General features: G+C 47.2%; 1 protein-coding gene and 1 non-coding gene across 2 annotated transcripts; both read right to left on the bottom strand.

Annotated features, from left to right (window-relative positions):
* Positions 1-2,045: 2,045 nt before the first annotated feature.
* LOC144147451 (U5 spliceosomal RNA) lies at positions 2,046-2,170 on the bottom strand. Its single transcript, XR_013317940.1, has one exon. It is a non-coding gene; the product is annotated as a U5 spliceosomal RNA (small nuclear RNA).
* Positions 2,171-16,810: 14,640 nt separating this feature from the next.
* Hk (potassium voltage-gated channel subfamily A regulatory beta subunit hyperkinetic) lies at positions 16,811-88,761 on the bottom strand. Its single transcript, XM_077677875.1, has 16 exons — positions 88,347-88,761; positions 52,621-52,759; positions 51,266-51,394; positions 49,376-49,419; positions 47,299-47,336; positions 45,909-45,988; positions 44,828-44,872; positions 41,762-41,806; positions 40,985-41,028; positions 37,322-37,408; positions 36,789-36,874; positions 35,846-35,966; positions 34,581-34,675; positions 33,770-33,923; positions 29,803-29,891; positions 16,811-29,080 (listed from the first exon to the last, which is right to left on the bottom strand). Exons 2-16 carry the CDS (start codon positions 52,668-52,670, stop codon positions 28,994-28,996), a joined length of 1,194 nt encoding a protein of 397 aa, XP_077534001.1. The 5' UTR covers positions 52,671-52,759; positions 88,347-88,761; the 3' UTR covers positions 16,811-28,993.
* Between the last annotated feature and the right edge of the window lie 29,235 nt (positions 88,762-117,996).

Below are 117,996 nucleotides of genomic sequence, written 5' to 3'. Positions count from 1 at the left end.
TTGACTGTGCCGTCGTAGCCCAGGTTACAAGAAGTGCTTCTCGCACTGCTCTGGGGAAAGGGAATTTGGAAGGGGTGGTAGGTCGGGGTTCCCTCGCAGTCCACAATGATATGGCCAAGCGCACTTAATTGATTACGGAATTTGCATTCGGTTGTGTACAGTGTCAGGAGCAATAACTGAATCTTTATCGGGTGAACGAAGGGGCGTGTTTGAATTCGTCACAGCGTAGTTTCTTCACTTTTGCCGAGTGATCTGTGAAGGAGGTGTGTGTGTGTGTCTTGTAGCCCTGTAATACTGGGTAATTGACAGGTTAGGAGAGGTATGGGGGCTGCTGGAAACTCAGTAGCTCGGTGGGCCAGATCTCGAGCCTGTTGATGGTCCACACGATGTCGGCGTCGTGTCTATAGAGATTGAAGTTCCGGACGAATACAAACAATTTCTTTTAATATTGAAGTAAATCGTATAAACCTTGCCAATCATGCTGCTTTTCCCCCGCTGATTTCAAATATGCCATTATTTCTTGGGTTAGTCAATTAGTGGCCAAGATACCGAGAGATAACTTGCCGTTTTAAGGGCGAGACACTTTAGAGCCTCGGGCTGTCGGCGTCTCGTGTAGTCACGGTACTAAAACACCGGGACACTCATTTTCGAACGTCTTGCGCTAGAACACTTCGTATTTCAAAGCCACGAGACTTTTACACCAAAGCTATATACCTCTGCCTGAACTCTGCACGATGTATGACTTTGAAGCGCAGTAGCCTCATCAACCCCTGGAGCATTAGGACGAGGGAGAGGAATCCAAGAAGTACATTATGCGTATTGACTGGGATATGCTACGCAATGGCTGATTGGATACAATAAATGTACGTGTATAGTTGAAACAAAATCGTCCTCTTGTCTCTCATTGCACATTAGCAGCGATTTTGCTGTGGGAAACACCGGCGCACACTGCATACTTCTCCCCTCCCCAGGTTTCACGTTAGTGGAGATGACCCGAGGTATTATTATTATCATTATTATTATTATTAGTAGTAGTAGTATTATTTTGAGGAACAACACTGGCAACGCATTGTACATACTTCAATGACCGAGTGTTAATCGCTCCTTTGGGTGCTAAAGGCGACACCACGCTGAAAATTTCGCCGAACGAAAAAAAATCACGCCATATCCACGGAATGAATGATGATAAGTGGGGCGAAGCTCGAGAGGGGGAGATCATCGGTAACCGTAACTCTCCCGTGAAAGTTCGCCCATTACATCATTAAGAAAGACGTAGGACTGTGTGCGTACATTGTACAAATCAACTTTTATTTTGTTCTTGTTCGTTTGTTGTTTCGTTTCTTCGTTTGTTCTTTTCATTTCGTCGTTGTCATGACTGGATCGCGAGGTCCCTTCGTTACGACGGCTTTATGATCTGTGAAATGAAGCGAGAGAGGTTCTTGTACTGGCTGCAATGGGAAGTTTGCAAACACTAAGTCTATACACGTTCCTCGGATCGTGGTAGGGTTCATATGGATACATCTGAGTGCGTATTTGAAGAACTTTTATTTAGGGCGAACTTGGGCCCGAGCAAGACGAGAGGAAACGAGCAAAGGTCCTTGCGTCTCGTTCGATCTCCGAGAACGACTGCCTGCGTTCGTGGCGTGATCTCTTGCGTGATCTCCCCCTCGCAGTGCACGTGCGCTCGCGCCTCCGTCGGCGAACACAGACAAGCTCGCGCTCCCGGTGCCGAGTTTGCACTGCCGGTTGCAGCCGGTTCTTGCGCGTGCAACGCGGCCCACTTTGCGACATCTACGAAAGCATGCGACGGTCACGTACCACGAGACATAAGGGATGGACAGACCCATGGCTTTAGGAGTTTCGCCCCTAAAAGTCGCCAGCCCTCGCGCCACTAGTGTGAAGCTGCGCCAATTTCCAGTAGCACAGCACATCTATGGCACACCATACTGGTCTGCACGGCACTGCACCCGCCAGAGCAAGACCCAATGCAGGCGAAGTGCGTTAGGGGTTATAATAGGTCTGATTTTGGCTTCGAAAGGAGGCCCCAGCCAAACGACCAGGGCCATTCAAAAATTGCTGTGTAAGCTCATTAGCGGCCCCTCCCAACGGTGATCTTTAGTAAAAGGCGAAAGATCAAATCGCAATGGGTAATTGAGGAGAGGCCTGAGCGCTCAACCCTACAGGATCCCGTCAAAGGACGGGATGCGCAGAAATCTCCCAGCTATTGCCGGTGACCTCACACGTTTGTGACAGATTAACTAAGCATTGACCGAGCCAGATATGCAATTGTTTCATTATTTTCATTGCCCAATGTAATTTACATACTTCTGTAATAGGAATAACATAAATTTAGTTCTGGTAAGCCATGTAAGGATGTAAAGGATGCTAGATAGCTGCAGCCCCGCTTGAACGCCCCGAGCCAAAGTGGCGTCGTTGCAGTCGGTGTAGCGGGTGTAGTTTACCCAACGTTAATCTAAAAACGTTGAGTTTACCTGACGTTCAGGAACGGTGGACGAGCACTACTGCGCACGCGCCAACTAAACATCAAAAAACAAAGAAAGCGACTTTTTTTTTTTTTTTTGCCGGATGTGACGTCAAGGTTTAAGAAAAATGGTAGCTGTTGCGCGGTCCATGGAGGCGCGGTCCAACGTTTATAGATATAAACGTTGGCGCGGTCATCTCGCTGCGCTCTTCTCGTCGTGATTTTTGCCTGCCCTTGCAGCGGTGAATAGGTCTTTGGCTTACGATTGTGATGAAGGCGCTCTGGAAGAACTTCTGGAGAGCACTTACGGTGGTGTGCAGCGTGTGATCGGGACACTGAGTGTGTGCGACTGCCTAATTTTCGCGTAGTACGTTGCGACGGTGACCACGGGCGCTCTGCATCAGTTCTGCCGCCTCGATTTACGACAGTCGAACTTCTGCACTGTGTTTTATTAGAGCGCCGTGTTGAGGCCGCTAGGCGTTTCGCCGCCTACGTGCCGTGGCGAAAGGCAGCAACGCCGGTCAGACGAGGGCACTGGGATGGCGCATGACCACTCCCATCGTAACCAAGCTAGCCACTGCAAACGTAGACCACTTCTACGTTGACCACAGGGCTGTGTTTTTGTCCCAGTACAACGGAGTTAACCTGTGCGAAGGTATAATTGTGTGTTCGGAGTCGTGAGGCAGGCAGGTAATGTTCACCACTGCGAAAATGTAGTAACTACCATAATCTGTCTGCTAATCACTTTGTTGGTCTGAAACCTTAAGCCAGCTGATAATAGGACATGCAGCCCGGTGGGAGGTGGGGCTGCGCACAGGACAAAGTTTTTTTTTTTTGTTGTTGTTGTTACCAGCTGTAGGAACCAAGCCTTAATAATACACATCCAGGCCTGAAGTAGTGAATGAGAAAATATTATCTAGTTGCACTTAGCCCTGGTGCCAAGCATTTTTTTTTTCGTGGGCCCTCTCAAGTTACCGTTTTTAAAATTACCCCTTCTAAGGCACGTTCAAGCTGGTATAATGCCATGCATTCAACAGATGCTGGACAGTTCACCCAATATGTCCTTGATGTGTGCTGCCACATGCCGAAGAACAATATTGTACTTTAGTTGGCACTTTTAGGAACAGATCTTATGATGTGCAATCCTTTCAAGTTCATTTCTTCTGTGTTTAGCGTGACTGAGGACTTGTCTGCAGCAAGCTTACCGCAAATAAGTGATTGCTTGTCGAACAGCACAAAAGTACCACTACAACTTAAAACTGAAATTAGTCAGGGATGAGGTTTTGCTTGTCAGTTTTCTCTCTCCAGCAGTGATGGCAATGGCAGCTGAGCAGTGGCGTTGCTGGGTAAACTTGCACCCGGGGGCCAGAAAATTTGTCTCCCCCTCACATATACAAAACAGTTATTAATAATAAGACTAGTGTTCTTGTTATTATTGATATTATTAATGTCTTCTATTGTTAGCATATGACGGCTGGTTCACACTTGCGACTGGAGCTACCTAAAGCGATTTCTGTCACTTGTCACTCGGCATTGCTCTCATCGCGTGACAAGAGCGATTGGTCTCGACAACTTTTGTGTCTTTCATTTGGATACCAATGTAAAAATCTTTTTACAGCTACTGAATGCATGGGCTTCGAAACGTCAATGCAAGCATGCATAATATGCGACATGCGATGCGAAATCAAGCCACAGAATACTTGATGTGTAGTTATTTATAAAGAACTGGTAATATATTAGAAAAGTAAGCAGCAAAATAAGAAGCCGTGTGTTATTTAGGCAATAATAAATACACGAGCTTGGTTTAGAGAACCCCAGACGACGACTCTGGTGCAGATCTTGATACACAACACCGACCTTTTCAGTGAATTAGGCATCGATAAAAATCCTGACAGTAAGGAGCATCATGGTGTGTCACTCGTGAGCATGAAAACACCATTAGCAGCCGAGAAAGGAGTGGCCGAGAGCTACTTGCGGCAGCACAGGGTGTAATGCGCCAAACCAAAGTAGGGTAGGGGAAAAGTGAAGGCTGATATGCGGCAGTGTAAGAGTACCACATCTTACAATCGATACCAAGCGAATGGATGCCTGCAAGAGCAATGGAGGTGTGAGAGAGTCTCGGGCCTCGTCAGAAAAGGACACTATAAGGTGGTCGCCAGAGACATTCGGAAAGCTTTGCAGCCCAGTGTGCCGACTAAATCATGCAGACGTCCCGCGGGCCTGGAGGAGGGTGGCCAGCAATGATAGGGCTGCTTAAAGGCAGCACATGCAAGACAAATAGTCGCTTCATTCGCATCAATTTTCCTGTCTAGGAACACACCTTGACCAAATTATGCTTGAAGGACCACAGGCAGAGCCTGGTGATAGAAGGCTGGGGGAGAAATAGGAGTTGTCCCAGCAAATAAACAACAGCCGGACTTAAAAAAAAAGCTATTTCCTAGTATTGTGCAGGAAAAGTGGTATAAAATGTGAAAGAAACGGCTACCCCATAAATTTGGGAAAACCGTCTGCGCCTGCCCGTTTGTCACTAAAGGCAGTCTCTGTGGCAGCATGCAACTGCTGGAAATTTCTCTAAGTGAGAATTTCAGTACGTTTGAAATAGATACATTGTCGGGTCTCTTTATTTCTATGGTTATGTGATTACTAAGAATGGAAGCAGATAGAAAGGGAACATTTAGTGGGGAAAGAGACGACTGGCCGCACATGAGTCGTCTAAGCGGTCAGTGCACGGCTAGTCGTGTGGATGTTTGTCTGCGACAATGTTGTCGTTTCCTTTCGTACGTTGTAAAAAGATTCCACCACACATTTGCAAATAAGTTAATTGACATTGTCGTCTTGGGAAAACGAACACAGTATAAAGTATAAAATGTGAGGTTCGGGCTTACCAGGGAAGCAGCCACCAGCCAATGGAGGAAATTTGAATCGAAGGAGGTTACAAAGCGATAAAGAAAGAACTCTTGGGTAAAATATCAGATTCGTACGGGCCCGGCGCCACACGCTGGCTCACAACCGTTCGGTCGCACCCATCCCGATGTGTTGGTGACAACGATTTCATTGACGTCGTACAGTCGACTAGCTCAAGACAGATCCTAGATGAAACAACCTCTTCCCAGTAGGTGAGGAAATAATATCGCCCTCTCCAACCAAAAGTAACAACCAAGAACAAGACGTTTGGGACCCATCTCAATTCCCTCTTCCTTCAGGGGTGACTGGGGTCGCGTTGTAGCGCCGGTCACTCACAAAGCGCCACGCTGTGGAGCGCGGTGCCCGCATGTACACAAGTGGGAGGGTTCGGAGGGAAGGACTTATGTTCTTTGCATCTTTTCCTCCAGTTGGTCACGCTTCTGCAGCGTTTCACCGAAGTCTCTTTTGCGGTCTGATGTTTTGCAGTACTGGGCGACGGTTTTGCAGCCGGACGTCGTCGTTGTGCTGCCTGAGTCGTTCCAGTAGATTTGTCCTCCCCAATGCATGAGGAGGGGCACTCAGCTCAAAAATCTTGTATACGACACCGGGCGTCCTGTCCTTTGTCGCACAGTCTTCAACATTTTTTTTCTAGTAAAGTTCACAAAGCACTCAGCAGAACGCTTTCACTAACACAGAAACTGCCCCTCACTCCCACCTCAATTATCGTGGGGTCTCCCGACCATATTCCGGGATGGGAGCACTCAGCGGATCGAATGCCTAATGATCGAAAGTGGGTGACGTACCTGATGTTTATCTTTTTGTTATGCACTTAATTTCGTTGTCCTGTCCTTTTTTTTCTCACCCTCCACCTTGAAAGATGAACCTACCAGAGCAAAATATTTAGGTCATCAGCTTCAAATATTTTTTCACTTAGAGCTCCTTGGGACGGCCACACAAAAACCATGAGAAAAAGGAAAGAAGATGAACACATGGCTATCCGCTTTATTTATGTGCGCAACGCAGATACTCATTTATATTGCTCTTAACTTACAGGGGAATGAAATAAAAAAACGTAGATTTACCGGATTAAAAGTTAGGTAAATAAAATAAATGCCTACACAACTGTTGTATTTCTTGCATAATTTGTTCGACAAGCTACTCGTCCATTGTTCTTTTAGTTTAATTACACGGGGCCGCATGGGATACACCCCTTCCATATAATGCCATCTTCGTACAATTGCCATGTGCTGGCTGCGTCGCTGGGCACGATGAAGGAAAGTCAACGACATAAAAAATATGAGCTATTAACACCAGATATCAGATCCTTCGCGATTGCTTAAATCGCGAATTGGTTGGTTAGTGCAAGCACTGAAGGAATCTGGTGCAACCAAGGGGAAATCGCGACAACCCATTTGTCGCGCCTAATGTTGGACACCTGAGCTCCCACCCCTCCTCTTCCACTTGCGCCCCTCCTCCCAACACAGGCTTAATTTGTACAGTTAACTCCCCCGCACCAACCTTCATTGCATGTTTCACACTTACTTTCATTTCGTTTTAAATATCAGTCCCCGCTTCCTCAAGATTCAATTTTCCCCATATTTTTTTTTTTTCAGGTCATTTTCACCTTGGTTTTCTTCTGAAAATATGACAACCGGACCGGGGTACACGGTCTCCGACGCGTCACTGCGAAGACTCCAGAAAATGCTAAACATTCACCATGACCCGTAGACATCTCATGTGCGTAAAAAAAGCCACATAAATAACCGCCGAGGACACATGACCAAAGTCTCGTAGGCTCCGGAAGCGCTGCTTCAGAAGTCCAAATGCAACCTCAATGGCAACTATTTTCTGGGAGTGGCACTTGTTGTACTTCTTCTTCCAGGTGGGGAAGCTTTGTGCAGTGTCTTTATAGGGGGTCATGAGCCACGGAAGCAGCGGATAGGCATAGTCCCCTAGTATGTAGCCGTTTCTGCACTTCTGTGTTGCTTCCTCGAAAAAGGGTCCCTCACGGAGTACCCTAGCATCATGGGCCGAACCCGGGAATCCGATAAGCACGTCCGTGAATCTGTTTGCGTTGTCGCAAATCCCCTGCAGAATCAGTGATGGAAACTTCTTCCGGTTGAAGTACGACTGCGGAGATTCCTTTGGGGTGTTGATCTCCACATGGCTTCCGTCCACGCAGCCAATGGTGTTGCGTGGCCCCTTTCCAGCACTCTTTAGCAAGAAGCCAGCCTTGATGCGTTCTTGTTCTCGCTCGTCCGGCCAAGAGATCACTTCAGCACTGAGACTGTGCAAGAGGTTGAGCACCCTCTCAATACACGCGTGCACAGATGATTCTGATATGTCAAACCTGTCGGCGATCGAGTACATGTTGCACTGGTTCCCTAGGTAGGTCAGGACGACAAGACACGTTTTCTGAGCACTGATTCGTGGGCGCCCTCCATGGAACTCCGGGAAAAAAGGAGACGCTTGGTAGCGGTCTGCAAGATCGTTGAAGGTCTCGCGTGACAGTCGGAACATCCGCTTGAATTCGAACTCAAAATATCTGCCAACGATCTTTTCACAGTAGAGTGGGATACGATTCCTGTCCTTTCTCACCAGCTTTACAGCCAGCGCTGCGACCAAGTCGTCGAACTCCTCGTCTTCACTGTCGCAGTCCACGAGCTCCATTGCTACTTGAACGACAGTTGCTAATGTGGCACAGTCCATCGTCGTCCTTCGGTGCAGCAGCGATGTACACACACGCAAAAATATCCTTCGCACGTGCCGCAAAGTGCGCTTAACAAGTTCTCTGGCGCGCAAACCACGTGCACAGCAAAACAAAATGCGGCGCGCACACCAACACGAAGCAGACGGCCTGCACAACACCCGCGCTGCAGCTGCACCCCTTGAACTGGCGCTGCAAAAAAACGGAACCCGTCCATGCGCCATTGTGAACTGGTGCAAGCGGTGCAGCCGAAACGAATAGACCCTTTGTTTTTTTATCTCTAGTTGGCGCACGCTCAGTAGTGCTCGTCCACCGTTCCTGAACGTCAGGTGGTGTAGCCGACGAGGTTGCGTACAGCAGCAACCCTGTCCTAGTGTTCTTGGTGCGCCCTTACCAGGGGCTTCTCGGTTATTTCGATGGCGAAACCTATACTGGCGAGCGTCGTTGCCAGTATAGGTTTGCCAGTTGCCAGTATGCCAGTATAGGCCTTTCCGCGGGGGGCAGCTTTTCGGGTGGTCAAAATTAATCCGGGGCCGTACACTGCGGCGGGCCCATGCCCTTAATTTTGAACGCCATCGGGTTTAATTGCTAGCGTTTCGTTAATCTTGGCGTCGTTTTTTTTTCCTGACAGATATAGTTTTGCTTTTCTTGAAATGGCTAGCTGGGGGACAAATGTACAAACTACCAGGCGATTTATGTGAATCTGTTCCCAGTTGCTTTTAACTGGGACCGGATATTTATGGGGACATCTCAACTGCCTGCAGGAATAGCCATCCTTAAACCAATTAGATATCGAAGTGACTACGGAACGACGTATAAATATCCGCACAAAAGAAAAGAAAAAATGAACGCCTTAGGCGTAATTCGCACTGGCCATTGCGAGTCCTTTTTTTTTAATTTTTATCTTGGTGTGCGCTGCCATGTTGTTTCTTCGACGTTTGCACGTATACGACTTCAGTACGCACACATACAGATTCAAGTTGCACAGATCAAAACCGCAAGGGCTCATTTTGTGTTATTTCGTGGCTTTTGGTGTGAGATGACGAACTTCGCGAGGTTAAAGGGACTCTGCAACACTCCCGATACACGCCCTTACTCTCTCATTATCGCCAGGCACGGGGTGGTTTTCTCGTTGCAGGACACCTGCCTTCCGTTTCTCCTTTGCTTCTGTAACTCTCTTTAAAACGGCTATATGAAATGTTTATTGCTGTTACTGAAAGATGCCGACCAATAGCTCATGCATTGCTGTACGTAATTTGAGTGCTTGAAGAACGCCAGTATCGGGAAAGACAGAACTTTTTTTAGCACGTTTCTAAGTTACCTGATGGGCATACAACAAACAGTAAGTTTTGGCTGTGTTAGTTTGTGGCACCCTATTTGAACTACTGGATGTGTTTATCGACCACGTTTTGAGAGAATTTAGGATGTAGAAAAAAAATTAAGAAAAGTGTTGCAGGGCCCCCCCCTCCAAGCCTTTATCGAAGCTAGCTCGATCTGCCGCTCGGGATTTCCTGTAAGCGCGGTGGCAGTTTATTCTAGTAACGTTGGTGGCGTCTGTGTAGTGGTAAAAGTTCGGCTGCTTTCCGTGAGAAACGAGTGGAGGATGACGGGCACGTGCGGGCCGGGCCAGCCAGGTATCACGAACAAAGAAAGGTAATCCTCGCACACAAGTTCAAAAATTTACGGGAACAGCTTGGATACTCAAGTATGCATTTTTCGTCTCAATACCGGAAACACAAACAAAAAAAGGTCCGAATTATTACAAGGACCACAATCTGCCGTCTGCGGAAAGAAATTGGTTACGCGGATCCCTCAGCGATTGTCACTGAGACGCATCTGAACTACCTGCATGTGCACTCCGAGGACCGCGGAGCAGCCTCAGCCGCCGCCCTGAATGTTCTATACCAGCGGTTCTCAACCATGAGTGTGTCGGGTACCCCTTCCGGGCTTGTAAAAGTGATTGGGAACCCCACGATGGACTATGTTGATCCTTGTCATAATTTCCGAAAATTTTCACGTGCAGCTAAAGTCTCCAACATACTTATCAATGGCCGCCTTTTGTGTCTGACTTTTAAGCTGATGCGTGTTCTTTTGTCTAGCAATTTGCTCTTGCAGCTAATAGTCACCCAAACGCATACAAGCTGCCTCTTGTGTGTTTTGCTTTTCCGCAGAGGTGGTGTGTCGTGCAAAAAGCCAACATTAAACCATGGGCTACGCTACACTATAGCTACGCCAAAAATTAAACGTCATGTAGCGAAGACACCGTTTTGCGTTTCCAGCAAGGTTTAGCAAAAAAATAAAAATGAATGGGGAGAGGGGGGGTTGAAAAGTTTAGGGAGGGTTTGGTGGACCATACAAACGCCCTCGCGGACCCCTTGGGGTCCACGAACCCCCTTTTGGGAACCACTGTTCTATAAATTGACGATCCTGCCAGACTAGAGACAGCTCGCGCTGGATCGACCTCATGGAAAACGTCCCCTGCGTAATTCGGCTGTGTGGCTGTGTGGCGCAGGAAATATGTGGCACAAACGCGAAGACGCATTGACGAGCTGCTTCGCTATGACATTTTTGCAGTGTGCAGAATTGCGTGCTGGGATTTTTAACACGGTGTTCTTTGGCTACTACAGCTGAGAATTTCGCGGTGGTGACATGGGGGCAAGGAGGTCGAGGTCAACTGAAGAGTGAGACGGCGTGGAGAGGGTGGAAATCACGTTCGAGAACTTAGTGGAACATTTTGACAGTCTGGCGAAATTTTCGATTCTGGTTGGTCCCGAGGCCATGGAGAGGGTTGCAGGTGAGTGGAGAGGAGGTTATTCACCATTGGCTCTATGTAAAGCCAGCGCTTGGCGTCGTGAGTAATATCACCCAGGGAAGTCATATCTAGTCTCTTCATATATAGGTAGTGGTGGTGAGTGATTTGTTAGACTGGAAATAGAAAGTGGAAATAGAAAGTGAAAGAAGTGGACTGGGGATATTTTGAACTCATTTGGGAGTTCACCAGCAAACAACCCAGTCCGGGGGAAGGAGAGAGGGTGAATGAAAGGGGGATGGGTGAGAACGAATGGGCGCAGAGGAAGAGGGAGAGAAAGAAAGTGATAAGGTAAAGCGCATGAAGACACAGGTTCGCCATGGTAAATAAAGGCGGGTGAATCTGCAGCCAAGCAAACCGCCAAGTGCAAGGATCATTATGCTAGGGGGAAGTCTAAGTGCGATCAATGCCTCCGCGACATTTGGCAGTTTATGGGGTTGGATATATGTTTAACTGGTCATTCCAACAACTATGAGCTTGAGAACGCTTTACGCCGCCGCCACAATCGCTTATCAGTTTGCGCAATGAAATTTGTGGACGCAGTTCAATTAGGGCGGATGCTCTCAGGTATTCTAAGAATGAGGCTCGAGGCTAGAGGGGTTTCGCATACAACGTAAAAAAAAGCCGTTCTGGTTGTTTTGTCTCGAATCTCTGCCGATACTAGAACTGTTAGTACATTTTGGCTAATCCAGCTAGAGTGTAGTTGAAGTCTGCGCTCTGTCTATTCATTCATTCCTGTAGAACTAGAACTAGTAGATTACCAACCCGGCCAAACTAGCAAATTATTAACATAACTTTGCAGAAGTCCTGAATACTTGCGTGCAACAAGCTTACATCTCTTGTAAACTTGCCTTCAACGCGCGAAAAAAAAAAATGTGCAGAATATAAACTTTTGAGCAGTGTTGTACACGTTCCTCCAAAATAGGAACGAAAGCTCGTTCCTCGTTCCTTGCCAATTTAGAAACGAGTTCCCGTTACAAGTTCCTTTATTGCGAAAGGAACGCGTTCCAGTTCCACTTAGAAAATTGGAACGTGTCGTTACATTAACGTTACAATTAGGTTTTTCAATTAAAATATAGTGTCGGATAATCCTGGGTCGAAATTAAGTGAGACATTTAAAACTCACATCGAACTACGTATATTACACGAATATTAACACCACCGGCAGCAGATTATCTGGAGATACAGATAATCGAAAGAAACGCTCCTAGGCGAATTTTTTCAGGGAGCACCGGACAAACTCCAGACGGCTCGAGGACATTTCGGTGCAGGATATTTCGGTGCGGAAATTTCGGTGTACGGACATTTCGGTGTACGGACATCTTGGCGACCAAATTATCCGGTGCTTGCCTGTTTGCGACAGCGGTTATATTTTTATTTCCGCTTAACGTGGGTTATGGACAACCATCTGGAGCAGTGAATTTATTTTTTGATTAATGCCATGTTCGATCTTTACCAGGTATTTTTAGAAATTCTACATTTATATATTTTTGTTTAATACCTGTTCTTGGGGACACCTGTTATGCAGCCGATTGAATTCTTAAGCATATACGTTTTTTTTTTCATTTATTACAAGTTGTTAATTTATATTCGCTTTTTTTGAGCTAAGACAATTACCCGTGTTTACGATGATCTACCGCCTCTTTGGTATTTTTTTTTAAATTACACACCCTCAAAAACATAAATTACATGCACACTCTCAATATCCAAAATCCAAAAAGTAACAAACATTAGCTAGCCCCCAGAATGAAGAAAATATCATGAAGAGTATTACGTAGGCTGGGCTGCCTTTCTAAAAGGCGCCCCCCCCCCCCTCCCACCTCCCGCCTGTACGCTCGAATCTCGACCAGATTTCTTTTTCAGCCATAATATTTTTGGTTTCCCCTGAAAATCTTACTGGCCTGGTGGAGTTCACCGTCTCCGAAGCGTAACCGCAGTGATTTTTTATTTTTTATTTAGACCATACTGCTAGCCTCTTAGTGGAGGCGTTTTGCAGGAATTGGGTGATACATTTAGAACAATGAAATAGCACACTTCGCGTTTAAAACAGAGAAAAATCTTTACATTCACCATGGGTGCACGAAACCTCTATAATGTGACACAAAAAGCCACCCAAAAAGCCGCTGAGAACACAATGGCCACTATCGTTTGCTGGCTACGCCCTTCCGCGCGTCGCGGTCATATCGACGGCGCCCCCACTCCAGCAATCGCTCTTTCTGCGCCCTTGGGAATTAACTGATCAAGTCGCGCATATCATGGACACCCGAGGTATACATCGCTTCCTCCCATTATAAGGAGCAAAAAAAAAAAAAAAATGAATAGGCTAGTGTGACGAGAGCGGCAACAGTCGCCTTTCGAAGTCCAGTTTTCGAAGTCCAGTCGACGAAGTTTTCGAAGTCCAGTCGACACAATGGTGAAGCACAAGTGACACCTCTCTCTCTCTACTTAGGGGGATGATTGCCGGCGGGGCTCAGTTTTCCCCTTCCCTAAGTAACGCCACTGTAAGTGCGATCGTTTGTTTGTTAGTTTTAAGTAGAACTGACACCGAATGCAACGAAGGCGAGATTGATTGAGAGAATAATTAAAACGAAATGCACCCGCAGCTAATCGACCTCGTTTTTTGTTGGTTTTTCGCGGAAGTTTTGCTGGGGTGGGGGGGGGGAGGAATAGACTAAAACCAGCAACGTCTTGCACCGTTGGGTGAAGTGAAAGGAAAGCGCTTTGGTAACACTTAAAGTATTACGGTTGTTCACATGAATGTTAAAATTACAAAAAATGGTTGAACGGATCCAAACTAACAACGTTCATTTTTACCATCTGCTGCAGAAATTGGCTTTCACGTGCCAATGCTCCGCCAGGGTTTAGCGTTCGTTTCCACGAACGGCGGTGCAAGCACAAGTCTCGAACGTAAAATTATATCAAGTCACGAAATTACAATATTAAAGCTAAAATGTTCAAAGAATGCCTGGGACATCCCCTTACTCAAAATGTCTGGGCCAAGACGTCGTGCACCAAATTGTCCTTGCACAGCAATGTGCACACCCAAACGTCCTCGACCGAAATGTCCGACACCGAAATGTCCGGATCCCGTTTAGCAGTCCGTCCGTTTCGTTGGCTACGTTGTTACCGGGTTGTCCGGGACCGGTCTGCTCCTGAGCGCGCGTAAGGGCGAGTAGGAAGGGTGCGGAGGCACGGACATTGCGAAGGCAGGCCAGCGGAACTAATCCCCCTACCGCGACGAATACCCAAGTGCCCGGCGGGATCCCGGTCAAACCAGTAACGGATGGACTGCTAAAACTCTCTATTCTTTCCCCGCCAGGGAACAATTCTATCGGCCAGACGCGCATTTTGGCCTCCCCAGACAAACGATGAAGGGTGAAAAGCATTCTCGCGGCTACGCTATTCACCCATCGAACGCCGGGTAAGCAACCAGCATGAAAGCAAGCACAAGCTGCGGCCTGCTGCATGGTTATTCTTCTGCCTTTGACCTTCGAGGAAGCACGTACGGCTGAAGGGCGGGCAAACTGACCGTCTTATAGGAAGAGAAACGCAGTAGCGCTTTGTGGATTTTTGTACTCGAGCCTTGGCATCAAAAACAGCCAAATCCTAGCGATGTAACGGCAGGAACGCCGTTCCTGCCGTTCCTTCAAAAACGTAACGAGTTACCGTTACAGTTCCACCGACCCTTAATGGAACAGTGGCGTTCCTCCGTTCCTCCAAAAAGGAACTAGTTCCAGGAACGCCGTTCCTTGTAACGCCGTTCCGTACAACACTGCTTTTGAGCAAGTATATATAGTCCTGAAAGTACTATTGTGATGTTCGGAAATGCTGAAATTGTGAGGACACCTCAAACGTACAAGCCTTTCCGTGGTACCATACCCGAGCGGATGCACCCAAGACTCTAGCTTGGCAATTCAATGTGGGCCCCAATTGATTTTAAGTGCAGAACACTTCAGGGTCTCGCCTTGTCGTCGTAGCTAGCTGTAACGCTCGATGTCAAGCGACTGCTGGAATCAGGTGGCGCAGCGAGATAACGGACCCAAGTAGAGCCCGACGTTCCGTCGTAGGGCGTCCCGCAGAGGCTTCGAAAACCAAGTGGTTTAAATATTCATAAGCGTTCGAAACTCGTCAAAAGCGTTTGTTATACATCTCCCCGTTGTTTAACGCAAAGAAAACTAGGTACATTTGAGGCAAAATATACGTGATTAACCGGCAGCCCCCGCATTCATTTAGTTTGGAGCGCTGGTTTGGTTGGTTTTTGCGATAGTAAGCGAAAAAAAAGTGGCAGTGCAACGCCTGCACGTGCGGGAGGAAAAGCAAGCACAAAAAGAACAGAACTCCCGCTCCAAGCAGAGGGCGCACGAGCACTGCGGAGGCGGGAAATTTGAATCGCATTGGGTGGTAGCAGTGAGCGGATAACGGCGCCACAGCTCATTATAGTGAATCACTGCTCTGCACTTCGGTCAGCTTTCACGTTGAGTGGAACGGCTCTAATTTTTGACTGCGGGCTTCAACGCACCGAAGCATCACCTGGGCTGCAAAGAGCACCGTAGTGAAGGGCTCCCCCGGATTAATTTCGACCACCTGTGATCTCTAACGTGCGCCTATATACACGCGGGCGTTTTCGCTTTTTGCCTCCATCTAGAAAGCAGCCACCGCGCGGTCGAGAATTGAACCTGGAATCGAATCTTACAGCACTACCTGGTCGGCTTTCCGAAAAGTTCTTAAAAGAGGGAGGGCAAATATTTTGCTGCGCTGCGGACGAAAACAGCCCTTCACACCGCAGTAAAGCCCACAATCTTTTTACATGGCCGCGGGATACTGCGGCGTCAAGTGCCACGTCTCCCTTTTGCATAGTAACAGCGCTAACAACACGAGACAAAGAGAAGAGGGCACAAACACAGCGCTGTCTCGTGTTGTTAGCGCTGTTACTATGAATATGTACCAACTCGCCCAATCTTCCGTTTTAGCTCCCTTTTCGTCTTTTTTTTACCCCTTGAACTCGAGGGCGTTCGAGAAAGGGATGCACTTGCCATAAGCAAAGGTGCCACTCGGGATGGGCAGATTGCTGATATCATTCTGCAAGATCGTAGTCCTGCCCGGTGCACCAAAATTGTTTTTATTTCACATCCTTTCATTCGGACCCGAAAGAAGTATCACGCAAAGCCTATCGTGCCCGAACCACTTGAACATGCATGCTTCTCTCAAGCCGCCACTTCACACCGAAATGTTGCATTTTAGGTTAATTAACAAGTTAGCGAATTAGCCTACACAACTACTTCTCAAGGCGTCAGTAAAACTTCTGGCGCCTTTGGCTGCTCCGTGAGTTACTCGCCCTGTTTGCGAGTGAGAGCGAGATAGGAGTTCATAGGAAATGTTAGCCCACCACAGGGGAAGATACAGTTGTAGTGGTTTGTAGGATACTAAAGAAATACAGTACATAAAAAGAACCAACGAAAAAGGACGCAAAACACAAAAAGGAGGAACACAAACACGCCTCTGGCGTGTTTGTGCTCCTTTGTTTTTCGTCGTGTCCTGCGTCCTTTCTCGCTGGTTCTTTTTGTGCACTGTATAATCCAAAGTTCCCAGCATGTCGCTCTCTTGAACTAAATAAATACCTCAACAAAGGCAATATAAAATTTATTCCAGGTGTTCAAAGGGGAGAAGCCAATGCGTAAGCATTCACAGTAGTGTGAAAATAACTTAACCGCTGGAGACGATCACTGTGCGTAGCTCAAAATCGAAACGCGTGAGCATAACTGTAAACAGGTAGCCAGTCATATGCTGCGTCGTGGTGCACTTAAGCGTCACATAACGCGGTTGCACCTTGGGGCTTCGGGTGCCATGGTTTAGGCACTCGCATTATAAACAAATAACGGGTGAATCAGCAGGTAACATGATATGTCAAAAGTTTATTTATCGCTTTGAGGCGCCACTGACAGCAGTATTGTGATGGGCTGCAGCACTCGGAATTCCGTGTTTTGCCGTACATACAAGATGAAGGCAGATGGCAGCTGACTTCGAAAGCATGCGACAAAGTGAATAGAAAATATCCAGTTTGGCTAAGCGGCAAGCATTTAGAGAAGCTGTTACATACGCATGTCGACAAGTTGTGCTACTTGAATTAAAAAGCCCAGGCTTCAACTTTTCATGCGACGCTGGGTCCGCGAGATATGTGTGGGACACCATGCTGTATCATTACCATCACGTCACCACCGTAACGACTTGAACTACAACTGGGGAAAAAAGGCTCTCAGAAAACAGGACACAACAGCTCAAGCAGTCGTTGTGAACTGAAAACAATATACCAGTTCATTTTTTCCCCTCAGAGCTTATCTGACATGCACAACAGGCGAATCTGAAACTGAAAAATCGTGTCTCCAAAAAGTTTATTTGTTTTATTGCAGGAAAGGACACGTCCAGCCAGCAACAAATGAGCCGCGAAGTGACAGCTATCAACCAGAATTCGCTCTGGCGTACCACGCTAAAATCTGTATCACTTGGTAAATGGTACGACTGCAAGGCATTCTCACCCATTCAAATGTTCGCGGCCTTTTAAATAATCTATGATAAATTCGTAATCCAGAAGACATACAGAGACAATAATGACGATTTTAGTCAATGGGAGGGGACTTGCGGGCTTCACAATGGTCCGAAAATTGCTTTGTTTAATAAGTACATATGTACTCACTTAAGCAAAGCAGAAACATGATGTGCAAACATGATGTGGAGCACAAATAACTTATCAATATTGATGAGGTATTTGTGTTCCACATCATGTTTCTGTGTTCGCGTCAAATTTGTTGCTGGCTAATTCGCTCTTGTTGTTTACGTGAACAGTGAAAGCGTAAAGCTTACTTTTCTACCTTCGTCCATGCATTCGGTTTTTGCAATAAGCAGATATATATTTATGTGCACCTTTAACCTTGTAGTACCATGTTTTAAACAAGCGCAGTACAAATAAATAACTATCGGATGGTAGGTGCAGCGCCTCCATAACAAGTTGGCATACTTACACACCCTCTCCGCTCATGGCCATGAAATTCAATAGCATATCACAAAATATTCTTGCACGATGAAGCTGCACAGCATTTGTGTGATACACGAGTGACGCATGGAGGTAATTTGACAAAAACACAGGCACATAAGATACCGGAGAGACATGAAAAAGCCAAGTTTTACAGTTTCTTGCACTCTCATAACTGTACAATATGTATACATGTTTCATGCACTATACCCTACGGAAGCTCTTCATAGCAATAACAAGAAATATATAAGATCTATAATGCTGGAGCGATAGCAGTAACAGTTCAGCTCCCGCACAACAGCGCGTATCATATACAATTATGTATACACAGTTGCATAGGGACGCGCATGCATCTAAGGAAAATTTCACAATGCTGTGGAGACAAAAAGCTGTTATTTTGATCAATTCCAAAGATATAGAAAACCACCTTTTTTCATTTCTTACGCTGCTATTTTTTTTCTTTGTGAGAGAGATTTACTTGATTGTATTTGTAACTGTAAACAATAAGTATATTACTTATCTTTAAACCAAATACAGCATTTCATATACTTTTCAGGTTGCCAGGTATTTTTGCAGAAAGAAACATGTTACTAGATTCTCTGTATGATATCATTAATCATCAAAGGTTCCCTAAGTCCAGCAGACTTTTCGCCCGGTCCAGTACGTTTGGACACTCTGTAATTAGACATTTGATAAGAATAACTCAACGAATGATGTAACCGAAGCCGGAAAACAATTGAATCCGTGTTTGTTGATATAAGAAAGTTCGGAGGTAACGAATGGACGCGGGCAGCGCGGGACAGAAGCGGGTGGAGGTCAATGGGGGAGGCCTTCGTCCTGCAGTGTACCTAATAGGCTGTTGATGATCATGATCATAATTCCCCTACAATGTGGAATTCTCCTACCGTATTTACTCGAGCCTAAGAATTACTTTTTTCCGACCCCGCGATGCCTATTTGATATAAGGGACGATGCTCGCATTCGCAGTACATCTATCTTAAATTTGAATTCATTGAACACCTATTTTGTGATTATAAGTTTTGTGATTATGATTGTGATTGTGGTTATGATTTGTGTGATTAAGACGGCATATAATTGCTGAGAGGGGAGTACTGGAACAGAGAAAATGCGGTACCTTCAAGACAGTGTTAACTTGGACAACTAACAGAAGTGTACTTGTTCCGATCGATACAGGAAATCTCCAAATAAAACTGATTTGGATGCAGCGAAGTAGTTCACCCTGTAGCTTTGCACAGCAGCGTTATGGTTACAGGTTAGTTGCCAATTTCTTGCAGAACTTTACACGCGCGATTCCACCTCACCGACAGCGACGTATATATCCTGTTGCCATACACGTTTCTGCCTGCGATCGGGCACAGAAGAAGGTACCCAGCCACATTATATATAAAAAAAACGTCTCAGTCTGTGACGAAAGAGAAATGACATGCCACGCTTGATTACAGAAATATACGAATGCCCTCATTTGCGCTGGAAACTTTCACCAGATTCATCCCCTTCACGTGCATGCGGAAGTGTCAACAGCGCATTCACGACTCTTCAGACATCGTCCACATCTCCAAAAAAGATTGAGAACGGTTTTGATGTGTCCGTGTATATATTTTCAAGATGAGCAACAGGAAGTCTTACGGATGTGGGGTTGCCAGAAAGGAAATCAAAACTTTCACCAGATTCATCCCCTTCACATGCATGCGGAAGTGTCAACACGCGTTCACGACTCTTCAGACATCGTCCACATCTCCAAAAAAGATTGAGAACGGTTTTGGTGTGTCCGTGTATATATTTTCAAGATGAGCAACAGGAAGTCTTACGGATGTGGGGTTGCCAGAAAGGAAATCGCAGGAGCGATTTTCTGGGTGCTACGCCTAATATCAAATCTGTAACCATTACGTCGTTATAAAACGTTTCGTTACAGAATGATGCGTGCACGGTGCGCTGAGGGACAAAGCCGAGAGGCATAAAATACGGTCTTACCGCTCTGGCGTACCATGTTAACATGTGTATCACTTGGTAGATGGTACAACTGCAACACGTTTAGCAATTCAAATTTTCACGACCTTTTAAATAATTGTGATACATTCGTAATCCTGCAAGCAGAATACTCTGAGCGTTGCTCATTTTATTGAAATCTACGGTAAAATACCACGATGAATGAACATTTACTGCAGTCGTACACCAGACTGCAGCACTTCGTTTAACGTATACAGTAATGTGGCGCATGGGGCCATCAGAGAGACTAGACATGCGCATTCGCATACTTGGTAGTGAACTCGAGTTTACGAACTTTCTTACTGTGCGAACAAATCTTGATTTCCCTGTAGAGTAACCCAATTGTATGTTTATGCATGTTGGTGTAGCGAAGTTCTTAACTTAGCAAAGTTATTACATCAGATTTTCTTAGATGGGGTTCAAACACTGGTCTTAAGTAAAACTATGGGTACTAAATGAATGCAAAGGACATATTTGGGTTTCGCACGCCGGTGCTACACTTGGGCTATTTCGCACGCCGGTGCTACACTTGGGCTATGTGGCGCGCCGTAGTGGAGGGCTTAAGATAATTTGAGATCGCCCGGGGTGTTTGATGGGCATCGAAAGCTCGACACAAGGACGGTTTGTGCCCCTTTTTCAGAAACTCGGTTCATTCGCAGCTGGAACAGAGTGCGCGACCTCTTAAAAGAGCAACGCCTACAGTCACTGAGTCTGCGCGCCGGATTCCGTCAACACCCTAGCAAAAATTTAATCGTTGAAAAGAAAACAGAGTTCGTCATTCATCAAAGCAGGGAAATTTGTTTTTGTGGAGTTAGTGAGAGGAAGCCGGCAAGTCCTACGGGGTAAACTTTTCATTGCTGATACGTTTTGGTTCGAAGAAAAAAGCTGCGTGAGTCCGACGAAAAAGGAATATACAGAGATAACGACTTATAGGGCAGAACCGAGTGGCAAAAAAGGATTGTATACAAAACGTCATTCCCAACACCAAGTCCGGTCCTCAGATATTTGCAGTGACAGCGAAACCATGTATCGTAGCTTTTTTTTTTCTATTTCATCGATACACTAAACCCCTTCTCATAGTTGCGCTTCCAAGCCTACTTGAACTATATGTCTATATTTGTATACTAGACTGTTTTCTAGTGTAAAAAGTCACTTCATCAGGATCCGCCCTTCTACTTTACTTTTTGCTAAGCAAACGTTTCGGCTAACACTACCGCCGTGCCTATCAACGAAGAAAAAATAATAGGATCAAAGCACCGGACACATGCCTAAGTTGCGCATGTTCTGCATTGGTCTTGGTTAGCGCGTGAGTTAAAAAAAAAAGCAGCGGCTGCCCAGCCGGCGCTGAAGCTGCTGCAGCTGTTCAGAAGGCACTTGGAAAAAGCGGTCACTTGTTCAGTGTTATCAAGCGCGTGCCCGAAGTAAGTGTGAAGGATAACTAGATATCGAGTTTTAGGCTGGCAGGTCCCAGCTTAAAACTCGCAGTGAGGACTGTCATTTAAGGGTGCGCACAGCAGGTTCGGGTTATGAGGTTGGCGAAAACTGTACTACGGCTAACGCAGGGTTCGATATCGCGACGAAAATTTCGCCGCCACCGATGAAACGCACAACGCATCTTGTTATAGCATAAAGCGCAGGGAAGACAATCGAGTCCTTGAAGTAGACGCAAAAGTGAGCAGCTTTTGTCGTCGTCGCATACCCATCTTTAACTGTGCTTCGTGCGACATTTTTTCTTGAACTTGAAGACAAGATGATTCTCCTACGTTTGCACTCTATCGACGAAGTGCAATGCTATATTACCAGCGTGCAAAGAAAAATTTTGTGCATTTGCATACACACAACAGCGTTAGCAAGGGAGAATCTGCAAGGAGAGCGCGTTCTGCTATAAAACGACAATTTCCAGGCCACACGCAATATCACCGTTGCACACCGAATGTGCACGCTTATGGCTGGAGACGGGGCTAGGTGAGGGAAAAGCTATTTTGCTAGTCACAACCTATAGGTAATACAAGTATTCACTTCGGCAGGAATAATTTTTGGTTATAGGGTGTTGAAATCTCCCATCTTCACCGAACGATGGCTAAACAACTAACTTTTTGATAAGATTAGGATGCAAGGAATATGTACATAAAAAGGTGAACGATTTCTTTGTAGCTTGTACAAGGCTGTAGCAATGTTGTAAATTTGTTATGTGCAAGCAGTACTATTGTTTTTGTTCTTAATTAAGTTTTCGTTCATCCTATTTGTCAACAGCGCCCAACTAGTTTGAACCAGGCTACACCACATCTGTTCACATGAAGACACGGAAGAAGGAAAGCTTAGGAGAGGCTCCGGTGGCCACCGGCGCATTGGGAGAAGTGTGCAGGAAGTCACGTCGTTTTTTCATCCTCTCCTGGAGGCCACTGGCGACCGCATCATAGCAACGGTGGCGAAGGCCGGCCCACCGAGGCGCTACGCACAGCCAATACGCAATGGTCGTCAGGCGTTGACAGTGCATACGATAGTGGCACGAGCGAAGGCGGAGGAGGTGGCGAGTGTGCGTGCAAAATACCGGCAAAAAAGGAGACTACCTAAAATCATGTTTCCAGCTCCAGTAAAGCTGACGTTAGGGCCTCTGCTAAGCTTTTGTTTCTTCCATGCATCAAGGCATACGACCATTTTTTTAAGAAGTCCTCAGATTACAGTATGTGTCTTTCGAGTTAAGACAACACAAAGCACGCCCAAACTGTTAGAGATATTAGACTAGCTTAGTGTAAAAATTTTCGAGTAACTTGTGCTTATTAGATTTGATAACAGACTTGAGCATCCCAGAAGGTTTTTAAAGGTTGGTTTTTTGCTCTTCAATGACGGACTTGTCATTGAATCCGACGAATTTTTTTTGTGCTTGCAAATTTTTCGCAAATCCTCACTGCATACTTTCCAGCTGGAAAATTATAAAACCATACGCTCAATGTGAATAGTACACAGTCAACTAATGACAGCAATGTTTCCATGCAAAAACACAACATCGGCAAAGATACAATGATGGTTCCACAGCACCTGCTCTTGTGCCATGACGCAACAGTGCCGCAGCGGTACTCAACATTTTTTCTGGAAAACTTACACGCGCACATTTGAGACTCGCACAATCAATCTCGCACTTGGGGAACAACGGCAGCGTATGGGCACTGGGCACTGGATATATGCATACAACCCAACAAATCGGCAAGCCAACAGAGGACGGCAAACACTAGACATACGTAAACACTCGTACGGCCACATTCGTATGGAAGCGCAGTTCACCGCTGGTGCACAAACTGTTCCAGCCACTCATGCGATGTTAAAGTTAGTTGGACCCTTCGCAAATGTGCAGTTTTGCTACAGTGTGCGGTTGTTCAATGTGTATGTTCTATTTCTCAGAGCGAGAAGTACTTCTTAAAAAACAGAACACGACAGTCGGTGCACGACAACTTGTGCCTCACATTTCAATAGGAAGATATAACAAGACGGTCGCTGCGTGACTGGCCTTTTGCAAGCTTGTCGGGTCGATTGAATTGATTGCGACCATTGAACATTTTAGTGCGATGGCTTCGCTAGTATGTGATGCCATTTTTGCTATACGTCGTCTCGTACAGTTTAGTCAATACCACTAGTGACGACCTTCTCTAAAGGACGGTCCAGTTCGAAGATTCGGTTCAATATTTTGACTAAAAAATTGCTCTAAGTTTGTTGGGGCAGCCCATAGAGAAATCTAATAAGTGATAAATAATTCAGTCGCATTTAAATACCTAAACAAGCACACGTTCTCAGTCTATACAGAGAAGGTGTTTTACACAGAATTCTACGATGCTTAAATTATTTCAGTGCACATCTGAATCTGCCAAGATCAAATTTTTGTGTTAAACATGGCTGCCTGCGCTGCCCTTAAGGCGCCCATTAATATTAAAACAGGGTCGCTGTAATCTTCTCATACCTAAAGATTTATTCTGGCGTATCGATGTACAGCGGCGTTACTTCAACTTGCGTGGAATCGCACGGGTGAAGACTTCGCGCATTGAATGAGAGCGCCAAATAAAGAGACGCGCCAACATCGGGCGTCGACATCTAGCATCATTAGTTATTTACAGGCATGGCTCCTGTAGTCATCAATATTTTTAATATATACAAGGTTTCTCCCACTGCAGGTTGCACGGTGCATTCCGAACAGCCCTTCAATTACATCTCGAAATCATTGCCACCTTCGATCTCGCACGTTTAGCATAGACCCCCAACAGCAAGTTAACCGTGATGGGTGTCTAACGGAATATATGGTCGGCCAGAAGGTTGCAGTAGGGACAACTTCCATATGTGTCTCCCACCGTCTACCCTGGTCGATCCAAAGCAGCCTCTGTACAGAACGCACGGAAAGTTGTGACACCTTTCCGCTTAGGCAGTAGCTGGAGCGCACACATGCAGAAACACAAATCTGGACATGGTCCAGGTATTTGCGCTTTCACCCTGAGTGGAACACAGCGGCTTTGAACAAAAAAGGAAAGAGCAAATTTGTCAACAATACAAATGAGATGTTTCTCTTTGGCCCTGGCAGGCCGGGCCACCCCGTGCATAACAATTGCGACATCACGACTTTAACCCAGTAGCACTTCTCTTGTTCTCCAAGGCGGGAAAGGGGCATGGCAGGCAAAACAAATAACGATTTTTTGGTTTTGTGTCTGATAATTTCATAATCTAAAATTTTACTCTCCCGGTGGATAGCAGCATAACTGTAAAGCATACCGTGTGATTCCCCTGTGCTTGTGTACCAAAAGTGGCTGATCCTCCGACTATATGTATGGGTTCGTTCTGAATAAATTATTCCACGTACGTGTTTATATACTGCGAAAGTTTCACGTATTGTACGCTGCATACTTATTATACACTACGAAAGCGAAAAAGTGGTTGAACAGGACGCAAAAAATAGGCATTGTAAACATCGTGGAGACTACAGCCGCAACGACAGCCTTGAGCACTAGATGAGTTCACCCCCCCCCACCACCAGGAACCGAAAAGTGAGGAGAAAAGCTGTGAAATCTTAGCAGGATCACCGTATGAGTAAAGTCTGTACAGGTGCAGTAACAGTGAAAGTAAATTCTTCCCCATGAAGACTTTATTAGGTTCCCCTAAGTATATTTTTCCTTCGAAAGGTGGGTGTGGGGTTCATAAATTTTCTGATACGGGTGCGGCCAAACGTCCTGCTGGTCACTGCAGTGCTTCTGATACTTGCTGCAAGGCATTCTTCAAAGGCAAAACCCAGTTTTTTTTTTGGCAGGAGTACGGTTCTGTTACCGCTCATCTTTTCGTCGGAAACGGGCTATCAGATGCACGAGAGCTGGACAAATTGTATGCGCTATAAACCTTATGTTGGCATGTCTGCGGCTTACGATATCACTCTGCCCCTTTCCGTGGATATTATTTCGGCATTAAAACGAGGATTCAATGTCTAGTTCCCGCTGCTTACTCTTACAGCGAGTGTTGATCAACAATTACGTGCTTATTCTAGATGTTGCGCACACGCTTGGAAGGAAAAGCAGTAGTTATAAATTATTGTATGTATAACTAAACAACGTTAAAATAATGTGAAAAGCTTTTCGCAAGGATTAACCAGTGGGTTTGGGGAACAGCGCACATAGAAGCAGAGGAATTGCTTTCCTAATGTATCGGACTGTTTGTCCACAACATTTGAAAAAAGTTGGTTGAATGAAATCTTGAGTACATCATGTATGCTGCAACTCAGTTTTTTTATAAAACCGGGCGACGGCATATTCTAGTGCCTACTGGCCAATTACAGCATATTTTGTCAGGTGTCGATCTAAACCAACCTAGTCTCGACTACGTAACCAGTACCAGGCCAGTCTTCGGACCGTAGAACAAGAAGGCTAAAGCAGACGAGTTCTGTCATCTGTAGCAACCGTCTCTCGACATCAGACCTTTGTGTTTTTTCTCCGCACCAGAGTTACTAAATCACTCCGCGCGGCGTCAGCCATGTGCACTTCGGAAGAACTGAAGCACAGGGATTGCTGTCATTTTTCGGTCTTTTCTTGAGCCGGTACTTGACAAACTATCCGAGTAATAGCGCTTGGTGGCCCGGGCAGCTAATCGACATATGCCAGAAAGAGTTTTCCTTTCCGCTTCACGATGCGACAACGTGGTATCACCGGCTCTATCGATCGTGTGCAAATGATGCGCGTTCCATCATCTAGCAACTCCGACAATCTACTAGCGGCATCTGAGGGCGGTCGATAGGCAAGGCAATTACAGATTCTGTTCCGCTGTACTGCACGCGTCGTATCCTATGGTAGCTTTAGCTACTCTTTCAGGCCACTCATTTTGCTTTTGGGCAGAGTTCTCGGCGACGGCTTTGCAGTTAATTGTACGCCCAACCCTGGTTTGGCGACACCAGGAATATTGCTGTCTCTCTGCCGTCGCACCACGACAAGCGTTCTGGGTTTCATCGATTGACTTGATGACGGATGTTTCTAATCTCCAGCCGTTGGCGCGGTGTCGTTGTTACGTCATCGTCTGCTCTCGATGCTGAAAGAGATGAAATCGGTGAGAGACACGAGTGTTTTCCCTCGCAACATCTGTTCAGTACACGCAGAGGCGTTCCCGGGTTTCACGTTTTTGAAGCGAAGCTTTAGTGTTTTTACTGGTGGCGTCTATAAGGCGAAAACGGGTAAGGTGAAAGAAAGAAACGCTTCCAGTGGCGGGAATCGAACCTGGGTCCCTCGCTTTACGAGGCCAGCGCCTATCCGATTGCTCCATTTCAACATGGTCGGAGTGGCTTGGATTTCGAGAGGGGTGCGAGGACGTGCAAAATTAGGCAGAAAAATCCTGCAACCCACCGTGTAAAGACGACAATGATCCGTCACGGGAAAGCTTCGCGTTCAACCATCGTCGTCGTCAAACGGAGGGGTGCCTGATTTTGAAAGCTAAAACGGCTAATTTCCCCGAAATAGTGGCGGACCTCGCGCGAACATTCATACAGCGAGCGAAACTGGGAGCGTAATTGCATAATGCATCGTGACTGATACTTCTTTTTATTCGTCGAGATTTGATGGTGCATGGATACGGCTCTTCTTGCCTGGAATCGAAAACAAGCCCCCTCTATGTGGCCCAACTCCACAGCCTTGTATATTCATATCTATTGGATAGGAGCTATATGACGAATTCTCCTATTTGGAGTAGTGCCCAATATATTGGTCACTACTCCAGATAGGGTCTTTGTCAAGCACTTTTTCTGTCAAGATGCAGTTGTCCCTCAAGTCGGTGTAGGCGAAGTTTCACATGCACTGAGTAGATCTCGGAACCATTTTGCAATGGTCTCTACGTGCTGAAGCCCACGTACGCTGCAGTGTCTGCTGAAGAATCATCAATCCCGGAGTTTTCACCTACAACACAACAGTGCGCGTGTCATTTCAGGGGTAAGATTGTGTGCGGAATTGTAGTGGCGCGGTAAAATCATAATAGCTAAGCCTGGCCAGTATGGGCCAACATGGTGGACGCTGCTGTGCGGCAGGAAAGAGGAATGTGGGCCGATCCACTTCATGCTTCAAATGACTTCCTCAATACGGAAGTGTTGTTTCAAAGCCGTGCCTGCTACAGTTTCATCGCACTACGTTAGACATCAGGCGCTCTAGAAAATGCCTGCGTTTCAACGGAAGACCAGAGTCCAACCTTTAGTTGCCCATAAAAAAATTGACAGCACCATGAAACAAAAATTACAGGGCACTGCGTGACATGTTTCCTCATTTTGTTACATACGCATAGCTGGAGAGTACTCTCTAATTTTACACGTCTCTGGTTCTGGGCAAAGCTAGTTCTGACAAATTCTGTGACTAAAACTAGTTATTGTTTTACTTCAGTCACCGTTGGAACATTTTATTTGTGTTTTGCAGTGTTCGCTAACTTGTACCGACGTCGTAAGGTGATGTTGAGGGTACAGAAGTAAAAGGTGTGCGCCGCAAGCCGTCGCCAGCCCTGAGAGGGACGCGATCCCGCTTGTGCATTCAGTATACGCATGTGACCCTCGAACAAAGGACGAAACGCATTAGTGGAAAAAGATGCGTCTGCGTAGGCGTCTCACGCTCTCAAAACCGGTTTGTCTGCCGGAAGCACCCCGGATCGGCCACTCCCGCGCACTGACATTTTGCCGCGCCGCGTCGAAAACCGAATCGCCCAGAGGCACATGTGTCTGCCGCTTAAAGGGACTCTGTAACATTTCCAATAAACCTTTCCACTTCTTTTCTTCGCGTCTGGAAGCACAGCGAAAGCTGTAGGTATCGCCAGCACGGAGCGGAACTGCGTGAATCGCTCGTCGCTGCAGAACTATCCGCCTTCGGCCGTTCCTGCTTTGTTTTTGTGGTTTTCCCCTTAAAGAATCTGTCGAATACGTTCACTGCTGCAACTGAAGGAAAGCCGGCAAACGGTTGCTACACCGCTGCAATGGCGGAATTCCAGCGGTCAAAGAACGCCAAGACTGGGAAAGAGAGAAAAATCTTTTGAGTAAGTTTCTAATTTATCTGTTGCGCATAGAAGTATTTTTGGCTGAGGCACTTTGGGACCATCTAATCTAAGTACTGTATGTGTTGGTTGACTGCGTTCTGCAAGCATTTTAAATATCGAAAAAGTTGGAAAAAGTGGTACAGGGCCCCTTTAAGCGTCCCGGAACCGATACTTTAGCTAGCGATTGCGGGCAATGTCAAGGGGTATGGCCTGCAAAATCGACCGCTGCTATCTCGTTCTTGTGCCCACACAGCCGGCCTGCATTGCTACCTGGTCCCATCAAATGAGCTAGTCGCCGCGTAGAGGAGAACAAGAGAAGTGCTGCGCTGGCTGGCCCAGAGGGGGAAAAGAGCATCACTGGATGACGCAGGCGTGTGCGACGCTGGCGAAAAAGCGCTGCACGCGCCCCCCGCCGGCCTCTTCCGAGGCCGGCAGCGGGTCGTCCAGGTCGAGCGCCACGTGGTGGTGGTGGTGCGGCAGCTGCGGTCCAGGGCTGTCGGGGATCGGAGGTCGCGGGCCCAGCCAGGGCTCCTGCAATTGTCACCTGGGCGGGGGCACGAGCCGCGGACGGTTGTCCAGAACCTTCTCGATCTCGGCCATCACGAGCGAAGTCAACTTGGGGAGCACCTGCATGCGGCACGGTGACGAGGTTGCCGCGACGAGTTTCATGTCGGAGAATCAAACGAGCTCACGATGTGTTCCCCGGTAAATACCCGAGGAATTAAATTGAACTTGGCGTTTACCACAGCTAATGCGATTAACCAAAACAAAAAAGAACTTTGAGGGCATTTGGGCACTGGGCATTTGGGCACTTCTTGTGAGTTGTGAACTAGAAAGCATGAATGTCGAATGGAACTCCTGAGACGCCTTGCTCCCGCCTCGGGCTGTCGAGGGACTTTATAATGTTTCCGCTTGAGACTGTTTGCTTTGCGGTCTGCCTTAACTCTTTACAATGGCATCCATCTTTCCCCCGCGTGCTGCGCCGCTTCTCGTTCGTTGCTGGAAAGTTAACGACGGTGGTGAATTTAGCTGCTCGGGTATTCGCTCGTTTGGCTGTCCTTTTCCCCTCTTTTCATCAGTGGTGCGCTGGCGTGGACGACCACCCCTTGCTGCTACAGAGTTTAAGTTCGCGCGATAGAACACCTCGGAACGCCTCATAGGGAGCCGTTCCACTGTTACAAACGCCGTCGATGACTTTTCCACTTAATGGGACATTTACTGCTTTTGCATTAAAAATATGCGTGCACCAATCGCTGCTGAACAACGCAAGCTGTAGGTTCAAGCATAAGACATCCTGCTGAATAAGGAGCGCTTGCGCAGAGTGTGGTGCAGGTCCTACGTGCGCATACCTGGACGGCGCCCAGGTGGTCGTAGAGTTGGTCCACCGAAGAAGCTCCCACGAGGACCGTGTGCACATGCTCGCTTTTCATGCACCACGCTGTGGGCAACAGAGAAAACACAGGGGCAAAAATAGGCGGGCAAATTTTGGAGCCCCGCAGAGACCTGAGAAAGTATACATCGCAACTATATAGCTGTTTCTAAATAACTTCATTTGATCTATCGAAATGCCGAGCTAGTATTTCTGTAGGTTACTGCAGTTTAAATTTACACAATCTTGACTGAAACTCAGAGCTACGACGCATCTTCGCAGTCGTGCTGCACTAGGGACGCTCGCTTTACGTTACTCTCGAATGTAAGGAGTGATATCACTACTAACCTCATGTCCCCATTTTTGCTTTGTTTTAATTTATCGTCTTCTCGGGAGATTCTAATTGCTTTTGCTTAACACCCAATCCTGATTATGGTGCTCTTGAAGATTGTATTCACGACGTACGTTGCATATTTGACGAAAATAAAGCATCAGATGCAGGTGCGCCAGTGAAATCAATGAGAATTCAACATAAACGTATTGATAAACGTGCATTTTTACTGCTCTTACATTGAGATAATTAATTAAACGTTCAATCGTCTGGAAACAATACTCATCCACCATGCGCTAAGCTGCAACATGAATAGGTTGTCGTTGCGTAGATCCTGCGCATACCTGTTTACAAGCTCAGAGAAAAGGAGCAAAGGAGCTGCTGGGAATGCACTCAGAACAAAACTGAGAAACCATACTTTCTGAAACGCCCTCAGAAATGGCCTCTGCGGTCTTCTTGAGTTTAGGGCGCGTTCTTCGACGCGACGATCTAGGGCAATAATGCAGCTCGACAAGTTACACGAACAGACAGAAAGCCTAACCCAGGTCACGTACGTGACTCGAAGATTCACTTAAAAACCAGTAAGGACGAACCCTGCCAGTTCTAATCACGGCAAGTGTCCGTGACTTTACCGTTGTGGCGTTCTAGTTTCTCACGTTGAGAACCGAATTTTCTGTCGATTCGGCAATTTCGAAAAGAGCTCTGCGACGCTTACGGTTAACGCTTTCACTCTTTCCTTCGTGTCTGGAAGCACTGCGAAAGCTACAGTTATCGCCAGCGCGGAGCGACACAGGGTGATTTGCTCGTCGCAGCTGATACGCCTTCCGTTTCTGTTTTGCTTTTGAAGCGATTTTGTTCATGTGGCTACCGAATGCGCTTATTGCTGCAACTTAATTGCTGCAACGCTCTAATGACGTCATTCGAGCGCTCGAAGAACGCTGCCAAGACCGGGAAAGAGAGAAAACATTCCGGTTGATTCCTCTGTCATATGAATCGGTAAAACACGAAAGTGAAATGTGCAGCGAAATCTGCAGGTGAGCGTCATTTGCGGGCGGGCCGGCGGCTGTCTTGTGGGTGTGCTTGGCGAGCGACGTCCTGCTGGGGGGTCGCTTCGGCAAAGCTGTACTGGCGTCATTTCCGTGACGGATATGACTTCAGTGAAATGTTGATGTACCCCGCCAGAAAACACTTTCGTGTTAAAATATAAAACCCGAAAACGAACAACCCTAATTATAACGTACTCTTTTGTTCTAAAGGTTGCTTCCCCGCAAGAAGACCCTATGTGCAGGGGTGCACCCTTTACAGGCCGCTTGCTTCGTTGTACTGACGTCACTTCCGTGACGGATATGACGTCACACGAATGTTTGTGTACACCGGAATAAAACATTTTCGTGTTAAAATCTTTCAAGCAGATCCCCTACTCTAAGTAGTGGATGTGTTGGTTGACTACGTTCTGCAAGCATTTAAGATTTCGAAAAAAGTTTAAAAATGTGTTGCAGGGACTCTTGAAGGCTCGACCGTATGCCCGACTGGTCTAGTTTGACCAACTACGCTCCTTGCACTAATTATGCGGATATTTTTATTATTACTTTTAGCAAATCCTGATAACATACGTGCAAAATTTACGGACGCTCGTTTCGACATCAGGAAAACGTGGTTTTTAATTAACATTCTTAGAGGCGCGGAGGTAAACGCTAATCGCCATGTCGAACTGATGTCTCGTTTTTCTTCAAACGGATTTTAACTCATTTTTTTTCGAAAGTATCTGGTGTAGGGAGACCTCATCCAGATATTTGCACCTTGCAAAGAAGTATTTCAGAATACGCCTTTCTTCCCATGCTTTCGGAACGTGACTTAAAATCGCTCCTTTTCAGTCTGAAACCAAATAAGTCTCCAGAAATTGACGGTATTTTAATATCAGAGTTGCGCGGAACTTTCGAAGCGGTAAAGGATGTGCTGCTTTTCATTTTAGACAATATTATTATCACTGGTATCATACCGGATGATCTGAAAAATGCGCTGGTCATACCTCTTTTTAAAAGTGGCGCACGCAACAAAATAGAAAACTATCGGCCTATTTCAATCCTCTCATGTATTGGGAAGATACTGGAAAAAAAAATATGCACCAAACAATCAGCAGCTTTTTCAACAAGCATAGCGTTTCATCTCCTAGCCAGTATGGCTTTGTGCCGAATCGGGGCACGCAGCTGCTGCTTGAAAATTTTTCAGACACACTGAACTTTGCGTTTGAGTACAATCAGATTGCTTGTGCAGTGTTCCTCGACGTTCGCAACCCATTTGACAGCGTCTGTCATTATATATTACTCACTAAACTTTCTCTGCTAAGCTTTCGGGGTGCGTTTTTTGCGGCTGCTGAAAAATTTCTTATCACGCAGCACCAACTTGTGTCTATTGGGAAATTTCGTAGTAACTTGACGGAAAATAATGCTGGCGTCCCTCAAGGTTCAATTTTAAGTCCGCTACTATTTAACTTATATTTAAGCGATTTATCTGATGTTGTGAACGTCAAATTATATCAGTATGCTGATGACACTGTCCTTGTTTCCTACGCTCGAAATTATACTGACGCCATCATCTCTTCTTTACAAAGGGCAACAAAAAAAAAGTGATGGACTGGTTTCAGAATAATGCGGTCGGTATCAATGTGCCCAAAACTCAACTAATCGGTTTCCACAACCCTGTGAAGCAAATTACCCTATCATCCCCATTATATTTGCGCACATCATGTTGCAATCCCTGTTCGTGTAGCCATGTGCAATTCAGTTAAATAACTTAGTGTTTTCTTCGACAGTGATTTATCCTGGAATTCTCATTTCGCGCAAGTTTGTCAAAAACTTCACACCGTGCCTTGTGTTTTGTACAATAATAAATTCTACATGCCATTGCCTGTCCGAAAGCTCACAGTTCATGCCCTACGCTACAGTGTAGTCCGGTATTGGATATGGTCATGACGCTCAATATTAGGTAAACCGGGTCAATTCCATCCTTCGTGGTATTCCGAAGAGTGTTACTTATGATATCTCCCCAAAATCCAATGTGTTGAAAATCTTGTCATTACCAGATTTCGATTCTCTGCTGTTCGAAACAATGTTTTGGTTAAGCCACCACAAAATTTCCTATGTGCCTGCTCGCTGCGTGAGACCGAAGAACACTTACGTTACACCCCGCTGTAATACAAGATATGGCAGAAGAATACGTAACTACTATGTCCCTGCAATGTTTAATTCACTCCCGTCCTACATGCAAGAAGTTAAAACGAAACGTAGTCTCAGAAAGGCTCTTAGACACATTAATGCGTGATCGGAATCCTGTAATATTTCGGAACTTTTATTTCACTGTTGTTTTCAAGCTAATTACTTGCTACTGATGGTTCTGTCGCTGCCTGCTAGGCACTGCCATTCAAGCCCAGTGCGACTTTGGCAGGCCCATCTCTTGTATTGTATTGCACTCATGCCATCAATAAAGTATTATTATTATTTATTTCTGTATTTAGCCTGCATGAAACGTGTACTCCGGAAAACGTCAGCTAGGCCCCTTAAGCTACCAGGGCTGGTATACGCTTGATGTCCATGCAGTGCTGCTGCCATGCACGTACCGGTGGTGAGCTGGTTGCAAGTACAGCCGAGCCTGTCGGCGATGTAGGAGAGCTCCTGAAGCTTGGACTGGTGCCGGGGGATGCGGCCACCGTACTCCTCGCACATGGCCTTCTCGGGACGGTCCACCTTATCCGTCACGGCAGAGATGTATTGCTGCGCCACGCAAACACGAAAACAGATATACCGGGTCACTTGCTACCACTTCAAGCTTGGTTCCCGCTATAGCAGATGGAGCGGTCGTGCCTGTTTCGGCAGCACTGCGGACGTTTTAATACGCGAGGAATTTCGCAAGGAGCCTTAGGTAAGGCCTACTAGGTTAATACAGAGCCCAATGCTGTGTTGATAACGTACATTCAAAAGCCCTCTGTCTGCACCATTATGTTGCGGACGACACACGTGGCTGCTCGAGAACGATTTGTTTTCATCGTAACAGTTGCACAGCAAACGTCAGGAACTCAACAAACGCGGCTGTCAGATGCGAGTTTGCTGAGACGACCAACGTCCGAATTTTAAGCGTGCGTAGATGAACAGAAATATAGCGTTGACAAAAAGGAGGTTCCGCGTGTAAACTACGGAATGTAAATGGAATTACTAGCCATACCAAGATGACAAAAAGAATGTTATAGCATACCTAAAGCCTATCACGGACATGGTAGGCGCACGTGCGCACGGTATGTTAAAATGTGGTTTCAGTGCACTAACCCGCACGCAAATGGTCGTTAACTCGACCGTACATGGGCGCTAGGCCCGCACCGGTGCTCTAGTGTCCCGAAGTAAGGGCAGTGTGAGGGGCAAGGAAGGTCGACTTACCCTGAAGGAGCCCCTTGACAGCAGGTTAACACCCTCGTCAAACTTTCCCGTCAGAACGCCAAAGGCCTGCGGCGACCACGACATTGTGCCGATCCCTGCGCGTACCGTGCGTGCGCTCAGAACTGCTGCTTGGACCTCTAGGTTTGGAGGTCGCGTACCAAAGCATATTGAAGTATGAACGCCTAACTGAATATACTCGCCGCACTAGCTCTTTCTTCAGGCCCCTGTGAGAGAGAAATTTTAATGACAGGAAAGAAAACACAGAGACGTTGGTCTGGTGATAAAAGCTCTGACCAACTTCACTCCTCGAGGGAGAAGGAAAAGGGGAAAGGAGCGGGGGGAGGGAGAGGGTGACAGCTGTGATGGTGAGAAAGAGATGTGGGTACGACTACATACAAGCCAGTTCACGCTCCGTATGCACTGTTTACCTTGATGGTGCCTCAGCTACGATCTAGCTGTCAAGCCCACAGCGGACAACAGGCGGAAAAAAATTTGAGCACCAAGAGCTAGCTTTTGCCTAACGCAGGATCGGCTTCGGTCGTGTTTTTTTGCGAGATTAAGTCGAAGTCGTCACAGCTGAGCATCTCATCTTTCGCCTCAGTTCGAATAAACCGGAAGTTTGAACTAAGCAATTTCGAATTAATCATATTCAATTGTAGTATGTAATGAGCAACTTAAAGACGACACTAAGTATACCTTATGTTGTTCTGCAGGGATGTTTGACCTCTTCGTCATGATGGATTCAATGGACAAGATGGCACCAACAGACTATAAAAAAGCTTAACTCTACCTGGCATGCTTGTACACTTGAGAAGAAAATAAAGGGGCAAGCATGTTGCTTTTCTCGATGGCATAAAAGCGCTCTCCTGCTAGTGTTCTGCCTCTAAACATGAGCACATTAATCAGATTGCTGTCAGCTAAGTGACTAATGGAAGCCGAGCAAAAACTGTCCACCTGTTGATGAGACTGCTCATTAACGGGTCTTTAACGGGCCAGTCATACAGGTTCAGCTCAAATGGGTCTGGCTGAAACTGGGTCTTGTCTGTACAGGTATCCGTCCGAATGGGCCCGCGTCTGAACGGGATCCTGTTCCGTAATCCTATATAATAGGACCCATTAACCAAAGTTTTTCAATAGGGTTGCTCCTTCGGGAGGCGCCAAACCCGTGCAACCAAAGCGGCAGCAAACGAACGCTGATTTGGAGTCGCCGTACAACAGTCTGCAAGACTCGCGAAAGAGAGGTGCGGGGGTGATGTCATACTGACCAATCTTCTGGCACAGCTCTGGTAGCTGCAGTTCCACCTTGTCTCTGTGAAACATGTGGTACTCGGTCTGTTCCGCAACGGGGGGCACCAGCTGGCATTGCCTGGCCACCGTGTACGCTTCCTGGCAGAAACAGGGCAAGGGAAAAAAGCAGGCAGGAATTGGGTTCGATTAAAATGTTGTAGAACTATTAAGCTGTTCTAGGCATCAGGGTAAGGCTGAACGTTTCAAGCAGACTCACTTAAAGACGTTATGATAAGGCGCGTTATCGCCAGTTCAGCAATGTGACAGCGAAAATGGCATTACGTCACGAAGACCATTGCTATAGCGTACTGGAATGTTATCAAGTACACCGTACCTTCGCTCTCTAATGCTTCTGTTATCCCGTGGTAGTGCGCTGTTGGCGTATGCGACAGACGAGCGTCAGATCCTGGTATCGACTGCGCATGCGCAGAACTGTGCGCGTCATGCCCGGTGATACGCGTGTACGCACTGTACAAGCCGCCCCATTTGGAGACGTTGAGAAATGCGTGTGTATGCAACCCGCTCTCTTGCGAGATCTCGTCGTAGCGAGATGGCAGTTTCTAAAATGGCGGCTGCTTCGGTGAAACGAGAGAGGATATGAAACGCGTTCTGTAGCGTGCATTTTTAAATAAGCGACGCTGTGTTTGCTCTACAGTGGTGAAATTCGGCGTTGGATTTCTGCGTGAAAACCCTGCTCTCCGAGTCTCCGTGAATCCCTGTGACAGGCTAGCTATCTTCTATTTATTGATGCGCGTATAAGCCTACCGCCTTAACGTTAGGTAACCTTCGAGTTCGGCCTTCCACACGCCAAGCAATGTACATCGCGCTGCGTGTAGCGTATGATATGTACATAGCAGGAAATTAGGCCTAACGTGCTTTTTGTTCATGTCAAATAGCGCGACAAGAAGCAGGGATGCTTACCATGATCTCTATGGCGCTCCAACGCGACGTTCCCCAGTACATGGCCATCCCTTGGTTGATGCAATAAGTACACGCCCGGACGACCTCTGCGTAGACAACGAACCTCGGTACGAGCAATAAAACGACATTGAGCGGGATTTTTTTCTTCTAAAATTTAACCGTAGCTCAGCTGAGCCATGAAATTTAGAACCTCGACTTCTGAACGTTTGATTTTTAAGAAATCGAAGTCCTACTAAGCCACATTTACGAAAGCAGTTACTGGCAGCATAAAAATTAATTTTCGGCAGCAGCACTAGCTTTTTTGGATTTCTACCAAGTAAAACCAATGCTAGCCTTTATGGCAGAATGAAGACTCGCCTACGCGAAGGAACGACAATATCATAGCCTTTAGGTCTTCCACGTTAACACAACGTCTTAGCCTTCCTGTACGTGGGGTTTGATCGCTGTTTCGCACTACTATACACTTTTCTGTTATTGTTTTATTCAGCTATTTGCATGTTTTGAAAGGTAAGGGACCGGTCCGACGCACTTGCCTTCCATAGGACACATGGAATCAGATTTGTTGATGAACACTATGTCCACGTAGCTGAGCTGTAGACGCTCTAGTGACGCCTGGAGGCCTGCGTGCGTTGAAAACCCAAAAAACGAAAAGTCAAATTCAATTTGTGGGATTACGTGCCAAAACAGCACCTGGGACACAAAGCACGGTGTAGGGAAGGGTTGGGGACCAATTGTGACCGCGTGAGTTCCTCCTCGAACGTACGCCGGAATTCCGCAGACTGATGCATTTTTGCCTTTTCCATAATATATATATATATATATATATATATATATATATATATATTGTTACGTAGAGGAATACGTAAAAATGAAGGTGTATTCCACACACACAAAGAAGCGAGCACCGCGTTGGACCTAGCCCGAACCTCTTCTTCCTCACAGCTGAGCCCTAGCACATGTCCGCAATGCTTGGGGCTATGTACTAACATTTCCTTCTTTAACTACTGACACACTGTAACATAACCCCCGCGGCAAAAAGCGCCGTCTCGGTGCTTCCTAGGGCGATGTTGTGGGAGGGCGATGGTACGGCTTGAGGCGGGAAACGTGGACAATGTCTATTTTGCCGCTTCCAAGGTGGTAAGTTGGCGAAGAGGCGGCTTGGGAGATTTCATAGGTGACTGGGGTCACTTGACGGACCACATGGTAGGGTCCCGTGTAAGGGAACAGCAGTTTTTCAGAGAGCCCCACGCGGCGGGACGGCGACCACAGAAGAACAAGAGACCCAGGTGAGAACTGCAGGTCTCGGTGGCGGGAATCGTAAAGCGCCTTTTGGGAAAACTGCGATGAGCAGAGGTGAGAGCGGGCAACTTGTCGGGCATGGTCGGCACGGTCAACTGCGGCTCGAGCATATTCCGAAGTTGGAACTGAAGGCGGCAAGAGAGTGTCCAGTGGCAAAACAGGCTCGCGACCGTAGAGCAGGTAAAAGGGAGAATATCCAGCATTTGGTGGAGCGGCTGGGTCTCGATCCCCATCGCGGTCTCAGTCTCGCCCGGTCTCGTCTCCCGAAGGTATTGCTACAAACCTCTTGGATACCGTCGGCCCGCCCCAGCCCCGGTGAGACATGAACATGACCATCCCCAGCCCCGTTTCCCCAGCCAATGACCCGCCGTTACCTTCCGACGTGACCAGCCGCGGCCCTACGATATGACGACGCCGATCCCCTGCCCAGTTCTCCGGCGGAGCTCCAAGGGCTTTGGCCGCTGCTTCGCTCCATCGGCGGGAAACGCTGTTCAGGGGCCGCAGCTCATCGAACCATCGTAATCCGTGGCGGTCAGATCATTTCCCCTCTCTTCTCTCATTCGCAACCTCATCGCATCAGAACATTTCTTGTGATCTCGACCGGGACGGTCGCCTTCGACGCGGGGGCTATGTCACGAGGAGACGAAGAATGGCGCAGTAGGGTATGCGCCGCTGTGGGCCCGATGAAGAACGACGAAGAAGAGCTGTGTGTGGGGCGTGCAGCCTGGGCGAACGCTCTGCAGCAGCTTCCTTGTAAATAATGTACATAGGTCACCTCGTACTGTAAATAGATCACGTCGTCATCCCCCATGGTTCGCCTCATTCCTTCTGCCGCCACGTAGCAATATATATATATATATATATATATATATATATATATATATATATATATATATATATATATATATATATATATATATTTTACTTATATTTACGCTTATTTATCAATGTATCAAAGAAACGTGACAAACACACGTCATTCGGCCCTATTAAATATTTCGGAAAAAAGCCGAATAGCACTGGCAATGACGACTGCAACCTTGATATGTATACTTACCGAGTCCCTCGTCCCGTATCTTTCTGTTCTGCTACACGCATTACGAGGCACTGGCTCCAGCAGTTCGGATATGCCAATTGCTAACCCCGACCTCCGACCACGTTCTACGTGGCGGCCGCTGGGAAAGAAGACGTTCTACGTCTCCCGCGGTAGTCGAGGGGCGGCGCTAGTTCACCGGCCTCAGAGCACTTGTAAAATACAAACCCCCGCGGTAAAGTCGAGAGAGAAGCCGCTACGGGATAGCGTAATGTTGAACGCACTGCACCGGTTATGCGGAGATGTGGGTTCGAGTCCCGCTCTCGGAAAAAACGGCGGATTTTTTCTCGACTTATAATTTCGCCTCTTTATCAATGTATCAAAGAAACGTGACAAACACACGTCATTCGGCGCTATTAAATATTTCGGAAAAAAGCCGAATAGCACTGGCAATGACGACTGCAACCTTGATATGTATCCTTACCGAGTCCGTCCCGTATCTTTCTGTTCTGCTATATATATATATATATATATATATATATATATATATATATATAAACTTTACCGTCCCTTCCTAAAAAGAGTTGAGAGAAGCACAAAAGCTTTCTCACATCAAAACTGTGTCAAAACTTCCACTAAAAGAGCGTCCAACCTTCGCTCAAAGTGATTCCAATAGATCGTCAAACATTCAAAGACCCGAATCCAAAAACAAGAACGAACTCGTGCGACGAATTCTTGCTCACTAAGTATACGCGTCTACGAGCGATACAAATGTATAGCGATGCGTGTTTTATGAGATAAAGGTATTGTACTCTTTCTTCTCGATCGATGCGTGTATTGTCTTATCTAGAACCGTTCCTTATCGCGATTGCTTTTCAAGTCAGCGTTTTGACACAATGGAAGCCCAGTCTCGCGCATGCACCGTGTGTCCAGACATCACATCAGATGTTTTCGGTCGACCCGTCGGTCTATGAAGAAATGCATTACTGTTCTGGCAGGACGCCATTGGTCCCACTAAGAAAGCTTCCGCTTTAAAACAATCTAAGGTGGAAGAAATCACACCTGTGGCCTCGTCTTCAATTGTCGCGAGGCCCCGAAGACGAAAGTTACCTTTTAATGCGCCCCCTGACCTCCGCGGTCTGAAGGGAACCCCTGTGCTGTCTTCATGGACGCATCATCTTTTTATCTGGGCTACTCCTCCCTTCCCCTCCTTCCTCTACCCCTATTTTGGTCGCATGGCCTTCCTTCGCTTGATAAAGGACTACAACAACAACAATAATGCGCCCCAGGTTTGGGGCTGTTTGATGCCTGTAAGAACGCCTGCTAGAGATCGTCGAGGGCATTAGTGTCTTGTTCAACGCCGCGGACGCATCCGGGACAGTGTCAGAGCAGCGACGGCAATCTAAGGCAAGCTACATGCTTTAATTGGTGAATGATTTGTACTCCTTACACGCACAAACGCGTCTAAATGTACAGTCAAAATTTTGTACTGTAGCTGGATCCAAACTCTTTTGAGCGACAAACCACTTCGCGACTTGTTCTGGCACCTGGCTCCGGCTCCTTTTTATGGTGTTGCGCATTGCGAACTTGAGCATTGCTTATCGAAGCGGTAAGCGTCGAAACACTGTGCACAGAAGGAAATAGACACGCATTTACACAACTTGGCTTCAAGGAGTGGTGACGTGTCCAAAATTTGTCAACGGGAAAAGTAAAGGTGGGATTCGTTTAATTTCGGCGGTTAAATGATGAAAAATCTTTAATGTGGCCCACAAAAGTGCTCTGTGAATTCGGCCCAGGCTTATCACACAGTGTTATTTTTGCGTGCTAACTTCGAACTTCGAAGTGTTAATGGATGGGGTCTCACCTTCAATAATTGATTTCCTAGAAAGCCCTCGTTCGGAGTCACCCCTTAGGAAGGAGAGGGAGGAAACAAAAAAAAATATTGTCACCCACAAAAACATTGTAAAAAATAAGAATGGCTATTTTTGTCTAGCACCGGGCATAAAAAACTATAAATTCACTGAATAGCAGTAACTTTACGCGGCATGCAACACTCTAAGGCAGTTCCATGGTTCAGCTTCCCTCCAATGCACTCGAGTTAACAATCCAAATAGCTAAATAAGCGAATTAGACGAATGACAGCAACATGCGTATCATTTGATTGTAAAATGCGATTTGCGCTGCGGCACGTATTTTCGCTGTCAGCTATGCAATTGGCACTTGGCCTTGGCACTTCGCTGTTCCAAAGTTTCTGCTGTCGTTGGACACTGGCACTTTCACCACCGTGGATCTGAGTGCAATTGGAACTTTCGCCATTAATACTTTAGCCTTGGCACTTTCGCTACCGGGAAACTTTGCGCAAGAATGATAAGCTTGCAATGTGTGATTTCCATGCAGCGCAATCCTAACATTTGAGCCCTGGAGTATTCTCGACATCGCCATTCGCTGAAATTTCATCGTTGGCTGCATACATTGGTCGATTCAGTGCATCGTGTTGAAGCTGAACCATGTGATTATTTTAGTGTTAGAAAAAGAGGTGTAACTACATTTTTGCTAAGCGTATACGGGTGCAGAAAACACAGTGTGCCGCACCACACCGAGATCTTTAAGGAGTGTATATGAATGGTTCGCCAACACTTACTTTGTGGCCCAGAAAAGCTTGGTTGTAACCACATACGAAGTTCGCCTGAAGGATAAAGAACAGCAAGAAAGGCTTAGTGACGAACGGTGAGGGAAATAGAATCAAACTTATTAAGCAGAAAGTGGTCTCGAATACGTAGCAAAGAATAAAGCGCGTGCGAATTCCTCCTACCCGCACGAGGGTGGAGGCAACTGCGAAACATGGGGCCCATTAACGAACTCCTATTCCCTGGCATAAACGACTTTTAGTCTGGTCGACACCTTCACTCGTACGCACAAGCCCGTATCTTCTGACCCGAGTGGCTCTCACTCTTAGTCGAGCAGGGCCCAAAAAAACTTGTACACAAGGTCCACGGCTCATAAGGCTTTCTAAGCGTTCCCAATAACCTCATTCCAGGCGGCCGTTGACCCCGCACGTACACAAGCCGCTTGACTGTCTTGACACTACGCTCCGCGAGTTTGTTTTCGGCTACAGAATTCCCCGCCAGGTATGCAGCCCACCCCGCCCCACTCCAGTCTTGTGTGAGCGCTGCGTATACCTTATTCCTGCACCGCTATTACGGCTCAGCCTATCGCGTGACGCTATTCTTACGCGCACTATTCTTACGGTCCCGACAACTGCGGCCCCTATCCGTCTTACTTGGTCACCCCTCGCCCTCAGGCAGGAACGCCTGTCACGCCGTCGACGCCGCACTCATTAAATACACGGGCGCGGAGCAATGCCACAGAGGCGGCTGTTTCAAATAGCAACACCGCTGATTTCCAGACCTCCCGTTTCTCTCTCTCCATCTCTGTCTCTGTGAAGTGAAGGGCAAGTCGAAGATAATCGGCTAAGACCCAAGGACAGTCCGGAATTGGCGGAGACAAAGCCCAGGCCTGCCTGGAAGTGAGGAGCGGGACGCGAACAGAGCTGCTGGATCTTCTTACGCCACGCGTCCCGAATTCATGGGCTCCTGTCTGGGCGGAAACTCTCACTTTGTATTGTCTTTTGTTGTTCTCTCTTATTCCATGGAAAAAAATTGATAGGCTCGTTGCCGTCATCTCCTGATAGCAAGAGTTTCGTCTTCTTGAAGGCCAACCAACGACGACAAGAAGAAGGTGACGACAGGATGAAATTGGGCAGGTCGTCGCCTTCTTGCACTCGGTTATTAACTGCTTTCTTTTCCCTTCAAGAAGAACCAAATAGCCTGAATAGCGGTGTTTCTGCACGTTCTAGCCACCCTAATCCGTGAACACGATTGGGATCCCGACATGTCACAATTACGCCGCACCCAGAACGTAACCTGTACGCATGCAGTCTGCGGCCACTTATCTGAGAGGTTGTATTTGTCGCTCACCAAGACAACTGTCCACCTTGTGCTTACAGTTAAGGGGTCGCGACAGCAGTTTGCACGCCATCACAGCGTGTCCCTTGCGACCAAAGCTTTACAGGTGGGTCCGATCACTGGTGAGCTCGAGCGTTCAACTCTGATGCCATTCTTGACGTTCCAGCTACACTTGCGGCAAGGACCTCAGGACTCGCGCTCGACATGTTCTTTTTACCGCGTTTACATAATTCAGCCCCACCGCCTGTCTGTACCTGTCCGTTACCTAGTTGGTGGAACATCATGTGAAATGGTTGCGCTAGGGACTTTTTTGTAGAAACGCACACAAAAAGAAATGTACACTTTGTCGTGAACACCGCAACGTCTTCATGGCAAAGTGTACGTTTCTTTTATTTGTTTGTGTGAAGAATCCCTATCGCCCGCTGCCGCGGTGGAACTCGAAAACAAAGGGGGCGTTACTACGTGTTGCTTGTTTTATGGTACAAATTTTTAAAGTAGTATTCATCGAAGGTCCCACTGCAGTTTGTAACTATGAAGCCCTGCTCTGCAATACATTATTACTGCGTTACTTTATTTTTAACACTAAACGAACGAAATTTACACTGAACGAGGCCGTTTTCTTCTTCCTCCGAGCTGCAAAAGAAAAAGAAACCGAACTCTAACGAAAGGGGTTCCGCAAAAAGTCGCACCTCGACCCGATTCGGTCCCATTAAGCAAAACCGGTTTCTGGTAGTACGGAACGTCTTCTGTTGGGGTTCGTTTTTTTTTTGCACCACGGAGGCCCCCTTTGCGCAAACCGGTTTTATTACGAAATCCCCTCCATTTGAATCCTTCCTTGCCGCCCCTCTTCGCCAAAACCGGCTTTTAGGAGTACGAAATCCCTTCCTTTGGGGCCCGTTTTGTAGCACGGAGGAACCCTTCTAGCGAATTCTACCACTCTTCAGCAAGACCGGTTTTTGGGAGTACGGACCCCTTCCGTTGGGATCCTTTTTTGTAGCACGGACGAACACTTCTACCGAATTCGACCACTCTTCAGCAAAACCGGTTTTTGGGAGTACGGGACCCCTTATGTTGGGATTCTTTTTTGCAGCATGGAAGAACACTTCTACCGAATTCGACCACTCTTCAGCAAAACGGGTTTTTGGGAGTACGGAACCCCTTCCGTTGGGATCCTTTTTTGTAGCACCAGAGTCCTTCAAAGCATTGAAGGACTCTGGTAGCACGGAGGAACACTTCTACCGAATTCGACCACTCTTTAGCAAAACCGGTTTTTGGGAGTACGGAACCCCTTCCGTTGGGATCCTTTTTTGTAGCACGGAGGAACACTTCTACCGAATTCGACCACTCTTTAGCGAAACCGGTTTTTGGGACTACGGAAGCCCTTCCGTTGGGATGCTTTTTGGCAGCACGGAGGAACCCTTCTAGCGAATTCGACCACTCTTCAGCAAAACCGGTTTTCGGTATTACGGAACCCCTTCCGTTGGGATCCTTTTTTGCTGCACGGAGGAACACTTCTACCAAATTCGACCACTCTTCAGCAAAACCGGTTTTTTGGGAGTACGGAACCTCCACCGTAGGGGCCCCTTTTTGCAGCGCGGAGAGAGCAGAAAACAGGCTTGTAAAGAAACGCCGCGTGAGGGGGCAGGCGGTCGCCGTGTCAGCCGCGATACAATGGTCCCGACAGAGAGAAGGGTCGCGTGCGTGCGCGCTGCAGCCTCTTGGATCCCGTCCAGGGCACCCACCTCCAGCGCTTCTTCTTCAGCACCTTGCCAAGGAGCATCTCCGCCCTGTAAACACAAACGGGAGGCCTCGTTGATCGCGCTGCAGCCGCCGCCAAGTCATGCGTCACGCCCCTCCCTTGCCTTCTATCTCAATCAACGCAAACAACGCTGGTCATTGAGAACAACGTCGGAGGGCATAGCGGAAGCAACACCGTCGTAGTCGAGAGGTTCCTGTATTACGTTACCATCAGAGACATTTCTGTGTTGACCTTGTAGTGACCGGCGCGGAAACTAAGCAGTAAAAAGTCCTCGATAAGAGGTTAAAAGTCCTCGTTAAGCGCTCATGTTGTCCTCTTCTTGTGTATTGTCTGTCTGCGCTTTAAATATGAATCAGATCTAACTAGCTCAACTTACCGTTCTACTCGTTAAGAGTTTCGGATAACCTACCCACCAAAAACAACTTTTCAGCGTAGGGAAAGGGCAGTCGGGAATTGTTATTTAAGGATAGTTCAGACGAACGCGCGTCGTCGTAGCTGAGTTGGAAAAAGATGACGTCTTAATCGCGCACGCGGACAACTGCGCTTACTGCAAAAAATGTGCCGAAATAACCGCTGCAAGAGTCTTGTAGTCGTTTTAGCTTCCCTGTTTGCTACTCGCTGGGTAAAATCAACGTATAGCTAAATGAAGTTATCTTTCTTCTTTTTGTGTTGTGCTTCTGGTTAGTTGTGACAAACAAAAGCGCATTTTTGCCAGAAATCTATTGACATACCATTTAATTTATTCCCTCCATAAACCGAAGACCGTAGACATGCTCTCGTTGCGGGGGTGTCGGCTCAGCCAGTAAATGGCGTGTATATGGTAACGTGTAGCGCTGGAGCTTGTTGTTTTGCTAGTACCGTGTTATTAGAGGGAAAAGTTGCCCCAGAAGAATATATCAGACGCTACAAGCATGTTAAATAAAAAGAGAGAGAATATTTTCGATCAAACCGGACCAATTTCTTTTTGTTTGGTTCAAGGTGACTTGATAATAAAGATAATAATAATAACAATAATAATAATAATAATAATAATAATAACAGCAACAGCAAGAAAGACCACGTACTTCCCTCCGGCGTAGACGTCAGCAGTGTCAAAGACGTTGATTCCATTCTCGTAGGCAGCCGTCATGATTTCGTCAGCCGCCTGCGAAGACGACCGTAGCACGACCCATGCCACAAAGTGAGAAAGGAAGCTGTGTATTGGTTTTGGCGCGCTTGTGTGCCCATTCCCAATCCTTACTTTCGGCACCACCCCCACCACCACCCCCACCACAGGCGCATTCGCATGAAAATCCAGCTGTGAAATTCTGGGTTTAATGAGACACGTTTGAGATTTTGAGCCCTCAACAAAATTGTTCGTACGTGATAGTCTGTGCGCTGGGCTAACTATTTTTTAGGCTGCACTCGCGATTTCTTCACAGAAAGTGTGTCTGTGAAAGCCGCCTATATCACGGAATTGAGACATCGCATCGCTTATATACGGGACGTTATCCAGGACGTGACTAATATTCGCCCAACACTTCCTCGTCGCACGCACGTACGGACATTCACACACCTCCAACGGCACTCAAATGCACAACAAACTGACACGCAACTACTGTACTGAATTGAAGTTTTTTAAGTTCAAAGCGGTCTGGCATGGGGCATTCGAGTGGGACATTCAAGATATCCTGCTGCCAGTGACATTGGAGATACCAAAAATTCAGCCATTCCTTGTGCACTCAACGAACTGAACCCTAGAAACTTCTTGTATTTTTCCCTGTCCCTCCACCTCCTTTCGATTCAGGCTTATGGGCCCTCGTCTCCCAATAAGAGGTTCTCCAACTTGCGCGAGATAAAATCGAGCGTTTTCGTCTTCTTCATTCCAGCTGGCTCTCCAAATTTATGTAACAACAACTCGGCCCATAGGTTATTGGTCGATTCTGCCGTGTAAATATGAGCCAGCCTCTGCCAGGTTTTTTCATCAGTTTACGCTTTTGGTTGTTTCAGCAAGGCGTTCTATTCTTATCCGGTTTCTGGTACCTGATGAGGCCAGCTGTATGACCTATGATGAGCTGTGCTTTTGTCTCCTGGACCTCTTAATAACAACGACAATTGCGTAGAAAACATTGAAATTTTACATTTTTCGCTGCTGATTGTGAGAGCCCAGTGGCTATTATTTGGTTCTATTCTCCATTCGGACATGTGTGCTTATTTTTCAAAACCTGCGTTAAAAGAGTCCGTGTACACACGCACGCATAAAAATTCGAAGATTGATTGAGCTCTAGTCAAGGCACTTTATGCTTAACATGACAATCAGCCGTGATGCTGCGACAAAACTGCTGCACATTTGCTTGGGATGGGAAAAAAACGTCAACAAAGTATTAAATTGGAAAATAACATCAAACTTCGCGGGTAATTTTTTAGCCGAATCTTCACAGAGTGGTTTGTAGACAGTCGTGTTGGGAACCTTACCTCTTCTGAAATTAGGGAGCCAAAAGTAACCCAGGCTCCTGAAAAGGAAAGACACAAAGTTGATTCTCGTGAACGGAAGAATACGCCTCTAGCAATGCGGTTTGTTCAGTATAAATTAAGGTATAGAAGCCCAAATAAATCTTTTGAACTCAATATGTAATGTTAACTATGTTTTATAAATGGACATGGTGTTTCAACATTGATCCTATTTTCATACTTTTCATCAACTTTAACTACAAAATATGAATGCAGTTTTAGTTGGGCATATAAATATTCATAGCAGCCGTAAAGATGGGAATGAATTTATTATCACGTTTCGAAACACTGAACGTTAAATAATGTACACAGGAAAATGGGGCATACTTTTATGTGAAACAAATGTGCAAGTAATTCTTGCACGCGCCAAGGGAATCGAGGTTGTGTCATTATGGCGTTCATCAACAAAAACATTGACGGTTTTTTATTGAATGTCATTTTTTGTTCTGCCGAATCATTACTTCAGCAAATGCCATCATTTGATACCGACATTACAGTGATCTATATCTACTGGCATCGGTCAAAAACTGCTAATATATTTCCAAAATAACTAAATACCTTACTTTGTTATTCATCTTGGAATGCGAACATATGCTGTACCTGACTGAAGGAATTGCACTACGAGAGTGTTCACTGCCTCGTACCCTAACTTACGGATATCTGAATATTTGGCCCCGTGTGGTGGTGTCCAGCCTATACGATTCGAAAAAAAAACGCATCGGTTTCGAAGGATGGTGTCCGGTACATCTCCGGGACCAGCGCTATCACCGCTTCTGTTCAATTTTTACATTGACGAGTTAACTGCAGTTGCTTTACGTTGTAGAAGGTTCCATACTTTTATGGTACTCTTCTCGTATCTTCCAATCCAAATTTTGTGAACGCAATTAAGTCTCCTAAAATATAGACTATAAAGGAATTTGATGATGTTTCGAATAACTCAATCATAATTAGCCAAGAAAAAGCAAAACCCGTCTTTTTTTAACCCGCACAAAAAAATCCTCGTAATGTTTTAAATTTTCGTCGTACCTCCATTTGCTTCAATTATAGCTGCAGTACAATTCTGTTTTCAAACGGTGCAGAATATCTCGCCATTATGTTTAACTCCAACATTACTTTTGATTACCACCTGGGCTCGCCTGAACGAAGCCTTGACGGCATATCTTGTGTCCTCTATAATTATCGTTTAACGCTTTCAATCACCGGGATAACGATAACCATTTCTACCATTGCCATTTCACTTATCGGGCAAAAGGTAATTCTATTTTAAAATATTTACCTTGAAATGTTGCACATACCACACACTACTCTCACAGTTCTAACATCTTCACAACATTGCAGCCGCTGTCTTGTCATTTTTAGCTTTTTCAGACTTTCTTTCGCAAACATTCTGAGACCAGTGAATTTTTAGTCCTATCTCTATTCCGTCTCACGAAGATCGCGTTCACATTCAGCATTTTTATTCCTAGGTGGTATAGCCACCGTCAACGTAATGTATGGAATTATTGTGTGCCCAAATGTTTAACTCATATTGCCGTAGGATGCATTCACACTGTTGTCTGAACACTCTATAGATTCGTACATAAATTATTTTATGACATTTGAAACTTGCAGAACACTTTTCCTGGCGTGTTTTTTTTTTCGCTTCGCGTATGATTGTCTTATAATTTTGCTTCCTCTTTATTGTTCGAAGCGTAGGCCGTGATTGCCAGGTGCAGCCCAACAAGCCTGTTCCGGCTGGGCTCACGTAAATATGCATAAGTACATGGTTTTGGAAACAGCGCGGTAATACAAGAACACAAAGAAAAGAACCAGACAAAAAGTCGAGCACTGATCTTAGTATTCTTGTGTTCCTAAATTACCGCGCTGTTTCTAAGCCATGTCGCAATACCAACTCGCCCAACTCTCCATCTTGATGTATAAGTACTTTCGATGTGGATAAAGCCATCATCATCTTCCTCATATCCATCCTAATAACATTCATAATCAGCGGTGTCAAAAGCTGAACATTTGACTCCTTATACTCATTCAAAAGGGATCTTACCTAGCCCGACGTTTGATATGCGTAGTCCCGATTTCCCAAGATTTCTGTGGTAAAAAAGAGAAGGGGATGCAAGTTTAACAAGAGAAAACTAAGGATAAATACAATACTCTAGAAATAAATACTAGGACAAGGAATTCCCATTTGTTGTTCACCTCATAACACACTTCCTTCACCGATGGAAAAAAAAGACAACGGACTAAACACATAAGATGGAGATGACTTAAAATAAAATCATTGCGGTACCAATAGCGATAGCCGAGTTTCATTCGTGTCAATGAGCAATGTCGCGCAGAAAGCAATCCGAAATTTGTTCGCTTAAGTCCGTACTTTTGTGCTCTAGTTTAATTCGTAGATAGCAGTACATTGAGGCCGCACTGGTGGAACGGTAGGGCAGCGGCCGTGGCACGTGGGCTACAGGAGTAGGATGACCACCCTTCCCCGCTTTCTTTAACCCTGTCACCCTCCCCCAGTTTTAAAAAATAAATGTTTATACTTACTCTCTCTCTCTCTCTCTCTCTCTCTCTCTCTCTCTCTCTCTCTCTCTCTCTCTCTCTCTCTCTCTCTCTCTCTCTCTATCAAGAGCACTTAGGAGATTGGCTACTCGGCTGCAAAACAGCTTGGGGCAGTACACAGTGTTTCGAGAGTTAAAAAAGAAGCCCATTGAACGCAGCTCTGCGAGTTGGTTGCGAAGTAATATTGTTACTGCGCACATTGACCTGAATATTAGAGACATTACTTTAGCAGAAGCTTAAAAGACTAAAGGACTAAAAGAAACTTTTCTCAGAACACAAGGTCGTTTTTTGGGCGTAAATAAGTAACAGGTTTCTGACGGATATTTTTACTAGTTAAAGCTTACATGCATTGCGCAAACAACAAAAAATTAAGCATTTTTCTTTCTACTCTCCAAAACAACTTTTCAAGGTAAGAAACGCAGCATCACCTAAGCACACTGCGGCACGCATTCCGTAAGCGCCGAAGCTGTACCAAGAAGTCCCGAGCGGGTTTACGGCAACATGCGGTTTCGATAACCTCATTCTATCCGCACGGTATAATGTTATTCTGAAGCGTGCTGTTACCTCCATTTCAGTCTTGTTCTGCTTCGTATTCGCTCGTCGTATTTGACAACTGTCATCATCATTTCGCAAACAGCTGCTTTACAACGGCAAGCAACGGGGATCTGGGGACTTCAAGAAACACTACAGTAAAATTTCGAAAGAACGCCCACCCGAAATATAGATATCAAGTAAAAACACAGGGTGGGCGCTCTTTCGGTTCAGGTGCGAAAAACTAGAAAAAAGTGGCCGTACCGCCAACCAAAACTGCGGAGATGTTAGGAAAAAATACCAGATGGGCGGACTTCCGGCTCAAGTGCGGAAAGGACAAATAAGTGACTGCATCAACACATGAATTGATGATTCGCGTTTATTTTGTTCACTCATCGGCGCTAAAGCCACCGATTTTAGGGGGTGGGTAATCTTTGGGGTCATTTAGAAAATTGAATATTTTACCCCCTAAAGGGGGTGGGCGTTCAGTCGGTACTTTACGTTAGTGCTATTTAATGCACTTTTGTCCAATTGGCTGAATTCGTCTTCCCACCAACTAATTCCTTTAGCGAGAGTAAAAATCTGAGAAGCGGCGCTTTGTAGATTTTGCTCCCATCGAGCTACAGCCATCTGAGCTGGCAATGTTGCTTGCCTGTTCCTGCTGACACTAACAGCTCCAAACGTTCAGCACGACTAGCGTCACTAAATAAGATAAAAACGTCACTAAAAGCCTTTATTTAGTGACGCTAGGCACAACGGTTTGGGGATCTGCCGATGGACGCTGGCAGAAACGGTTGCTAAGCAACGAAGCGCCCATGGTTCAACCCAGCTGCACCCTCCTCCTCACCTGTACCGTATGGCGGGCGGTGCGAAGAGCGACACCTGCCTGGTGGGCGGCTGGCTGGCCAGCACGGAGCTGCCGCTGGACAGCGTGCCCTCGTCCAGGCACTCCAGGCTCGCCATGGGCGCGCGGCAGCTGCGCATTTAGCCGCGCGCAGGAGAAAGAATGGCGAAGGACTTGTCTGACGCACAACAAGAGGCAGTAAAAGTGAGCGGTCGTGGTATGAAATAGCAAGCGTAGCATCGTCGGATTTTCTGCTTGTCAGTTTACGCGTAATGCGCAATCAAAGGCAGTTTGAAAGACATTCGTGCGACTTGTAATCCGGCTGAAGCACAACGGATGCTTTTTCTGCGCAACTTTATGTTAAGTAGAATGATTTTTCTGGGCCCTTTTGTAAACACCTTTGGTTAGTTGCTATTAACTGTAATTTTGTTTGGGCCTGGAATTCCGTGCGTGCGGGCATGTGTCAGTGTTACCAATCGCTCTTCGCGATGGAAAAGGGCCCGATACATGGGGAAGAACATACAGGGCTGCTAATACGACGCAAAATACAGCGTAGGATGAGTCCCCAATGAGTTAATTTTTTTCCGCCGGACGAAATGATTCTGCGCCAATTTTCCGACTACTTTTTTTTTTTGCTTGTCATCAAGTCTAACCGTTTCATCTCATCACATTTCTAGACCCCACGACTCTCCACGCTGCTCTGTAAAGCATGGTTTGCCGTAGGCACATACGTAATGCGGGAAAGCATCCGCATAAACTTAATGTTTTATGCGGATTGTTTGTTTTATGCATTTTATGCGAATTGTTTTATAAACAGGCGATGTGCTCATAAACGCAAGAAACTCTAACGCTTTGTAAAGAACGTAAATACAATAAAAACAACAACACAATACGCGAGCTTATATCCAGGGCAGCGAAGGTAAAAATAAGGTCAAGCAAGCAAGTGGCGTTAAAGAAGTCCTGACATGGCGCGAGTTTTCAAACCCGGGGAATTGTAGAGAACCGCGTTCACATTTATACAAGAATCGCTTAAGACTGACACAGCAGGTGATGTTAGATTTAAATTATACGGCAGAATAAGCAACGAGGGTTAACCACTACGACGATTACGAATGCTGAGTCCCAGCAATCAGTGAGGTCAGTAAGGCGATTCATTTCAAAAAGAAGCACCAAAACAAACCGAACACAGCTCAGAAAACAGGAGGTCTCCTCTCTTCCAGTCCTTTTATCTTCCCCCGTTAGTTCCGCTTGAGTTCGCGCGAATTTTCTAACCACGAGACGGAAGCGGTATTAGCGTAGCTAATGAGCGAAATGCAGCGAACGCGTGTTCTTGTGAAAAAAGTTCTGGCTCGCCTTACTTGTTCTGGATGAGCGCATTGGTGAGGTTGTGCTCGCTCTTGACACTCATGCAGTCCGAGTCCAGCGCCACGTACTGCCTGCCGAGCTTGGACGTGCCCAGTCCACCGTGGTGCACGTCACCCACCAGGCTCGGAGACTCTGCGTCGGCGACGAGGAAAGGGGCCACCAGAGGCCACCAGGGAGTTGACCCTCGACATTACCCCGCTTTGCCCTTGGGTCACAAGTAATTTAGTAGGTGCAAACAATGATTGCTCTTGCAGACTGCGCAGAATAAATAAAATCAAGGTACGCCTGAAAAAGGTTTCAAGGCGCAAAAAACGCGGGCACAATAGGACAAACAAGCAAGACTGACAAAAAGCTTTTTCCATATTGTTTGTGTCCGCGTTTTTGGCGTCTTTGAAAAAATTGGCCTTTAGTGACTCACTCTGCACCATTCAAAGACACGAAAGACGTGTTTTTACAAAAAAAAAAAAAGAAACTGAAGAAATACTGAAAAAATTTCAAACTTCGGAATGCAGAGGCGTAATATGAGCAGGCGTGACGCATTATTGGCGAACATTAGAAACACCGTTATCAGTACGTTATAACTGCACGTCCACATTAAAGTAATGCGCTAAAGATGAAACTTAGGCCCCTCTACAACTGCAAAGTCACGTTTTCTAGCGGTGGTTGAGGTAGGCTGTCGTTAATAGCACCAACAAGATTCTCCGACGTCATAGAGAAGTGACCGGAAAGTGGCTAGGTAGTCGCCACTGATATTTCCGTTATTTATTGGAAGTTCACGATAAAAGTGGTTACATTGCTACCCGGACAAAGCTGTCTTTTCATTGAACGAGACCTATTTTGTCTGCATGCCCCCTTTATATTCTTTTCACTTATCTCGAACCAACCCGCCCGCACCTGATTGATTGATTCTGAGGTTTAACACGCCGACGCAACTCAGGCGATGAGCCGCGCCGTAGTGGAGGGCTCCGGTCTAATTTTCACCACCTGGGGATCTTTAACGTGTGCCGATCGAAATCTCGTACGCACGGGCATTTTCGCTTACCGCCTCCATCAGAGAAGCGGCCGTCGCGGCCGGAAATCGAACCCGCGTCCTCGTTCTTTGCAGTACAACGCCATAGCCACTAAGCCACCGCGGCGGGTGAACTCGCCCGCACCAAGAGAGAGAGAGAGAGAAACAAACGAATAGGCCGAGAGATTATCCAGTCTTGGAGCCCGGATTGCTACTCGAAACTGGGGAAGGGGTGTGCAGGGGATGAAAGAGAGGGCAGGCAAAAAAGAGGAGAAAGGAGCAGCTTTTGCTAGACCAACGTCAAGGTAAGCAAGATGATGTCGCGTTAGCGAAAAAAGTAGTGTAAAGTTGTATGAAACTCAGGAAAGATTTGGTAGGACGCCATTATACACGGTCCATGTGTGCTGATCGTTTTTCTTTTTTTTTTTCTTTTTTTTTGTGGCGTGAGCTACACTGGCCGAGGTTGAGCAGTTTGGCGTGGCTCCCGTAGAGCCGTGCTGCGCATCCGGGAGGAGCAGTGACGTCTCACGACGCACAGCCGGCGCGCCGGAGCCGCCGCCGCCGCCGCCGCGACTGGACTGGACTGGACTGGACTGGACTGGATTGGATTGGATTGGAAATCGTTTTAGCAGCAGTAAGCATGATAATGAGCTAATCCTAGACAACCAGGAAACCTAACAATAAACAGCTGAATCTTAGCTCACGCTACGTATATCCTGGCGTAGCCGAGCTAAGCCACTGCTAATTTTTTTTTTGCAAGCCTCACGCGAAATGCTGTATTTATCGGTTACGTCTGTGCGGGATTCTGAAAATTTGAAAGGAAAACAAAAGTGCCTCACACTAAGAGGGCTGATATGTTGATTCAACTTACTTGCATTACTAAAACATGTTGGATTTTAGATTTAAAACGTGACACCACTTAGCTTAAAATAACGCACAGTCGGGAATAGCCAGCCGTCCGTCCGAAATCTATGCTAGCAACTTTGTTGCAAATAACCATGATTACAACCGACAAAGCCGTTAGATAGACCATGGCAGCGTTGTCGTTGCTACCGCACACGAGACGAGAGATGGACAAAGGGAGAAAGGGGGATATCCTTGACTTCAAGAATCTTAAGGTGAATTCATCAACCCGACTAAAATTTTTTATCATTTATAACAATTGCTTTTTGCTTCCGACAGTTGAAGGATACAAATTCAATATCAAAAGCACGTGACGAAATTTAAAGGCGATCATAAAAAAGGCTTTTGGTCAAAACGGCGAATACGTGTCAAATTTCCGAGCTTGAGAATAGCACCCTCGGTTCTCTAACAACTTCCCGAAGGTGAATAACGCTCGATTGCAAACTTTAAGAGTTAATTTGTTCGTAAGGATTCCAAAGAACCGTTTTAATCTCCGTATTGATGCCCAGTAACGTGGACACAATAAGTTTGCACTATACCGCACGAAACCTTGTGTAAATCGGATTTTGGGCATCTTGCGCTGCGTGGCCTCTTCTATAACGTGGGTCATACGGTAACGCTGAAGTACTGCCTGGACACAGAATAGTGGGGTCTGATTATCACATCGATGAGTTTTGAAGTACGCCGGAACATAAACGCGTGGTGCGACTTCATAATTTGTGTTTAAATTCATTCCAAGGAATGTACGCGTAAAGGACTCAAAGGAAAAGTTTAACAAAACCGGGGCTTTTAAAAACGCGTTGAAATCCCAGCGCTATTGCTGTACTCAGCATAGCGAACTGCACATCGCCTACGGCATTCACAAAACAAAAAAGAAAGCGAGAGCAAAAGCTACAAGAAAGCCGTCAATGAAGCCCAGCTACAATGCACTCTCCCTGGAGCGCAAAAAAAGGTACAAGAAGGCAAACCAACAACAGCACAGTCAGCGTTTGGATTCATTGTGGCGCCGATGACGCGGCTCATCAACTTTGATTCCTCTTTATCGTCACTTTAAACACCCGAAGGTACATAAAAAAGGTACCGCGAACAGTATATGAAATCAACTCCAGTATGTTGCGCCCTCTATCCAAGTTATACATACATGCGTAACAACAATAAAGGAAGATGTATTTACCCTTGTAGAAAAATCAGAAAGCATGCTTTTATATTAAAGTCGAGGTTTTGGCGAACGCTCGTCTGGTCGGGAGGATACATTGAAGGAGCTAAACGACCACAACCAAAGAATAAAACAAAAATAAAAGAGACGTTTCGGCTCCTACACCGGAGCCTTGTTCGCAAACGTCTCTTTTACTTTGTGTTTTATTCACTGGTCGGCGCCATTTAGCTCCAAGTCATTTCTTCACACCCTCTATCATCAAGCTCGTTTTTTTTTTCCTCTGTCGCCTACGCAACAACTTTTCGGCCTTTCGTCGCGTCGAGTATAAAAATCCCCGGTATTTCCACACAAAGAATGTTCAGCTTCACTGCGCGAGATTGGCCAATAGAGCGCCGGCTGAAGCCCAGGAAGCGACAAAGCCCGAGATGGCTTATGCAAGCAAGCTCTCAGGAATGATCTTTATAGGGTCGACAGCGACCACGCCCGCCTATTCTGGCGTGCACTGCCGAGTGCTTCGTTTGTTACCGCTACCACGCCTAAGCCAGAGGCTGGGACGAACAAATGACACGCAGCGCTTTCGAGGTACGCATCCAAGCCTTGCCGAAGACGAGAAGCGTGGTCAGCGCAATGTCCTAAACTTACCCGCTCCTCTACTGAATAGACCCTTTATTGGGAGGGAAGCAGCCGCCGGTTGCTGAAATAGGAAGAATTTGCCGGTAATGGGCTGCCACGCTACACTTTTCCCCAAGGCGCACATGCACGCTCATAATTTGAAAATGGCTTTGGTGCTGGCAAAGGCGTTATATGCCCGGAAATTGCGTCGCTTTTGCATTGCATAGCTTTTGAGTTTGAGCCGAAGTTTCCGTCAACTTTGGAGCCATACAAGCTCTTTACTTTGTGCATGTGTGCTTCCTCCGCGGAAACACGCGGCCTCTTATTTGTTGTTCTTCTTCTTCCTTTTTGAGACCCCGCCATCTTTGTGCATAGGCTGTGTCTAGAGTGCGGTCCGACAGTACTAGTATTAGCACTCCACTAAAACGACGTCCAATGACGTTTTGATGAAAAAATGCCACGTCTGGCACTATTTCGCCCTCCATTAAAGTAACGCAACGCAAACTAACGTAACACAACCTAACCAACAGAAGAAAAATCATTTGAAACTCCCAAAACTAAAACGAAACCATGAAAATTATAATTTAAACTTAACAGATGTAAAAAATTAAGGAGGTTTGAGCCGGATTCGAACCACTGCCCTTAGTAACAGGAAGCTAAGACGGAAACTTATACCTCAACGACTTTATTTTGTTTTCCACATGGTATTTATTGCACTACAGCTCAATGTAGAAAAGAATATTTACAACACATATTTACAACTATGTCCAAATACAAATGAGTTGATTACAAGATGAAAGACAAAACTAAACGGAGTGAACAATTATGAACACTTGGTTTAAAACAGGGGCAACAGTTAACAACTAGTAATGAAGAGGGGATACCAGTCAGGACGAGAATCAGTTTGCTCGTAGACGTCTTTAAGATTATTGATAATTTGGCAGAAGTGTGATCTAGAAGAAACCATAGGCTCAGCGTGCCTATCCAGCATTCGTATTTTCCATAAACTGTTCTGAGCGACTAGGAAAAAACACTCCTATGGAACATAACCGCCTGCGGGTGATACGAGATACTGTATACCATGTGGAGTCAATTCAGTGTCCTTCTTAAGAGTTCTTTGGAGGACACCCCAAAATAGTACGGCATCCTTACAATTTATAAAGCGGTGCTCAATAGTTTCCGATTCATTGCACAGGCGACCGTTCACAGAAGACACAAAAATGTTCCGGTTGTGCAGCCGCGTCTTAACAGGCAAAGTGTCGCTGTGCAGTTTGAAGAAGAGAGCTTTTGTTGAGGGAGAAAGCGGCATTTTACGGGCATGTAAGAGCACATCTTGTCCAGCGAAGTTAGAATAAACAGTTCTATACAGTGCTGGGTTCTATACCGTTCTATACGGTTCTAAACAGTTCTAAACGGTTCTAAACGGTTCTAAACAGTTCTGTACGGTGCTGGGAAAAGCATACACCACAACGGCACACGCTCTAGCCTGTGCCAGACCAGTCTTAAAAATTCGAATGCCATCGAACGGCGCTCTAGCCATGGCTGTAGCGCTGAGATGCATAACAACCTGCATACGCATGCATAACAACCATTCGTTGTTATGCATCTGGTTGCAACAACCTGGTCATGCAGCCGTCGCCCACAGGATCCAGGAGGTGGCGAAGGTAACATGTATTTTTATTTACAGAGGGTACAAGGATTCCGTGTTTCCCTTTGGCGAACTTACGTGTCTAGGGGAAAGGGATAGATAATACGCTATGGTAATTGGGGGAAAATAAAATACAGCAGAATCTCGATAAACGGAAATCGCTTAAACGGAATTGCCGCTTAAACGGAACCGTAGCCTGTAAGTTGGTTGGTTTTGTATTCGGATAAAGAAACAAAACTTTCGGTAATCGGAACTAAAATTTCCGTCTCACCGTGTAAACGTAACAGAAAATAAAACTTCTTGCCGAACCCATAACATCAGCATTTTTCGGTTCCGGCTAATTAGTTCTTGTTTTCTTTTTTTTTTTTTTGCCTCGTTGCCCTCGTAGGCCTCGTCTCGTTATTAGTCAGCTGTGTTAGCGCGACGAATACAACATCATAGTTCTTGTTCTAGTCGTTCGGACTCGATTCAAGTCGCCGAGGTTACAGGGCTTAGCTCCTGCCGCCTCGTCCGTGCCATCGTAGTGCTATTTGAGCTTTATTACCGCGTTGCGGTCTCTAAATTCGGTGGCTCGTAAGCGCTCGCGAAGTGGAGCCCTGAGGCGTGCAGACCATGCGCTTACGTTAGAAAAGAAAAGACATCATTTTTCACTTCGAAAGCGGCTCTTCGGTGATTTTCATGCATTCTTTAGGTCACAGTGACCAACTGTTGCGAAATAAACTTCGTGATTTTCGTGCCTAAGCCTCTTGTAGTTTGCTTGTTTTTTTTTTTTTTTTTTGTGAAGAACTATCGTTCTAGTGGTTAGTTTTATGAAATTGTATTAGGAGTGTGATGTTCGCAGACAAATTTGCAGTTTTGCGCATCTCTCTCACTAAACGGTACTCCTGTTAAATGGAAATAATTTTTTGGTCCCTTGAAGTTCCGTTTATCGAGAGTCTACTGTAATAGCTGTGATGAGGCATACCGTGCCAAGAAAAAACTGGGTCAGTACGGCATGTGCCACCATATGTGGCTGAATTCATTCCCGACCTCGCCAGCCCCGCTTCTTAGGCAGTGCGATCGGCGACTGCTGACATAAAACGTTGCGGTCGCACGAATCAGCACCCATGGTTTCCGATCGACATGGTACCGATCAGCACTTAAACCGTACTGGTAAGTTCGGATCCGGCTGTTAGCTTGACAACTTTCAAGGTACACAAATCAGTTACACTGGTACCACTGGTCGACTGCCATAATTTATGATTGATTGATTATGAAATTTACCGCGCCGACGTTACACAGGCGATGAGGCGCGCCGTAGTGGAGGGCTCCGGATTAATTTTGACCACCTGGGGATCTTTAACGTGCGCCGAAATCTCGAACACACGGGCATTCTAGCTTTTCGCCTTTATCAGAAAAACGATCGCCGGAACCGGTAATCGAACCCGCGTCCTCGGGCTCAGCACCACAACGCCTTAGCCACTGAGCCACCGTGGCGGGTATATTTTATTTCTGGGCACTTCCGTTCCTTGAAGCTTTCGCAACCGTTCCCGACTTTGGCTTTAAGTTGAGGAGATTGCCTCATGTGAAGCTTCGTCAGTCTACGGGCAAAATCTGACAGAAAATGCCCCATGAATTTGTTTACAAGCAGCTTCAACAAAGCCATTCTGTGCGTCATAGCCCCATCTTTCTTGAACGAAAATAGTATCTTCTCTTTTTGCCAGGGAACAGAACACTAACCAAGCAGCTTTGGCTTGTGGCTGACCATAAGCAACGTAACGCGTGGTTGTCGGTGACCAGTGCAGCTGGCCTGCTGAACACTGTCAAACGTAAGGCCGTGGCCTGCAGCCAACGACTCGGGCTTTTGGGTTGGCCAACGGCGTTTTGGCCAAGCCTCCCGACAAGCGAAAATCAACGCCATTCGCCTATTGTAAAAGTGCGAAGTTAACCGAACCTCGGGACAAGCTACATGTCGACTATAATTTCATAAACCTTGCCGCAACAGGAATCCTAAAACGTAGGATTAATTTTGTTTTGTTTTTCGAAATTGTTTCATTAGCGATATGCTCTTACAAAATGTTCAAAACTGCTGGTATATTCAGAAATATATAAATAAAGACAAACGTTGGAGGCACGGCCGCTCACTTTCACCAAATTACTGTGTTGGAGGAACAATGAGAAAAACAGTGCACCCACCAGTTTCTCCCCTCTAATGAAGAAGAAAGTTTGGTGCCTTTCACTCTGTTTTGTTTCTCGTATTCAACGCTTACGACGTTTAGTTCGTGATGTATACCGCCGTTAGTATGTCGTACGTTGATGTTCCGGTTAAGCTCAGCATCCTAATCAAACTCACTTGACCCACACAACATTTTTCTTGAGCGAAGTTCTCGATATCTTTCTAGGGTTCGGATGTCTCGGTTAAAACAGAAAAAAATCATTTAAATACGCTGAATTCATTTTGAAAACATTGGTTATAACTGGAAACGACTGGCATTCAAGACCAGCAGGTATTGAGGATGACGTGCTGTCCGCGGCAGATTCAGTGACCTGCGACGCAGTGATCACTGCTCACAGTCGTGCAGTCTGGTGACATTCACAGCCCTGTTACCTGCTGCTTTCCACGCCAATATCGTTCATTCGGTAACAAAAATAACGATGACTCTACTATTACTCTAATTACCGTATTTTCGTGATTCTAAGCACCCCCCGATTCTAAGCACACTACCCTACTTTCGGAAAAAAATATGGAAAAAAAGTTTGCGTGCGAATCTAAGCGTCCCACCTTTTCTAAGCAACCATCGCAAGGTAGATTTCGTACGCATGGAAAGGGGCTCAAGCTGACATTGTGGAGAAGTCTTTTATGAAGTGTTCAATTACAAACCACTTAGAGGGAACGGAAGGCGACCTGCTGTGGATACTGAGAACGGCGGATCAAGCGGTATGACACGCTCGAGTGGTAGTGAGAGTGACTGAGTATCACATGTAAGCAGTCGGTTCCCTGTCTGCATGTAGTTTTCTTTCGAATATCACCCAACTGAAACGTGCCCGTCTGGTCGAGATAAAGACGCAAAAAATGAAGAGGGGTGGGGGGTTAATTTACGTTTTTCGAATCTAAGTATCCCCCCCCCCCCCCCCTAACTTTGGGCATCCCGCTACAGTCTCCGCTACAGTCTCCCGCTACAGTCCCGCTACAGGTACCGCTACAGTCTCCGACCTTTGGACCTACTTCTGTATATAACCCCCACGCATCATTTTCAGATAATAATAAATTGATTGATTGATCGATCGCGATCGTAGGAAAAAGGAGTTGCTTAGAATGGAGTAATTACGGTGTTTCAAATTTTTACTTGTGCTCGGGTACCATCGTGCTCTTGAAATGAAGATTAGGGAATTGCAGTTAAAGTTCTGGTTAATCTCCCACTCATATGGCTGCCGGCCAGGTGAATGAGCTCGCCCATTCCCTCTTTGTACTTATTTCCTCTGCAAAAAATTTCAAAAATAAACTTCCCTTCCCGCTTTTGCAGCTGCATTGTGAGATTTCAAAATTGATCACATATATAGCTGCAAGTGCATCGTATACGACACCTTCTTGGGGGAGAGCACGAATAGATTCAGTTATGTTAATTCCAGTGTGCCGTACAGAAAAAAACAAAAAAAAAAGGGTTCGGTTCTTGTTCGGGTTTTGTTGAATTTATTTCTTTCCGGTTTGGTTCTGGCTCAACTAAATTACGTTCCGAACCGGTTCGCGAACCGGTTTGATGAGTTCTATTATCAGCGTTGTAAAAAAAAAAAATGTTTGGTAATTTAGAGTGGCTGTACAAACAAAACACAAACAAAAATTAAAAATACCCTATTTTACAAGTAACAGTGGTGCGATTTCAGAAACAACTCTAAATAGTCGGATCGGAAACCGGCGATAGGTGTGTCCGGTCGGTCCGGTCGACCTCTTTATGTTAGACTAAAACTAATGAATATCTCCTTGCGCACAAAGAATCAGATATTCTAAGGTAGTTTGCAGAAAAAAAATCCCTTAAAAAAACAAAAAAAAACAAAGCCTGCTCCGGTCAGAGACGGGCTGGACTATTCCAGCAAAATTAGAAAATTTACCTCTTTAAAACACCAGCTGTTGCAGCTATTGCCAAAGCTTTTTTTTTTTTCATTCGAGACTTCGCATACTTCCGAATGAGTTAACGTATTAGCTTTGATTTCCAGAAAGAATTCTTTGTATCCACAACTCTCGGCAAAGATGACCGCCTCTTCGAAGCATATGACGACGATTACTAGCGCCGCAAGGAAGGAAGGGCGTAGAAGGAAGGCAGGATAGTTAACCTGGCTAGATCCTAGTTTGCTATCCTGCACGTGGGAAAGGGAAAATAGGCAAAAAAGAGAAAAGAAAGAATGAAGAGAAGTTGGCGTAGACAGTATGCTGAAGCACTGACACTGATAGAAACTGAAGGCGTTCAGTCTATAGTCTGGTGTTTAAGTTCGTCGCCCGTAGAAAGCGTAAAAGTTCTATGCAAATAAACAGTGGTTCTGAAACTTAACTGTGTGTTTGGAAATACTCAGCTGCAACAGCTTCGCCATTAAAGTCTTGCGCAAGAGTGCGAGCTTCCCTGAATTTTTTTGAAAACCAAGCGATGGGTGTTTTCTAGTTGCTTTAGGCTGGGATGCACTTGTAAAAAAGAGTATTGCCTCGTTTAATGCTCCCAACCTATGCCTGTGCTATGAGACGCAAATTTTTGACCACTTGGGAGGCTTTAACGGACGTCGAAATATCGACACATAGGCGTTTTCCTTCTTAGCCATAGCGAGCGAAGGAAGGGTCGTTCCGGTGTTTCATATCGCCTGCAAAAAAGCAAAAGTGTGCCATTTCTTTCGCCCAGTCATGAAGTTTGCACGCACAATCAGCAGCAACGCGCCTTGGCAACACTGAGCGCATACCCTTCCCCATCTTGCAACCAGGTATAGAGCGTTGGTAGTCTTGTTGCTCTGAAGGCGAATAGTGCGTGCGTGAGAGGTTACGGAGTTCATCTTGCGCGGAAGAGAAAAGCCCGAATGACACTGACTTCGAGGTATCAACAACGGGTGGTCGAACCGTTTCGTCGTGAGCCGGTACCCGTTAATTATTTTGTCGCGCAAGCTACGCTACGCTACCTCGGACAGTCTTCGCGGCGTGGCCAGTTTTGCCCTTGAGCGCTAGAGGTCAAACCGCACCCTCTTCCGCGAGCTCACGGCACGGAGCAGAGGCCCGATAACGCGGAGAGATAGGCGGCAGGGGAGAGATGGATGAGGAGGGAAAGGAGACGTGCGCGGGACCCATGCGTGGGAAGTGGCGGAGGAATGTGAGGAGGCCGCCGCCGCAGCGATAAGCGCGCGCCACAAAGTAAGGGCACGAGGCCACGTGCGGCGTAGAACCGTGTGCATTAGTCGAAGACGAACATCCAGCTGTTGTCCCCCGTACAGCGGCGAGGCTTAAACAACGCCGTGAGGTGAAAAAGAGAAACAACGCTACTGTTGCGTACAGCTTCGCTACCTTCAAGTCTTACGTATTAATGTGGGTTTCCTTCATTTTTTTTCGGTTCAGTTCCGGTTCGGCTTCAGCGAGCACAAAAAATAACGGTTCGGGTTCCGGTTCAGTTCCGGCAAAAATATCTGTTCGGTTCTGCTCGTGAAGAACTAGTCAACCAAAATGCAAAAAAAAAAAAAATGTTCGCACAAAAAAACACGAAAGTCTTATTTAGATTTAATAGCCAACGTAAATAGTACGCCTAATCTGCCAAGAAATAACAACCGAGAAATGCAATCTCTATAAGAGCGTATGGATCTGCATTCTATTGTACACAGGAGTCTGTACGATCGACATCCCCCGTGCAGTAACCAGAGGAGACGTAGCCAGTGGAATTGAGATTACATTTCACTCATACACAACGCGCACATAAACAATCCATTTCTAATAACGATAATAACAAAACGTCAGGGAAACTTTCGGGACATTTCAATGCAACTCCCTATATAAACGCAAGCGAAATTCTTTCGCAACGTTGCACAACAAAGGTATAAGCAAAGCTAAGCTACGAATGGAATGTCAGTAAAAAATGAACAGCGTTCGGGGAAGACTCAGAGGATTAACGATATTATTAGTCTCGAGCTTTCACAAACAACTGTACGTCGTCTGTACGTTGCTCTTAGGTAGCGAAATTGATTTGACATCGGATATTCATGGAATGCGTCGGAATAGTAGGAGCTGAGCCGAAGATCCCGGTACGTTTTCTTTAGTAATGAATTATTTTGAAATACCTTTTTAGAGTCGTACCAATTTTCTTTTCCCTTCCGCCAAGGTTGAAATGTAATCTACGGTCCACGCGGGAATCAATTGCTAGGAAATGACTAGCCGGAAAGCTTTCGATAAGACAACGGCGGAAACATCTTATGGGAGAATACAGCGCGGCATTACACAGCATTTCGCCTTCGGAATAAGTTCACCGTCCCTTGGCCTCCAACACAAGAGTATGCTGGTACACATTGTTACGGAAAATCCGGCGACAACAACACGAATATGAACGGTAACAAGCAATCTAACCTTTTTTTAGGCCTGCACTGCTGTGTCATTGTACCAAAGCAGCGCAGCTGTTTGCCGTCAACATGACCCAGTTGCAAAAACATGGCCCAATCACAAGGCTATTAGCGCCTCTTCTCTTTTTCTCTCTCACACACACACACGCATACATACATGCATACATACATACATACATACATACATACATACATACATACATACATACCTACGTACACGCATACATACATAAGTAGACAGACATACATATATCACGCATGCATACATACATACATACATACATGCAAACACGCATACATACATACATACATACATACATACATACATACATGCATACATACATACCTACGTACACGCATACATACATAAGTAGACATACATATATCACGCATACATACACACACACACATACATACATACATACATACATACACGCATACATACATACATACATACATACATGGATGCATGCATACAATACATACATACATACATACATACATGCATACAATACAATACATACATGCATGCATACAATACAATACATACATACATACATACATACATACATACATACATACATACATACATACATGCATACATACATACATACATACATACATACATACATACATACATACATACATACACACACAAACGCATACGCACAAAGTGCAGAGGGCAAATACTAGCTACATCCTTCCGCCGCGCCAGCGTCCAGGGTACCCCAGTGCCGCATTCATAATACATGGGCCTCCACGCTCGCGGTCCGTTACTAGGCGTGGCGGAGGGAGAGAGGGCGTCGAGAGGAGAGAAAGAAGGGGGCGGGGGCATGGGATCAGCAGTGACGTCCCGGAGTAAACAAACAGGGGACCCCCATGAACGATGCCACTCGTGCGACGGGCCTCGGAAAACACTCCGCAGCCGGGGCTCCGTGCTTGGCGGTGTCAGGAGGGGCTTAGGGTTTGCTGGCCGCACGAGAACAGAGGATAAAAATGCTCCCACGCGTATTTTTCCCCTTTTCGGTTCGCGCTGCAACTTCAGCCGCGTCCATGGTATATCTGAGCCAGGTTTCGGCCGTTCCCACGTGCTTTATCGGGCTGCATGTGTCGCGCCCACTCCACTGAGAATGCGAGGTGACGAATGCTGGCACGGTAGCGATGATCTTGAGACAGGCTGATATACACATCTTTCTACACCCTTTACTAAGCCATTTTGTGCTCTTTCTGAGCAACAAAAACAAAATAAAAACTCGGAGACTCTTAATCTTTGTCTCTAAGAGTGGAACTTTATAGCAGAGCAAAAGAAAACGAAAGAAAGAGCAAAAGCAAAAGACTCGAGGCAGGGGTAGCGGGATCTGGAAGTGTCTCTGGAAGGATGGCACACTCGTAGCCATGTCTCCAATTATCCATAACGACTTCTAGAGAATGCTGCGGCGGCGGTGACCTCTCCCAGGCAGGGTGCCTTTTCACCTTCATTTAGAATTAGCGCTAGAATTTAATTCTTTTACATGCGCGGTAGGACTAGGCTGCAGCGCTGGAGGTCTCTTTTCTTCTTTTTTGCTAAAGCCACTGCTTGTGCCAGGGGGACGTTCGGAGGTCCCCGCGAGGGGCCAGAGACAACAGCTCCGCTGTTAATAGAGAGAGTCGCGGTAGGGGGGATTAAATTAGTTCCGCGGGCCGGCCCTCGCCATGCCCATGCATTCGTCACGGTGGAGTGCGCTTCCTCGCCCTTCCTCCTCGCCCTTCCGCGCGCGCAGGCGCAGTCGGGTCCCGGTAAACACTGTAACTACGCAAACAACGGAACAGACGGACTGCTAAAACTCTCTAATATTAAAAAAAAAACCGTACTTCTCGTAAAACAAGTGGGGAACATGGAACTCTAATAAAATGGAGAATAGGGGTCGGACGTTCATCCTTCACCTAATTAATGCAACCCCTCCCCCATTTTTGGGGAGAGGAATATGCATGAATGAATAAATTTATTATGCAACTGTGCCACGCAGGCCTGCTGTGGAGATAGGACACAGAGCTACGGGTTAGGCGTCGATAAAGCTCATGTCGTATTTACGAGATCATCCTCCTTCACGAAGGACCACAGTCCATGCAAAACGCGTGTTTAACTACCAAATAACACACGCGCATAGAGCAAGGAACGAATTAAGTCACGTAAAAGTTTCAATGATTACAGGAAAGGTACCTTATGTTGGCGGATTTGGTTACCCGGGAATTTTTACGGTGCTCCACGCGCTCACCACGTCGAGTCCCGAAGGTGACTTCCGGGCGCTCGAAAGCGCATAGGCGCCCGCGATTTCGTCAGGTGGATTCGACGGCCAAAGTGGCTTTTAACCGGCCTGCGGGGTCGCTTTGCCCCACTATGCACACCGGGCCACTTACGCGCGAATACGTCGTGGACGCCCTCGGCGGGAGGTTAATGCAAAATCATCTACAAATTCGAATTGGGGTTTACGCGCCAAAGCTACTAGGCCGTGTCGTGTCGTAATTATTAAATCAGTACACCACGTAAGGTTTGTTATTGTGTGTGCGCGACTTTGGCTCACACGGAAGATTTGTTATTTCAACTTACGAAAACCCATTTGACCTATTTTTGCAATAGAACTTCAGAGTCCGCGCTCAGGAGAGTGTAGGCTGCGCTTAGTACTAAGCCAACGATGCCGGTAGGAACATGTGATCATCGACCAGATTTAAAGGAGTTCTCCAAGGTGGAGTAAGTTTCTGCGAAGGAAAGTTGGACATCCAACTGAATGTAGCCAAACGGCTACAAAGGAAAGCTGTACAGCTTCGTCAGAAACTTCGCACTCAGAAACTTTGCAGTGGTGGTCTCGGGTTCAAATCCTGGACAAGGACGAATTTTTCTACAACTGCGAAGTTGCTAAGGCAGCTGTATAGCTTTTCTTTGTAGCCGTTTGGCTGCATTCAGGTGGTAGTATAACTTTCCTTTGCAGAAACTTACTCCACCTTGAAGAACTCCTTTAAATCTGGTCGATTAACACCTGTCCATTACTTCGAGTTGTTGATCAATTCGTTCTCGCACTTCAAACGAGTAGCCTCGTGGTTAGTTCGATTGGTAGAGTGACTGCTCCGGCTAAGCGGTGCTCCCGAGTTCGAATCGTGGATCAAGTCGAATTTTTCTTCAACAGCGAAGTTCCTGAGAAGGCTGTATAGCTTTCCTTCGTAGCCGCTTGGCTGCCTTCAGGGGGATGTCAAACTTTCCTTCGCAACATGTGATCATATGGCTTTAACTGACGTAAAAAAAAGTGAACGATAAAAATAACAGCGTTTGTGTCTCAACGGGCTCTTGCGAAAATATGGATATGTTTTGTTGCTTTTCCACGACTTGGCCTGCGTGAGGAAAACAACCGCCGACACAGCTTCACCCAAAAATAAAGGTCAGGAACGGGGTCCAAGATACACAGGAGTCTCTTGAGGCCGCGCAGTCCACGAGAGGGAAAAATGAATGAGTGCAGCGAGCAAGACAGCAGCTTCTGTTTAGCTCCGGCGGTGTTCCTGGTAGCGTCGTCAAAAATAAGACCGAAAGGATACGTCCCAACTCTTTTTTTTGTTGTTGTTGTATTTTCCTACTTTAAAGCTAGCGTTCTCACTTTCGGGCTCTGAGTTTCGACAGTCCCCTAGGCAGACGGGAGTGGGTTGTTTGAAGAAAACCTCAAAACAGAAGGGCGCTTTTGGCTACGAATTACGCTTAGTTGGAGAAGGGAGTTGGACTTCCGAACTGGCAGAGTATGTACAGTCCTTGAAAAAAATTTCTAGGTCACTCCGAAGGTTTCTGGACCTTAAAGGATTCAAAACAAAAGCTCAGCGTTTATCTGCGACCAAAGCATTTGACAGCAGTAATAAAGCAGCTTTTTTTTTCTCCGGCTATCTGGCATAAAACGTTTCAGCCTTGCTCGAGAGGTAAGCTTCTACTTTGATTTTTTTGCGGCCTATCCACTTTTGGCAAATTTTGACAAGCACCACAGCTTAAAGAAAAGAAAGCGTTAAAGGAACCACAAAGACACTATAAACGTTCGGTTCATTGAAAAGATCGCGATGTCCCAATAACAATAACGCCAACATTACCGCAAACTTCGAGCAATAACCTACATAATAAGGGAGGTATATGGAGCAGTGGCAAATCGCCAGCCCCTTTCACGACCTGTGACATCACAGGGACTCGTTCGCCGGTTAGGCGGCTGCGGACAAGGACCCACCACCAAGAAATATCGTAGTGTGATTGTTGTACTGATGCCTCCAGTTCTGTCTGATAGCACCGCTTGAGTCTAAAGTGCCCTGAAAACTTTGTCTTTAAACTTTGTCTCCCTGTGGCGTCAATGCTGAAGTTATGTGGCACGAAATTTAAAAGTTGGTTGATGCGTTTTTAGCTTTTTCGGTGAAAACACTGCTTTTTTGGGGCAAGAATAGTTGCAAGATGGGGCAAGATCCGGTTACCAAAGGCCATAAATATAACAAAGTTGTATTTTTGTCCCCATGGTCGATTTAACAAAGACCTCTAAAATCTTCCACAAAGTACAATGCCGCCACGTAATTCGGCACATTTCCGCGAAAAAGTCGAGTTGTGCGTAAAATTCCGAAGAAGCCTGCAGGAGAACAGCAATCGCCTTTTCCAAGCTCAGTCTCACTTCCCATCTCGTTTCCGGTTTCTCCCAGTTCCCATGCTACGATCATCGTTAGCATATCAATTTGGAAACTTATTTTACGTACTCAGCAGTCATCCTTTGCGCACAAGCTAGCTCGGCAATATTTTTGATGCGATCACGTTTCTTCAACACCATCCGCTAGTTTCCCTTCTTCCGTCACCTCAAAAGTGGCAAGGTTTCAGGACATCATCAGAAGGACCTAATAATACGGAGCCTCGTTACACCATGAACCGTATCCCTGGTCGAGGCGTTCACTATTATATCTACAACAGCTGCTGCCGACCCTCCGTCGGTCTTACGCATATCATCGCGGTCACCTAAGAATACAGACGACCGGCGATTAACAAAAGTAGGCAGTGATCCCTGCGGGGCTACTACACCAACTCGTTTTCGCTGTGCCGTGCCTAATATTAGAAGTAGTGCCCCCGTTTCACTTCACGCATTCTTAGCAGGACAAGGCAAATATACCGGGAGTGAAATAGAATCTCAACGCGGCTCCCAGACAGGGGGTCGTGACACCTCCGGGCCCGGACAAAGAAACACGGCGCGGTCACCTTCTCGCTCCCTCCACTTCGGCTTCTTTGTTCTACGCGGCTGGGAGACGACAATGGGAGTCTAACAACAACAACACCCAGAGAACAAAAACAAAACACGAAGTTGGCGGCGGCTGGCAAGCCATCGCGCCCTGCAGCCCCGTATATACACACCGACTGTGGCTCCTTTTGTCGCGCGCCGCTTGCGTCACGATTAGCGGAGCAAAACACCTTCCGCGCGGATTCGGCGCCGCAGGGAAGAGCGGCGGGCAAAAAATAGGGGGAGGCGGGAAAGGCCGCGTCGCATTAGACACAGCGGCCGCCGGCCACCTTGGCACCAAAATAAACGGAGCACGAGACACCGCCGCCAAGCCAGCACGGGGAAGGCTGCGAGCAGAAGAGGGTTCAGGGCGACGCCTGGGCTCACGCGCAACCGAGCGGTTACGGCGAGGACAAGTTGGCCCTCTGTAAACCGGCGGGAGGCGGGGGGAAAACCCCGCGGAACCGGCAGGGTGACTCACGCACCGAGGACATGTGCACGTAGATCGGAGCTAGTGTCACATTTTGGGTCGCGTCGAGCTGCTGTTGAGACACGGCCGAGCCCTGTATCGACGTTCCTTCTTTTAGGGGCGAAGACCCTTAGGGGCTGGGGCTGTGTTGGCGTCTTCTGTCGTCGTCATCGTAATCGTCGTCTCATGTAGTCACCGTGCTAAACCTCCGGGAAAATTGTTTACGCCTCCGGGTAGAATGTAATAAAAAACACCGAGACACTCGTTCACGCCTCGCGCTGGAGCGCTTCGTGCTTCGAAGACAAGAGACCTTTACAGCAAAGCCGTATACCTGTACCCCCCAACAGTTTTATATCCATTGGCAAAAACGCCAAAACGCCAACAATACACTTTTACACTGCATGCGTCGCCCCTAAGCAGGTTTCACGTTAGTGGAGATGGCCCGGGATTTTTTTTACCGGATAGCAGACCAAGATAAGCTACTTAAACCATCAGTATGAGTGTCGTCAGTAGCGAAAAAATAGAAGGCTCGGCAGTAGAGGCGTCAGCCTGAACGCTTCAAGTCTTGCTGCACGCGTGTAATCTAATTACTTGCACTCCGTGCTACTGCCGCAAGTGAGACCGAGCGCATGAACCCGATGATCGCGTACCAAGAAATCGCACAACACTGTCGACTAGAAAGACATTACACCCCTGTACCCCAAAACTCCCGAGAGAACAGGAGCGACTCTCCTGCGTATTCCAGACAAACACTTGCCCCCACTTCAGAAGAGCTCATATTTTGGCTCTTTCCCTCTTTCCAACGCAGTGCCGATTCTGCGGGGTCTCCGGGACACCCTATCACGTGGTAGGCGGCTGAGACCAAGCCCCCTTCCCACATCCCACTCAGGAGCTTCCCGTGAAAGCCTTGAGAGCCTGCATGCAGCGTCGACTGGTGCGCACGTGCGTACGTTCGTCCGTCACAAAATACTTAATCACAATCGGCATCATCAGACTGGCTGTTAATCACTTACGGGGCCACCTCCTCACTTCATCATGCAAAGCTTTGTTCCTCACTTCTGTCATGAACAGTTTTGCGTGGGTCATGATTACACCCATTAGTATGCCCATGTTCTACCGATCCTTCCGAAGAAGAAATCGACCCTGGTTTTCTTTTAAAGTGGTCTTGAAAGAGGTTTTGGCGATGCATGAATTCTCACATTTTCAGGTAATCAATGTTCTAGTAATCATTTCCTTCAAGAATTTTGTTAAAGCGATCAGTATTAGTGGAGTTATTGGAAATCTTAACACGGCATTTTCGCCCGCACCGCGATTCTCCCTCCTTTCATTCACCTCCTTACTCCGCGCGAGTGTGACTGCCCATGATGCCTCGCTTCTCGGTGATGTCTACGAGAACATCCGGTTGTGCGCGTCTGCTACTGCGATATTCTGCGCCCCACCATCGCTTTGGGACGGGACCTTCTGACTTTCTGCATTCTGTTTTGGTTTGGTCGCTTTTTTTCTCAATCTGCTTACGAATCCTGCACTCCGCTGACTGCTGGAAAAACTGACGAAAGGAATGGGGTGGGAATTTCACGCTTTCACACCACGCCCAAAGATCAGGCAAAAAGAGAATGACACCGTCACCGCGCTCTCGCGGTGACGACACGTCTTGGTACATATTGGACGACATGTCTTGGTCTAAAATACCTGAGCGATTAACAAAAGAATCGCCTCAAAATTTGTGAGAGTGAGCACGTACAGTCAAACAAATGAAGCGGCCAGAGCGTTTTTTCCGTTCTATGATGTGCCGCCTGTCCGAAATCTTCCGCCTTGCCCAAGATTCCTCCCTGCACATGTGGACAAACCTCCATTGCCTTCTGACGTCGAGGGTATTGGCACGGTTTTTACGATGGCAGAATTGCTTGCGGCAATAGACTGTGCTAAGCGGAAAACTGCGCCTGGTCCAGACGCTGTACCCTACGAAGCCTTCAAGAATTTGAACAATGATGTGCTCGCTCAGCTACTCGATTCAATCAACGAGGTATGGCTTAGGGGCGCCGTCCCTGGCAGCTAGAAAGCAGCGCATGTCGTTCCTGTACCAAAACCTGGCAAGCCAGCGATAGTACTAGAAAACCTTCGGCCAATATCACTTACGGCGACGATTTGCAAGGTCGTAGAGAAAATTGTAGCCACTCGCTTGTCGTGGTGGCTTGAACAGCATGGCTATTACCATCCCGCACAAATCGGCTTTCGCCCATCACTTGGCACGGAGGACGGGCTTAGTGTTTTAGCAGCGTCAACATTGGCGTCAACCCGCAGTCGGGGTGTACGAACCATCCTGGCAACGGACATCCAAAAAGCCTATGACAACATCAATCATGCTGCTATCCCGGACTCAATTGATGTGCTCCACCTCCCCATGCGGGTGCGGCAGTTCGTCCACTCATTTCTTCAAGACAGGACATTTGCCATACGCCTTCACGGAGAAGCTGTTGGGTCCTTTGTTCTTGTACGTGGTGTGCCGCAAGGATCGGTATCGGCTCCGACCTTGTTTAATATGGCGTTGATTCCACTGGCATGGTGCCTTCACGATGTACCGGATGTTAAATTTCTCATTTAAGCCGATGACATCACTGTGTGGAGCACTCGCCATGACCTGAAACTCAAGCGAGTTGCCTGCAATCAGCCTTAGATGTGACCGCAGCCTTTGCCTCTTCGCTGGGCCTTCACATTTCACCAAGTAAGACAACATACACATCTGTTGCAAACCGCTGGGGCCGCCGAAGGCTGGCTGCTTGTCCCATCCGCCTTCAACTGGCTGGGCAACCACTGCAAGAGAGCCCAACAGTCAAAGTCCTGGGGTTGATGATACACCAGTAAGGAACGGCGACAGCTTGGCTAGCTCAGACTAAACACTAAGCTGCTCAAACGCTAGCACTAATACGCCGTATCGCTCCCAAAGCTGGTGGAGCCAACTCACACGGGGAGCGACAAATAGTGAGAGCAGTATTACAACCGCGCTTGGTCTGCTCTGCTCAGTTCCAGCATTTGACGGCAGCGCAGTGGGATCGACTGGAAGCAATTAACAGAGAGGCTATGAGAGCAATTACTGCGCTCCCACGCATCACCCCTATAGTTGCTCTCCAGGAACATGCCCAATAGAACACGTTCGATGAACTTGTTCATCAATGTCGCAAAGCTCGAGAACTGAATGCTTCATTGTGTGATTCGGCGCGAGCATTATTAGCTTCCGCAGTCTCGCATACGCTGCCAGCCCTACCACAGCGAGTGCTTCCCCCGTGGCAGTTCGGCAACAAGCCAACTGACCTTCGTCGCACACAGTCGAACAATTCGGCGACTGCCGTTCAACAACGCACCACCACTGCAATTCATTGCACTAGCCACCCAGCTCTCAGTAAGACATCCAGATTTAAGGTCCCGAACCTCCAGCATCGTTCCGTGCGGAACTTGTAGCCATTCGAGAGGCTCTCCTGGCTGTAACCGGACTCACTTTGCGGCCCGGGCGTGCATCGTAATTCGCACCGATGCCCGTCAAGCAGTCCGCTTACTACGGTTAGTGAGCCGTAGCCCTATGCTGGCCCAGAGTATTCACCACCTTGCGGCACAAATTGCTCACAAGATACTGATTGAATGGGTTCCGCGGGACCTACTGACGGCCCACTGCAAGGCAGACGTAGCAGCCCGGCTAGCAGTCTCCCTTCCATCTCCGACTTTCCCGTTAGAGCTGGATGATGCGACTTTCCTGCTGACTAGAAAGGAACTCCTCCGGCGCCGCACACGTGCTCTAATTCCACCGTGTGCTGCCACCCTCCCCTGGGTCTTACCCGTGCCGAGGAGGTTGCGCTTAGGAGGATCCGGGTGGGGGTGGCCTTAACTCCCGCCGTGGCCCGCCAATGGCCTCACTTCAAAGATTGTTTTCCAGACCCGGTTGCCCAGTTTGCCACTGCAGCGATGAAATAGCTGACATACACCACTTGCTGTGGTCTTGCCTCGCTTTGCATCCTACGAGACTGCGACATCTTGCGGAAACGGGCCTCGGCGTAGATGACGCATCCGCATACAACACATGGATATATGGGCCCCATCATCGTTCCCTTCTAGACTTTATACGCGAAGCGAACATTCTCATGTTCATCTAACAAACTTTCCTCATCATCAACTCGTACCCCTTATCTGTGCCCTGTGGCAAAATAACGCTCAAGAAAAATAAGTGCGAACACGAAAATATAAACCAGAACACCCGGAATTGAAAAATGCCGCTCGTTCAGGTTCAATAATGGTGTGGTATTGATATGTCTGGAAAGCAGCATTGCCCAACTTTGTTTTTTGTTTGTTCTGGTTCATATCTTCATGTTCGCGTTTTATTTGTTCATGACTGTACATGCGTTCCGAATCGACGTCGATTTAAATATTGCTTAATTGGCCGTTCGTTCGCGCTAGTGTCGAGCTTGGTCGTGTTGGGGTGACGCCATGGACGCGCGTACACAGGCAGTAGAAATATTCCATTCCGTTGTTCCAATCGGTTCTAAACTTTTATAACCGTAACAAAAAAGCAGCCGACACGGCACGGCGCAGGGACTTTTTTTTTTTAGAGTGATTCGTGCAGTCCGTTTCCCCCTACCCCTTACTTTCCGGGAAACTTCCACGCGACCCTGCGTTTATCAACTGCTAGACAAGCACACCGTAACCGAGCGGTCTCGGAAGAGTAGTGTCTGTTTTGGGGCCGTGCGCGCCTGCCTCTTTGATGGAATGTGCATGATTGCAAAAAACAATTATTCCGTCCTCACTTTTTTCCCTGATGGTCTGAAAGCCCTTTTCTCTTTGTAAAGGCAGTTCGTTCATTTTTTGACGCACTCGGGGCTGCCAAGTGCGATATGTGGAGGGATTGATTGCCGGCCGCGGCCCTATATTCCCCAAAATATAGGGCCGAGAATGGCCCGGAAGCGTCGTAAGAAGAAATACGGATCGCATTAGCGCTAGTGTTGAGTTGTATGGGCTTTGTAGACCTTACTATGTTTATTACCATCTAGGAACTAAAAGAACAGAGCCGCATTCATTACAGCACGAATGTTGTCCGGGCGCAGTTTTCGCTTCTCGAACGATTCTCCGCAAACGATTCCCGGCGACACCACGCGGACTAATTCGATCGGCCGACGTGTTCGTGTCGTAATCGGCGTCGTGTGACAAGGCGGTCTGCCAACTCGGAAGTCGTTGTCGCCGTCGTGTCGTCGTTGTGTCGGCCTAGCCTACGCGCCTTAATGAGCAGCGTGGTAATAGATTGCAGAAAGATCATTATAGACGAACACGATATTGCTCAGCGTTCTTCAGAACTCGCTAATTAACAAAAGGCGCCACCGCGACCCGTCGACGCTAAGCAGACGATGCCACTCCTCCCCGGAAGTGCGAGGAAAAGCAGTCCAATAGCATGATTTCTGCTTCGTGACGCACATGGGAGAATTGATGACGTATATGCGTCGGAATGGGGGAGCCCAGAAATACGTTGGAAAGGGTGGGTAGGCGGCAACAAACTTTGCTACGAAAGTGTGAGCTTTCCGCTGCACGTAAAAATGTCATACTTCGCACAGATGACGTTGACTACACAGACTAACGATTGCACTTGTTCATTTAGTGTGCCCAAAACGCCTATCAGAACCCCTTTAATGCTTTTGTTTTGACATCTGCGGCAGCGGAATAAAACCTATCCGAATAAAAGAACGAAGCGTACTCAAAGTATACCACTGTTATTAGGCTGTTAATAAGAGTAAAAGAGTGACATAGAAGACAGAAAAGACATTCGGATTAATCTACACACCGCGGAGCACTGCGGCTTCTTCAATAATCAGACGTGACTTCCGTCGTCATGGGTTCGCATCCCACCCGAAGCTAGCACCGTGTTCATAGTATTTTTCTTTCTATTCCAAGATTTCTGAAACCTATTTCTGAGAGGAAAAATTGTGAAACCGGTGGATGGGTACTTGTAAGGGGTAATTGTGGGTAAGCGTTTTTTGTGTGGCTCACCTGCATGCACACATTACTCTACGCGTGTTTGCCTTCAAGGCTTAAGGCCTCGCGAACTTCTAGTTGAGGTGCTTATAATTATATAAAGGACCATTTCTTAAATACCCTATATTGGTCGTGCGTACCTACACTGGGCATAGTGTCCTGCGTTACGGACAGATATCAGGAGGGTGCCACCGAGGATGGCTACGCATTAAAAACTATCTCCTCTGCGCGTTTGCCAACAGGTCTCCTTTTTTTTTGTTCGTTGAATAAGCCCTGATTATATCCTCGACAAGTACCTGCTCCCCCTGCCGGTAATCGACGAAGCCCCAAACCTCCCGCATGTTATGAACGTGTCGGGAGGAACGCGGCAGAGCGGAGCAGCCAGCGTTCCCACAAAAAATCCCAGACCATGAAACAAGAGAAGGTGCGAGGCAGGCAGTGTATAAGTGTATTCTTGGCGCCGTGGTATTTTTTTCCAACGGAAGGAAAACCGTTGGGGAGTAGAGGTATACAGCTTTGTTGAAAAAGTAGTCTCGTGACTTAGAAGCATAAGCTCTCTAGCGGGGGGTGTAACCGAGTGTCCCGGCGTTTTTTTAGTACGCGTTACGAAGCGCTATAGCGCGAGGCGTAAACGAGTGTCCCGGTGTTTTAGTACCGTGACTACATGAGACGAATATTACGATGACGACGACGACAGGAGACGCGAAAAGCCCCAGCCATTAAGGGGCTTCGCCCCTAATAGACCTTACAGTAGTGGACATCGCTTTCCCCGGGAGACAGGGACCCAATGCCCCCGTCGACTATTCCGCGAACCACAGGGGTCGACAAGAGATGTGAAACAACTAACCCCAAGAAGGCGACGAGACGTGCAGTTGTCAAGTAAGGTTTAACATGCGAGAATAATTCCCATCGTGGCTAAAATATTTCCAACGAGCGTCGCAGAAGAAAAAAAGAATCCCCTTTAGCTTCCTTCCACTAAAATGAGCCACATTTTCAAGTGAAGGGGCTAGGCTATGATCCCACGCGTTGAACTATCGTGTGGTGAATCCTACAGACGCGATTTTTGCGAGCTTAAAAGACAAACAAAACAAAGAAAAGAGACACACACAAGCGCTGTCTGTTCTTTGTCTGTTGTCGGTTTGTGCGCCGTGCGTTTTACGAGTTTGTTGCGACTCGCCGTTCACGCTACATCGCCCGCTGCCCGTGCATCCGCCATGCACATGTTTCGGTATTACTCTTTCAGTTCAACACTGGGGACGGTCTCCTATCCGAGCCACTTTCTGGTTCCTTTGTTCTCCGGACACACCGCTTCCGGCGGTTTTACTTCTGCCTTTGTGTTCACATTTATACTACGCACTTTATTCTGAGGTTCCACAGCGAACACACAAAACTGTTAAAGCAAGGCGTAAATGTCAATATCTCCACAGACGCAGGTAGTTTCAAAAGAAAGGCAAACCTGGGCGTGCCTGGTTGTATAGCCCCCGGTCCTTTTGCTGGGCACTATATACCGACCTTGTCAATATCGATCCTAATAACAGCCAGAACGAGCATTAGAGCTATTCATAAAAGCTCGCAGGACTTCCTTAATAGCCGGTCAGGAGACGCCGTGTTTATTCATTGCCACAAAAGACCGCGGGATAGAAGGGGGAAAAAAAGAAGTTCACCTCCCACGGCGACCTTTATTCGCGACTCGGAGTACTCTGCAAGCCCTACGCTGTTTCTTTTATACCACGCGTGCCATTCTTTTCTGTCCAGGGTGGAGCATATTTCGTCCCCCTTCACGGGCCTCGTATATATAAACTGTATGTACTCCCGTTGTGGGCCGTGAGAGTACGCGTCCTTGGACTCTGACAGTTGGCTATACAGGGAAGAAAATTACAACTACCACCTTTGGCCTTCACGCTGCCTGCGCTGCCACGGTGTACATACAAAACACTCTGCTGCATACGTGCGGCACTGAACACGTTGAGGCAGCAAGGTCGGATCCCCCATAATTTATGGCAAGCGCTCTCGTATACGGCCGCCCCCCACGCGGCCTGCTAGTGGCTACCAGCACGGAGACATAGCGCCGCTTTTATTATACAGTCTCCGGCGGTGACCTTAAGGAAACCTCCCAGTGGGAATTGATAAAGGAAGATACTGCATTTTGGCGCGTATAAACCGCAGCAGAAATGCGAAAACTTCAATGGCAAAGTACGGGTCCGGATGATACCCGGTTTTTTTTTCTGTAGTGCAGCTTCACGGCAATGCGCGCTGTGCCGTGAAGCTCCCACGCAGTAACGCTGACTAAGCCTTTCCTGGCAGCGATTGCGCAAGACATACAAGGACAAGAATAAAAAACAAGGGCAAGTGCACTGTAAGAACTGAATTTTATTAGTGAACTGTGACTTTCGCCTTGCGGTCAGTGTATTCTACTTGGTAAATATACGCCTTGTCTGTCTAGAGAGTATGTGATGTGATGCTTGAGCAGTAGCCTTGGTTCAGTCTTTCCTCTAAGGCGTTGCGCTGCTGAGCACGAGGTCGCCGGTTCGACTCCCGGCCGCGGCGGCCACTTTTTTGATGGAGGCGGAAAGCAAAAACGCCCGTGTGTACGAGATTTAGGCGCACGTAAAGATCCCCGGGTGGTCAAAATTAATCCGGAGCTCTCCACTACGGCGCGCCTCATCGCCTGCATTGCATCGGCGTGTTAAACCCTACAATCAATCAATAAAATCAATCGGTGCAGCCTTTCCTATATCAAATGTGCGGGAAATTCGCGATGATTTTTTTTCTTTCCCGGTGCGCTGAAAGGAGGGTGCGGATTATATGCAGGGGCGGGTTATACGCGCGAGAATACGGTAATACGATGAGATGGAGATTAAAAAGAGGTCGCCATCCCGCACTGCGAAAGTGGATGTACAGAGAAGCGGCTGTAAACCCCTACAAATGGACACTAAACTTTTTTACACCTTCTTTGACGAATAGGGTGTAAAAATCTTGTCCCATGGAATATACCTTTAAAAGGTGTCTCAGCTAAAAAAGGGTGTAAGGGTAAAAAATAGGGTGTGCTTCTGAACACCCTGAAATAAGTGTGTGGGCACCGAGGCTAGGCGTGATAATGCGATCGATGGGCTGAGCGCGCAGCTTGAAATATAGACACATTGAACAGGCAAAAATCACACTTGGACCACAAACGAACTGAGCAAGAACACCAACGGGATGCATGGGGAGAGCGAGTATACATACTTACTTATCCGCGAAGTACATCTGCTTTTCCTGCTTTTGCAGTCAGGAGAGGAAAGTGTTCTGATAGAGTCGCTGGGCTTGTCGCAAAAATCTTATATTTTAGTTCTAATTTTTGAATTTTGCATATTTATGTGAGCATTACAGCTGAGCGTGCGGATCTGCAACAACTTTTTAATCGTGAGGTGGATATTATGTTCAATAGGTCATCAAATCTTATTAAATACCAAACACCTATTCCACATTTTTTCAACACCCACCGAGAAGGGTGTTCAATATTTCAGCACCATATTTCCTAGAATGGTGTAAAGCTACAAATTTGCTGAGAAACTGAGAAAAACGGTCTGAAAGCCCTAAAACTAAGAAAAATGGTGTGAAAGACCTCCAACTCTGCAGGTATTTTCTATCCGTTCACAGGAGTGGACTTGAACATTTTCTGCAAGTGGGGGATTGTTTGGTACCTTACGGTGTTTAAAACGATATAAATTGTCATAATTTATAACCTGCGGAGCTGTTTAAGCTTGAGCGTGATTCGGTGGCGTTAGCGAAAAAATGCCAAGAAAAAAAAAACTTCGCCGCTTGTAAAGGGTGCATCACCGCAGATAGGGTATTATAACAGTGAAGCCGCCTTTCGCGCATGCTCGGGTGGGAGCACAAGGGGTGAGTGCATATGCGCTTCTCTTACTATACCATTTTAAAGGTGATAGTCTTTCTGGTCTACTAAAGCGCAACAAAATTGCGCAGATTGCATAAGCGGTGCAAGGCTGGATAAACAGCAGGGCGGTGGGTCGACCTAGCTGGTTTACCCCTTGAATCCGCTGTCAGTGGTGGGGGGACACACTGGATCAGCCTTGTAAAATCCGGCTAAACTTGGCTTCACCCCTCACCCCTTAGCCTAGCCTATAGCAAGAACATCGCAGAACCGAAGAAAACTTAGCAAAGCCTAGCAAAACCTAGCAAACCTTAGCAACACCGGAAGATGCTAGGTCGACCCCCAGCTCTGCTGTTTTTTTTTTTTTTTTGCAACTGAACTCGTATTTCATAGAAGGGTTGAGCTAGCCGGAATGTTTCAAGAGGTAGCAGTTCACAACTCTCAAGCAGTTTACCAGACATTGCTGTAACCCAGGATCAAAGAATCACGGGTCTGCTGCCTTGAAACATCCAAAGTAAACAAATGAATCAGCGGAATAAACGAGAACCAGTTTTGCGCAAACACGTTCTCAACCCCAATCCAATGCAATCCGCATCCACATCCAATCCGCTCCCTACTCCTCTGTTCGTATTAAGGACAGGCATTATGATACTGATCCTCAATAAGGATAGTGGTGCCCTGTTGTACTCTATGGTGTACTCGTCCGCCGCTGGAGCTCCTGCAGAGCAGGTCCCCCTCCCACTTCTCGCAAGTTTCCTCGCGCTACAGAGCAGCAGCGCTTGAGTCCTCATTCCAAGTAGTAAAATCTGGTGTTCCTCAAGGGTTGGTGCTTGGCCCCCCTCTCTTTTTAATTTACATAAATGACATAACTGTTCATATTATTTCGTCTGTTAGGTCATTCGCAGACGACTGCGTACCTCGGCGGCGTGTAACTAACCAGTCTAGTTGCATTGAACTTTAAGATGACCTATGTAAATTGGAAAAGCGGAGTGCTGACTGGCTAATGTCTATCATTACTAGAAAAGAACTAAAGTTACGCGCTTTACCACATGGAATGAAGTAATATTGTTGAACTATATCCTTAATTACATAAGAATTAAGCCTGTTAATTCATTTAAATACCTAGGAGTCCCCTTACTAACAACCTTTGCTGGAAAACGCACACAGACTTTATTTTAGCTGATACCTACAGGGCGCTTGGTTTTATCCGTCGTTCTTTACGCCACGCCAATAAGGACACCAAACTGATCGCACACACGCCCATTCTAAGGTAAAAAGTCGAATATTCCGCAACAATATGAGAGCCTTATCAATCATACTTGACCAAAAAACTTGAATCATTGCAAAAGAAGCGCTCGCTTCAAATCAGCTAGGTCAATACGCACGGCATTCAAGCATTACATTGAAAAAAAGTAACCGTGGTCTAGAACTTCTTGAAACAAGGCGCAAAGTTTCCCGGCTTATATTTTTTCATAAATTGTACCACAACCGTAATTATTTCACATTCTCAAGAATCAAACCCGCGCAACACATATCTCCGCGTATCGACCACCCAAATGAAGGGCAGCCGTAATTTTCCCGTACTGACCTACTCCGCCTTTCCTTTCTCCATTAAATAATTAGTGACTGGAACGCTCTCCCAAAAGACATTGCTGTCATCACAAACTCCGAAGAATTTGCCGGAAAACTTGCAAAACTGTTTCTGGAAGTGTAACAAAAACATGTAATAGTATGTGCTTGAGGTATGGCGGTAGAACCTTAGTCCTCTTATTTTTGTGGGTAATTTTGTGTTGTTTGCTTATGAATATTGTGTTCTGTCATTTTGTATCTGCACTGTATTTTGTACGCGGAGTTTCCTGTTCTATTGTACCTGTTTGTTTAAATCGAATCTAAGCAGAAATTAAGAACCTGTATTCTCTCCTGACGCTTGAGTGTATCCGTGTGATTTTGTTATCCCCCCCCCTCCTGTGTAAGGCCCGTAAGGGCCTTTAGGGGTAATAAAAATGAAAAAAAAGGAAGAAAGTGCCTTACCCTGTTAATGTCCATTATGCACGGGCATATTTTGAGTTCTTACGGCACTGATTTTAAACAATAAAAGTGGGTTTTAAAAATCTGTTTCCTTCGCAACATATTCCTTACAGGTTAGGTGACGACGGCCTAATTTGATCGCACACTATCAAGTCCGCACGTGGATATTTAACGAGTTGTCAGCATGCCTAACCTGCATGACCATTTACGTGTTCAAACAAAAAATCTATTGTTTACCACGAAAGAGGCCAACGGCGAAAATTTGCAGATGGTGACGCGACAGCTGCCGACGTAGTGTTATAAGAGTGCGATGGTCATCCAAAAATTGCATTTCATATGCCACACTGAAGCCATCGCTCGAAAGCGAGAAGAAACAATTAAGGCAGCCACAACTCCCGTTGGGCGCAATGTAATGCGGTGAATTCTTTACTATGTAATGTGGTGGATTCTTTACTTGATACTGGAATGGCACTATGAATCACGGAACAGGCGGAGGTCCTAGGAAAACCACAGCCTCTTGCGGACACCCCACGAGCTCCCGAATGGGTCGTAAGTGAGGTGCTTTTCGAAGTGGCCGTCCGCTACCCCGTAGGGGTACGGGGCAGCGTAGGGGAAGGCGGCTGCGTAAGGGTAGGTGGCCAGAACTGCCCCCAGCTTCTCGCTGACCCCTATAAAGCCTGCTCGAGAATGGTACACGGGTCCAGCGGCGTTTGGGCGGCTCTCAGTTCACGCATGGTGTTCCGCGTTCCTTCAAGTATAACACAGCAAACATCGCGCGCCTTGGCTGCATAACAGCCCCGCAACCTATCGTGAAACTAATAAAGTTTGATTTGACTTGATTTGAACCTTGAACTCGGCCAAGGTGAGAAGCTTCAGTGCATGGGTAGGGCATTCCGGTTGAAAACAACTTCATAGAGAAACGTGCAACTCGCGAGATATCTCCACGATGACACCGCCACTGTGTCGTCAATTTCGGCTTCTGTCAATCGCAATTTTAAAAACAATCGTCGTATGTCACTATCTCCCACCCTGTTCGGTCCCGGCTACGGCGACATCCCGAACGCTTCGCTCACGTTGTGCGCCTGCCGTCGACGTCTTCGCACAACGAGCGCGAAAAGCCGGCGATCATTTCAGGGACTTAGTTTTGCATGTTTAGTTTATCAGCGGGACCGACTGTGGCGCAACAAAGAGCAAGCACTGCCGTGCGTCACGTAGGGCGCAGATTTGTGGGGAACGACGCCAACTTCTCTAGTGGTTCTTCTCCTTCTTATATCTATTCGCTTTTTTTTTTGACTACAAAAGATAAAGAGAAAACAGCCAATTGGTAGTGCAGAAAAGAGCCATTCATTGGTGGTGCAAAGGCTGAATCTTCTGGGTGTGTGCGTGTGCTTGAAAGGGAGGGGGTGGACAACTTACACATGACTGATCAGTGGCGCGCAGTAGTTGTGTAATATGGTTAAGACTAGTTTTTCGCCACTTTTGCCACCACGCAATTGTCGAAGAGTCTGCGTGTGCACGTGCGGCACTGACGAAAGCTGAAACCTCCCGACCCTGAAAACAGTGCAGTTGTTGCGTTTTCTCCAGCTTTCGAGAACCCCGCCGCGACATGATGTAAGTCAGCCCCACGCCGTACACGCTTGACGGCTGTTTTTCTGCTTCGTCGTATTTGGCTGTCCTACGCGCAAAAGGGCGTGGCTTCTACTGGTCTCTGCTTTAGAGCGCTTGGAAGAAAGCTTAGAAAGTGCGCCGTGGGAGATCAATTGCCTAAACCTTGATTCGGTGCCAAGAACCGACGCTATTTTTTTTATTAGATGAGGCGCCTATCTCGATTACGCACATCGAACGGTGCCGTTTAAAATTGGTTGATTGATTGAACAAATCTTTATCCGACAAACAAGAGACGGTTGGTACGTTTAAAGAGACAAGTATTACACAGCAGAGTGCGCTTTCGAGGAAACCTTACGAACGCGATAGAAGGCAATAATTTCCGGCCGGACGTCCTTTGCTCCTGAAGACATGAGCAGAAAATACAACTTTGTCCAGCTTGAAAGAACAAGTATATGGCGACTCAGTCGACTTCATCCAAGACCCGGAAGAAATATTTTAACCGCCAAAAGATAAGACAAAAGGAAAACATTTGAAATATCTCGCTGCAGGACCAGCAGCGACGCAATAAAGGAAACGCTGAGAACGCAGTTATCAATGCACAAACTGCATGTTAGCGTTCAGGCGATTGGATCAAATGGGACCATAGCCCTATCATGCCCTTTGGTAATGAATTTGGCCGGTACCCGTCAATAACACAAAAGAAATCCCGTGACGTCATTAGGACAGCGCAGGAAGTGGCTGGCAAGTCGATACCGCTTTATCTGTTTCCCTTAAAGGGACCCTGGAACACTTTCGATAAGCGCTTTCACTCTTTCCTTCGCGTCTGGAACCACTGCGAAAGCTATACTTAACGCCAGCACGGAGCGGGACTGCGTTATTCGATGTTCGCACCCGATACGCCTTCCATTTATGCTTTGTTCTTGTGGCTTTTTTTTTTAAGTTGCTATCGAAAAGCGTTCATTGCTGCAACTGAAGGAAAACCGGCCAACAGCCGCTACATGGCTTCAGTGACATAATTCGAGCCGTCGAACAACGTCAATACCGACAAAAAGAGAAAAATCGTTTGGGCGAGTTTATAAGTTATCAGATGAGCACAGAGCAGTCATTTTTGGCTGAGTTACTTTGCGACCCCCTAATCTAAGTACTGGGTGTGTTGGCTGACTACGTTCTGCAAGCATTTAAGATTTCAAAAAAAGTTGAAAAAGTGTTGCAGTGTCCCTTTAATATCTAGATTATCATTTAGAAGATAGCGGTAAAATTGGTGCCATTGATTCCAGGGCAAGGCAGTCATTTCAACGATCCAAACTGGTATTTTGTCTTTATAGCCTTCTTAACCCCCCCAGTCCACCGAGATGTTTGCAAACCCTGTCGACCCACGTGCACGCATCAAGGGCGAAACATATGAGCTGAAGACGACGCGTCTGCGGTCGCATCTCCCTCTCCGAAAGCCGGTTTGGCTGCCGGAAGACCTTCGGATCGGCCCCTCGCTTGCCCGTCAAACCTGCCACACATTTTGCCGCGCCGCATAGGAAACCGTGGTCACATGTGTCTGCCGCTTTGCTACGCAGTTACGCACTGTTGCCCCTTCGGGCGCCCTCCGTCTGGCGGACGTCCCAGTAGGAGACAAGGAACCCGATGCGCCCCTCTTCGAGTGAACCGCGCCGTCTTGAGTAACGGAAACCTGCTCACGCCGATCAATTGCCGCTCCAGCGGCGATCCTCCGGCGACGTCGATGCCGAGATCGTTTTCGCGGTCCTCTCTACCCTCGTCGGAGGCCCCGTCCGCGAGTTTACTCCTGGCAAACAGCCGCACGCGAGCGGAGCTTTGGCGGCAGCGCGTGCCAACACAAGCGGCGCGCGAGAGAGAGATGAACCGGCCGCGTGACGACGTTGCGGGAAGTTGAACGTTCCTCGATGCCGCACAATGCACCGCTTACAATTGTAAAACGAAGGTTAACGAGGAGTACGAATCTCGCAGACGGAGTGCTGGATTGCCATCCACGTCTTTCGTTTATTTATATTACCCTTGTATTAAATTCGGTGTTTGCTAGCTTAACGAGAGAAACAACGAGCGGCACACAACTGGTATCGTGATATTGAAGTGCGCCATGAAGTGCTGTTTATATGCCTAGAAACGGCTAACTCCCTTACGCAGTGAATAAACTGCTGGAGTTCTCGAATGAAAAAAAAAAGGCCAATTTACTGCGAATCTATCCCTTAATATGCCCTATTGTGTACGCGAGGTTTGATGAGGACAAGCTCGCTGGAACCATGTCGCCAATAGCGCTATTGTGTCCAATCTGTGACTCTATTTCTGACTTCCGTATCCTTACCATGGCTTTATTATTGTACTGACGCGCCGCAGTTTCGATTACCGCGAGTTTTGAAGTTTCTCTTCCAACTCTATCACGCTACCAACAGTTCAGATCCGTCCTCCCGCTAGCTACATGTGGAACTAGCGCACAGAAAAGCTGACAAGGCCCCGGTTATTTCTGACGTCGTGTTGCGTTCTTCGCGCTGCAGGTTTCAAGCATGCAGCCCCAATTCAATTACTTGCCCGAACTGGTTCGCTTAGTTGAGCGAATTGGTTATACAAGGATGGTTAACCAACACTTTGGAAAGACTTCGTTATGTATTAGGGTATTAACATTTACCGCACAAAGAGTCATCCCCTCCACATTCACAGCGGTTGTGAATGCGAAACGCTGCAGTAATTCCAATGCGTCAATCACCCCTATATGACCAGATAATCGTACCGCTAGTTCATTAACGTGTTTATAAGGGCCTCTCCGCTGAAGTGACTGATGCGAACTTTTAAGTCCAAAAGGCATTAATCAAATATTAACTGTGCCGACACCTACACAGTGCGCGTATAACGAATCGCCTAACGGGTGGACAATCAGTTTATATGACTGGCATTTGGCAAAAAAAAAAATGCGACTTCGCACCGCCCAACCTCCGTCGCCGAGTTGTGGTGTTTCTGTCTCGTCTTCCGCTGAAACTCAAATTAACCTCTCTTGCAAACTTGCATCTCATGTTTAAACGAACTTGCGCGGACGCGCATTAATATTCGTGCCATTTCAAGGACGAATAAACCAAATTAGCCCTGTTCACGCCATGACGCGGAATTTGTCTGCCGCCCGAAAGTTTTAAGTGTCATGCGGTGTAGAAGATTCGGTGTAACGAAAAGTCAGGTGTGCTCGAGAAAACTCTAGCAGCAGATTCTGCGTTGAAGCGTAGTACAGCGGGACAAGCGATAAAGAGACCCTATAATGCGCAAAATGTTAGCCTGGCTTCACCAAGGACAAGGAGCTTGAGGGCGCCGGCGAAAAGATTCGACATACTGAGCTACTTTTCAAAGATAAGCTACAGTTTAACAGCACGTGCTAACGAGGCTTTTCTCTGTTTCCGCCCATAAGGAAGCCACGTTTGAAGCAACGTCGCTGTAGCCGAAGGTTAGCGTTTAAATCTGTGGCCTCGTTATATTCTTCCGGTTGCCGGTCTGGAGATAAGAATGGAACTTTGGGGGCAAAATATATAAAAATATTAAAACTCATTGTACCAATTTGAGTAACGAAGCGTGCAAGAAAAGACTGCTTAAGCTATTCAGCAATCATAAAATTGGCCGTTCATTATTCGTACAGCTTATGCAGTCGACTTCACTGCGGCAGATTAAACGCTTCATAGTGTAACAATGTCTACGTGAACTACTTCATGAACAACCGTGCACGTAGATAAAACAGTCGGAGAAACATGTGTAGTTTTTTTTGTTTTTGTATGCTCTTCCTTATTAAACTGGATATTTCAGGCAGTAATTATTCCTTTAACATAACTTGAGACTCATATGACCCCGTAACGGAAAAAGGGAGTCGTCACCTTGTTGATGATAATTCAGCTCTGCATTGCTTTGTTCTGGGTAATTTCCTTTAAAGTGCGTAGTAGTTTTTTTATGCCTTCACGAGCCGAAATATGTCGTAAGCAACTAGGTAGGTTATGCCAGGTTAAGTCAGATAACATCATTTAGTTAGCACACGTAGAGAAAATCACTCCATGCTCCGACTTCGAACATCAACTTGAGCTGGTCGGCATAGCTTCATTGAGAAAAAGTGCGCGCATAAAACAAAAGCTTAAGAAGGGGAGACACTGTGCTCCTGTTTTTTTTTTAATTGTTCAAAAGTATTTGTTTTGTCCTTGCACTTTTTCACTATGATGACACTTGTCAAAAAGGATGAGAGTCTTTTAAGATATTTTCGAATGTAATGTTCTTTCACAAGACGAGTCATTTAAAAGGAGCTCATTGCCCATCTCTAAGTAACAGAAGAACTGTGTATGTCGTTATCGTCTAAGTCAAACGACTATACATTTTCACGACGCAAGTTCGATCGAGGAAATACAAGGCCTTTATTTTACGAAGAACTGACACTTTCTGCGAAATTGTTTCATGAATATTTCAGGATTTACTTACAAAATTCTCGAAGTGCCAGCCATTTAAAAGTTCGGAACTATTTCTCGCTCTTGTTGCATTAAAAATATTTAAGAATCGATTAATGTTCGAAAGTTAAGAGGCCAAAATAGTGGCATTCTGCATCCTTTTATCTCGACTTACATGTGCTGAAAGGTCTTCCCGGGCAGGGTTTCCCTCAACCGGACACTTTCGCGGGGGTTGCTGTCGGCGGCACTGAACTTCACTGTACAATTATCTCCTCGAAAAAAGGCCTCGAAAGTGGCGGAACGTTGCTTTTGAAGCCGGCGCCGCTAGTTCACAAATCCTCGTGATCCACTTCAACAGCAAACTCGACGAGAGAGAACCTGCGCTTGGCAACAGGATTTCTCACTGGGTGCGGCCTTCGAAACAGTCAAACTTTTCCGACACCTGTTTCAGTAACTGAGTGGGTAATAAACTTTCACCACAGCAAACGAACCTCCTGCCACAAACACCACCGAGTGCAACCCTGCGCCGCGCCACACTGGCGCTATCCACGCTTGCAAGCAGACGACAGTAGCAGACGACGCGCCGCTGCCGAACGTCTGCTGTCTCCCTCTTTCTTCTTCTGCTTCTGTCCTCCCCCTCTTCTTTTTACCGCTGTAGCGCTGGAGTCGCCGTTGCGTGCTTCGTCGCTTCCCGCCCCTACCGGCACCGATCTCGCGATGTCTCGCGACCCGTGGCGAAATACGAGAGCGAGAGAGAAAGAGGAGAGAGAGGGATGCTTGTGGCCTTCGCTCCGGTTGGTTCACTGTGCCGAGAAACCGAAATTTAGCGAATACGACGCGCCCGGCACAAGCGGGCGCCATTTTTGTATCGTAGTTAGTGGACGGAGTGGTACGAGTGTGTGTGGAACTGCGTCTGTCCGTTGGCGTGCATGCCGATAGCACACGCGCTGACCTCGTTCCCGCCCAGTGAAGGCACGTGAAGTTCGTCGGGCCGTTCTTACTTTGCTATCGTTAACCTGGGTCGATGAGGAGCCCCGAGGGGATTTGAGTGCGTCGGCGCGCGAGCCGGTTTTAGTTACAATACGCTGTCCAGAGCTGGGCGGCGAACGCGTTTCGAAATTTCACCGAAGCACCGACCGCAGTAATGCTACCTACTTACTGAATGATCATTTATAACGAGTGCAGATGACCCAAGTAAAGCCCTGAAAGCGCGGTAAAATTTGTGGACTACTCCTGCGTTGTCACTCTAGTATACGTCCATTTTAATTTTATTCTGTCTGCGAAGAAATGACTGGTGGTACTGGTATGAATAAAATGGTTAACTACGTCTAGCAAAAAAAGAAAAGAAAAGCGTAGTACAAAATATCCACGAAAAAGCGTTTACGCTCGTCCAACTGCAACATTATCGCATTTAAAAAAATATTTCTTTCCCCCAATCATGTCCTCATCAGAGTGCTGAAATGTTTGGGGTAAGCTCATCGAAGAAACCCTTTCCGTACGACGCCGTGCACCCATCCACAATCAAGTTACCCACATTTACAGCCCTTACTATGCCCCTTGCAATCTAGCTTTACAGTAAAGCATATCGCCCATAACAGAAGCCGACCCTACGAAGAAAGCTCGGTTGGAAATTTAAAGAAGCCTTCCGCCTGTGTAATTATGCAGCTACTACGACTAATGAAGAATGTTCCCATACTTCGGATTACTTCTACTCAACTGGGCTTGCGAGTGGTTTGAGCGAATGGGCTGCATGTACGGCTTCTAGAAATCGTCATATGCCCGTATATGCCGTACGTATGGACGACGTTGCACACCTCTTTAATTTTACTTTGGCGCTTTTTTCAAGGCGTTATGACAGGAAGTGAAAAAATAATGTCTGTTTTTTTGTTAATCTTTTCAACTCGATCAGTTTATTCAATAGCTTCCCTGAAGAAACAAGGTAATTTTCAATTAGCCCGCCATCGCCCGCTTTTTCCTGTGCAAACCTAGGTAATGCGTGCCGGAATTTCGTTCTCGAATGGCTTCAGCAGACTGAAAGATGGCAATGAAACTTTTATTCGTCATTACGATAAACTCACGCGCTAAAACTTCAAAACATTGGAACGGTCGTTAACCATTTTGGAACCAAAATCTTGACCTCTCATGGATTGAGGAACAACCCAACAGTGCTACCAACAAAATTCGAGACACTATGTCCTCGAGATAGGATTCACGAGACAGGCTAGATTAGCGGGGAAAGCACAACGTTTACGAGCCTTGTTCACTCGTTTCAAACTCCGCTCCAGCCGCAGGATCTCCCACTTCCGCGAGGACTGAAGGGTATCCGCGGTGAGCATCAGCGCGCTCTGGTGGTGTCCTGCGAAGACTTGATACGGCCACAAAGCAACCACCAAAGAGACTCTATGCTAACTACGGATCTTCGCCTTCGACGCTTCCATACCTACGCCTCCTAATTTTCTTTTCCCAATTACGCCTCATGCCGTCTTATCCCTTTCAGTCCTGAAATATTTATTTCGAGCAAAAATTGCTTTTCTGTGTGATTTTCTATAGTTTTGCACATCATAACTGCAGAAACAAAATATTAAGATGATAGTGTAAGTACTTATTAATTTACAGAGTTGACAAGTAATTAGATAGATAGGGAATTAAAAGTTTTCTTTTGAGTAGAAGAAAGAAATTTCTGGTTTTCATAAGAGATACGACACCCTAAGCCTGCAGGCCGAACATAAAGCTGGTAGTGCAAGTATTTACAGATTTATGAACATTTGAACAAACCACGATTTCAGTTTCCCCATCCATGACGCCGTCATACGTTGGGTCTAATAGAGATCTTGCCTTTTTTTTTATAGCGGTCAGCTCCGCGGAAACGCAAGAATGGTGATATCTATCACTAGAAGGCGTCCATGAAGAAGTCTTGTCAAGAAAACGAGCAGTTTTGGTTTTGTTCTGAAGGCGCTAGAGGCTTTTTTTGTTGTTTCCGACACCAGGGCCGAAAGGGTTATTCAACAAACTCTACTACTACTACTGCTAATACTACCACTACTACTACTATTACTATTACTACTACTATTAGTACTACTACTATTACTACTACTACTACTACTACTACTACTACTGCTACTATTACTACTACTAGTACTACTACCACCACCACTACCACCACCACCACCACTACTACTACTACTACTACTACTACTACTACTATTACTACTACTACTACTACTATTACTACTACTACTACTACTGCTACTACTACTACTACTACTGCTAGTACTACCACCACTACTATTTTTTTCGTACCTGCGTGGTACTGCCTCGCACTGATCTCATGAGAAGCGTTACTTTCTGGCCTGCATAGTTATAGTAAAGTTCCGAAAGAACGCCCACCCAAAGTACAGAGATATCAAGTGAAAAATACGGGATGGGCGATCTTTCGAGTCAGGTGCAAAAAACTAGAAAAAAATGGCCGCACCAGCCGAAAACCACAAATGCGGAGATGTCAAGAAAAAATACCAGATGGGCGAACTTTCGGCTGATGTGCAGAGAGGACAAATAAGTGACCGCATCAACACATGAACAGATGATTCGCTTTTATTTTGTGCACTCATCGGTGCTAAAGCCATCGATTTTAGGGGGTCGGTAATCTTTGGGGTCTTTTAGTAAATTGAATATTTCACCCCTAAAGGGGCGTGTGTGATGTTTCGAGGGTGGGCGTTCGCTCGGAACTTTACGGTAATTGTACACGCATTCTCTCGTCCTAATCTCGTTCATAACACGTCCGCCTTCGACAACTCAGGACTGGCGCAGGATTTTCCCCGGCTAAACGACGAAATGTTTTTCATTCTTCTCCTAATCGGGGAATATGCATCACCTGCGAAATTCCGGACACTACTGAACATATTCATCGGACATGCCCTCGATTTTACATCTAAAGGCAGATTCCCCCGCGAAATAAAGAGCAAATTGCTTGAATGATCTGCTCCGTTCACTATAACCACCCAAATCAGCTAAAGCATTCTTGACAGTCTCGCGTTTTATATTGCAACCCACTATTTTTCCCCCGCTGACTTCCCCCAAACCCTCCGTGTAAGTATCTTGTTGCCCAGAGGAGCGTCCGATGCATTAGAAAGAGGCCTCAGTTTTTTAATAAACGTTTAAGGAAACGACCTAGCGCCGCAAGGGGGTGTGGAATCACAACCAGCAAAACATCCATTCCTATCGTGATACCACTGATGTCAGCTTCTTACCTGTTTGTTCGAGTTATGATGTTACGCGTACCTTGAACAGTTAAATAAGGCCCCTCTCCCTCATGGCGTTGCAGCGGCCTCGAGGGGGCCTCTTTTTTCACGCGAGTCTGCAGTGTTGCATGGCGCATAACGACGTGTCACTTGCTTTTGCACGGAAAAAAAGAGGTGTGTAAGGTACATCATTAACGTCAGTGGATCAAAGATAGTTTTCGGCATAAAGTTGGCTTCGACATGAAGCCAGAAATATCAAGCATCGTCGTGCTTTCACGATATATGAGAGCCACATAAAAGTGCTGCCTTCAGCCGTGTTTACGTAGGCGGTGTTGAAGAAAGTTACGGAGTATTAGTATTAGTAGTAAGCCTTATTTGATAAAATGGGGACGTGTAAGGGGGAGAGATGAAGGGTGGGAATCAAAGTCCAGCCCCCCACGTTTACATTTACCTTCTTCACCAATCTCTCGCGTCAAAGAGGACAATGATGACGGCGGCGACGAAAATTTTATTTTTGTTGGCATATTATTTTGTAGCGGCACGCGATGGTCGGTACGCCCATCGTAATTGGTCTTAGAATGGCTTAGCTGTAAAAAAAAAATAATGCCGAGGGCTCTGCCCCTTCAACGTGTAATCTTCTACACGCAATTAGCTCCACATTCAGTCTAAATTGTCCAATTAATAGTATTCTTGCCTTACCTCCCCCGCAGTTTAATCGAATAGCAGCGAGAGCTATGGGAAGCCTTTACGTCTGGCGTACGTGAGCGACGGTGCGTGCGTTGTCTTTATGCGCTTGTATCTATCAGTACCTCTGAAATTACGATATGGCAAACCAAAATCTCAATGCCCTCGGACAGCTGCCGGAAGTGGCGATGAAAAAACGAGGGCTATAGATAGGTTGATTAAAAAAAATGAGGAAGCTAACACTAATGAGTAAGACTTGGAGCGAAGCTGTACGCAGCCTTCACGACCATCCCGAAGGTTTAAATACACGATTGCAGCCGACTTACCTCGTCTTCGCTGCCGCAACGACCTTTACTCCATCACTGTTCTAAAGTGTGAGCTTCTTCCATTTTTTTTTGAAGTGAGAAACATTGGGCATCACCTTGGTGTGGCGTACGCTATTACGTGTCTTTTTCGTTCAGAGCAAGTGTTGTCACAATTACGGCGAACGCTGGAGCCTTTCTCGTTCCGAGCAAGTGTTGCCACGATTACGGCGAACGGTGGAGTTTTTCTCGTTCCGAGCAAGTGTTGCCGCAATTACGGCGAACGGTGGAGCCTTTCTCGTTCCGAGCAAGTGTTGCCGCGATCACGGCGAACGCTGGAGTCTTTCTCGTTCCGAGCAAGTGTTGCCACGATTACGGCGAACGGTGGAGTCTTTCTCGTTCGTGCAGGTGTAAGCCACGATCACGGCGAACGCTGGAGTCTTTATCGTTCCGAGCAAGTGTTGCCACGATTGCGGCGAACGCTGGAGTTTCTTTTGGCCAATATTGGCCAATCTCCCTAGGTTGGTATGCATGGCTTGACAAACGTGTGGCGGCGAGGCTGGGCGGTCGCCGCGAGGCACGCACACACGAGCGCTAGGCATTTTCTTGGATCTTTTAACTGGCGGGCGGTCGCCGTGAGGCCCGCGCTCGCGTGCGCGCGCTCGGAAATACCGTGGTATTTGTAACTGCGGGCACGAAAAATTGCCATTTGCTAAACAGCTTCGCTGTTAAAGACAGGGTAGCTGGTCGGCGGTCTGTACACGACAGACGATGATCATAAGCTTCGCACTGCATCAATGACTATCTGCTAAAATTAAAAAAAAAAACAGAGCCTGCTCTGTAGAGTTCGCGGACCCTGCGTGATGACTGCGCGGGTGTCCCAACAACAAGGCTGTCCAGAAACACCTTTGAGTAGAAAATAAAACACAGAACTCCGTCATCGCATAATCCCACTAAGAGACGCCCGAGTTGAAGAGACCCTGAAATACTTCTTTTCGCTTTTTTGACATCTGAAATGCTTTTAGAAAGTGGTCAGCAAGCGATTCAAATCTTTATATTATTTGCTAGCGGTACTACTCGGTGATGCCCGGGTGGGCCACTGTACTGATGACGCTAGTGGGCATAACACCTGTTCAGATATTTCGCGTCATAAATAGGCAGTTCACTGTGAGGTTGCACACAATTACGAACAATGGGAAAAGGCTGGAACTCGGGTTTTATTGGAGCTGTCTTGGAATAAATTGTACCAAGCCGGTCCGCTCAAACGACTACTTTCCCCACACGAAGTGTTATCTCAGTAGGCATGAAAGGTACGCATCAGTCACAGTTTTATGGTAAATAACATGGGCTGGTACGGGGAGGCGCATGGTTGCAGAAACTCCAAACAGATGGCCACAGCTATGCGAACGTGGGAAAATTAAAGTGTATTCCACGAACAGTGAGGCGTAAGTTTAAAAATACCGCTCGCGTGTTTATATGCGTGTTAGGACAAAATCTTGAAATCGGTTTTGGACAACTGTGTGGGCTATAATACATATAGAAGACGACATACATGAGCCTTTATTACTGCTCTACGCACATCAGGTAACTTATATTTTGGTGAAAACGTTTTCTCGTTGCGGGTGTTCTTCAAAGTCTGGAATTTTTTGTGGGCTCTGATTTATAAATCATTAGTCGATCGACCAATCAATCAATTGATCGATCAAATATTCAACCAACCAATCAGACAATAAAAAATTCAATTAATTAATTAATTAACCGATCAGTCATCGCTTATGTCAAGGTTTCCAAAAAGATAACATAGCTCACTATGAAGGAAAGCATAGACACATGCCTCACTTTCAGCGCTCCAACAATCATTGCATGACCTTCAGACCGAGGTATTGAATGGATGCTCACCATCACCCAACAGCCCCAGACCATAGCTCCTCCCTTACTAGCTCCCATGGACGCCCCCCTTCCTGTTTGGCATTGACCCCGACCAAAAACTCTAAATGCACTGTTTTGTGGCAATGGAACTGCCGTGGATACCTAAACAAGCGGTGCACCCTGCAGGCGCTCCTCACCACATTGCCCCAAACCCCTGATATTATAGCTTTACAAGAGACGGGACCGAACGTAAAACTCCTTAATTACACACCCTACCTTAACCATAACTTTTCTCAAGTGGCCACGCTAATCCAATGCAACTATAGAGTAGAGCAGCATACTCTCTCTTCGGACATCCCCCACATTTTCACCGTTATACTGCCGAAGAAACTTGGACAGACCAGACTCCACGTTCTTAATGTATACAGCTCTCCGAAGCAAACAAAACACACCTTTCGCGACCTCTTCTACTCTGCTCTCACAATCGCCAACCGTCATCCACTCGTCATTCTAGGTGACCTTAACGCCCCTCACATCGCCTGGGGCTATCACCGCACCGCCAAGAAAGGTCGCCTCCTCTGGGACACTATTCTAGCCCTCCACATTACAACGCACAATGAGCCCGATCTAGCCACCCGAATCGGTACCAGCGTCCAGCGCGAAACGGCGCTGACCTTACACTCTCCCACTGCCTTGGTCCGGCCACTTGGAAACCTACTCCACATACACTGGAAAGTGGCCATTATATTACCGAACTCAACACCTCACTGCAGCTATCCCCCCATGAACATCCCGCTCACAATACAGTCACAGATTGGGACACCTTCCGATTAGGCAGCCAAAACACACCGCACCGCAGGGGAGCACAGTGGAGGACTTAGAGGAGTGGGTCTCTAACATTCTGCGTACAAAATGAGGGCACGAACGCCCAATCGACCCGGACATTCCTGTGGGGTATGTAGACTCCAAGATGCTTCACCTTTGGGAAGCATATGGTAGTCTCGAGCGACGGTGGAAGCGTCACAAACACCGCCATCGCCTCCGCCGCAAGTTAAATTTACTTCGCCAGGAAATCACCAAACATGCAACCTATATATTTGGTCAGAACCCGCTGGATCCAACTGTGCGATGATATGAGGGGCTAGCTTTCCATGCGTCGCACATGGACATTACTCCGCCATCTCCTCGATCCCACAAAATCTCGAACGCACCAACACACGGGTATCACCCAGCTTCTCCATGGCTTAAACCTTTCCCAAGAGGCAATCCTTCGCCAACTCCACACTACATACATTCCGAAGCCATTTCCTTCTGACTCCAGCCCTCTTTTCTACACCGGCACCCCCCATTCGGAGCTAGATGCTGAAATTGCGTGAGAGGAGGTAGAGGCAGCATTACGCGCCCTTCGCCGGCAAACAGCTGCTGTCCCGGACAAAATCTCGAATAAAGTTTTTCGCCATCTGGATCGCCATCTGGATGGCAACCAATCCCCCGGGTCTTCCAGCTTCGCCTTCTCGGCATGCATCTCCAAGCCAACAGGAGCAGCACAGCAACTATAAATCTCTTGCGCACTCACACCAGCCAAACTATTGGTTTCATTAAACGTATTACGTCTAGGAGACATGGACGAACGGAATTAGAATGGCTGCGACTTGTGCAGTGCTTCCTGGTGAGCCGTTTTTGCTATCACCTCCCGTACGCACCACTAACCCCCTATCAACGTACCTGCCTCGGTGCCTTACTTCGGAAAGCCTATCGCTCCGTGCTGCTACTGCCCCCACACGCACCCACCCAACGACTCCTCGCGCTTGGTATACATAATACCATAAATGAACTAACCGAAGCCCATCGCCTGGCCCAGCTCACGCGCCTTTCCCAGACCCCGGCTGATCGGCGAATTCTCGATAAAATTCATGCCAACCCCCTGCTTCTATTTGATCATCCAGCTCACATCCCCCCTTTCTCCGTGCACGTCTCCACATTAAGCCGATCCCGTGAAATATGCATCCAGCCTACCACCGCGGACGCCGTCTAGCCCGAGCCCAAGCACACCTCTCCCGCTGCCCTCCGTCTGAGCACACTCTCTACGTAGACGCAGCGGCCTACCCCACCCGTCCTGCCTTCGCACTCGCTGTAGTAGGCGCTTCTCCAACAATCCTTCAGGTATCAGCTACAGTCGCCATCACCTCCTCGGTAACTGCGGAATAGGCGGCCAGTGCCCTTGCCCTTATCCAATCACCTACCCCCCAGATTGTTTTATCTGACTCTCAAACTGCCATACGAAATTACACAAAGGGTGTCATTTCGTAGTTGCCCTCAAAATTCTTCTGAAGAATCCGCCTGCCCACCCCGTGATGATGCTGTGGACTCCGGGCCACACCCGCGTAGGTTGTAATGAGACGGCACACCAACACGCCCGAGCTTTGATATCCCAGGCTCCCGCTTCTTTTACGCCTACACACGGCATCCCCGAAATGTCCCACGCGTACCTACTTACGTACAGGGACATAACTCAACATTACCGCCTCCTCCGCAGGACCCCACCTCCCCCGCACCGTTCACTTACTCCGCCAGCAGCACACATGTGGCGGCTCTTACAAACCCACACTTTCCCACACCGCACTCTCCTTGTGCACACCCACCCACATCGATTCGCCTCCCCTCACTGCCCCTCATGTGGCGCGCTGGACACACTATTCCACTCCCTCTGTGAGTGTCCGCGCGACCCCTTCCCCCCTTCCCCCTCCCCCTCTCACTGGGAGCAGGCTCTGGGGAGCTCTGACCTCGCAACGCAAGGAGCCGTCACGGACAGAGCCCTGGACGTCGCGCCTCCGCCACACCCCTACCCTGAACTCAATGCAAAATAAAGTGGCTACTACTACTACTACTACTGCCTCACGTTATCCTGCTCCGCGTATTGCTCATGTTCTAGCGAAAGGCTAGATCAGTGGTGTCTAATATGCCGTGTTGAAATATTTTTTTGCAAAGCGATGCACACACTGCGTCACGTTTACCCGTTATACAGTGGCGGACACGGGTTGAGGCTGCTTCTTTTTTTCCATTTTTCTGTATGTATGTATTTTTTCTGGTCCCGAAATAAATTAAGTTTATTAGACACGTGCGTCAGCAGATATTGCCAATGGAACCGTAACTTCAGGCAAGATATTTACATCCCTTTTTGAGGTAACAGGTATTTCCCATTTGCCAAATCCCTTTCTTCCTCCATGCCACGTGGCGTCTTGGCAGTAAACGCCAAGATAGATTTGCAGCTTAATTCTAGTTTTGTTGGCATCATCTCCAGTTCTTTATCCGTACTGAGGCCAGGCATACTGCGACTAATCGCTTACAGCTCCCCTCCCCCGACAGTATACAAACATTACTTACATTGTCGCCACCATGCCTGTACGGTATAGGTTTATGACCTGTGACCTGTTTGTACGTGTTTCTTGAGCGGGTACGATCAACCAACGTTTTTCTACAAAATGTCGTCGTTCAGAGTACTCACATTAGCGTGCCTGGAAAGGACACGTTTGATCGTGATTTCCCGCATTTCCCACCGACGATGCCGTAAACGCGCTTGCGTAAAAATTATAACCGTCTCGTAATGTCTGTCGCTAACCGCCGCCCTGGCCCGTCAGCCATTGCGTGCACTGACTTTCCACACAGCTATTAGCACACGCTCCGCGGTCTTTCAGTCAGCTCCGGCAGATCCTTAGGCGCCCACGTGGATATCTGCGCGCGCTTTCCAAATCGAGCCCAGATGGGTCCGCGAGGACCACGCCTCGACCACACCTGACACACGGCGGCGCCGCGCTAATGTGCGCAGCCGATGGGAAACCGGCGCTGAATATTTCATCCCTGGTGGTTCGTCTTTGCGGATGTCATCGTGCGTTTGCGCAACGCGGAACAAATGTCCTCTTGTCAAGCGCGGTTTGCCGCAGTTACTGTGGATTGACCATTTTTGTGAGTAGCGTTACGTGTGCGATGAAGTTGTTTTCGGGAAAACGGGGGGTTGCTCAGCGGCACCACCAAAAGATTTCTTCAGTGCAAATTTCGCCCTGTCTAGAGGCTTCGTGTTCTACGCGGGAGACTCGAGATTATGTTCTTGTCAAGGTAGCGACGGGTGACCTTACGCGTACATAAAATTCGCAAGCTTTACATTTGTTCGTTGCGCATACATCATAAGTGATTCACTACTGCTTTGCGCCACAAGTTCTTTTATTTTCATTTTTTCTTCTCTTTCTTTCCGCACCTTTCATCTTTCTTTACCCCGGAATGCGACTCAAACCTGGATCCGCCAAAGATCTGATCTGCTTTTAAGTTAATGATATGCGTTTCCTCTCTTTAACGCTTAGCAACGCCTAACAAGATCATGATCTTGTGGACGATATAACCGTGTTAACAAACGCTTAACAAGATAACATCTTCCCTGGAATCGGAGGCCTTAACTGCACATGAAAGCGACATTGTATTTAATGCGTAAGCATTTCCACGAGGACTCAACAAAGAAAACCCGTCTTTCCGTCTGTAACGCTTGACGTGTCAACCTTACGCCGCATATTAAAATGCAATTATTAAAAGGCCCTAGTATCTTCATAATTTGATATCAAACTCCATATATGGCCGCTCATAATACATTTCTATCAGTGCATTTGTGTATAAGAGTAAAGTAAATTCCAAAGAGGCTTGGTGTATAGCGTTTTATAAGGATACGTGTGGCCTAACCGAGGCATACAATAAATGTTCCGGTTGGGTCATCATACTTTGATATCAGATTTCTTATATTGACCATAAAAATGTCTTCCGCACGATGCATTTGTGTATGGTAATGAAGGCTACTGTAAGGGGGCGCGGCGTGCTGAGCTTCTTAGGAATACATGGGGTTTTATGGAGGCTCTATGTATGACTATAAGGTTCTAGGGTCTCCTCATTTTCATAGGCCCCCTTTATATTCGCTACAAAATGTCTTCTTAGCAAAGCACATGTGTACACCAGTGAAGCCGAAATTGGAGAGGCTCGCTATATGCTATAGAAAGCTTCGTAGGGATAGGTTGGCCCTTACGGAAGCATTTAATAACAGGTCAATGGCCTTGCTACTTCCGCATCACACTGCTGTATTGTCACTTGAGTGAGTGAGTGACAACATTTATTTGTTCATAGATGGGAGTCAAAAAAATTACACCACCTTCCCGTAGGGGAACTCTGAGTAGTATGCGAAGCAGCCATGGGGTCGACTGAAGTTCCCATTAGTTTTCAGTTCGTCGTTTCCGTTGACGTTCAGCTTCACGTGCCTTCGTTGTATCAGTAGCTTCTTGACGTAGTTCGAATGAGTGAAGGACATAAGGCGCGTTCGTAGCACATGCTCTCGTCTCGGTTTGTAGCGCAGTGGGAAGAGCGCCACGTACCTCCCGTTGCGGCCAGAGAGTCGTGGGATCGAACCGGGCGCCGCCTCACTATTTCTTTTTATAGTGGACTGCGCTGACGTCAGCCCAAACGCTGACGGGGCTGAAGAGACGCTCATGTGCAGTAGAGTGCGGACGGCGGACAACGACAACGACGGAGGGAGGGACACAGCCCCGAGCATGAGATGCTTCGCATCTAAAAGGGAGGTCTTGAAGAGAGCCACTCTCCCCTCAGTCGGCAGCCAGGAGTCTTTCTTTCCTGGCGATGACCTCGGCCATCTGGACCAGGCGGACCTGCTCTCCAGGGTCCAAGCTAAACAGCATGATCTCCCACTGCTCACTGCTTCTAATGTTTAGAAACAAAGCCGGATCTTTAATCCTGTGATTTTTGTGTCCCTTGTTGGGGCAAACCCAGACCTTATGTCGCAGGTCCGCCCTGTTTCCGCACTGTTTACATGCGCTGGAGTATAGCGCCGGGTAGCTGCAGCGGTTCTACAACACTCGGTTGGGGAAAGTATTAGTTTGGAGTAGGCGCCACGCCACTGTCTGTCATTTGGACAGGCTCCTGTCTGCTGCAGGGTATTTCGCCCTTCCCAGTCTGTAGTGGTTTACAACATCCAGGTAGGTGACCAGTCTGTCCCGGTGCGGCCGGAGGAGTGAGTTGCGTCGATGTTGTTGATGACTGCGGCTCGGCCGATGAAGCCTCGAGCCCCGTCATGCCCTTTCTCGTTGCCCTGGAGGCCAGAGTGAGTTGGCGCCCACATGATTTGAATTCCCCGGATTCGATTTTTATGGAAACCGGGTTGCAGGATTTTGAGGGCCTCCGGCGATGTTTGCCATTCGAGTAATTTGGATTGCCGGCTTTGAGTCACTTACGATGAATTTTGTTGGGGAGGACGAGATCATTGCGAGTGCACTGGCCGCCTCTTCCCCGACCTCTGGTGATGTTGCGGGAACCGTGCCAGGTGCGATTGAATGGCCCTGCTGGTCAGCTGCCTCTTGCGGCAGTGCATTTGCGTGTGCCGGTGAAAACGACTCTAAGGGATGGGAATATTGCCCTGTATAAAGGTACATAGGGTCTTGTAGAGGTAGTTAAGGAAATTCCCCTAGGGCCGCACAACAATGGCGTAAGACTGCTTTTTATGACTCCTGAAAAAATTCTTCCTAGAAATGCATGTGTGTAGTAGTGAAGCCAACTTTAAATCAGCTCAGTTTCTAGCAGAGCAAATTAAGCATTTATTTGTCGGTTCCCACTTGCGAGTTTCTACATTTTTTTACCGCGACATTTTGCTGCATCAAAAGGTTTCCAAACCTATACGGCATAAAAATTTGGGTCACTGCTTTAATACAAGCTACTTTTAGTGTTGTTGAATTTCATATATAGGAGTTCTGCTGTTGTACAAGGGCTGACTGTAAGAAAACAAACAAACAAAAAAACAATCGCCCGCTTTCCAGCAGGAGATTATCACCTTCAAGTGCTGGTAAATTTTGATTATTGCTGTAAGCATAAAAGTGGTACGAAGACGTCCGCAAAAGTTAAGCGCCGAAGTCGCTAAGACATCTCCCAGGAAACAATGGCCAGATGAACAAATGAGCCTCCAGGGCCTTCATTTGAACCTTTGCAATTTGCTTCTTTCGACGTTGGTAGCAACTAGCCATTCGGTACCTCTACACACCTCAACCAGGTTAACGTCAGTGCGCGATAGAACAATATTCTTTCGTCGCCAACAGGGGCGCTGCAAAAGGGGGGCGAGTCCGAAAAGTGCGGCCGTCGTTTTTTGGGTGCAGGGCTTCGACCCGAGCTCGGGGCTGTGGGTCGCACGGCGAGTATTACCGTACACGGCTGCGTGTGAAGGGGCCCGGCGCGGACCTCTCTTGAAAAGGGGTGCTGCTTTTTGAGGCCATCGATCGTCCCGTGTGGACCACTCATTGCCGGAGCGTGACCAGAATGTGACCGGGCAACTCTCGTTTCCTTTCCCCCCTCCCGTTTCCCTCATCCCGGTAACCTATACACACCTTCATTCCCGAAAGCCTCTCGGCCTTTCACGGTCTTCCCCTCTCTTCCCGTGCGTCATTAGGTTTTACCTTTTTTGTTTTGTTCTGTCGCGGGCTGCCGCAGCGGCGACCCAACCCGTTCTTGCGTGCTTTACGCGAGTCCCCTCTTACACGTACACGCGGCCGCGCGCCGCTGCCGTCGAACGGCCGTAAGGCTTGTGCAAACAATGCGGTTAAGTGATGCCTCCACGCAGCCCACATAGCGCTGCGGGAGGCATCGGCAGCGTGAGGTGCTCACACCTCTCTCTGCACTCCTTTCTTTTTCCGCCTACGGTACCGCCACACAACAACGCAATTCAGCTTCCTATATATGCTCAAAGTTTGTTCTGCATTTCAACAACAGTGGCTCTCAATGGTAGATCACAGGTAAACATATGAATAGTGTGCGGAGTAGATACCGTCCAATACACATCGGTGTTTTACGAGTCGACGCTACGTCTAGTCTATTAGGTTGTACCTAATAGAGGGCTCAGGATATATTTACGCCATCTAGGTATTTTGAAACCACACAGGCTTTTCCATTTTTCGCCGCCATGGCCGGAGTGGCACCACTGCGGGGACGCAATAGAAGGGGATGCTTAACAAAATGGATGTATTCGTCAAAGTTTTGTACCAATAAATCGCGTAAAGACACATGCCGTGCAAGATCATTATTTTCATCTGGTAAAACAAGCTCGCATGGCATACTCTCGTTGGACTGCGCAGGCTGTTTACATATGACGAAGAAAATGCATAGGGGGCGTTCATGAGACAAGCGCAATGTGAATGTCCCTTGCATGCTTTCTTCGCCTTCGGTGAACAGTCAGCGCAGTCCAACATGAAACGTTACCAACTAGCCCCCATCGTTACGTCGCATGACGTAATATTCGTTCATTTTCCCGAGCTTCAACTCAAGTCGAACTTTCCGTGGTCCGAGCGACTTCGGACGAGTGGGCAATAGAATAAGGTCATATGCTGCAACGTCTGCACCTACCGAGGCCAGCCGAGTGTCAGGAGTAGCGAATAGCACCAGGGGCGTTGGCCACGTTGCCTGGGTTGCGTGAGCAACGTGGACCATGCGGGCAACGGGAGGACGTGACGGTCCCCTTCTTTTATTTCTACAATAAATTTAGACCGTAACCGCACCTGTGCGCTATAAAACATCAGAGCGTAGTTATTGGTGCCGCTTGATACCACACCCAGCACCTTTTTCTTTGCCTTCTGTTTTTGCTGCGCTCGGTGGCACTGTAGCCTACATTAACTGTTTTAAAGCGAAGCTTCGGTGTCCTCACTGATGCCGTTGTACGTCCAGCAGGAAAGCCAACTTCCTCTCACGATGATGAATAATCGTGGCTGAAATGAAAAAAAAAAAAAACGCTTCCTGCGGCCGCAGTCGAACGTGGCTCACTCGCGTTATGACGCCGGTGTCCATCTAATTGCTCCATTTTGGCGGTTTTTTTAAATTGCAATGTGAACAAACAGTCACGTCAGTGTCAGTTTAAAACCCGCCTACCGAACTTTGGTGGGTGAAAACTATCATAAACACCGAAAGAACACAATTCCTCCAAATGGGTAACCACGCAAGTTCCGGGCACTGCTTAACAATTACTTCCTTTAGCATACTGACACTCTGAGAAAAGTACTTGCTGACAGTCTTCGCGTCAGCATCAGAGTGGCGCACCGCCATGCAACTCCGCCAGGTAGAGTGTAGGCCCAAAAGCATTATCAGATCATGCGGCAAACTGCCATGTTTGTCAACTGGAATTAAGCGGATTCCATGCGGTGTCACAGGCAAGTCTTTTTTTAGGGTTCCAGCGCAGCCTGGTAGAGAGGGCCCGGGTGGCCAGTGCAGGCCATGGTATCCCGGACTAGAGGAAACCCCCCACCAGGCGGGTGCCCAGACAGCAGCACCTAAGGCTCGCATAAATAAAGTTTATTCCTCCTCCTCGTCCTCCCTGAAAGCCGCCCCCCCCCCCCCCCCCAAAAAAAAAAAAGACGGTATCCCAGCAGTCTAGGCAAACGTGATCTATGGTTTCGAGTTTCTTACACAAAAGACAGACTGTTCTTTGTGGCATAAACAACCCCTTTTCAGCAATTCCTGTTTTGACTGGAAGAGTTCCCGAATGAAGTTTAAAAAAGAACGTTTTCATACATGCTGGGACTGCCATGTTTTCGACGCGACACAGTACATCTTAGCCTGGTCGAATGCGGTACATAGTTCTGTACAGCGGAACTGGGAAAAGAGCATCTTTTAAATCTCCTGACAGGCGTTTTCTTGAAACACTTGAATGTTATTCAAGAGAAAACCTTACAGTGAGGAATCTCACCTATTCAAGGGTTTCCTTCAGGTAACCTGTCGAGGTGTAACGTTCATCGACAGTAGAAATAACACTGCGGGAGTGAACCCGCCAAAACACTTTGCAGAAGTGTGCGAAGAAAGGCATCACTCGCATCGCGAAAAAGCATAAATCTACTGAGAAGTTGCCGCAAAAACAAATGCGATAATCCCATCCCTCCCCCTGGCAATTTACGAAAGAGATTCGTACGGCTGCAGGTTCTTTCCCATTGGGAGCCCCAAATGAATACAGCAAAATGCTGCGTACCTTCACAGCAGCACATACTGGCAGTGTGGGATTGGCCAACCAAAGAATCCATCAAAAGAAAGCTTCGCGTTCTACCATCGTCGTCGTTAGACGGAGAGCTGCAGGATTTTAGATGCGACGCATCTCTTTGACTCGCCTTGTCCCTCCATCCATCCGTAGTCCGCACGCCTCTCCCCCATTGTCTTCGCCACGCCAGCTGCGCGGTAGCGCCGCTCTCACCGCAGCGCCATCTTGCGTTAGCGCTCGCTCCCCTCGCCATGCCAGCTGTGCGTCAGCGCGCGTTAGCGCTCGGTTAACACATGCGCATGCGCTACTCAATCTCATACCCCTCACCGTTAACGCGCGGTACATATAAACGCGATAACTGCGCCGCTCCGCTCAGTCGCTCCGCCACCGCCGCTCCGATGACATCCGATGACCACCGATGATTTGAATGGAGACTAACCGGTCTGCTACCGCGATGGTCGGCGCAACCGTAACAAGCACCGCCCAGATGCGTCGCATCACCCCATGGTTTCCCCCCACGGAAGATGTGGTCAATGCACTTTATAAGCGACCCCAAGCCATCCACCGCCGGCGGCGGCGGCGGCGTCCGCAGTGCTCCTCTATATTTAAAAAAGAAACAGCATCCGGCGCCAGGTTTCGATCCGAGGACTTTGCGGCCGCAGCGCGACGCTCTACCGACCAAGCCACAGACGCGACACTGATATCAGTGTTAGTGACGCGCCTTATATCTTTAACGCATTCAAACTACGTCGTCAGCGGCGTGCGTTGGCGACTCAGCGGCGTTATAGCGGCTTGATAACTGCGTGGTGTACACGTGATACTACAAACCCGATGGAAGAGATGGAAGAGAAGGCGGCGAGGCGGTGGGCTGCGGGGGCCGAGCGCAAGCGCCGCAAGCGGGCCGACAACCGTGCATTCGCACTTTCACATTCTCCCCCTCGGGGAAATGCGGGGGAATTTTTTTGTTAGGTTTTTATCTTGCCTCTCTTAGACGCATTTCATCGCGTGTTTATTTTCGTAAAAATACAACCCAAACATCAATCCGTAATTTAAAAAAAAACGTTGTAATGTTTATGTACTTGACAATAAAAACTGGCACTGACCAAGAATGTTTAAAATCCAAAAAACACGTTTCGGCTCTCGTACGGGTACCTTGTTCACAATGAAAAGTGGGGGCGAAAGTGATCCGGTTATGTTTGCTTCAAGATGTGACGTAGGCAACGTGCGTACACGTGTGGGAAGTTGCCGTCATTGCGATTAAGTGTGTGCTCCGTGGTCTGGATTGTCAGGGGTTCAAGCTAAAGCCGTGAGGTGCAATTCTTCTCTTTTCCGATTATTTTTGCATTGGCCCAATCTATTTCATGGCTTCTTCGTGTTCAGCGAGAGCGTTAGAAGACACGTTCTTCTTTCTTACGTCGTACATGTGCTGCTTGAGCCTTTGCTGAAAATTTCCTGTCTCGCCGACATAGCTTCGGTCGCAGTCTGCGCAGGGAATGCTGTAGACAACGCCTGGGAACTTTTCCGCTGTGAGCTTGTCCTTCACGTTCACCAGGGAGTGCCGTAACTTTTGAGTTGGCACATGCGCTACCTGCACACTGTAGGGGCGCAGAAAACGCGCCATTTGCTCGCTAATTCCTTGAACATACGGTATCGGAGCACGAAGATTGGGACGCGTGTTGCCGGTCAGCGCACGACGTTCTAGCTGACGTTCTACGGAGCGCACAAATGAGTCAGGGTAGCCACTTGCAGAGAGGGACCGATGCACGTGCTGTATGTCGGCGGCGACATCTTCCGGTTACTTGCAAACCCTATTCGCACGGCTTACAAGCGAGGTGATTACAGACCGTTTGTGGGAGGCAGGGTTCACAGACTTAAAATGCAGGTAGCGACCCGTATGGGTGCTCTTTCTGTACACGCTGAATGTCAATGATTTTCCTTCGCGCTTTACCAGGACGTCCAGGAACGGAAGCTCGCCGTGCTGCTCCTCCTCTGCGGTAAACCTGATGGCGTCATCCATGTTGTTCAGGTGCGCTGTGAATGGAGTCAGTGCCTCCTCTTTGATCACGCTGAAGCAATCGTCTACGTAACGTAGGAAGGTTTTGGGCGCAGGACGGAACGAATTCAGTGCACGTTGCTCAAGCGACTCCATCGTTAGATTTGCTGCTGTGACTGACACGGCTGCGCCCATCACTGTCCCGTGTACTTGCTTGTAGAACGTGAGCTCGAAAGTGAAGTACGTGTTCTCGAAGCAGAACCTCAGTAGCCGCCGCAAATCCGCGACTTCAATAGGCGTGCGCTCTGGGAAAGTTGTGTCTCTTTTTTTGTCTCTTTTTTGTGTCTCTTTTTTTGTCTCTTTTTTGTACTTTTGCACAAAACTTTCTCATTGTGCAGACCTTTGTTTATGAACTCTTGTTACGCCTAAAATATGGCCAAGATTTGCTTTGCACTAAAAAATGTCTACAGGTACGTGCGGTGCAACAACCAGTGCTAGTATCTTGAAAAGGTTTTGACAATGCGTGTACTTCGTGTTCTTGCTGTTTAATAACATGGCAAGCATTCTTTTGCAATGGGCGCTCAAAATGGCTTCAAAGGAAATAGGGGTCACCAAAACGTTGACGCGAAAATACTTCCAGGGGGAGCCAAGGGTCTATTTTGATGTTAACCTAATATAGGTGAAGTCTTACACGGGTGAATGCCTGATAGAGGGCCTAAAGTTGTACTTACATAAAACAAGACACCGAGTAATGCAAAGTGTTCCAACTTTTTGGCGCTCTTCGCCTTTCGTCGGCTTTGCGCCACTAGGAACCAGCAATTATCATCATCAGCAGCATCATGCTAAGTGTTCGCCTGCGCGTGAAAAAGTCTCTGAGTCGAATGAGTTGCAACGCCCTTTCACAGGATACCGTCCGCCATATGACAACCCACGGCTTTTTAGCGCCTTCGTACTTCGTTTTGTACGACTATTCTAACCACAAAAGGTCGGTGTACATCATCGTTCTGCTGGCACTTGACAACAGACACTACAGCACTTATAGTGATGCGGAAAGCTAGTTGGGTAATGTGACCGACCAAACAGAAGTTTATTTTGTTTATCAACCCCGGGTTAATTTTGGAACCGTGCTTGGAATACGAATGAAGCTTCTTTTTTAATAGTTATTTTTCCAAGCTCTGATATTTCGTGCGGCAACTTCTGCCACTTAGCAGTATATCTTTGCAAAAAAAGCCATCAATTTGTCATCTCTGGCGAGGTTGAGTTTAGCGCCAGCGGGGTCTCCCAGTGAGGCAGAACCGCTGTGTAGTGTGTGGGAAAGAGAGAGAGGGAGAGAAAAAGAAACTTTATTGGGAAATGCAGTTATGAAGGCGGGATAGCCGGAGGCATGGGCCAGACGGCGACGTGGTGGCTCGGTTCACCAAGGAGATTTGGATCCCTGGATCCGAGCTACCCAGCGCCCCCTCCCACTGCTCGTCACACCTTATGGAGGGGACGGGGAGGGGGTAAAAAGCAGGAGATGGCACGAACAAAAACCCGAAAAAAAAAGCAGTAGAAGGTGGTAGTCCCAATTCCCAGCCGAGTTTCTTATTTTACCTTTGCTTACAGTTACAAAGTTGCTTTCTGGTACGTGTCCGAAATTTCATTCGAGGAAGCGTCGGTTCGCATTTTTTTTATCGACCCTTCCTATAATTTTAACCAGAAGAAAAACACTCTCGATGGGGAACAACTACATGAAAAATAACCATAGCGTAGTAGAACCTGATTAAGGGACAGTTTGTAGCCGGTACTGTAACAAGAGACCCCGTGGGGGAAAAGGGAGTGATAGTAAAAAAAAAAAAAAAAACATCGGCCATTTTACTCCGTGAGGGAGGTTGAGAAGTGAAGCTGCTATGGTGGTTCGTAGCGCTCTCACTTCTTATTTAGAAGACACCCCACTTTTTCAGGCGTACGGATCACGTGTGGTCTTCCCATGTCACTGGTAAAGCGAAATTGTAACAAACACTTCCCTTGGTTGCCTTATCAGGCTCACATTACGCCACGCACTACGTCATACATTCACAAAGACACAACTCCGACGCGAGCGGTGATACACGTTTGCTTTTGTTGTGGGTTCTACCACTATTATTTGGCTCTTTCTCTCACATTTTCTAGGGAAGAGATTTTCCGCGCTGTTGCCATTCAATCCCGAATCCTGTAGCCATAGACCGCTTCCCTGTAACAAGACGATAACTTGTTGCCCAAGATACTGAATACTGAAGTGCTCCTTATTAAAAAAAACGCTGTGTTTGAAAAAGCGAAAGACACGTCTGTCTACGGCATAGCGTTTCGCAATTTAAGCCGGCTGCCACCCCGATCTAAAATACCTTTTTGGACAAACGATGGAAAAGGGCTGTATAAGGAATGGTTGCCAATAGACGATAAACGCAGTTGGGTCGGCCAGTGGCTCGATGGAAGGATTAACTACGAAAACTTGGGAGGGAAAGGGTGGACTCAGCTAGCATTCGATAGACGTGGCCGGAAAGAAAACCTTTGGGAGAGGCCCTCGTCGTGCAGTAAACACAACCAGGCAGATGATGAAGGAGTCGTCCTGAATTGGGATGTCTAAGCAGGTTAATTCAAGTCCGAGTCGGACTGCTGTGATGTCTAACTGGGCTAGTCCACTCATTAACATTCCTGCAATGCTTGATTTATATTCTTTCCGACATGTATGCCTGCTTAAACTACGTCGCTGAAAACCTCTTTATTATCCCTGCACGGTATTACCGGTCCTTTTGAAGGGCATTATGGCTCCTTGTACAGGTCAATCCTCTGTAGTGTTGTTGCTACGTCGTGTACAAAGCGTACTTATTATATTGCCGCGGTAGTTATCGGTGCTCCTGACGTGATCTATGTTGCTTTAGACAAGCCCATAGTTTGCTGTACCAGTTGGCGTGATGGAAGGGTCACCAAGAATGCATAATCCTGAACAAAGATGGCGCAAACATAGAGTGCCGTACAAATATTACAAGTAAATGTGAGTTTAGAATTTGTAGTAAAATCAAGAATACCATTTCAGGTTGTATTTTTTGATTGGTTGTAGGGTTTAACGTGCCGACGCAGCGCAGGCGATGAGGCGCGCCGTAGTGGAGGGCTGGGGATTATTTTGAGCACCTGGGGATCTTTAACGTGCGCCGAAATCTCGTACACACAGGCGTTTTTGCTTTCCGCCTCCATCAGAAAAGCGGCCGCCGCGGCCGGGAATCTAACCCGCGTCCTCGTGCTCAGCAGGTTGTATTTTTTTTTTCGCTTGAAACGTTAACTGTACTGTGAGGCGCGCAGTAGCAGGTGCAGATTATTGTAATTCTCCCGAGGCCCTTTAATGTGTGAGGATCTCGGAGCACTTCGCAAAAGCGGATAACGACTATCGTCTTTTGACGGCATTTGCAATGAAAGGAGCAGATACGCGGCCAATTTTTTTTTAGTACGCGTTACGAAGGGTTCTGGCACGACGCGTAAACGAGTGTCCCGGTGTTTTAGTACCGTGACTACACGATACGACGGTTACAACGACGACATGAGACGTCAACAGCCCAAGCCCTACGGGGCTTCCCCCCTAACACTATTTTGAATGCACAACTGACTTCATCCGGTACAAACTTTGCCCGAAGGTCGCATTTGTCGTGCTTTTTTTTTTTCTGAAATATTACAGCCAACGGCATATCCATGGTTTCTTGCTATGTAAGAACCTGCTTTATTCTATGGGTGCGCTCACGAAAATCTTTCTGGTATATGCACCGAAAAAAATTAGCCCTACAAGCTCTCTTTCCTTAGTCAAAAACCAGATTTTAGTCGACTGCTAAACATAAAGGCCACACTGCCACGTGCGTTATTTTAAAAACAAAATAAGCTGGAAATTGTGGCTTTCATGCAACATTTTAGTTCGAAGGGGGAAGATACTCATTTATTTTTGCAACAGTCTGTGTAACAACACAAATAAAATAAATATGTATAAAAGAGGGCGTGTTTGTGAATGATTGTCGCACCCAAAAAGGCTGGTCTGGCAATCAACGTTTATTGACAGAGACGGCCGCTTTTATGCACGGCCCAGTGTAGGTGCGTGCCGTGAGGTACTGGCGCGTCTGCATGACGGGTCATTCCGCTACAATCATTCAAAAGCAGTGCAAATGAAGGCAAGGAAAAGACAGGACGATGTCAGCACAGTCCTCGTTGTCCTGTTACTGTTATTTTTTATACTTTCCCCCCTTTTTTTGGGGGGGGGAGGGGAAGGGGGGATAAAGACTGTCACTTGTAGACAACATCTTGTGTATCACATCGAAATGATAATTATCGATTACTACAGGAGTGCACTACAGGACGTGAACCTTTGCCTATTCAGATTTTGTTACGTTATTACATGAGTACTATCTGCTCTGAAAGGACTAACGCTTTCTCTGGATCTATTTTTTTAAAACAACCAACCACTCTTATACTGTAATGATTTTGGGTGCCGCGCGTATTTCTGGCATAACGAAGGGAATAAGGGGCAGAGAAAGCAAGGTCAAACCACAAGCTTTATGGGCAAAGTGCATAATTAAGCCAAACAATTTCTCGGATATACACTTAAGGTTGCTTACGTGTCGGAATGCAAAAGATGTAGGCAAGTCGCGGGGGCCGTAATGTTTACAGACCGTGTTTATACACATATTGCCCAAGCTCTTTGTAGCTACGACTGCGGTGTCGCGCTAACTCTCCGTGTCTTAGCGCCAACATTTCGCAACTGACACAATCTAAAACGGGTTCTACCTCAGAAGCTAACATTAATGACATCAAACTGCTCTAAGCCGAGGCCAAACCTTTCTGTCAGCGTCTGTAAAAAATTCCTCTAAACAACGCTTTTAATAAAAAATGCCGTAAAAGGGTAGTAACGGCCGTATTTACTAACTTCTTACGAACCTTGCTACCCCTCGGTACGGTACTTAGGCTCTGCCACTAGCAGCTGCCTGGTTAGGAAATTAAGTGCATGTAGGAAGTACTTAATTAATGTCGTGCTTATGACGAGGTTATGCATGGGCAGTTAGTAAACGCATGTAGCTCAGAAGGGAGTTATGGTTAGACAAGGTACTGGTGCTTCCTGCCTGCTTCAGTTAGTAATTCTGACAAGTGCTGCATTTACTACCTCCAGTTACTAAGTACTTAGTGTATACTGGGACAAGTAACTTGTTAGTGTTCCGTTAGTGAATGACACAACCATTTTAAATGCAGAGCATTTCAGTAACTCACGATGTCACCCGCGTTGACGTCCGTCGTAGTCCGCACCGTCGTTGTCCGCACCCGTCCCCCTACACTATATAAAAAAAATACTATCCGGCGCCTGGTTTCGATCCCTCGACCCTGCGGGTGGAACGCAATGTACATGGTGCTCTACCCACTGCGCCACAAAGCCGACACAGAATGGGAGGCTACGAACGCACCTTATATCCTCGACTCATTCAAACTACGTCAAGAAGCTGCTGATACAACGCATTCACTACCACCAACTCCCCAAACACTAAACGTTAACGCAATACACCCACCCCCTATGCGACGCATTTACTCGAGTCCCCCTCGCGGGGAGATGGGCCCAATTTTTTTTAAGATGGAACGCCGTGGACATAAACGAGTGCGAGAAACAAAGGATGATTGTTTGTAACAGTCTATTTCCTGGCGGTTCCTGAAGACGGCTGGAATGGCTCAGAAGCAGGGAACCATGTTTTTGTTTTGTAATTAAGACGAGGCTACCAATAATAATAACTTCTGAAGTAAAACGTTCCCACAGTTCAGAAGGCCAAGGTAATTTATTTTTGTTTCATGATTGTTCCGATCAAACGCGATATCTAGACGTTTTCTGAAATCGTACTATACCTGTGGAAGCCCACGTATTCACGGCAGGCGGTCATTTCAACTTGTTTATAACTCCGCTGTAGTTATCTAATGGCGGCGAGTAAACGAAACTTGGCGTAACTACAGAGTCGTCTTAGCGGCCAATTGGGGTGTGACGTTTCACAAGATTTGGATATTATTATGACAGGTACAGAACATTCTCGAGATAGTTGGCTTTGCCGCAAACCGCATTCTGCTGTCGGACACCGGAAGATGCCGAGGACCAAGCCATAAACAACTTTGCTGTGAATACAGAGGCGACGTTTTGCGCTGTAACGGTGTACCGGAACGGCTTCTTGCAGTGGAACATTGGGCAAGCGCTCGTCGTTTCGACCATTCGCAATCGTGCGGCGGCATGTGAAAAAATCCCGGTCCATCTCCACTAACGTGAAACCTGGGGAGGGGCGAAGCATGCAGTGTATAAGTGTATTCTTGGCGCCTTGGCGTTTTTGCCAACGGATATGAAACCTTTGGGGCGGGGGGTATAGGTATAAAGATTCGCTGTAAAATTCTCGTGTCTTTCAAGTACGAAGCTCTCTAGCGCGTGGCGTGAACGACTGTGCCGGTGTTTTTTTAGTACGCGTTACGTTCTAGCGCAAGGCGTAAAAGAGTTTCCCGTGTTTTAGTATCGTAACTACATGAAACGACGTTTACGACGACGACATGAGACGCCGACAGTCCAAGTCCCTGAGGGGCTTCGCCCCTGAAAATTTACTACCGGCTACACTAACGTAGCTCTCACGTTGAACCTGCTTCCCTCCCTCACAGCGCTTCATCATCATCACGGCCACATTAACTGGAGCTTTAGAACAGACTTATCCAACTTCTTTGATAGCAACCATAGGAGGCGCGACTTTGAAACTTTTTCAGGCCTCACCATGCATGTAAGTGCGCAGTTTTACTTAAATTACTCCTGGCTACTGGGCAATTCATGGAAAAAAAAAATAATCTGAACATCCGTATTACGCCCCGACAGAGCCGTCCAATTGTCTCGTCCCCGCCGACTTATGACGCCATCTCTTAGATGCTGGACGTCGTTTTGCTCGGGAGCAGTCATTTCGAAAAGCAATATCGGAAGGACAGCGAGGTCGCCGGAGGTTTCGAGTCAAGTGCGGCCGTGAGACCGTAATTTTATGCACGCACAAAAGACGAGGGCAATTCGAGGCTCGCGCCGACAGAACCCGCGAGTAACCGCACCTTTAGCATTAAAGCGTTGCTTCCTGACCCACAGGACTATCGCCGCCGTGCTTAATTGCCGAGCCCGGCGCGTAATAGTTCGACCCCGGGCTCGGACCCCGGCGCCGCCGGTCTTCAGAGCCACCCGCAGAGAGTGGAGAGAGAGGATGCGGCTGGGGGCGCTGGGCTAACCGGCTGCTTCACAATGGCGACAGCGAGCCGAAGCAACGCACCCAAGGTAACATTGAAGGCCTCGAGTGACTTAATTGCAATGAAACTCATGACGAGCATTTCGTATTGCAAAAGTATCGAGTGCCAACAGACGCCACGAAATTACCCGCCGAGATATCAAGTTCGTTTTAGAGAAAAGATTAGGCGCACTTAAGCTTCGGCTTTTCTTGTATCCGGAAGGCGACGAGCGAACTCGTCTGGCGGGGCGAATCGTTTCGGCGTAATTACCAAATGGTAGATCGTGCGGGGGGCGCTGGGCGGCGCATTATCCTTTTCTCATTGTCCCATTTCTTGTTTTTGCGTTTTGTGGAACCGTCTTTTGCAGTGGGCGAGGCCTTACGGGGAGTAACGATCTAGTTCTGTCGGAGATCCTTCTTATAATGGGCGAATGACCACTTTACCGTACGCCCGCTGTATGCGTGTTTGAAGGGGGGGGGGGGAGGAGTGGATGTCATACGTATAGTAACCTCTACACAACGAACGGCTTACTAACCCCCTTCTAAACGTTTTCTTAGTCCATCTGTATTGCATGTAAACGCGAAGATATCCCATGCATATTAAACTAAACCTATGTCAGTGCGGAAAAAAGCAATCCCCCTATTCCTATGTACCCTTTCCTCCCTGTCCCACCTCCCCTACACCAGCAAGCGTTCCGGTGTGCGCCCCTAGGCGAGACAATTTACGCCTGCTGGTGGACCTTCCTTCCTTTCTATTGTACCATACACACATACATACATACATACATACATACATACATACATACATACATACATACATACATACATACATACATACATACATACATACATACATACATACATACATACATACATACATACATACATACATACATACATAGTCGCTAAAATTACAATAAAAAACTTCCCCATTCCTTCCTAAAGATATTTGAGAGGAGCGCGAAAGCTTGCTGACGTCAAAAGTGCGTCGAAAGTGCGTCAAAACGTTCATCTAAAGTGCGCCCAACCTTCGCTGAAAGTGAGTTCAATCGGTCTTCAAACCTTCGAAGACCCAAATCGGAAACGAAGAACGAACCCATGCGGCGATTTTTCGCGCACGAAGTAAACACATATACGAACGATCTGAACGTATACCAGCACGTGGTTTATGAGATAAAGGTGTGCTATTGTATTCCTTCTTCATGATCGACGCGTGTACTGTCTTATCGAGAACCGTTCCTCTTTCGCGATTTTCAAGTAACCGCGCAAGCAAGCTCAAGTGGCTGCCTCACGAGATCCCTCGTCTGTGGAGGCTCGAATACGCTTGCAACACCTGACTGCGGGTGCCAGGCGTCATGAGAAACGTCTGTCGAGGCAGCGATGGCTGAGCTGGTGTGAATCACTCGGCCCATCAGCGACTACATCATCCATCTGGCGCACCTTTCGGGCGATGGAAAGTGGAGGCCGCACTCCGGATGCGGCCGCCAGTGCATGTCTGGCATCGGGCAAGACTCCCGACCAATTCGCCACCGATGTTGCCCGCGCCTTGTACCCTGCCTATGACATCCTTCCAGCCAGTAGCCCGTGCCCGTTTCCTCTGTCACATCGGGTTGGTTCACTGCCCTCTGACGACGCTGCTCATGGAATTCAATCTGCTTTTACAATGGCTGAATTCCTAGCTGCGATTGACCACGCAAAACTTCTGACGACTCCGGGACCGGACGGCATTACATATGAGGTGTACAAGAACCTCGATGATCCAGCGCTTAGCCATCTCCTCAACTACATCAACGAGGTTTGGCTCTCTGCCCAAATACCAGAGTCGTGGCTTCACGCAGACATTGTGCCTATACCGAAGCCAGGGAAGTCACCCGACCATCTTCCCAACTTGCGCCCAATCGCCTTGACGTCCACGCTATGCAAGCTTCTGGAGCGCATGCTGGCAGCCCGCCTTCAATGGTGGTTGGACACCTTCCAATGGTACCACCCAGCCCAGATCGGGTTTAGGCCTCGTCTGGGTACAGAGGATGGGCTGGGCCATTTGTCGTCAATGGTGCTGCTGGGAGGTCGTTCACACAAAGTGCGGACAGTCCTTGCTATGGACATTCACAAGGCCTACGACAACGTAAGCCACGGGGCAATCCTGGAAACTCTCCGAAGTCTTTATCTACCAGACAAGGTGTGCGCTTTCATCGAGACCTTTCTTACTGGAAGATCCTTCTCTGTACGAATCGGCGGGGCAAGCTACGGCCACTTCACACCAGTTCGCGGAGTACCTCAGGGGTGAGTTATTTCACCCCTCCTCTTTAATATTATGATGTTGCCGCTTGCCTGGCATCTGGGCTCCATACCGGACCTGCATTTCCTCGTCTACGCGGACGACATAACGGTATAGACCGTCCACCCAGACCTGCATCGCCAAAACGTGTGCCTTCAACAGGCCTTGAGAGACACGCAGACATGGTGTCAATACGCCGGACTGACACTTTCAGCGGACAAAACAGCCGTTCTGCCTGTGGCCAGTGCTTGGGGCCGTCGCAAACTAGCGACTTCTCCCCTCATACTGCAACTTTCCGGCCAAACCGTACGCACCGCCGCATCTCTTCGCGTGCTAGGTTTGGAAATCTCTGCGTCTGGGTCGGCTGCCATGTGGCTTCGATCTGCCCGACAAAAAGCAGGACAGATGCTTCACCTGATTCGACGCATCTCACAGAAGTCTGGTGGTTCCTGCTCTAAGATGGCTCGCCTCCTGGTGAGGTCAATACTGCAGCCTCGACTGGTTTATCAGGCCCAATTCCAGTACATGACTCAGACGGAGTGCGCCCGACTTGAGGCTATCAACAGAGCCGCTATGCGCACCATCACCTGCCTTCCTGCAATGACCCCGATACCATCGCTCCAAGCTGAGGCTCAGCTTAACACGCTTGACGAACTCGTCGAACAACGTCGCTCAGCCCGCATACACAAACGTACTTTTGTTGCGGAAGCAGCGGCTTTGGCTAGCTATATGGGTTGTTCCCTACCTGCTTCACCAGATCGCCCTGTAACCAGGCCGCCGTGGCGGTATCACCAGGTGACCGACAACCAACCACTGACTAGACTGCTCACTCGAACTACCGGAAAAGCATGTGCGAGAGGACCACTACTGACGGCTGCGACCCAGTACGAGGCGATAGAGGCCTTCGTGGACGCTGGTGCCCAGGATGGCGTTTTATCTACGGCGATACAGTGTCCCGTTTATCCTGACGCCTCTCTCAAACTTGCCTCTACCAAACCACCCGCACCCTGCCCTCTCTACTGGCGGAGCTCACAGCCATCCGGGATGGCCTACAGGCACTAACGCCGGCCCTACAGCGCGCCTCCGTGGGTACCATCCTACATCTTTATACGGACTCTACCGCGGCGATACGGGATTTACGCCAAGTATCGAAC

Source organism: Haemaphysalis longicornis, unplaced genomic scaffold (assembly GCF_048455015.1).
Source record: "Haemaphysalis longicornis isolate Haplotype H1 unplaced genomic scaffold, Haemaphysalis longicornis Haplotype H1 scaffold_7, whole genome shotgun sequence".
Lineage (NCBI taxonomy): Eukaryota > Metazoa > Arthropoda > Arachnida > Ixodida > Ixodidae > Haemaphysalis > Haemaphysalis longicornis.
The sequence above is the reverse complement of the archived record's forward strand: the minus strand, read 5'-3'. Positions and strand labels throughout refer to the sequence as shown.

Excerpts from the sequence above, each read along its gene's own strand:
- Hk (XM_077677875.1), bottom strand. The coding sequence starts at position 52,670 with ATGAGTGTCAAGAGCGAGCACAACCTCACCAATGCGCTCATCCAGAAC. Across the intron at positions 47,337-49,375 it reads CATATCAAACGTCGGGCTAG|GAGCCTGGGTTACTTTTGGC; the intron begins GTAAGATCCCTT and ends TTTCCTTTTCAG. Across the intron at positions 41,029-41,761 it reads AAGCTTTTCTGGGCCACAAA|GGGTGACTCCGAACGAGGGC; the intron begins GTAAGTGTTGGC and ends CTCCTTCCTAAG.